The 131,211-nt window shown below is 51.9% G+C and overlaps 5 protein-coding genes and 1 long non-coding RNA gene across 44 annotated transcripts; 3 read left to right on the top strand and 3 right to left on the bottom strand.

The window, feature by feature from the left end:
* The first annotated feature begins 16,390 nt into the window (after positions 1 to 16,390).
* SHISA5 (shisa family member 5) lies at positions 16,391 to 53,908 on the top strand. 13 transcript variants are annotated; one of them, XR_012431101.1, is made up of 8 exons: positions 16,391 to 16,544; positions 19,228 to 19,384; positions 40,483 to 40,563; positions 52,049 to 52,164; positions 52,318 to 52,530; positions 52,690 to 52,811; positions 53,235 to 53,461; positions 53,567 to 53,908. XR_012431101.1 is itself a non-coding variant. In XM_005547027.4 (7 exons), the coding sequence occupies exons 1-6, from the start codon at positions 16,475 to 16,477 to the stop codon at positions 52,767 to 52,769; spliced, it is 717 nt and encodes a 238-aa protein (XP_005547084.1). In that variant the 5' UTR covers positions 16,391 to 16,474; the 3' UTR covers positions 52,770 to 52,811; positions 53,235 to 53,908. The 13 variants fall into 13 exon arrangements, 7 of the variants coding, with proteins under 7 accessions (XP_005547084.1, XP_045242227.1, XP_065396628.1 ...); XR_274632.4 differs by having other exon boundaries at positions 52,690 to 53,461; XM_005547027.4 differs by having other exon boundaries at positions 53,235 to 53,908.
* A 74-nt stretch (positions 53,909 to 53,982) lies between these two features.
* Positions 53,983 to 55,533, bottom strand: TREX1 (three prime repair exonuclease 1). The gene is made up of 2 exons (XM_005547019.5): positions 55,467 to 55,533; positions 53,983 to 55,148 (listed from the first exon to the last, which is right to left on the bottom strand). Exon 2 carries the CDS (start codon positions 55,121 to 55,123, stop codon positions 54,179 to 54,181), a length of 945 nt encoding a protein of 314 aa, XP_005547076.3. The 5' UTR covers positions 55,124 to 55,148; positions 55,467 to 55,533; the 3' UTR covers positions 53,983 to 54,178.
* A 593-nt stretch (positions 55,534 to 56,126) lies between these two features.
* ATRIP (ATR interacting protein) lies at positions 56,127 to 77,515 on the bottom strand. Of its 10 annotated transcripts, XR_012431099.1 has the most exons (15): positions 77,160 to 77,515; positions 73,842 to 73,975; positions 71,343 to 71,513; positions 68,533 to 68,651; positions 64,424 to 64,581; positions 62,602 to 62,697; positions 62,145 to 62,274; positions 61,643 to 61,952; positions 61,263 to 61,353; positions 57,894 to 58,030; positions 57,643 to 57,734; positions 57,120 to 57,200; positions 56,696 to 56,948; positions 56,390 to 56,426; positions 56,127 to 56,293 (listed from the first exon to the last, which is right to left on the bottom strand). XR_012431099.1 is itself a non-coding variant. In XM_005547022.5 (14 exons), coding segments are annotated over exons 1-14 (2,346 nt in total). In that variant the 5' UTR covers positions 77,407 to 77,515; the 3' UTR covers positions 56,127 to 56,292. The 10 variants fall into 10 exon arrangements, 7 of the variants coding, with proteins under 7 accessions (XP_005547079.3, XP_005547080.3, XP_073888129.1 ...); XR_012431098.1 differs by lacking the exon at positions 56,390 to 56,426; XM_005547022.5 differs by having other exon boundaries at positions 61,263 to 61,952.
* A 2,333-nt stretch (positions 77,516 to 79,848) lies between these two features.
* On the bottom strand, positions 79,849 to 83,826 carry LOC123571831 (uncharacterized). Its single transcript, XR_010585121.2, has 4 exons — positions 83,771 to 83,826; positions 83,616 to 83,671; positions 83,446 to 83,533; positions 79,849 to 80,224 (listed from the first exon to the last, which is right to left on the bottom strand). It is a non-coding gene; the product is annotated as an uncharacterized lncRNA (long non-coding RNA).
* Positions 83,827 to 83,930: 104 nt separating this feature from the next.
* Positions 83,931 to 92,290, top strand: CCDC51 (coiled-coil domain containing 51). Of its 9 annotated transcripts, none has more exons than XM_045386299.3 (4): positions 83,931 to 83,987; positions 89,433 to 89,631; positions 90,592 to 90,756; positions 91,297 to 92,290. In XM_045386299.3, exons 3-4 carry the CDS (start codon positions 90,607 to 90,609, stop codon positions 92,053 to 92,055), a joined length of 909 nt encoding a protein of 302 aa, XP_045242234.1. In that variant the 5' UTR covers positions 83,931 to 83,987; positions 89,433 to 89,631; positions 90,592 to 90,606; the 3' UTR covers positions 92,056 to 92,290. The 9 variants fall into 9 exon arrangements, with proteins under 9 accessions (XP_045242234.1, XP_005547071.1, XP_065396627.1 ...); XM_005547014.5 differs by having other exon boundaries at positions 89,312 to 89,631; XM_065540555.2 differs by having other exon boundaries at positions 83,933 to 84,096; positions 89,438 to 89,631.
* Positions 92,291 to 94,046: 1,756 nt separating this feature from the next.
* Positions 94,047 to 122,544, top strand: PLXNB1 (plexin B1). Of its 10 annotated transcripts, XM_045386294.3 has the most exons (39): positions 95,100 to 95,191; positions 95,734 to 95,889; positions 99,051 to 99,103; positions 99,767 to 100,879; positions 101,749 to 101,931; positions 102,236 to 102,364; positions 102,490 to 102,590; positions 102,890 to 103,022; positions 103,316 to 103,472; positions 103,743 to 103,851; positions 103,926 to 104,034; positions 104,443 to 105,123; positions 105,334 to 105,456; positions 105,661 to 105,783; positions 106,069 to 106,162; positions 106,248 to 106,420; positions 106,549 to 106,700; positions 108,183 to 108,288; positions 108,470 to 108,606; positions 108,878 to 109,054; positions 109,290 to 109,476; positions 109,595 to 109,837; positions 110,569 to 110,745; positions 110,822 to 110,970; positions 111,477 to 111,577; positions 111,677 to 111,894; positions 112,015 to 112,193; positions 112,330 to 112,396; positions 112,626 to 112,772; positions 113,584 to 113,752; positions 114,066 to 114,169; positions 114,244 to 114,328; positions 114,547 to 114,719; positions 114,894 to 115,054; positions 115,149 to 115,296; positions 117,533 to 117,597; positions 117,701 to 117,776; positions 118,810 to 118,884; positions 120,016 to 122,544. In XM_045386294.3, the coding sequence occupies exons 4-39, from the start codon at positions 99,773 to 99,775 to the stop codon at positions 120,118 to 120,120; spliced, it is 6,423 nt and encodes a 2,140-aa protein (XP_045242229.2). In that variant the 5' UTR covers positions 95,100 to 95,191; positions 95,734 to 95,889; positions 99,051 to 99,103; positions 99,767 to 99,772; the 3' UTR covers positions 120,121 to 122,544. The 10 variants fall into 10 exon arrangements, 8 of the variants coding, with proteins under 8 accessions (XP_045242230.2, XP_015301334.3, XP_045242231.2 ...); XM_045386295.3 differs by lacking the exons at positions 95,100 to 95,191; positions 95,734 to 95,889 and adding an exon at positions 94,047 to 94,251; XM_015445848.4 differs by lacking the exons at positions 95,100 to 95,191; positions 95,734 to 95,889 and adding an exon at positions 94,362 to 94,447.
* The last annotated feature ends 8,667 nt before the right edge of the window (positions 122,545 to 131,211 follow it).

Here is a 131,211-nt window from a genome sequence, read left to right as displayed (position 1 = left end):
TCTGAGGTCCCTAGGAATGTGGGCTCCAAATGCGGCATTCTTGGGGAAGGGTCCCTGGGGGCTGGGTCGAGGATGTAGTGGCTACATGAGGCTGTGGGTGAGGGCATGCTGACCACTGTTTTGGTATTTTCTTCTTCTTTTTTTTTTTAATTTTTATTTTTGGAGACGGAGTTTCTCTCTTGTTGCCCAGGCTGGAGTACAATGGCACAATCTCGCCTCACTGCAACCTCCGCCCCGGGTTCAAGCGATTCTCCTGCCTTGGCCTCCCTGAACAGCTGGGATTACAGGCATGCGCCATCACACCCAGCTAATTTTTACATTTTTAGTGGAGACAGGGTTTTTCCATGTTGGTCAGGCTTGTCTCGAACTCCCGACCTCAGGTGATCCACCCGCCTACGCCTCCCAAAGTGCTGGGATTACAGGCGTGAACCACTGTGCCCAGCCTGTTCTGGTATTTTCTTTGTCATCTGCGTCTGGGGTGGGGAAGGTGGAGACAAGGGGCAGGGTGTTCTTTTTCCCATACCTCAGAACGTCATGGGGCTGTCCATACTTCCTGCCCTGCAGCTGGCTTTCCGGGAAGTGGGTTGTAGGGGGCTCCTCTGTGGACAAGATGGGGCAGGGCATCGCCAGGTGCCCACCTGTGCTCCTCCCAGTGTGTCAGGGCAGAGGATGGCTGTGGCTGGCCTGCTTCTGGGTGGTTTGGGTGGCCAGCAGCTATGTTTCTGCCTTCTCCAACTATGCCAAGGGGTCTGAGGGAGAGGCAGCTTTGCAGGATTCAGGTGGTGACTAAGCTCCACCTGATGAGAGCTTGGAGGACAGCTTCGGGGTCCTCACCTGTGTCTTGGCACTGAGTTCCTAGGGTGGACACCTGACTCTCTTTGAGGCTTCTCAGCACTTTTGGAAGAAGGTTTTGAAGATATTAGTAGAAAACAACAAAAGGAATGAAATATAACAATATCGGAGTTTTTCTTCAGGTCCAGTGTTGTACTATAACCTAGAAAGGGCAATTATATTATTGTGTTGAGTAGCATTTTGGGTTACCGGGAAATAATAGCCATCATATAAGGTCACAGGATATTTGTTTTGTATTTTATTTTATTTTTTTTGAGACAGAGTTTCACTCTTGTTGCCGAGGCTGGAGTGCAATGGCGTCATCTCCGCTCACTGCAACCTCCCCATCCCGGGTTCAAGCAATTTTCCTGCCTCAGCCTCCCAAGTAGCTGGGATTACAGGTGTGCGCCACCACGCCTGGCTAATTTTGTATTTTTAGTAGAGACGGGGATTCTCCATGTTGGTCAGGCTTGACTCGAACTCCCAACCTCAGGTGATCTGCCTGTCTCGGCCTCCCAAAATGCTGTGATTACAGGTATGAGCCACTGTGCCTGACTGTTTTCATTTTTTCTTACACCAACAGGAATGAACTTGAAAGGATCAGATAATATTTGGATAGAATCAAATATTGTTGCAAAGACATAGGTACGTTTCAGCAATATTGGATTTATATCTATAAATATATATAATATTTTTTACTTGCAGAGAAGAGTGTTGCCATATTTGATTTAGACTGATCATTTCTGGGTATGCTATTGTTTAAACAAAACTATTTTATTTTATTTTTGTAAAAACAGGGTCTTGCACCGAACACAATAGTTCACACCTGTAATCCCAGTGCTTTAAGAGGCCGAGGTGGGAGAGTTGAGTGAGCCCAGAAGTTTGAGACCAGCCTGGGGAACATAATGAGATCCTATCTCTACAAAAAAAATTTTCGAATGACTAAGTGTGGTGGCACATATCTACAGTCCTAGCTACTTGGGAGGCTGAGACGAGAGAATTGCTTAAGCCCAGAAGTTAGAGGTTGCAGTGAGCCAGGGTCACGCCACTGCAACCTGGGCGACAAAATAAGACCCTCTCTCAAAAGCAAAAATAAAAACAGGATTTTGCTCTGTAGCCCTGGCTGGTTATGAACTCATGGCTTCAAGTGATCCTGTTGCCTCAGCCTCCTGAGTAGCTGGGATTACAAGCACGCACCACTGTGTCGGCAAAACTATTTTATTAAAAGTGAAAAATGAGGTGGGGTGTAGTGGCCCATAGCTGTAATCATTTGAGATTAGCCTGGGCAGCGTAATGAGACCTTGTCTCTACACAAAATCAAAAACTTAGCTGGGCATGGTGGTTCGTGCCTGTAATCCCAGCTACTCGGGAGTCTGAGGTGGGAGGACTGCTTGAGCCCAGTAAGTTGAGGCTGCAGTGAGCTATGAGTGTGCCACTGCACTCCAGTGTGAGTGACAGAGCGAGATTCTGTCTCAAAAACCAGAAAAGTGAAAAATGGCTTTGTCGTAGACCACAAGTAGTATCTGCCACACCTGGCTTGTGGCCACAGGTCTCTTTGGGGAGATTGTGAGGAAAATGCCAGGATGAATCTGTGCTGTTTTTATAGGGCCCTCCTTAAGAGTGCATGCCCCACCTCCTTCAGGGGCCCCTGGGTTTGTAAACTGACTTTTATCTAGAAAATTGGTGAGGGTCTCCTCTCTGTTGCAGACGAGTCTCTGTCAGTTGGACTTCACCCTCTCTTGTTATATAAGTGGGACTTTTCTGGCCTCTCCCTCTATTTTGGTGCTAGGGGTCTGGTGATCAGGCCCCTATTGCTAAAGATTCCTGCAGGTTGCTAAAGATCCCTCCAGGTCTGACCTTTCCGATAACCTGTAAATCCTGCATTCCCAGTCTCGGCTCCTCTCTCTCCTCTGGCAGCTCAGCACTGCTGCTTGACCCTTGGCACCCCAGACTCCTCGTATCTGCATTGAAATCAAGGAGCCGGCTTGGTGCGGTGGCTCACGCCTGTAATCCCAGCACTTCGGGAGGCCGAGGTGGGTGGATCATTTGAGGTCAGGAGTTTGAGACCAGCCTGGCCAACATGGTGAAACCCTGTCTCTACTAAAAATACAAAAAAATTAGCTGGGCCTGGTGGCACATGCCTATAATCCCAGCTACTAGTGGAGGCTGAGGCAGGAGAATTGCTTGAACCCGGAAGCTGGAGGTTGCAGTGAGCCAAGATTGCGCCACACTGCAGCCTGGGCGACAGAGCGAGACTCCGTCTCAAAAAAAAAAAAAGCAATCAAGGAGCCATTTCAACTCTAGTGTCTCCCACTAGAATCCCTAACCTATGGAGAAGAGTGACTATGGTGCTTATTATGCACCCCCCACCAATTTATATGTTGAAGTTCTAACCCCTAGTATTTCAGAATGTGACCTTATGTGGAAATAAGGTCATTGCAGATGTAATAAGTTAAGACCAAGTTAGACTGCGGTAGGATGGCCCCTAATCTAATATAACCTAGTGTCTTCGGAGAGAACATGGCCCTGCGAACACCCTGATCTGATTTCTAGCTCCTAGAACTGTGAGACAATACATTTTCTGTTGTTTTAGACACTCAATTTGTGGGACTTTGTCATGGTAGCCATAGCAAACTAAAACTAAAGCTTTTCAAAGACGCACCCCTCAGCAATGAATTTCCCTTTTCATTGCTGAGAAAGGAATATCTTCTGAATCTTCAATCCAATCCCTTCAATCCAGGGGATTGGTTAGGGAAAAGATGAGTTGTCCATGATAAATTCAGTCCAATATTTATTCATTTATATATTTATGTATGTATTTATTATTATTATTATTTTTTGAGACGGAGTTTCACTCTTGTTTCCCCTCGGCTCACCACAACCTCCGCCTCCTGGATTCAAGCTATTCTCCTCTCTCAGGCTTCTGAGTAGCTGGGATTACAGGCGGGCGCCACCATGCCTGGCTAATTTTTGTATTTTTAGTAGAGACGGGGTTTCATCATATTGGTCAGGCTGGTCTCGAACTCCTGACCTCAGGTGATCCACCCGCTTCAGCCTCCCAAAGTGTTGGGATTACAGGCATGAGCCACTGCACCCGGCCTGTATGTATTTATTTTTTGAGATGGAGTCTTGCTCCCCTGAGTAGCTGGGATTACAGGCACCTGCCATCATGTCCAGCTACTTTTTGTATTTTTGTAGGGGTGGGGTTTCACCATGTTGGCCAATCTGATCTTGAACTCCTGACCTCAGGTGATCCGCCTGCCTTGGCCTCCCAAAATGCTGGGATTACAGGTGTGGGCCACCGCGCCCAGCCTCAACATTTATTTTGAATGAATAAAAATAAATACATCTTCTTTTTTTTTTTTTCTTTTTTTTTTTGAGACGGAGTCTCGCTCTGTCGCCCAGGCTGGAGTGCAGTGGCTGGATCTCAGCTCACTGCAAGCTCCGCCTCCCGGGTTTACGCCATTCTCCTGCCTCAGCCTCCCGAGTAGCTGGGACTACAGGTGTCCACCACCTCACCCGGCTAGTTTTTTGTATTTTTTAGTAGAGACGGGGTTTCACCGTGTTAGCCAGGATGGTCTCGATCTCCTGACCTCGTGATCCGCCCGTCTCGGCCTCTCAAAGTGCTGGGATTACAGACTTGAGCCACCGCGCCTGGCCTGAATACATCTTCTTAAGGCTTTGGATTCTTTCCTCTGTGTTATACCAGGGAGCTTTTGGCACCTTAACTGCATTGAGTGGGATCCAGTTTTTATTCAGCCAACCAAATAGATGTATGGAACAACCCCCGACAGCTTGAGCTGGTGCATGGAATCCAAATCCTTGCTAAGTGCACCCATATTGATAAATTCAGCCCAGTATACACTTATGTTCTTATATTCTTGGTCTAGAACTTCAGTCTGTTCCCACACATATTCTCCATATTTTGGCAACATAAAATAACAGTCTTGCAATTCTTTTGATATGTGAGCCTCCCACTCTGGGCTTGACTTTGTGAAAGGGTCTCCAGACATGCTGAGATCTGTCTCCAGTTAAAAGCTCTGGAAGTCATAAGGAATTGGGGGGAGGGGCCATGAGAAGAGTTGGCTTCCTCTTGCAAGGTAACTCCTTCATGATGTCCATGGTGTCTTTCAGTGGAGGACACCTTGCCTCAGCAAGCAAGGGAGGTGCAGAAGAGGCTGAGGGTTGGTGGGGATCTTACTCCTCTGAATTCTTTCATGTATCTTCATTCCACTTCATTCATTAATTTCATACTTGTGGGGGTTTTTTGTGTTTTTTGTTTCTGTTTTTGTGTTTGTTTTTGAGAGAGTTTCACTCTGTTCCCCAGGCCAGAGTACAGTGACGTGATCTCAGCTTACTGTAGCCTCAACCTCCTGGGTTCAGGTGATCCTCCCACCTCAGCCTCCCTGGTAGCTGAACTACAGGTGCACACCACCACAACCGGCTAATTGTTTTTTCTTTTTGCAGAGGTAGGGTTTTGCCATGTTGCCCAGGCTGGTCTCAAACTCCTGGATGGAAGCAATCTGCCCACCTCAGCCTCCCGAAGTGTGGGGATTACAGTTGCAAACCACTGCACCCTGTCTGTTTTTGGTTTTTTTATTATTTAAATTTTTTTTTGTTGCGATGGGGGTCTCGCTTTGTTGCCCAGGCTGGCCTCAAACCCATGGCCTCAAGAGATCCTCCCACCTTGGCCTCACAAAGTACTCAGAATATAGGCATAAGCCACAATGCCTAGCCAATTCAGCACATTTATCAAGTGCCCACTATGTGCCAGGCAGTGGGGATACAGGAGTAAGCACTACCCTGCTGTCACAGAGATGATATTCTATTGGTAGGAGATACAGTAGGCAAATAAGTAAAACACAGAGTATATGAGGGTGCTGGAATGGAGGGAACGGGCATGGGAGGGGATTGCAAGCAGGCCTCACTGAGAAGGTGACCAAAGGCTACAGGAGGCCATGGAGCATTCCATAGCCAATACAAAGGCTCTGAGGGTGGCTATGCCCAGTCAAAAAACACAGAAGAGGCTGGTGGAGCTGGAGAAGAGAGAGGAGGAGGAGGAAGACCAGGTCAGAGAGGTCATGGGGTACAGAATATGTGGGGCCTTGGAAATGGGGAGCCCGGGAAAGAGTTTTGAGCAGAGTGACTTGATCTGATAAGCATTTAAAAAGAACTCCTCGGCCGGTCGTGGTGGCTCACTCCTGTAATCCCAGCACTTTGGGAGGTCAAGACGGGTGGATCACGAGGTCAGGAGATCGAGACCATCCTGACTAACACGGTGAAACCCTGTCTCTACTAAAAATACAAAAAAAAAAATTAGCCGGGCGTGGTGGCGGGCGCCTGTAGTCCCAGCTACTCGGGTGGCTAAGGCAGGAGAATGGCGTGAACCCTGGAGGCGGAGCTTGCAGTGAGCGGAAATCACACCACTGCACACCCCAACCTGGGCAACTGAGCCATACTCTGTCTCAAAAAAAAAAAAAAAAAAGAACTCCTCTGGCTGCTACAGAATCAAGACTTGATCTGAAATGGGGCTAAGTGGAAGCCAGGTCACTTATCTGGAGGCTGCTGCAATGTGAGACAATGAGCTCCTGATGGAGCTGCGGAGAAGTGGTTGGATTCTACATATACTTTTCAGGTACAGCCAAGTTTGGCTGATGATTTGTATGAAGGCATGTGAGAGAGAGATAATCCCAAGGTCTGGAGCTGCCACTTATGGATATGTGGAAGCCCGTGGGGGAAGCAAGCTGAGGATTGGGGTTGGCAGTTGAAGGTGGGTTCAAGATGTAATGCCCAGCCCGGCACAGTGGTTCAGGTCTGTAATCCCAGCATTTTGGGAGGCTGAGGCGGGTGGATCACCTGAGGTCAGGAGTTTGAGACCAGCCTGATCAACATGGTGAAACCCCATCACTACTAAAAATACAAAAATTAATTGAGCATGATGGCCTGTGCCTGTAGCCCCAGCTATTTGGGAGGCTGAGGCAGGAGAATCAGTTGAACCCAGGGGGCAGAGGTTGCAGTGAGCCCAGATCACGCCACTGCACTCCAGCCTGGGCGGCAGAGTGAGAGTCCGTCTTTAAAAAAAAAAAAAAAAAAAGTGTGGCTTGAGAAGCAGCAGTGTAAGGAGTGTGTGATGGAAGAGGGAGTGTCCCGCCCTGTCACTGAAGCTGGAGGGTCAGGGAAGGTAGTCAGAGAACTGACCACTGGATGTAGACATGTGTGTGGACTCTAGTTTCCCAGGGGCATGCTTTGTCTTGATCAGTGCCTAACTTTCACAGGAAAGACTGAGTGAGCCTGGTCAACAATGAAAGGAAAATAACGACCGGATGTGGTGGCTCACACCTGTACTCCCAGCACTTTGGGAGGCCGAGGCAGGCGGATCGCAACGTCAGGAGTTCGAGACCAGCCTGACCAACATGGTGAAACCCCGTCTCTACTAAAAATACAAAAATTAGCCGGGTGTGGTGGTGCGCACCTGTAATCCCAGCTACTCAGGAGGCTGAGGCAGAAGAATCGCTTGAACCCAGGAGGCGGAGGTTGCAGTGAGCAGAGATTGCGCCACTATACTCCAGCCTGGCGACAGAGTGAGACTCCATCTCAAAAAAAAAAAAAAGAAAGAAAGAAAAAGACTGAGTGAGGCTGTGATTCAGCCAGTATTTTAATCTGGAATACACAGAATCAGCCCTTGGGTTTGATATTGGGCCATCTCAGCCCCATGGCTGCAAGAGGCTCATTTTAGCAGAGTTGAAAAAGTTTTCAGTTTGTGCCTTGACACAGGCAGCTAACAACTTGACCTCATCCTGCCGTTCTCTTTCTTTAAGCTGTTTGGTGCCATTAGAAGCAACCACTTCTCAAGCCTGTAATCCCAGCACTTTGGGAGGCCGAGACGGGTGGATCACGAGGTCAGGAGATCGAGACCATCCTGGCTAACACAGTGAAACCCCATCTCTACTAAAAAATACAAAAAATTAGCCGGGTGAGTTGGCGTGCGCCTGTAGTCCCAGCTACTCGGGAGGCTGAGGCCAGAGAATGGCGTGAACCTGGGAGGCGGAGCTTGTAGTGAGCTGAGATCCGGCCACTGCACTCCAGCCCGGGTGACAGAGCGAGACTCCATCTCAAAAAAAAAAAAAAAAAAAAAAAAAAAGAAGCAACCACCTGACACCTTAGTGAATTTCTCAGGCCATTCATGCTATTCGAAAAGGCCTTGTCTTCTGTGAGCTCATCATCTGACTGGATTCCTTTGGTGTCTTTTTTTCTGATACCAAACTGTGTGGGGTTTTCCACACCAACAATCATTTGCTCATTCTGACACCAGCTGATGTCCAGCAATTCAATTCACATACCAATTCCTGGAGTTAGCACGGACCCCATGGGGTCTTTGAGACTGTGTCTCAAAAGAAAAAAAAAAAAAGAGAGAGAAAACTAGGCTGGGCGTTGTGGCTCACCCTTGTAATCCCAGCACTTTGGGAGGCTGAGACGGACAGATCACTTGAGGTCAGGAGTTCCAGACCATCCTGACCAACATGGCAAAACCCCGTCTCTACTAAAAACACAAAAATTAGCTGGGTGTGGTGTGCGCCTGTAATCCCAGCAACTGGGGAGGCTGAGTCAAGAGAATTGCCTGAACCTGGGAGGCGGAGGTTGCAGTGAGCCAAGATCATGCCACTGCACACCAGCCTGTGTAACAGGGCAAGACTGTCAAAAAAAAAAAAAAAAAAAAGAGAGAGAGAGAAATAAAAAATTAATAATTGTTTTTAAAAATTAGTCCTCACCAGGAATGGTAACAGATGCCCAGGGAAATGGGGGTGTCCAACTGGTCATCTGCCTGGTTGGAGCTAAAAGCAGCGGAAGTCCAACCCTGAGAAAGGAAAGGGCTCTGGCAACTTGTGGCAGGCAGAGGAGACTGAGGCGGTAAAGTCACTGCTGGTGGCGTTGCATGATAAAAAACTAAACATTTAGTCTTAGTTCTCCATTCCTCACACAGAGCGCTTTAACCCCTTAGAATTTACCGTCCTTCTGACGCAAATGAGATGACTCCTAGCAGAGCACCACCACTAGATAGCTTTAGGATATAGGCCTGAAAGACCAAGTAAGTTTCCAGGCACAGTGGCTCACGTCTGTAATCTCAGTACTTTGGGAGGCAGAGGCGGGTGGATCACCTGAGGTTGGGAGTTCGAGACAAGCCTGACCAACATGGAGAAATCCTGTCTCTACAAAAAATACAAAAAATTAGCTAGGTGTGGAGGTACATGCCTATAATCCCAGCTACTCGGGAGGCTGAGGCAAGAGAATCGCCTGAACCCGGGAGGCGGAGGTTGTGGTGAGCCGAGATCGCACCATTGCACTCCAGCCTGGGCAACAAGAGTGAAACTCTGTCTCAAAAAAAAAAAAAAAAAAAAAAAAAAAAGAAAGGAAAGAAAGACCAAATAAGGATAAGAGTTTTGGAACTTTCAGTCACATCTCCCAAACTCTGGGGAAGGGAGGGAAGCTAGAGATTGAGTTCAATCACCAGTAGCCAATGATTTAATCAGTCATGCCTTTGTAATGAAACCTCCATAAAAACTATTAAATAGTGGGGTTTGAGAGCTTCTGTGTTGGCAAACACATTGAGGTGCAGGGAAGATTGGTGTGCTCGGAGATGACATGGAAGCTCTGTGCCCCCTCCCCTCATACCTTACCCTGTGCATACCTTCATTTGGCTTGTTAAAAGAGAAAATTACAATGAATTTAGTTATAGAAATAATTGGCTTTTATTCACAATTCATGAATAGGGCAATCTCCATTCTACATGAGACTTCCCACTGGGCAGTAGCAGAATGGTGGGTTTTGTAAGGTGGGAACAAGGAAACAATACGGGAAAAGATGGCTGATTAACATCAGTTTACTTCAGGTTACTTTCTTATAAGGGTTAAAATAGAGGGGACTTCTGACGCAGGATTTTCTTCCTGGTCACTTTGCAAGCCAGGGACCTCTGCCAGTGACATCCCGTTCAGGCCTGGCTCAGCCACACAACCTGCTGCAGGAGACAGCCCACCCACTCGGCACCCCCAGACCGAGTCTGGCTTACACACGGGTTTTCTGTGCACTAGTTCCCTGTGCACATGTTCCTGAGTTCTTATCCTGCGCCCAAGAAGAATGAGGATGCACTGGCAGTCGAAGAGTGAGCAAGGCGGGGAGTTTTATTGAGTGAGGAAACTGCTTTCAGCAGAGAGCGGACGTGGGGGTGGTTCCCCTACCCAAAGGCAGGGGAGTCTCTCGTGTGGCTGGGTCTGGGGCCTTTTATGGACTTAGAATGGGGAGTGCATGATGATTGGTTTGTGAGTCTGCAAAAAAGGTTAAAGTGAAGACACCACTCAAAGGTGGGCACGACAGTGTAGAAAACCAATTGCGAAAGGGTAGGTCTATGTAAAATAGGTGAAGGATAGGAATCAATCAGAGGAAAGCACGACAAATGGGAAGACACATTCTCAATCTGGTCTGAGGATTTAATTTGTAGCTTGGCTTTCAGGCTTTAAACTGTCTTCAGCTTGGAGGTGAGGTTTCACTGGGAACCCACTCCTCTTTGACTAGGCATTTGGCTGCCTCCTGTTGCTATCACTTCCTTATTACACTGGCTCAGGTAAACTGGTTTTCAGGAAAAAACTGGTCTATTTTGAGATCTGTTTTCTTTCCTTCTTTCCTTCTTTCTTTCTCTTTCTTTCTCTCTCTCTCTCTCTCTCTCTTTCTCTCTTTCTCTCTTTCTTTCTTTATTTCTTTCTTGATGGAGTTTAGCTCTTGTTGCCCAGGCTGGAGTGCAATGGCATGATGTTGGCTCACTGCAACTTCCACCTCACGGGTTCACACCATTCTTCTGCCTCAGCCTCCCAAGTAGCTGGGACTACAGGCACCCACCACCACACCCGGCTAATTTTTTTGCATTTTTAGTAGGGACAGGTTTTCACTGTATTAGCCAGGATGGTCTCGATCTCCTGGCCTTGTGATCGGCCTGCCTCAGCCTCCCAAAGTGCTGGGATTACAGGCCTGAGCCACTGTGCCTGGCCTGCTTTCTTAAAGTTTCAGTTTGGGCCAGGCACAGTGGCTAATGCCTGTAATCCCAGCACTTTGGGAGGCCGAGGCGGGCAGATCACCTGAGGTCAAGAGTTTGAGACCAGCCTGGCCAACACAGTGAAACTCTGCCTCTACTAAAAATACAAAAATTAGCCGGGTGTGGTGGCGGGTGCCTGTAGTCCCAGCTACTGAAGAGGCTGGGGCAGGAGATTCGCTTGAACCCGGGAGGCAGAGGTTGTGGTGAGCTGAGATCGCGCCACTGCCACTACACTGCAGCCTGGGTGACACAGGGAGACTCAGTCTAAAAAAAAAAACGACAAAAAACCTTCAGTTTGGCCAGGTACAGTGGCTCAAGTCTGTACTCCCAGCACTTTGGGAGGCCGGGACAGGCAGATTGCTTGACTCTGGGAGTTCACTTGAATCTAGGAGGTCGAGACCAGCCTTGGTGACATGGCAAAACTCCACCTCTACAAAAAATACAAAAAAGTAGATGGGCATGGTGGTGTGTACCTGGAGTCCTAGTTACTCAGGAGGCTGGGGCAGGAGAATCACCTGAGCAAGGGGAAGTCAAGGCTACAGTGAGCTCTGGTCATGCCACTAGACTCCAGCCTGGGTGATGGAGCAAGACCTTGTCTCAAATAAAAGATAAAGTTTCAGTTTGCGGCATTTAGCATGAGTGACTCCATTTTGATTTGGTCTGGTTTGCTGGGGCCTACTGCAGGAGTTCAGTCCAAACAATGGCTCCCGTAATTTTTATTTAACAGTTGTTCCTTCTGTGGTTAGGGGAGCGCTGAGAAAAACAGCAACAGGCTACTCCTCAGTTACATCCTTTTCTTCCTTTATAATAAACCAGTAAATATAAGTAAAGTATTCTCATGAACTCTGTGAGCTACTCAGGTGAAGCACAGAACCTGAGGAGGGGGTTGTAAGAACCCCTAATTTATAGTCAGCCCAGTCAGAAATACAGTTGGCCCCCACCGGACTTGTTTTTTTGTCTGTTTGTTTGTTTTTGTTTTATTTTGATTTTTCAAGAGACAGAGTCTTGCTTTGTCACCTAGGCTGGAGTGCAGTGGTGCAATCACAGCTCATTGCAGCCTTGACCTCCTCGGCTCAAGAGATCCTCCCACCTCAGCCTCCTGAGTAGCTGGGACTACAGGTTCACACCACCACACTTGGCTAATTTTTTTTTTTTTTGTAGAGACAGAGTTTTGCCATGTTGCCCAAGCTGGAATCGAACTCCTGGGCTCAAGAGATCCACCTGCCTAGGCCTCCCAAAGTGCTGGGATTACAGGCATGAGTCGCTGCACCCAGCCTGACCAGGTTGATCTTGGACTCCTAGGCTCAAATGATCCTCCTACCTGGGGCTCCCAAAGTGCTGGGATTACAGGTGTGAGTCACAGCATCTGGGCCCCCCTGGGACTTTTGACTGGCCTCTGAGTCTCTGTCGCCCAGGCTGGAGTGCAGTGGTGCGATCTTGGCTCACTGAAACCTCTGCCTCCTGGGTTCAAGTGATTCTCCCACCTCAGCCTCCTGAGTAGTTGGGATTATAGGTGCATGCCACTATGCCTGGCTAATTTTTTTGTATGTTTAGTAGAGATGGGGTTTCGCCATGTTGGCCAGGCTAGTTTTGAACTCCTGACCTCAGGTTATCCACCTGCCTCGGCCTCCCAGAGTGCTGGGATTACAGGCTTGAGCCACCTCGTCCAGACGTTTTCTTTTTTTTTCTAAGGTGTTTTTTTTTTTCCCCTTTTTTTTTTTTTTTGAGACAGAGTCTCGCTCTGTCGCCCGGGCTGGAGTGCAGTGGCCGGATCTCAGCTCACTGCAAGCTCCGCCTCCCGGGTCTATGCCATTCTCCTGCCTCAGCCTCCCAAGTAGCTGGGACTACAGGCGCCCGCCACCTCGCCCGGCTAGTTTTTTTGGTATTTTTTAGTAGAGATGGGGTTTCACCGTGTTCGCCAGGATGGTCTCGATCTCCTGACCTCATGATCCGCCCGTCTCGGCCTCCCAAAGTGCTGGGATTACAGGCTTGAGCCACCGCGCCCGGCCTTTTTTCCCTTTTTGAGACAGAGTCTTGCTCTGTTGCCCAAGCTGGAGTGCAGTGGTGCAATCTTAGCTCACTGCAACCTCTGCCTCCTGGGCTCAAGCAATCCTCCCTTGTAACTGGGACTACAGGTGTGCATCACCACGCCCAGCTAATTTTTGTATTTTTTGTAGAGACAGGGTTTTGTCATGTTGCCCAGGCTGGTCTCGAACTCCTGCGCTCAAGAGGTATCTGCCTACCTCTGCCTCCCAAAGTGCTGGGATTACAGGCATGAGTCATCACTGTGCCTGGCCCTGGTGAGAATTTCTCTATCATTTGGAGGAAACTGACTCTCCTGCCACCAGGGGGAAGCAGGGGCCTTTGTGACTCACACAGCCCTCCCCACAGGTGCAGACTCATGTTGCTGCCAGGACTGCTGCAGCCCTCCATCAAAGCCGGCACCAGTGCCCCTGACTGACTCCAGGGAGGCTACGTCTGATTGGTTGGGGCTAGGGCAAAAGCACTTGCCCTGGGGCAAAGGAATCTGAAAAAGATAATATCTAGAATGTTCCTCCTCTGATGTGGAGGAAAGGGGACCAGGTGCTGAATGAAGAAGAATGGCAAGTGTTCTACTGTAGAACTCACCCATCCTAGCCCTGCGGTCAGTCCTGGGGCTGGGCTGATGGCCTCATCCTCACTGGTCACTCTCACCCTGGGCTTTACAAGCATCAATCGGTGTTGCTTTGCCCCAACAGCCTGATGCAAAGTTCTCACCTACAAACTGTAACCAAGGTCCCAGCAGAAAACAGTCATTCTTATCAAACTGGGTATTTGAGGAGAGTTTCATAAAAGTGCTCTTGCACTTTGGGAGGCTGAGGCGGGCAGACTGCTTGAGCCCAGGAGTTTGAGACCAGCCTGGGAAACATGGCAAAACCCCATTTCGACAAAAAATACAAAAATTATCTGGATGTGATGGTGTGCATCTGTGGTCCCAGTTACTCCGAAGGGTGAGGTGGGAGGATCACCCCAGTTTCCTGGGAAAACTGAGGCTACAGTGAGCCGTGACTGTACTCCAGACTGGGTGACAGAGTGAGACCCTGTCTCCAGAAAAAAAAAAAAAAAAAAAAAGTGCTGTTTACAGAGCTACCTAGCCTTGGTACAGCATCTGGGCCAAGTTTGGTTTCTGCCTTGGAGGGGTCACTTTCCCCAGGCAACTTGTATTTCCAGGCTTTGTCAGCCTGACCCACAGAAAATGCCTGCACACGTGGGCATATGCCTGTGAGATGCATGGTTGCAATTTCCGAGCTACTGGGGTGATCCTAGCCTCCACTCTCTTGCCCATGCACAGCCCTGGGTGGGGCCCAAAACACCCACCAAGCTCAACCATGAGCTGTGGGCAGATAAGAGGGTGTGTGAGAGCCAAAGACTAAAAAGGCAGGGAGGAAGCCAGGTGAGAGGCCCCTAAAGGATCTGGGGGTAGGGGCAGCAGAGTAGAGAAGCCAAAGGAAGGCATGGGAGGTGGGAAAGGACAATTCTTTTTTTTCTTTCCTTTTTTTTTTTTGAGATGGAGTCTCGCTCTGTCACCCAGGCTGGAGTGCAGTGGTGTGATCTCGGCTCACCACAACCTCTGCCTCTGCCTCCTGAGTTCAAGCAGTTCTCCTGCCTCAGTCTCCCGAGTGGCTGGGATTACAGGCATGCACCACCATGCCCGGCTAATTTTGTATTTTTAGCAGAGAAGGGGCTTCTCCATGTTGGCCAGGCTGGTCTCAAACTCCCAACCTCAGGTATCTGCCCGCCTCTGCCTCCCAAAGTGCTGGGATTACAGGCGTGAGCCACCGCGCCCAGCCTTGTTTTTCTTTTTCGGAGACAGGGTTTTGCTCTGTTGCCCAGACTGGAGTGCAGTGTCGCAATCATAACTCACTGCAACCTTCATCTCCTGGGCTCAAATGATCCTCCACCTCAGCCTCCCAAGTAGCTGAGACCACAGGTACGTGCCACCATACCCAGCTAATTTAAAAATTTTCTGTAGATACGGGGTCTCCTTATGCTGCCCAGGCTTAGGACAACTCTTAGGAGCTTGGCTAGAGGGCAGGGAGTGGAAAACCAAGGGAAAAGAAACCAAGCTTGTGAATGGTGCAGAGTGGAATGAGCAACCTTTAGGGAGGCAGAGGGTTGGGCACCCAGGGTGTGGAACACAGGATGGCTCTAGAGCTGGACATGAGGGGCATGCAGTGTCCATTCTGCAGAAGGGAGACCTGGGCTGCACCCAGCTTTGGAGAGTGGAGCTCAAGAGGCAGAGGTGGGATAACAAGGCTGGGCTGTCAGGGAGGATGTGACTCCAGTCCCATACTAAGACTCTCCCAGAGGGCATCCTGCCTGGGGACAGTCATATCCCTGCGCCCCACATGTGTGCTGAGCACGGTGAGTCTTAAGCCCTTCTTGGCCAGGAGGTGATGGGGGCTTATTGGAGACCCAGGCCTTCCTCTCCCGGTTCTAACACCCTAGCCTGGGAAACTGCTGGGAACATCCCAGATTGTCCCTTTCGGTTCCTCTTCGTCTACAGCGATGCCCCCACCTTTAGGTGAGAAATATATGGTGGCACACAGGGTGCACAACCCGGCCTGGGTGCCTCATTAGCGTGACATTTCATGTTTTCTGTCTTGAGTGAAATGTTCTGATTGTGCCAGGTGCAGAGTGGGGGTGGGTCAGGAACTCTGGGCATAAAAGGAAGAACGACTCAACATCCCTGATTCTGCCTGGACCCCTGCCCCGCAGTGAGGGGGCAGAGCCCTGTGCGGGAAGTTGACCTGGCTGTGCCCTGGGAGCTGCCAGTTTCTAGCTCAGTCCTGGCCCACTGCGCCAGCGCTGAGCCTGCCAGGGCTGAGGCTGGGGATCACCTTGGGATGAGGGTATCAGTCCCAGGGGGCAGGAGATCGCGTGTCCTCTGAGGTGGTGACTGGGCTTGCAGAAGGGAACCGGCATTTGTGGAGTGTCTACTGAGTGCCAAGGTCTGCGCTGGGCACTGTCCTCGCACCGCCTCACTTAGTCCTCGGGCAAGTGAGGCTCCGCTGGGACCGCGGCTGGGAGGGATGGCTGTGGCTGCCCCCCACCGCCCACACAGTAGGCGCTCAGAGTTAGGGTGCATATTCCCGGGGACGCCCTCCCGGCCTGAGAGCTGTGGGCCGCCCCTACCCCCCAAGCATCCGGTCCGGGAACGGTCCAAGTTTTCACGCAGACCCCGGGCGCGGAGCTGGCCCCGAGGCTGGGAAGGCATTCGCTTCCTTCCCTCCTCCTCCCTCCTCCTCCCTCCTCCTCCCTCCTCCTCCCTCCTCCTCCCTCCTCCTCCTCCTTCTCCTCCTCCTCCTCCTCCTCCTCCCCCCCTCCCCCTCCCTCTCCCCCTCCCTCTCCCCCTCCTCTCCCTTCCCCCTCCTCCTTTCCCGGGCGGGGGTTCCGGGAACCGTCCGGGCCGGGGCTGGGCGGGGCGAGGGAGGGGGCGGCCGCGCGGATCACTGAGGCAGTGGCGGCACCGCGCCCCGCGCTCGCGTCCGTCCGTCCGTCCGCCCGTCCGTGCGCCCAGCCATGGCTGCGCCGGTCCCCGCGCTGCGGATCCTGTTGCTGTTGCTGCTGCTGCTACCGCCGCCTCCGGGTGGTGAGCCGAGGGTGGGGGCTGCCCGTCCTGCCCTGGGACCGGGCAGACACTTACCCGCGCTGCCGCTTCAACGAGCCGGGCAGCACCAGCCCCACCATGTCCCCCACAGACCCCTGATTGCCCCGAGGCCGTCAGCGTCCCCCCACGACTGCGGACCTCTCCTTCACCTGAGTACCCTCCTTTCCTGAACAACCCTGCGCAGACCCCAGGCAGCTGCCACCTTTGTCTGTCCTGGAACGGTGGGGAAGGGTCTGCCCTTCCGCCCTTGTCCCTGGGGATGGGATCCCCAGAGGCTAGGGTAGGGTTCCCCCACCTAGCTTTAGTCTGGCGGGTGGCTGCAGGGCGGCCTGGCCCCTCCATCAGAGGCCTTCCCTCTTTGCCTGTGTTTAATGTCTGGGATCCCCCACCGCTGCCTCCATTGGCCCTTGTGTTGCTGGAGAGCCTGGCGCTGAGGCTGTCCTCTGGGGTGGAGACACCACTGTGTGTGTTGGTTGCAGATAGATAATTCACAGACTCTGGAAGGCTGGCTGGGGGCGGGCCCTTTAAAGGGTTAGGAATTGGAACAACCCCCTGCCCACCCAGGAGAAGCCAAAGACCCTTTTGGGGTGGGTGGCTTCATGGGGGGGAAGGCTATATTTCCTGGGGGCTGGGATGAATCCAGAGGACCTGGGCCAGAGAAATGAGAAAGGGGAGACCTGTGCCCAAAATCCCCCACCCCTGGAGTGAGCCTGTAGGAGGGTCACAGATTCAGTGAGGTCTGGGGGTCAGAGCGCATTTGTGCCACGGACTCAGCCTTAACAGCCTCACCGGTGTGTCTTCAGCCCTAGCTCAGAGGTTGGGCTGTGAAGACCCTGCTCCATGTGTTTTCACCTGAGCCACCAGGCGCGGGCCATGCTGATGGTACCAGGTTTCAGGTGGGCAGCTGGCCAAGCTGGGCTGGTCAATGGTCCAATCCTCTGCTCCATGGCTTTGCCAAGAGCAGGGTTCTGCCTGGAGCTGCCAAGAAGTGCAGTTCCCCCCAATTCCCCACTAAAGTTCCCTCTTCCCAAGGAGGTCACTCAGTGTCTGTCTCTGGGCTTCACTCTACTGACAGCCTCAGGATGTGTGGTGCCCTGATCAGGCTTGGGCACCAGATGCTGCACATGGCCAGGTGCCTGGCCTGGCTGGGTCTCCAGAGGCCACGTGCTATGCCAGACTGTTTCCAGGCCAACCTAGTTATGCCTCAGGGCTATCATCAGGCCTGTCCCCTGACTACTGTGGACTTGTGGGCCTTGCTGGACTAGGTGTTCTCTTTGGAGTCTGCTCTGGCAGAATCTGGTACTGTTCCTTCCTGCTAGTGGGCACAGGTCTCCGCTAATGTAGCCTGAGGATACATGGGAACATTTGACTGTAGCATCTTCCTGGAGGTTTGTAAACCTTGTGGTCATCCAAAACCCTGGGACATTTTCCACATTTGTTGTCAGCCAGATCCCCTCAGCATGACCTTGTATATTGAGACTTGTAAGGATGTCATTAGATCCCAACTCTGTGCTGAGAGGCTTGTGATGGCTCCAGGGCTACAGATGGTGCCACTGCCTTGGAGCCCTGTTGCCCAGGCTGGTCTCAAACTCCTGGAAGAAACAGACATTTCCTGGATAACTGCTGCAGGCCCAGAGCAGGGCTAAGTGCTTTGTGAACACTGGTATGGTGGGTGTGACAATTTCTGACCAGGAGCTAGCCTACCATCACGGTCATGGGGTGGTCCGTGAGAGCCAGGCCCCTGCCGTTGTGGTGCCCAGCAGGGGCTGAGGCTGCTATGGCTGAGTGAGAGGGAGAGTGAATGAGGATTAAGAACCAGACAGTCTGGCTGGGGCGTGGTGCCTTATCCCTGTAATTTTGGCACTTTGGACGCCAAGGTGAGTGGATCACCTGAGGTCAGGAGTTCAAGACCAGCCTGGCCAACATGGTGAAACTCTGTCTCTACTAAAAAATACAAAAAATTAGCTGGGCCTGGTGGCAGGCGCCTGTAATCCCATCTACTCGGGAGGCTGAGGCAGGAGAATTGCTTGAATCTGGGAGGCAGAGGTTGCAGTGAGCTGAGATCGTGTCACTGCACTCCAGCCTGGGCAACAGAGCGAGACTCTGTCTCAAAAAAAAAAAAAGAAAGAAACAGACAGTCCAGTGTCTGATCTCCTGCAGGTGTTGAGCTGTGTGACTTCTTGCCTGGGCAGCTTCTGGAGGAGGCCGCCTGGAGTAGGGCCTTGAAGGATGAGTAGAGTTGAAGGGCAAGGGATAGGAACCAGGCAAGAATGTGAACAGAGTATGGACAGGTTGGAGAGCTGGAGTGATCTTCAGGACTCTTTGCAGTTTAGACCCTGCTTGGAAGTAGTGGGAGTTAGGGGAGGTCTGAGAGCAGGGTGTGGCCCCATCAGACTCACACTGAGAAAGCTCACCCTCCTATCAGGAGGCCAGTGCACTGGCGAGGGAGAGAAGGAGCCCAGATAGGGCAGCTCTGTTGTGGCCTTTGGGATAGGGCAAGGCTGAGGGGGAGCAGTGGCCAGGGGTCAGAAGATGGCCTGTGGCTAGGGTGGCTCAGAGATGGTGCAGCATGTGTGTGGTCTGGTGGCTGTGCCAGGGAGGGCACTGTGTCTGCTGGGGCCTGGCCCTGTGGGCACAGATGAACAGATGTGTTTCTCCTCTCCAGCGCATGGTGAGGTATGTACGGCTTCCCATGGACTCAGCCTCTTCCCCGAGTCCTGTCCAGATTTCTGCTGTGGTACCTGTTATGACCAATACTGCTGCTCTGACGTGCTCAAGAAATTTGTGTGGACCAAGGAAAGGTGTGCTGTGCCTGAGGCCAGGTGGGTGCAGCGGTGGGCCACAGGGTGGGTGGCTTGAGCCTGTGCCTCGCAGGAGAGTATGTGGAAGAGAAATAGCTCTGCACCTCTGGCCTCTCAGCCCTCTCCAGGTGGTGGCCAGAGCATTGGAGCAGAGGGTTTAGGGATCTCCTGTTCTGGGCTGGACCCCCTAGACCTGCTCAGTTAATCCCCTGTCCATCTCCTCCCTACCCTGAGGGCTCTGGCTCGCTGAGCCTTGGGCTGAGCAGGTTTCTTAGGGGTCCTTGGCCTCAGCTGGTCCTGTGGCTCACCCCAGGTGTGTACCTGTGCCAAGATACATCCTCAGGGTGGGTACCTGGGCTTGACTGTACCCCAAAGTATGCACATGCCCCCAAAGGGTATCCTTTGTTCAGGGACCCTCTTGTGGAGCCTGTAGGGCGCAGTGCGTAAGCATGTGACCCAGTGTGAGCTCTATCCGTGTCCTCCCAGTGCAGCCTATGAATTTCCCTGCATGTTGGGTGTAGACGGTTTCATGGCTGGGACCAAGGTTCCAGGCCCCTGTGTGTGGCTGTTTGCCGTATTCTGTATTTCCTTTGTTTGGCCTCATGTGTAGAGGGTTGAGATGGTCATACTCCTCTGCTCATGGCAGGTGATTATCCTGGGTCTGGGCAAGACCAACCCCTGCTGTCTTACATAATTATTTTTGTGAGATGGAGTCTCACCATGTTGCCCAGGCTGGTCTCATACTCCTGGGCTCAAGCCATCCTTCTCCCTCAGCCTCCTGAGTAGCTGGAACTATAGGTGTGCACCACTGTGCCTAGCCTATATATTTACTTTAATATCTCAGGACCATTTCATTCCCTTCCCACCCCACGGGCAACTGTCTGCTATGTATAAGGTGCATCCTTTTTATTACTTGAGTTCTTGCAAAGTAAGAACTTGTAGGTCTTGTAGTGTAAGACCTAGCCACATTGCTGTGGCATGTCTGGCTCTTGCCCACTAATGCTGTGTCCCTCTGAATGGTGTGAGTCCACAGTGGTTATCACGATAGATAGCTTCAGTGGGCATCTGGTATACCTCCTTTTATGGAGCTGTGTAATAATTTTCTTGGAAACACATCTAGTTGTGCAGTTGCCATGTCATAGATGCACACAGTTATCCACTAAGAACTTCCAGGTGCTCTTGGGAGTGGTGCACAGGGCCGCACACATGTCAGTTCTGCCTGAGGGTTCCTAACGGGTCAGCTTTTACCCTTTCACTTCACCTTTTGGCTTTTTTTTTTTTTTTTTTTTTTTTTTTTGAGACGGAGTCTCGTTTTTGTTGCCCAGATTGGAGTGTAATAATGTGATCTTGGCTCACTGCAACCTCCACCTCCCGGGTTCAGGTGATTCTCCTGCCTCAGCCTCTTGAGTAGCTGGGATTATGGGCATGCACCATCATGTCCGGCTAATTTTGTGTTTTTAGTAGAGACGGGGCTTCTCCATGTTGGCCAGGCTAGTCTCGAACACCCGATCTCAGGTGATCTACCTGCCTCGACCTCACAAAGTGCTGGGATTACAGGTGTGAGCCATCGCACCCGGCCTGCCATTTGTATATTTTACAAATGTCTTTAGAAACATCTATTGTAGGCCGGGCGCGGTGACTCATGCCTGTAATCCCAGCACTTTGTGAGGTCGAGGCGGGTGGATCACGAGGTCAGGAGATTGAAACCACTGTGAAACCCCGTCTCTACTAAAAATACAAAAAAAAAATTAGCCAGGCACGGTGGCGGGCACCTGTAGTCCCAGCTACTCCGGAGGCTGAGGCAGGAGAATGGTGTGAACCTGGGCGGAGGTTGCAGTGAGCCGATATCACGCCACTGCATTCTAGCTTGGGTGACAGAGTGAGACTCCATCTCAAAAAAAACAAAAACAAACAAACAAAAAACATCTATTGTAGCCGGGCATGGTGGCTCACGCCTGTAATCCCAGCACTTTGGAAGGCCGAGGTGGGCAGATCACCTGAGGTCGGGAGTTCAAGACCAGCCTGACCAACATGGAGAAACCCCGTCTCTACTAAAAATGCAAAATTAGGCTGGGTGCGGTGGCTCACGCCTGTAATCCCAGCACTTTGGGAGGCTGAGGCAGGCAGATCACCTGAGGTTAGGAGTTCAAGACCAGCCTGGCCAATGTGGTGAAACTCTGTCTCTAGTAAAAACACAAAAAACTAGCTGGACGTGGTGGTGGGTTCCTGTAACCCCAGCTATTCAGGAGGCTGAGGCAGGAGAATCACTGGAACCCGGGAGGCAGAGATTGCAGTGAGCCGAGATCGCACCATTCCACTCCTGACTGGGTGACAGAGCAAGAGACTCTGTCTTAAAACAAAAACAAAAACAAAAACTATTGTGGTATTTCTTTGTTTGTTTTTTTTGTTTTTTTTTTTTGAGACAGAGTCTTGCTTTGTCACCCAGACTGGAGTGCAATGGCACGATCTTGGCTCACTGCAACCTCCGCCTCCCAGGTTCAAGCAATTCTCCTGCCTCAGCCTCCTGAGTAGCTGGAATTACAGGTGTGCGCCACTACGCCCGGCTAATTTTTGTATGTTTACTAGAGACAGGGTTTCACCATGTTGACCAAGCTGGTCTTGAACTCCTGACCTCAGGTGATCTGCCCATCTCGGCCTCCCAAAGCGCTGGGATAACAGGCATAAGCCACCGCACCTGGCAGTATTTCTTTTTTTAAAAGCAGGAGCATTCCATTTAAATTTAATGTAGAGGGCCAGGTGGGTGCTGTGGCTCATGCCTGTAATCTCAGCACTTTGGGAAGCTGAGGTAGGAGGATCACTTGAACCCAGCAGGTTGAGGCTGCAGTAAGTCATGATTGGTGCCACTGCACTCCAGCCTGGGCAACATAGCAAGACCTTGTCTCAAAAATTAATTAATTAATTTAATGTAGCTATTGATATTCTGGGGTTATATTTGCATCTTTTGTGCTATTTGTCTCTCCTGCATTAACCTTTTTTTACTTCCTGTATTGTTTTGATTTGTTTTTACACTATGTTTTTCTTCGATTGTTACTTCTTTTCTATTCTGTTTTTTTTTTTTTTTCTGGAGACAGAGTCTCTCTGTCTCCCAGGCTGGAGTGCAGTGGTGTGATCTTGGCTCACTGCAACCTCCACCTGTCGGGTTCAAGCAGTTCTCCTGCCTCAGCTGCCCAAGTAGCTGGGACCACAAGTGCATGCTGCCATGCCCAGCTAATTTTTTTTTATTTTAGGAGAGACAGGGTTTCACTGTGTTCCCAGGCTGGTCTCGAACTACTGAACTCAGGCAGTCTGCCTGCCTCAGCCTCCCAAAGTGCTAGGATTACAGGCATGAGCCACCACCCCCAGGCTTCTTTCCTATTCTGAATGCCTTTTTTTTTCTTGCCTTGTTGTGTTGGCTAAGCCCTCAGTTACAATGTTGAGTAGAAGTGGAGAAAGCAGACATCTGTGTCTTGTTTCCGAGTTAAGGGGGAAGGCATTCAGTCTTTCACTAGTAGGAAGGATGTCAGCTGTGGCTTTTTCACAGGTGTCCTTTATCAGGTTGAGGCAGTTCTCTGCATTTCTAGTACACCTAGAGTTTTAATTATGGATAGATGTTGAATTTTGTCAAATGCTTTTTGTGCATTTGTAGAGATGACTGTATGATTTTAAAATTTTTATTCTCTTAATATGGTAAATTATATTACTCTCTAAAACAGTATTTTATGTGCGTATAGAGCTTAGGTTGATGGTTATTTTTTCTTATCATATTGAAGCTTCCATTCTTCTGTCTCCCAGCTTCCATTATTTCTGTTGAGACATAGGCTTAACAGCCAGTGTCTCTCATTGAAAAGAAATCTCTCTCTTGCTCTTTTTTTTTTTTTTTTTTTTTTTTGAGACAGGGTCTCACTCTGTTGCCCAGGCTGAAGTACAGTGGTGCAGTCACTGCTCATGGCAGCCTCAGCCTCCTAGGCTGAAGCATATCCTCCTACCTCAGTTTTCCAAGTAGCTGGGATTACAGGTGCCTGCCACCATGCCTGGCTAATTTTTGTTTATTTTTTGTAGAGATGGGGGTCTCCCTATGTTGCCCAGGCTGGTCTTGAACTCCTGGGCTCAAGTGATCCTCTCACTTCGGCCTCCCAAAGTGCTGAGATTACAGGTGCACCTAGTTGAAATCTCTCTCTCTTTTTTTTTTAAACCCTCTGATGGCTTTTTAAGATTGTTTTTTTCTTTGTCTTTGGTGTTATTCGTTCACTGTGCTGTATGTAGGTATGGATTTCTTTTTTTTATGCTGCTAAGGATTTGTTAAGCTTCTTACGCTTGTGTTGTTGTTGTTGTTGTTTGCTTTTTGTGAAGAACGGGGTCTTGCTATATTGCCCAGACAGGTCTTGAACTCCTGGGCTCAAGCTATCTTCCTGCCTCTGCTTCCGTAAGAGCTGGGATTACAGCGTGAACCACTGCACCTGGCTGGGATTTGTTAAGTTTCTTGAACTGTGGTTTCACATCCCATCAGTTCAGGAAAATTGTCTGCCATTACTTTTTTTTTTTTTTGAGTCCAGGTTTAGCTCTGGCCCAGACTGGAGTGCAGTGGCACAATCACGGCTCAAACAAACCACCTGCCTCAACCTGCCAGGTAGCTAGGACTACAAGTGTGTGCCACCATGCCCTGCTATTTTTTTATGTTTTATTTTTTGTGCAGATGGGGTCTTGTTATGTTGCCTAAACTGGTCTTGAACTCCTGGCCTCAAGTGAGCCTCTAGCCTTGGCCTCCCACAGTGCTAGGATTACATCTGCCATTCCTTTTTTTATTGGTAGGGGACAGAGTATTGCTCTGTTGCCCAGGCTGGAGTGCAGTGGTACGATCTCGGCTCACTGCAACCTCTGCCTCCCAGGTTCAAGCAATTCCCCTGCCTCAGCCTCCCGAGTAGCTGGAATTATAGGCGCGTGCCACCATGCCTGGTTAACTTTTGTTATTTTTAATAGAGACGGGGTTTCACCATCTTGGCCAGGTTGGTCTTGAACTCCTGACCTTATGATCTGCTCACCTCGGCTTCCCAAAGTGCTGGGATTACAGGCGTGAGCCACCGCACCTAGCCCCATTACTTCTTTAAATATTGCTTCTTTCTCCTTTTTCTTTCTGTCTGGGACTCTGAGTAGACACATGCTATACTTCACCCTTTCGTGTGCATTTCTCTTAGCCTTTCTCTTATGTTCATCTCCATGCTGCTTTCTGGGTAATATCTTCTAACTTCTCAGGTCATGTAATTCTTTCTTCAGCTGTGTCTAATCTGCTGTTTTTCTTTTTTGTTTGTTTTGGTGTTTTTTTGCGATGGAGTTTCGCTCTTGTCGCCCAGGCTGAAGTACAATGGCGCGATCTCAGCTCACTGCAACCTCCACTTCCCAGGTTCAAGTGATTCTCCTGCCTCAGCCTCCTGAGTGGCTGGGATTACAGGTGCCCGCCACCACGCCCGGCCAATTTTTATATTTTTAGTAGAGACGGGGTTTCTCCATGTTGGCCAGGCTGGTCTCAAACTCCTGACCTCAGGTGAGCCGCCCACTTCGGCCTCCCAAAGTGCTGGGATTACAGGTGTGAGCCACTGTGCCAGCCTCATCTGCTGTTAAGCCCATCCACTGAGGTTGTTTTGTGTGCTGTTATATTGTGAAATATAAGTCACAGAAAAGTGAACAAAATAAACATACAATTCAATGATTTATCATGAAGCAACTGCTTTACTACTAGTAGTTGTAGTGAACTACAGACACACGCCACCACTCACAACTATATGCATTTATTTTAAATATGTTCGTAGTAGAAGATGTGAGAATCAAGTTTCATTTTTTAATTTGGATATCCAATTGACCCAGCACCATTTATTGAGAAATCCTTTTCTTCTATTGCTCTGCAGTTACAACTTTGTTATAAATCGAGTGTTCACATGCGCATGGATAGATACGTCTGTAGGCTCTATTCTGTTGCATTGATCTATTTTTCTTTTTTTTTTTTTTTTTTTTTGAGACGGAGTCTCGCTCTGTCGCCCAGGCTGGAGTGCAGTGGCTGGATCTCAGCTCACTGCAAGCTCCGCCTCCCGGGTTTACGCCATTCTCCTGCCTCAGCCTCCCGAGTAGCTGGGACTACAGGCGCCCGCCACCTCGCCCGGCTAGTTTTTTGTATTTTTTTTAGTAGAGACGAGGTTTCACCGTGTTAACCAGGATGGTCTCGATCTTCTGACCTCGTGATCCGCCCGTCTCGGCCTCCCACAGTGCTGGGCATTGATCTATTTTTCTATCTTTGAGCTAACAGTAGGCTCATAATTACTGTAGCTTTGTAATAAAGCTTGATATTCTTCAATATTGTCTTGGCTCTTTTTGTCTCTGGTATTTCCATATAAATTTTAGAATCAGCTTGTCAATAAAACTACCTTGGACTTCACTGACTCTATAGAACATTTCTGTGGAATTTTTTTTTTTTTTTTTTCCCCCGAGACAGAGTCTCACTCTCACCCAGGTTGGAGTGCAATGGCGTAATCCCGGCTTACTACAACCTCCACCTCCCGGGTTCAAGTGATTGTCCTGCCTCAGCCTCCCGAGTAGCTGGGATTACAGGTACCCGCCACCACACCCAGCTAAGTCTTTTGTATTTTTAATAGAGACAGGGTTTCACCAGGTTACCCAGGCTGGTCTCGAACTCCTGACCTCAGGTGATCCACCCGCCTCAGCCTCCCAAAGTGCTGGGATCACAGGTGTTAGCCACCACACGCGGCCATTTCTGTGGAATTGATATTTTACTATATTGAGTTTTCCAATCCATTAACATGGTATTTCTGCTTGTGTATTTAGTTTTCTTTCCTTCTGTCTCAATTTTGTATTATATTTTTTCTATTTCAAAGTCTTATATATATTTCATTTTTTCCTTTGTACTTTTTTTGATGGTATTATATTATAAATAGTATAGTTTAAATTTCTTTTCTTTTTTTTTTGAAATGAAGTCTTGCTCTTGTCCCCCAGGTTAGAGTGCGGTGGTGCGATCTCGGCTCACTGCAACCTCTGCCTCCTGGGTTCAAGCGATTCTACTGCCTCAGCCTCCTGAGTAGCTGGGATTACAGGCGCCTGCAACCACGCCCAGCTAATTTTTTTTTTATTTTTAGTAGAGACGGGGTTTCATCATGTTGGCCAGGCTGGTCTTGAGCTCCCGACCTCAGGTGATCCACCCGCCTTGGCCTCCCAAAATGCTGGGATTACAGGCGTGAGCCACTGTGCCCGGCTTTTTTTTTTTTTTTTTTTTTTGAGATGGAATCTAACTTTGTTGACCAGGGTGGAGTGCAGTGGCATGATCCTTTCTCACTGCAACCTCTGCCTCTCAGGTTCAAGTGATTCTCCTGCCTCAGCCTCCCAAGTAGCTAGGATTACAGGCGCCTGCCATCTTGCCTGGCTAATTTTGTTTGTTTGTTTGTTTGTTTGTTTGTTTGTTTTTTGAGATGGAGTCTGGCTCTGTCGCCCAGGCTGGAGTGCAGTGGCGTGATCTTGGCTCAGTGCAAGCTCCATCTCCTGGGTTCACACCATTCTCCTGCCTCAGCCTCCCAAGCAGCTGGTACTACAGGCGCCCGCCATCACACCCGGCTAATTTTTTGTATTTTTTTTTTAGTAGAGACAGGGTTTCACCGTGTTAGCCAGGATGATCTTGATCTCCTGACCTCGTGATCCCCCCGCCTCGGCCACCCAAAGTGCTGGGATTACAGGCGTGAGTGACCACACCCGGCCTAATTTTTGTATTTTTAGTTGAGATAGCGTTTTACCATGTTGGTTAGTCTGATCTCGAACTCCTGACCTCAAGTGATCTGCCCTCCTTGGCCTCCCAATAGTGCTAGGATTACAGGTGTGAGCCACTGCCCCCGGCCACGATTTTTATTTTCCAATTGTTTATTGATACATAAATGTGGAAAACTGTCTGGGTGTGGTGGCTCATGCCTGTAATCCCAACACTTTGGGAGGCTGAGGTGGGCAGACCACGAGGTCTGGAGTTCGAGACGAGGCTGGCCAACATGGTGAAACCCTATCTCTACTAAAAAATACAAAAATTAGCCAGGCATGGTTGTAGACTTAGCCACTTGGGAGGGTGACGCATGAGAATGGCTTGAACCCAGGGGGCGGAGGTTGCAGTGAGCTGACATCCTGTCACTGCACTCTAACCTGGGCAACAGAGAGACTCCATCCCTGCCCCCCCCCAAAAAGTGGAAAAACAAACTCAGAGTGCTTTATCTATTCTCTCACACCACAACAATCAACGTAAGATTTCTGTGACCAAATGTGTGGGAGTTTCTTCCCACCCACTGACCAAGCAATCAATTTGTTTTGTTTTTTGTTTTTTGTTTTGAGCCACTTCACTCCAGCCTGGGTGACAGAGCGAGACTCCCTCTCAATTAAAAAAAAAAGAAAAAAAAAGCATTGTAAAAGGAACATATTTTTTCTGGGTATATATCTAGGAGTGGAATTACTAAGTTATTATGTGCATGTGTTCAGTTTAGGCAGATAACTTCCAAACAGCTTTCCAACATGTTATAAATGTGCCATTTGTACTCCCACCAGCCATATATGAGGGTTCCAGTTTGCTCTACATCCTCTTCAAAACTTGGATTGTAAATCTTTTTCAAAATATTGAGATATAGGCTGGGTGGAGTGGCTCACACCTGTAATCCCAGCACTTTGGGAGGCTGAGGTAGGAGGATCGCTTGAGCCCAGGAGTTGGAGGCTAGCCTGGGCAACATAGCAAGACTCAGTCTCTAAAAAGAAAAGAAAAGGCCGGGCGCGGTGGCTCAAGCCTGTAATCCCAGCACTTTGGGAGGCCGAGATGGGCGAATCACGAGGTCAGGAGATCGAGACCATCCTGGCTAACCTGGTGAAACCTCGTCTCTACTAAAAATACAAAAAGCTAGCTGGGCGAGGTGGTGGGCGCCTGTAGTCCCAGCTACTCGGGAGGCTGAGGCAGGAGAATGGTGTAAACCCGGGAGGCGGAGCTTGCAGTGAGCTGAGATCCGTTCACTGCACCCCAGCCTGGGCGACAAAGCAAGACTCCATCTCAAAAAAAATAAATAAATAAATAAATTAAAAAAGAAAAGAAAAAATCGATATATAATTACGTACAGTAAAATGCACAAATCTTTCATGTTTCAGTTTGATGAGTTTTAACAGATGTATACATTTCATGTATACAACATGCTAGACCACATATAAATCATTGTCATGGTAAAAAGTAGGAGGTTCCCCCAAAAATTAAAAGTAGAGCTACCATGTGCATATGATCCAGCCATCACATCACTGGCTATATATCCAAAGGATATGAAATCCATACCTCAGAGATACCTGCTCTCCCTTGTTCATTGTAGCATTATCACGATAGCCAAAGTATGCAATCAATCTACCTGTCATCAGTGGATAAATAGATAAAGAAAATGTGGTATATGTACACAGTGAAATACCATTCAGCCTTAAAAAGAAGGCAATTGGCTGGGTGCAGTAACCCACGCCTGTAATCCCAGCACTTTGGGAGGCTGACAGAGGTAGATCACGAGGTCAGGAGATTGAGACCATCCTGGCCAACATGGTGAAACCCTGTTTCTGCCAAAAATACAAAAATTAGCTGGGCGTGGTGGTGCGCACCTGTAATCCCAGCTACTCGGGAGGCTGAGGCAGGAGAATCCCTTGAACTCGGGAGGTGGAGGTTGCAGTGAGCTGAGATCACGCCACTGCACTCTAGCCTGGCAACAGAGTGAAACTCTGTCTCAAAAAAAAAAAAAAAAAAAGGAAATCCGGAAATCCTGTCATTTATGATGACATGGATGTACCTGGAGAACATTATGTTAAGTGAAATAAGCCAGGCATAGAAAGACAAATACAGCACCATCTCACTTATATGTGGAGGGTCAAAGTCAAACTCATAGAATATAACAGAATAAAATGGTGGTAACTGGAGACTAAGAGGTGGCAGGATTAGGGAGACGTTGGTCAAAGGACACAAAATTTCACTTAGGAAGAATAAGTTCAAGAGATCTATTGTACATCATAATGGTGACTATAGTTTACAATAATATGTTGTATACTTGAAAATTGCTAAGGAAATATATTTTGCGTGTTCTCACCACACACACAAAAAAGTATGTGAAGTAGTGCATATGCTAATTACCTAAATTTAACCATTCAATATATACATATTTCAAAACATCATTTTTGTACACCATAAATATATACAATTTTTGTCAGTTAAAAAAGAAATCAGATGGGTGCGGTGGCTCATGCCGGTAATCCCAGCACCTTGGGAGTCTGAGGTGGGTGGATCACCTGAGGTCAAAAGTTCAAGACCAGCCTGGCCAACATGGTGCCACCCCATCTCTACTAAAAAATACAAAAATTAGCTGGGTGTGGTGGCACACACCTATAATCCCAGCTACTCGGGAGGCTGAGGCAGGGAGAATTGCTTGAACCCGGTAGGCAGAGGTTGCAGTGAGCTGAGATGGTGCCACTGCACTCCAGCCTGGGTGACAGCGAGACTCCATCTCAAAAAAAAAAAAAAAAGAAACTGGATTTGTCAGCCTTTTTCTTCAGCTTCTCAGCTTCCTCGGGTGAAGGTTTGTACAGACATGCTCACCTCCAAACATTGGGGCATGCATGCAGAGAGAAATCGAATTTTTCTTCCTCTTTTTATAAGGACACTAATCCCATCCTGGCAGCTTCGCCCTCATGATCTCATCTAAGCCTAATTACTGTTTCACGCGTCGGTGTGAAGAGATCACCAAACAGGTTTTGTGTGAGCAACATAGCTGTTTATTTCACCTGGGTGCAGGCGGGCTGAGTCCAAAAAGGGAGTCAGCAAAGGGTGGTGGATTATTATTAGTTCTCATAGGTTTTGGGATAGGCGGTGGAGTTAAGAGCAATGTTTTGGGGGCAGGGGGTGGATCTCACAAAGTATATTCTCAAGGGTGGGGAGAATTATAAAGAACCTTCTTAAGGGTGGGAGAGATTACAAAGTACATCGATCAATTAGGGTGGGGCAGAAACAAATCACAATGGTGGAATGTCATCAGTTAAGGCTATTTTCACTTCTGTGGATCTTCAGTTGCTTCTGGCCGTCTGGATGTACACGTCCAGGTCACCGGGGATATGATGCTTAGCTTGGGCTCAGAGGCCTGACAATTACCTCTTTTTTTTTTTTTTTGAGATGGAGTCTTGCTCTGTCCCCGGCTGGAGTGGAGTGGCGCGGTCTCAGCTCACTGCAACCTCCACCCCCTGAGCAGTCTTACCTCATTCCAGAATCACCTCTTAACTCTAAAGTGCAAAGCCTTATTCAAATATTATCTAAATCAGATATGAATGAGACCATAGGTGCATTTCATCCTGAGGCAAAATTTATCTCCAGTTGTGAAATCTGTGAAGCCAGAAATGCATTTGTGGGACAGGCAAAGGATAGCCACTCCTATTACAAAAGGGAGAAAAATCAGTAGGAAGCGTAGCCAGGGCAACATGGTGAGACCCCATCTCTACTAAAAAAATCACCAGGCATGATGGTGCGCGTATGCGGCCCCAGCTATTGGGAGGCTGAAGTGGGAGAATTGCTTGAGGTCGGTGGGGGCAGAGGTTACAGTGAGCTGAGATTGTGCCACTCTATTCCAGCCTGGGACAGAGTGAGACCCTTGTCTCAAACAAAACAAAACAAAAACAAACAAAAACAGTAGGAAGTGATAGGTGCTGTCAATGAAGAGCCAAACTCTGTAAAATATTTGAAGAGATTTATTCTGAGCCAAATATGAGTGACCATGGCCTGTGACACAGCCCTCAGGTCCTGAGAACATGTGCCCAAGGTGATCCAGGCACAGCTTGGTTTTATACATTTTAGAGAGGCATAAGACATCAGTCAAATACATTTAAGAAATACATTGGTTAGGCTGGGCACAATGGCTCATGACCGTAATCCCAGCACTTTGGGAGGCCAAGGTGGGCGGATCATGAGGTCAGGAGATGGAGACCATCCTGGCTAATACAAAAAATTATCTGGGTGTGGTGGCAGACGCCTGTTGTCCCAGCTACTTGTGAGGCTCAGGCAGGAGAATGGCATGAATCTGGGAGGCGGAGCTTGCAGTGAGCCGAGAACGTGCCACTGCACTCCAGCCTGGAAGACAGTGAGACTCAAAAAAAAAAAAAAAAAAAAAAAGCCGGGCGCGGTGGCTCACGCCTGTAATCCCAGCACTTTGGGAGGCCGAGGCGGGCGGATCACAAGGTCAGGAGATCGAGACCACGGTGAAACCCCGTCTCTACTAAAAATACAAAAAATTAGCCGGCGCGGTTGTGGGCGCCTGTAGTCCCAGCTACTCGGGAGGCTGAGGCAGGAGAATGGCGTGAACCCGGGAGGCGGAGCTTGCAGTGAGCCGAGATCGCGCCACTGCACTCCAGCCTGGGCGACAGAGCGAGACTCCGTCTCAAAAAAAAAAAAAAAAAAAACACACAAAAAAAAGAAATACATTGGTTTGGTCCAGAAAGGTAGGACAACTCAAAGGGCAGGGAGTGGGGGGTGGAAGGCTTCCATTCTATAGGTTAATTTAAACATTTTCTAGTTTGGCAATTGGTTGAGTTTGTCTAAAGACAAAATTGATCGATAGAAAGGGAATGTTCAGATTAAGATGAAGATTGTGGAGACCAAAGTTCCAAGAAGTCTTCTAGTGGCTACCCTTAGTGACAATAGATGACAAATGTTTCCTATTCAGATCTTAGTTACTCTCTTTAGGATTGGGAGGGTCTGGAAGAAAAAGATCTAGCTATGTTAATAGAGATTCTTACAGATGCACATTTCCCCCCATAGAAAACAGCTTTGCAGGGCCATTTCAAAATATGGCAAAGAAACATGTTTTGGAGTAAAATATTTTTATTTTTTTTCCTTGTCTCATAATGTTATGCCAGAGTCAGGTTGGAAAGTAAATCACGATCTATAGGATTAAATAAAACCCATTTGATGAGAATGTATGATTTGTAGGGCATGACTCCCCAGGCCCCTTAGATAGGAATTTGGGCAAGATAAAAAGTCAGAGTTTAGTTCTCAGTGCCAAGCAATTCTTTTTTTTTTTTTTTTTTTTTTTTTTATTTTTTATTTTTTTATTTTTTTTTTTTTTGAGACGGAGTCTTGCTCTGTCACCCAGGCTGGAGTGCAGTGGCCGGATCTCAGCTCACTGCAAGCTCCTCCTCTCGGGTTCACGCCATTCTCCTGCCTCAGCCTCCCGAGTAGCTGGGACTACAGGCACCCGCCACTTCGCCCGGCTAGTTTTTTGTATTTTTTAGTAGAGACGGGGTTTCACCGTATTAGCCAGGATGGTCTCGATCTCCTGACCTCATGATCCGCCCGTCTCGGCCTCCCAAAGTGCTGGGATTACAGGCTTGAGCCACCGCGCCCGGCCAGTGCCAAGCAATTCTAAATTCTAGCAAGACAAACTCCAGTAGACTTTAAGGCTTGGGAATAATCCTCTTTGGCTGGACACTCTGCCCTCTGGACCCACTGGGGTGGGGGCTGTACCCCCATGGCTCTGCTGGGTGGTGGTCCTAGCCTTCAAAACTGAGGTGGCTGGCCCGGCGCAGTGGCTCATGCCTGTAATCCTAGCCCTTTGGGAGGCCAAGGTGGGCAGATCACCTGAGGTCAGGAGTTTGAGACCAGCCTGACCAACATAGAGAAACCCCATCTCTATTAATAATGCAAAGATAGCCGGGCGTGGTGGCTCACGCCTGTAATCCCAGCACTTTGGGAGGCCAAGGCAGGTGGATCACAAGGTCAGGAGATGGAGACCATCCTGGCTAACACAGTGAGACCCTGTCTCTACTAAAAATACAAAAAATTAGCCAGGCGTGGTGGCGGGCGCCTGTAGTCCCAGCTACTCGGGAGGCTGAGGCAGGAGAATGGCGTGAACCTGGGAGGCAGAGCCTGCAGTGAGCGGAGATCGAGCCACTGCACTTCAGCCTGGGCGACAGAGCGAGACTCCGTCTCAAAAAAAAAAAAAAAAAAAAAAAAAAAAAAAAAGTATGCAAAAATAGCCGGGCATGGTGGTGCATGCCTGTGATCCCAGCTACTTGGGAGGCTGTGGCAGGAGAATCGCTTGAATCCAAGAGGCGGCGGTTGTGGTGAGCGGAGATTGTGCCATTGCACTCCAGCCAGCCTGGGCGACAAGAGCAAAACTCCGTCTCAGAAAACAAACAAACAAAAAAAAAAAAAAAAAAAAACTGAGGTGGCGGCAACCTTGTTTTGGCCTGTGCACCATGGACCTTTGGTGGGAGTGGCAGCCTTGATGATTGAATTGTCTTTGGGATCCTTTTCTTGTCTTTAAGAACACTGCACCTTGAAAATAGCTCTTCCAGGCATGATGGCTAATGCCTGTAATCCCAATACTTTGAGAGGCCGAGGTGGGAGGATTGCTTGAGCCCAGGAGTTCGAGACCAGGCTGGGCAACATAGTGAGACCTCATCTCTATATATATATATATATTTTTAAATTAGCTGGGCATCGATGGTAGCATGCACTTGTAGCCCCAGCTACTCAGGAGGCTGAGGTGGGAGGATTGCTTGAGCCCGGATGATCAAGGTTGCAGTGAGCTGTGATCTCACTACTGCACTCCAGCTTGGGTGGCAGAGTGAGACCCTGTCTCAGAAAAAAAAAAAAAAAAAGACCAGGTGTGGTGGCTCTCACTTGTAATCCCAGCACTTTGGGAGGCTGAGGCAGGTGGATCACAAGGTCAGGAGATTGAGACCATCCTGGCTAACATGGTGAAACCCTGTCTTTACTGAAATTACAAAAAAATTAACTGGGCGTGGTGGTGGGCGCCTGTAGTCCCAGCTACTTGGGAGGCTGAGGCAGGAGAATGGCATGAACCTGGGAGGTGGAGCTTGCAGTGAGCCAAGATCATGTCACTATACTCCAGCCTAGGTAACTGAGCAAGACTCCGTCTCAAAAAAAAAAAAAAAAAAAAAAAAAAAGCTGTAGTAGGGGTGTCCAATCTTTTGCCTTCTCTGGGCCACTTTGGAAGAAGAAAATTGTCTTGGGCCACACATAAAACACACTAATGAGGCCGGGCGCGGTGGCTCATGCCTGTAATCCCTGCACTTTGGGAGGCCGAGGCGGGCGGATCACGAGGTCAGTAGATCGAGACCATCCTGGCTAACACGGTGAAACCCCGTCTCTACTAAAATACAAAAAATTAGCCGGGCGCGGTGGTGGGCGCCTGTAGTCCCAGCTACTCCGGAGGCTGAGGCAGGAGAATGGCGCGAACCCGGGAGGCGGAGCTTGCAGTGAGCCGAGATGGTGCCACTGCACTCCAGCCTGGGCGACAGAGTGAAGACTCCGCCTCAAAAAAAAACAAAAAAACAAAAAAACACACACTAATGATAGCTGATGAGCTAAAAAAAAAAAAAAAAGAAATTTCAAAAAAAAAGAATCTCATGTTTTAAGAAAGTTTAAGAATTTGTGTTGGGCCACATTCAAAGCCATCCTGACCTGAATGTGGGCTGCTGGCCACAGGTGGGACAAGCTTGCTCTATGGCCTAGTCCTGTAGGATCTTAGACATCCGACAGCCTTCCTTTACTTCATCCCCTTTCTCCCCTCTGGCCGGTGCTAGGGTGACTGATTAGGTCTGTGGTTCATACCCATTCTAATCTCCTTACCTCGCAGTTTTTGGACTATACTCTTAGTATTTACAGTATGAATAGGCTGAGAATTGTCCAAATTTTTAAGTTTTAGTTCTTTTTTTGCTTAACAATTCATTTCTCTTTTTTCACCTTTTTTTTTTTTTTTTTTTTGAGATGGAGTTTTGCTCTTGTTGCCCAGGCTGGAGTGCAGTGGTGTGATCATGCCACCATGCCTAGCTAATTTTTTTTTTTTGTATTTTTAGTAGAGGCAGGGTTTCACCATGTTGGCCAGGCTGGTCTTGAACTCCTGACCTCAGGTGATCCACCCGCCTCTGCCTCCCAAACTGCTGGGATTATAGGCGTGAGCCACCACACCTCGCTGCCTGTGGGTTTTTCTATTGTCAGTTGTTTCTACTGTTTTCTATTCATACTGTCTAGTCTCCTCGTGTTCCTGAAAATTTTTGATTGTGTGCCTAACATTGCATTTGCAAAATTGATTATAGAAATTTGGAACTCAGGACTTTCTCCAGGGAGGATTTAGGTTGCTTCTGGCAGTAACTCTAGTGTTCTAGGATCACCTGGTTTAGCTGCAGAGACTGAAATGATTAGAGGCTGAGCCGTCTACTCAGTCTCTCCCTTTCTCTTAAGGTACAGCTTTTTGGGTCTCAGCCTGAGTGAATGGGGGTCATCAGGGCCGCCTCACCTGCTGGGCTCTGGATCTAAGCCCTGTCACCTTGGTCTCCTGAAGCTTCCAGAAGTGCTGCTTAGCCTCTCAGCTGCCCTTCTGAAACTGGCTAGTGCTCCAAGGAGAAAAAGGACCTCAACTGTCAGGCTCATCTCTGGATCTTTGTCCCCAGCCTCACCACCACTCATATCAGCTTCACATTCTTTCCATTGCTCTCTGAAGCTTTCACACTGATTTCTTTTATATGTATATATATAAACTATATATAATTTATAAATATATATGTTTTATATATAAATATATATCTGTTATATGTGTGTGTGTGTGTATATATATATGCACCCAGCCCACAGATTTCTTAAAAAATATTTTCTCCTTAGCTTTACTGGTTTTCCTCCAAGTGTATTAGGGTATAATTGTTTATAACGCTTTTACATTTTATTTTGTTTTACATCTAATTTTGGAACGTTTCAAATCAGTACAAAAGCAGAGAGAACAATATAACTCTATGCATCCATCACCCACTACCAGTTACCAGTACTCTGACACCATTATGCTATATACCTCCGGCCACTTTTCTTTTTCTGAATTATTTTAAAGCAAATCCCAGACATCATAAAAAGTTCTCCTTAAGGCCGGGCGCGGTGGCTCAAGCCTGTAATCCCAGCACTTTGGGAGGCCGAGACGGGCGGATCACGAGGTCAGGAGATCGAGACCATCCTGGCTAACATGGTGAAACCCCGTCTCTACTAAAAATACAAAAAACTAGCCAGGCGAGGTGGCGGGCGCCTGTAGTCCCAGCTACTCGGGAGGCTGAGGCAGGAGAATGGCGTGAACCCAGGAGGCGGAGCTTGCAGTGAGCTGAGATCCGGCCACTGCACTCCAGCCTGGGCGGCAGAGCGAGACTCCGTCTCAAAAAAAAAAAAAAAAAAAAAAGTTCTCCTTAAATATTAGTATATGGCTGGGTGTAGTGGCTTGCACCTGTAATCCCAGCACTTTGGGAGGCTTTGGCGGAAGGATCACTTGAGTCCAGGAGTTTCAGACCAACCTGGGCAACATAGTGAGACCTTGTGTCTACAAAAAATTCAAAAAATTAGCTAGGTGTGGTGGCATGTGCCTGTAGTCCCAGCTACTTGGGAGGCCAAGGTGGGAGGATCACTTGAGCCCGGGAGGTCATGGCTGCAGTGAGCTGTGATCACACCACTGCATTGCAGCCTGGGTGACAGATGAGACCGTCTCAAAAAAAAAAAAAAAAAGGCCAGGCACGGTGGCTCACACCTGTAATCCCATAACTTTGGGAGGCCGAGATGGGCGGATCACGAGGTCAGGAGTTCGAGACCAGCCTGACTAACATGGTAAAACCCTGTCTCTACTAAAAATACAAAAATCAGCCGGGCATGGTGGCACGTGCCTGTAATCCCAGCTACTCAGGAGACTGAGGCAGGAGAATCGCTTGAACCTGGGAGGTGAAGGTTGCAGTGAGCCAAGGTTTCACCACTGCACTCCAGCCTGGGTGAACAGAGATGAGACTCCATCTCAAAAAAAAAGTGAGTTTTCATTGCTAAAAGTGAGGTCTTTGAAGGGAAATATAACTATTTCCCTTCCAATATAAGGGAAATATAACCACTATTATATTTGGCACAATTAGCAATAATTCACTGATAACTTTCAATACTGCGTTCAGTTGCCTCCACTAGTTTCCAAAATGCCTTTTCACAGATGGTTTGTCCAAATCAGAATCCAAATAAGGTTATTATGTTATTTTATTTATTTATTGTTTTCGAGACAGAGTCTCACTCTGTCGCCCAGGCTGGAGTGCAGTGGCATGATCACAGCTCACTGCAGCCTGGAACTCCTGGGCTCAAGTGATCCTCCCACCTCAGCCTCCTGAGTAGCTGGGACCACTGGCATGTGCTACTTCACTTGACTGCCTCCTTTTTTGTGGTTAGTCTTGTCAGAGGTCTATCAGCTTTGGTTTGCTAATCTTCTCTATTCTCTATTATTCTCTACGGAGTCTCCTCTGTCCCCTAGGCTGGAGTGCAGTGGCGTGATCTCAGCTCACTGCAACCTCCGCCTCCTGGGTTCACACCATTCTCCTGCCTCAGCCTCCGGAGTAGCTGGGCCTACAGGCGTCTGCCACCATGCCCGGCTAATTGTTTATATTTTTAGTAGACAGGATTTCACTGTGTTAGCCAGGATGGTCTCAATCTCCTGACCTGGTGATCTGCCCGCCTCGGCCTCCCAAAGTGCTGAGATTACAGGTGTGAGCCATCACGCCCAGCTGAGACAGAGTTTTGCTCTTTTCGCCCAGGCTGGAGTGCAATGGCATGATCTTGGCTCACTGCAACCTCTGTCTCCCAGGTTCAAGCAATTCTCCTGCCTCAGCCTCCCGAGTAGCTGGTATTACAGATGGCCACCACCACGCCAGGCTAATTTTTGTATTTTTAGTAGAGACAGGGTTTCACCGTGTTGGCAAGGCTGGTCTTGAACTCCCGACTTCGTGATCCGCCCTCCTCGGCCTCCCCAAGTGCTGTTATTACAGGCATGAGCCACCACCCTGCCTGGGTTTTCCATTACTTTTAAATAAATCATCTTGAGTTTTTTTTTTTTTTTTTTTTTTTTGAGACAGAGTCTCGGTCTGTCGCCAAGGCTGGAGGTCAGTGGCGCAATCTTGGCTCACTGCAACCTGCATCTCCTGGTTTCAAGCAATTCTCTGCCTCAGCCACCCGTGTAGCTGGGATTACAGGCACCTGCCACCACACCCGGCTAATTTTTTGTATTTTTAATAGAGATGGGGTTTCACCATCTTGGCTAGGCTGGTCTTCAACTCCTGACCTCGTGATCCACCCACCTTGGCCTCCCAAAGTGCTGGGATTACAGGCGTGAGCCACCGCACCTGGCTCATCTTGAATTTAATATCATCTTATTTATTTATTTATTTATTATTATTTTTCGAGATGGAGTCTCCCTCTTGTTGCCCAGGCTGGACTGCAATGGCATGATCTCAGCTCACTGCAGCCTCCACCACCTGGGTTCAAGTGATTCTCCTGCCTCAGCCTCCAGAGTAGCTGGGATCACAGGTGCCCGCCACCACGCCTGGCTAATTTTTGTATTTTTAGTTGAGATGGGGTTTTACCATGTTGGCCAGGCTGGTCTTGAACTACCTCAGGTGATCTGCCTGCCTCGGTCTCCCAAAGCACCCGGATTACAGGTGTGAGTCACTTCACCCGGCCCATATCATTTATTTTTAACCATTCCTATTTCCTGATAAATTATTATTATTATTATTATTTTTGAGATGGAGTCTTGCTGTGTCGCCCAGGCTAGAGTACAGTGACGCGATCTCAGCTTACTGCAACGTCCTGGGTTCAAGCGATTCTCCTGCCTCAGCCTCCCGAGTAGCTGGGATTACAGGTGCATGCCACTGTGCCTGGCTAATTTTTGTATTTTTAGTAGAGATGGGGTTTCACCATCCTGGACAGGCTAGTCTTGAACTCCTGACCTTGTGATCCACCCTCCTTGGCCTCCCCATTTCTTGATAAGTTCTATTAAAGATATAAATCTCCCACTAAGAACTATTTTATCTGGGTTTCACAAATTTTGATGTATTTTCATCCTTCAGTTCTACATACTTGTTAATTTCCTTTTTTACTTCTCTTTTTTTTTTTTTTTTTTTTTGAGGCGGAGTCTCGCTCTGTCGCCCAGGCTGGGGTGCAGTGGCCGGATCTCAGCTCACTGCAAACTCCGCCTCCTGGGTTTAAGCCATTCTCCTGCCTCAGCCTCCTGAGTAGCTGGGACTACAGGCGCCCGCCACCTCGCCCGGCTAGTTTTTTGTATTTTTTAGTAGAGACGGTGTTTCACCAGGTTAGCCAGGATGGTCTCGATCTCCTGACCTCGTGATCCGCCTGTCTTGGCCTCCCAAAGTGCTGGGATTACAGGCTTGAGCCCCCGCGCCCGGCCTCCTTTTTTACTTCTTTGTGATCATGGTATCTCCCCTGCTAGGTAAGTATCTTGTATGAGTTCTTATTTAACACAATACAACTCAAGAGCTTTGGTTTTATTTTGCTTTTTTTTTTGTACTTTTAGTTTCCCAAGGTTTTTTTTTTTTGTTTTTTTTTGTTTTTTTTTAGTGCTTTTTAAAAAAAACTTTGTGGCAATGTAGGCCAGGTGCAGTGGCTCACGCCTGTAATCCCAGCACTTTGGGAGGCCAAGGTGGGCAGATCACAAGGTCAGGAGTTCGAGACCAGCCTGGCCAGTATGGCGAAACACCGTCTCTACTAAAAATACAAAAATTAGCTGGGCAAGGTGGCGGGTGCCTGTAATCCCAGCTACTCAGGAGGGTGAGGCAGGAGAATTACTTGAACCCGGGAGGCGGAGGTTGTGGTGAGCCAAGATCATGCCACTGCATTCCAGCCTAGGCGACAGAACAAGACTCTATCTCAAAAAAATAATAATAATAATAAACTTTGTGGCAATGTAGTTACTGATTTGTAACTTCATCCTGTTGTGGTCAGAGAAGATCCTTTGTATGGTATCTGTCTTCTAAAATCTGCTGAGATTTGTTTTGTGGCCTAACATATGTTCTCTCCTGGAGACAGTCCAGTGGACACCTGAGAGGACGTGTGGCTTTGTGCTGTGAGATCCCAGTGTGGGCAGAGTCCACCTCTGGAAGGCCATTGAAGCCACCGGTTCATAGTCGCTTCTGCACACATTTTGCGGTGCCCTAAGGTAGTGTTTGTGCTGGCGCGCTCGGTGGGGTTTCATTGTGCTGATCATGAGGTTTCCTGTTGGCAGTGTGCCCGCCAGTGTAGAGCCGGTGGAGCAGCTGGGCTCAGCGCTGAGGTTTCGCCCTGGCTACAGCGACCCCATGTTAGGGTAAGTAAAGCCTGCAGGCTGGGTGCATCTTCCTGGCAAAGGTGACAAGAGGACTCGGTGGGGCCAGCGTGCATCTGGGGGACTGGGATGATTCGGTCATTGGGGTGGAGCCCAAGAAGCTGTCACCATATCTGACTGCTAGGACACTTGCTCCTTATGTTGTGAAGGTGTCTTCATTAGCGTGCTGGGGTGGTGGGGACGGGGGTGACTGCGGTCGCAGGTTGACAGTTGAAGGACCAGGAGTCGGGGTCACATTGCCCTAGATGCTGGGTTGAGTCAGCGGATGACTGATGGGTCCCAATAAGGGCAGGAGTGACAGAGAATGGGGCTGTACTGGGCATGTGATGATGGTAGATGGGGGTGGGTATATTGCGGTTGGACATTGGTGACAAGGGTGATGGTGATGGGGTGATGGTGCTGGCAAGCGCATGGTAGTGGGGTGATAACGGTGGGGAGAGGTCCTGGGATAACCAATGACGCCACAGTTTGTGTCAAGCTTTGTGGGTCGTGGTTACTGTGTCAGGACTCTTCTCTCAGGGAACCAAGGAGCAACCCCAGCCCCCAAGCCCCAGTCCCCTTGGCTGGGCTCCGGCCTGTGTTATTGCCATGGTAACAGGAGTTGTGACATCTTCCTGGAGGTGGAATGGGTGTGCAGCCACTAGGGCGGGCTTTCCTGGCTGAGTCTATTCCACTTGCTGTCTCCCCCCTGCCCTGGTGGATCTAGAAGCCATTTAAAGAAAAGTTCTGCCCAGGAGGGCAGGGTTGCCCCTTTGGAGGAAGAGACCTTGGGCTCTGGGCCTGGGTGGGGGGCTTGGGTTCTTGTTTTGCCCCATCCCATCCTATAGGCCCAGGCAGGTATGGGGCCTCACTGGCTACAGCAGAATCAGGGCAGGGTTCCTGTGCATGGAGGAGGGGAAGAAGTGCAGTTGTGCCCCTCCTCAACACCTCAGGGCTGGTTGGAGCCTGAGATCTCTACAGGCCTTCCCCTCCGTGTCCAGGAGCCCAGAAGCGGCTGGCTGTCCTGCCCCGAGGCCCAGGATCGTGGGCTTTCAGATGGCCCCGTGGGAGATGCCTACGCCCAGCCTGTGTGGGCCTGGAGGCAGTCCAGGAGTGGGCCTCGTCCTGAGGACAGTGGGCATCACGGAGGGTCCTGGGAGTGCTGGGGACTGAATGGTGTTTTAGGAAGACCACACTGGCTGCTCTGTGGAAGATGGAAAGAGCAGATGGGGCGGGTGTGGGAGGTGGAAAGTCGTTTCTGTAGGAGATGGCCTTAGGCGGCATCCTGGCCAGAGGCACTGGAGGCCAGAGAGAGCCAGAGCTTGGAGGGGAGAGGTGAGGATGGAGACATACATTCAGCAGCTCCCTCAAGGGAGGGTGTGGAGGGAGTGGGAAGGACCTGGGGCTGGACACTGGACAAAGGCAGGCTTGCGGTGAAGTGCAGTGTGGAATGGAGATTTCACACCATGGAGTCCATGGCACCCTGGGCAAGAGCCAGGCAGTGGAGCAGACTGAAGAGCGGTTGGAAATTGTATGCTGGTCGCAGGCAACTCCTTGGAGAGTTTTGGCCGTGAATGGATGAGGAGTAAGACAGGCATTGAAGCTGGGCACAGTGCCACACTCCTGTAGTCCCAGCTACTTGGGAGGCTGAGGCAGGAGGATCACTAGAGGCCAGGAGTTCAGGGGTACAGTGAGCTATAATCCTGCCTGGGAGTAATCCCTGCACTCCAGCCTGGGCGACATAGCAAGACCCCGTGGATTTTTATTTTTTATTTTTATTTTTTAAGGGAGGCCAGGTGTGGTGGCTAATGCGTATAATCCCAGCACTTTAGGAGGCTGACACGGACAGATCACCTGAGGCCAGGAGTTCAAGACCAGCCTGGACAACATGGTGAAACCCCATCTCTACTAAAAATACAAAAATTAGCCGGGCATATTGGCAGGTGCCTGTAATTCCAATACTCTGTAGGCTGAGGCAGGAGAATCACTTGAACCCAGGAGGCAAAGGTTGCCGTGAGCCGAGATCGCGCCACTGCACTCCAGTGTGGGCGACAGAGTAAGAGTCCGTCTCAAAAACAACAACAAAAAAGGGAGTTGGAGATTCCATGTGAAGGGTTTCTTGTGGTGTGTTTGTTTGTTTTTTTTTTCTTCCAATGGTAGCGATTTGAGCTGGGACAGCAGAGAGGAGACAGTGCGGAACAAGCTCCCAGAGGGGCATAGGAGGAGGAGTGGCTTCCTGGGGTTGTGGCAACAGGGAGGTGACTGGGGCCAGCTCAGCTGCACCTGTGACTCCCCAAGGTATGCGTGTGGGACCTGTTCTGTTAGCCCAGCTGCCGCCGTGGTGTGCACGGCACTGGGCCTCGTGTGCTGTGTGCTTGGTGCGCCCTGCTGCCTCCTGCCCCAGGCTATTTTGCCCATGCACTGAGAAGAGCAGGTGACTGGAGTGATGCTCCCCATCCCGCACCTCCTGTCATCCCTTGTCCTCTGCTTTGTTCTGAGCCCCAGCTCATGCCTAGGACCTGCTTTATAAAGGTGCAGAAGCCGGGCGCGGTGGCTCACGCCTGTAATCCCAGCACTTTGGGAGGCCGAGGCGGGCGGATCACAAGGTCAGGAGATCGAGACCACGGTGAAACCCCGTCTCTACTAAAAATACAAAAAATTAGCCGGGCGCGGTGGCGGGCGCCTGTAGTCCCAGCTACTCCGGAGGCTGAGGCAGGAGAATGGCGTGAACCCGGGAGGCGGAGCTTGCAGTGAGCCGAGATGGCGCCACTGCACTCCAGCCTGGGCGACAGAGTGAGACTCCGTCTCAAAAAAAAAAAAAAAAAAAAAAAAAGGTGCAGGAGCAAAAGAAGTGGGTGCTGGGAGGAGAGCGAGGACAGGGTCATCAGTGACTCCTCTCTTTTGAACACTCTCAGGTGGCTGCCTGTCTGGCTCCCAAGGAGACATCCTCTGCTGGGCATACGTGTGCTGCCTACTTGGCCAAGGGCACTGTTTGTCCACTGGAGAGTTGGCTCCTTGGTGAGGGTCTGGCTCCTGCTGTCAAGGCCATGGCCAGGAGCTCAGGAGAAGCCAGGCAGGGGAAAGACCCCAGGCCAGGGGCCCCACCCAGCTCTGCCCCACTCCCTGCCACTGACCCCTCCTCCTCTTCTTATTTTGGGACCCTTGCCTCTGACTGTCTCCCTCTGGGCTTTTTTTTTTTGAGATGGAGCGTCTGTCCTGTTGCCCAGGCTGGAGTACAGTGGCACAATCTCTGCTCACTGCAACCTCCGCCTCCTGGGTTCAAGCCATTCTCCTGCCTCAGCTTCCTGAGTAGCTGGGATTACAGGTGTTGGCCACTATGCCCGGCTAATTTTTGTATTTTTAGTAGAGATGGGGTTTCACCATGTTGGCCAGACTTCTCTCGAGCTCCTGACTTCATGATTTGCCCGCCTCAGCCTCCCAAAATGCTGGGATTACAGGCGTGAGCCACCGTGCCTGACCTGGGCTACTTTTTGACTTTTCTAGGCATGAGGCAGCAGGCTGGAGCCTGGATTCAGATGGGTCCACATATGCCTGGCCCAGAACCCCTGCCGCAGGAGGATGCCACCCATGGCAGGGGTTATAGTGTGGCCCTGTTTGTGGGCTCAGGGTTGGCCCAGGTCTTCTGCCCCCTAGACTTTGGCAAGTGAATCTCTGTTTAATGGTGAGTGGCTCCAGCCATTCATGGCTTGTTCACTCCCTAGAGCTTCCTTAGTCTCCTGGTTGTTTTGGGTCCTGCCCTCATGTCCTCTTCCCAGCTCCTTGCACTCACGGGACTGTCAGGCAAGACTGTTGGGTTTCTAAGCACCGAGTGGCAGAAGCTCTGGCTGCAGACCCCAAGGAGGCCACCATTGACCCTCTGCCATGACTCCACTGCCACAGTGCAGGGGAAAGGGAGAGAGGCCCATTAGGCAAGGTGTGGCCACAGCCGCTGTGCTACCTCCCAGCCCTCAAAGCGTCCTTTTTGTGGTTCTCAGGCCCTCTGTGGTACAGCCTGTCTGGGGCCTTGCTGACACCATGGGGGTAGTGTGGGTATCCCAGGTCCAGAGCCAGCCTGTTCGCTGTCAGGCTTCTGAGCCCACGCCAAGCCATCGCATCCCCTGTGACTTGCACGTATACGCCCAGATGGCCTGAAGTAACTGAAGAATCACAAAAGAAGTGCAAATGCCCTGCCTCGCCTTAACTGATAACATTCCACCATAAAAGAAGTGAAAATGGCCAAGCCTTGCCTTAAGGGATGATATTATCTTGTGAAATTCCTTTTCCTGGCTCATCCTGGCTCAAAAAGCTCCCCCACTGAGCACCTTGTAACCCCCACTCCTGCCCGTCAGAGAACAACCCCCCTTTGACTGTAATTTTCCTTTACCTACCCAAATCCTATAAAACAGCCCCACACTTATCTCCCTTTGCTGACTCTCTTTTCGGACTCAGCCCGCCTGCACCCAGGTGAAATAAACAGCCATGTTGCTCACACAAAGCCTGTTTGGTGGTCTCTTCACACGGACGCGCATGACATTCACAGTCTAAGGTTTGGAGCCTTCCATTTCTTGGAGGCCCCCCAATTCTCCCCAGACCCTACAATCCTGCCCGAACTCCCTGCCAGGGTGGCTGCTTCTCTGCCTTCTGTTCTCTCCTGCTTGGGCTGACTCTGTCTTTTGAGCTTGGCCCCAGCCTTGGGCCTTTGGAGACCCCATTCCTTCCTCTCAGAGGCGTGGTTCCTTTGGTACTGTAGCCATGTGTGGCCTTGGACCCTAGGCCCACTCTGCAACCACCCCTTGAATTTGCTTGGTTTTCTAAGGTTACCACGCCTGGATGTTCTGCCAGGAGCTACCATGGGGTCCCTGAGTGAATTTATTCATTTACCCGTCCGATATTTATTGATTCATTCACAAGATTGTTTAAAAAAATTTTTTTATTGAGCACTCACCATATGGTAGGCACTGGAAGTACAGTGGTGGCTGAAAGCTGTATTGGATGATAATGGTACAAAGCAGGGGCAAGATGTAGTTGATCAAATGCTCACACACAACAGAGTGTCTGTTTATGAACTGAGGTAGAAAGGAATTTAATTCCATGTGGGCATGTGCTGAGGGGCCTGGCCTCTTCTGCATGGTGGGGAAGGTGCTCCTGAGGAAGTGACACTTTGAGCTGAGGCCTGAGGGGTGAGCAGAAATGAGTTAGGTGTGGATGAGATGAAAAGAGGAAAGGGCTGAGCTGGCAGGAGGATCTGCATATACAAAGGCCTTGAGTAGGACACAGCATGGTGCTTTCAAAGCTGAAAGGAGGGGAATGGGACTGAGCACAGAGGTTGAAGGAGAGGGGCCAGTTCCAGACCACACATGACTTTGTGGGCCTAATAGGGAGTTTTATTTTATTTAAAATGTTAATTAAAGGTCGGGCACGGTGGCTCATGCCTGTAATCCCAGCACTTTGGGAGGCCAAGGTGGGCAGATCACCTGAGGTCAGGAGTTCGAGACCAGCCTGGCCAATATGGTAAAGCCCCATCTCTACTAAAAATACACAAATTAGCCAGGTGTGGTGGCGTACGCCTGTAGTTCCAGTTTCTCTGGAGGCTGAGGTATGAGAATCACTTGAAACCTGGGAGGTGGAGGTTGCAGTGAGCTGAGATCACACCACTGCACTCCAGCCCTATGACAGAGAAAGACTCTGTCTCAAAAAAATAAATAAATAAAATAATAAAATAAAATTTTAATTAAATATTAAAATCTAGCCTGGGCAACACAGTGAGACCCTGTCTCTACAAAAAATAAAAAAAATAGCCGAGTGTGGTGGTGCGTGCCTGTGGTTCCAGCTACTTGGGGGACTGAGGTGGAAGGATCACTTGAGCCTGGGAGTTTGAGGCTGCAGTGAGCTGTGATTGTGCCACTGCACTCCAGCCTGGGCAACAAAGTGAGACCCCACCTCAAAAAAAAAAATTTCCTTTATTATAAGTTTCAGTGTCTGGTGAGATAAATCTTCTTCTTCTTCTTCTTCTTCTTTTTTTTTTTTTTTGACAGATTCTCACTCAGTCTCCCAGGCAGGAGCAAGCTTCCCGAGTAGCTGGGATTACAGGTGCGTGCCACCATGCCTGGCTAATTTTTGATTTTTTTGATAGGTAAAGACGGAGTTTTGCCATGTTGCCCAGGCTGGTCTCGAACTCCTGGGCTCAAGCTTCCCCAAAGCCCCGGCCTCCCAAAGTACTGAGATTACAGGTGTGAGCCACAGCACGTGGCCTCTTTTCTTCTTTTATTGTCAACTATAATACGTATACAGGAAAGCACAGGTACACACACTCTATTTAACATGTAATTATAAAGCAAATTCCTTTGTAATCCCAAGAGCTACAGGAGCCACAGCTGGCGTTGGAGTAGGGGGTGACATGATGGACCCTGCAGGGTGGCCGGAGAACAGGGGAGACAGACTGGAGAGAGTGCTGGTGGGAGAGGAGGAGCTGAAGGGATAGGCTGGACTTTGCTCGCTGTGGTGTGTCAGCCAGGGCCCCAGGGTCGCCCTCTAGGCCTAGTTGGATGCAGAAGCTCCTCCTGGAGGCTGGTGGAACAGGACTGGTGGGTTAGGTGGAAGTGGGGGTGGGGGTGCTGCTGAGTTAGAGTGTGGTTGGGGCCCACAGAGGCTGGGGTGGCTCTTGGACTCCCTAGTGGCCAGGCTGCATTCCGAGGCCAGGCCCCGCAGGCTCCGCTCAGAGAGGCAGCTCTGGGAGGCAGCTGGGGCACCTCTGCTTCCCCTCCTCTCTGGCCCCCACCCCTTGGCTCCTTGGCTGCTAGCCCGCTACTGGGTGGGGCCATCCTGTGTCTTTAAGAGGGTGGAACGGGGCCTCGCGTCTGTGCTTCCTGTGGCCGACGTCATCTGGAGGAGATTTGCTTTCCTTTTCTCCAAAAGGGGAGGAAGTTGAAACTGAGTGGCCCACGATGGGAAGAGGGGAAGCCCAGGGGTACAGGAGGCCTCTGGGTGAAGGCAGAGGCTAATATGGGGTGAGCTTGGGCCCCATGCTGCGTGTGTGTGTGAGAGACAGACACTGAGAGAGCTCTGGAGGGATGATAACGGCCTTGCGGTCGCGTGTCATTGATGGCGTGTGAATGTGTGTGCGTTTCTCCATTCCTGCCTCTGGTTGGGCAGGAAGACACCTATAGTCTGCTGGTCCTGTCTTAGGGCTTTGTCCTGGATGGCCTGGGGCTGATGGCTCCTGCTTTGAGAGTCCTGAGGGGTGCTTTTGAGCCCGGAGTCTTTAGCTCTGTCCCTGGCTGTGTTGTGGGGCCCTGCTGAAGTTGTGCAGCCCCAGGGCGGGGAAGGGGGGAACCCACACCCTCCTTGGGCCTCTGTGGGGCAGAGGCTGAGGGGATGCCCTACAACTCTGGAGTTTTTGAATGCGTTTGATGCAGTTACCAAGCATTTGCCTTTTGTTAGAATAAAGCTTGGGTTGGGCATGGTGGCTGACACCTTTTTAAAAACTTACTATTTTTTATTTTTTTGGAGATGGAGTCTCGCTCTGTCACCCAGGCTGGAGTGCAGTGGTGCGATCTCGGATCACTGCAACCTCTGCCTCGTGGGTTCACGTGATTCTCCTGCCTCAGCCTCCAGAGTAGCTGGAACTACAGGCACGTGCCACCACCCCGGCTAATTCTTTTTTTTTTTGTATTTTTTTTTTTTTTTTTTTTTTTTTTGAGACGGAGTCTCGCTCTGCCGCCCAGGCTGGAGTGCAGTGGCCGGATCTCAGCTCACTGCAAGCTCCGCCTCCCGGGTTCACGCCATTCTCCTGCCTCAGCCTCCTGAGTAGCTGGGACTACAGGCGCCTGCCACCGCGCCCGGCTAGTTTTTTGTATTTTTTAGTAGAGACGGGGTTTCACCGTGTTAGCCAGGATGGTCTCGATCTCCTGACCTCGTGATCCGCCCATCTCGGCCTCCCAAAGTGCTGGGATTACAGGCTTGAGCCACCGCGCCCGGCCTTTTTTTGTATTTTAGTAGAGATGGGGTTTCACTATGTTGCCCAGGCTGGTCTCAAATTCCTGACCCCAGGCGACTGCTTTGGCCTCCCAAAGTGTTAGGATTACAGGCGTGAACCACTGCTCCTGGCCTATTTATTTTATTTTATTTTATTTTATTTTATTTTTTTTGAGACGGAGTCTTGCTCTGCCACCCAGGCTGGGGTGCAGTGGCCGGATCTCAGCTCACTGCAAGCTCCGCCTCCCAGGTTTACGCCATTCTCCTGCCTCAGCCTCCCGAGTAGCTGGGACTACAGGTGCCCGCCACCTCACCCGGCTACTTTTTTGTATTTTTTAGTAGAGAGGGGTTTCACCGTGTTAGCCAGGATGGTCTCGATCTCCTGACCTCGTGATCCGCCCGTCTCGGCCTCCCAAAGTGCTGGGATTACAGGCTTGAGCCACCGCGCCCGGCCTATTTATTTTATTTTTTATTTTTTTGAGATGGAGTCTCCCTCTGTCACTCACTCTGGGGTGCAGTGGCGCCATCTTAGCTCACTGCAACCTCCACCTCCTGGGTTCAAGCGATTCTCCTGCCTCAGTCTCCTGAGTAGCTGGGACTACAGTCTTGTGCCACTACGCCCGGCTAATTTTTGTGTTTTTAGTAGAGTCAGGGTTTCACCATGTTGGCCAGGGTAGTCTAGAACTCCTGACCTCGAGTGATATGCCCACCTCGGCCTCTCAAAGTGTTGGGATCAAGGGCGTGAACCACCGCACCTGGCCAGTTTTTATTTTTATTTTTTATTTATTTTTATTTTTTATTTTTTTTTTTTGAGACGGAGTCTTGCTCTGTCGCCCAGGCTGGGGTGCAGTGGCCGGATCTCAGCTCACTGCAAGCTCCGCCTCCCGGGTTTATGCCATTCTCCTGCCTCAGCCTCCCGAGTAGCTGGGACTACAGGCGCCCGCCACCTCACCCGGCTACTTTTTTGTATTTTTTAGTAGAGAGGGGTTTCACCGTGTTAGCCAGGATGGTCTTGATCTCCTGACCTCACGATCCGCCCATCTCGGCCTCCCAAAGTGCTGAGATTACAGGCTTGAGCCACCTCGCCCGGCCTATTTTTTATTTATTTACTTTTCTGAGACGGAGTTTCGCTTTTGTTGCCTAGGCTGGAGTGCAATGGTGTGATCTCGGCCTACTGCAATCTCTGCCTCCCCGGGTTCAAGAGATTCTCCTGCATAAGCCTCCCAAGTAGCTGGGATTGCAAGCACCCGCCATCATGCCCGGCTAATTTTTTTTGTACTTTCTTGAACTCCAGATCTCAGGTGATCCGCCTGCCTCGGCCTCCCAAAGTGCTGGGATTATAGATGTGAGCCACCGCGCCCAGCTGTTTTTTATTTATTTATTTATTTTTTGAGACGAGTCTCTGTTGCCCAGGCTGGAGTACAGTGGCCGGATCTCAGCTCACTGCAAGCTCCGCCTCCTGGGTTTACACCATTCTCCTGCCTCAGCCTCCTGAGTAGCTGGGACTACAGGCGCCCGCCACGTCGCCTGGCTAGTTTTTTGTATTTTTTAGTAGAGACGGGGTTTCACTGGGTTAGCCAGGATGGTCTCAATCTCCTGACCTGGTGATCCGCCCGTCTTGGCCTCCCAAAGTGCTGGGATTACAGGCTTGAGCCACCGTGCCCAGCCCGCTTTTTATTTTTTAAAACCTTTTATCATCCAGCACAAAATGTCAGGCTAACAGTTTTTTTTTTGTTTTTTGTTTTTCTTTTTTTTTTTCGAGACAGATTCTCACTCTGTCTCCCAGGCTGGAATGCAGTGGCGCGATCTTGGCTCACTACAACCTCTACCTCCTGGGTTCAAGCAATTCTCCTGCCTCAGCCTCCTGAGTAGCTGGGATTACAGGCGTGCACCACCACGACCGGCTAATTTTTGTATTTTTAGTAGAGACGGGGTTTCGCCATGTTGGCCAGGCTGGTCTCAAACTCCTAAGCTCGTGATCCACCCACCTTGGCCTCCCAAAGTGTTGGGATTATAGGCATGAGTCACAGCGCCTGGCCGGCCATGATGACAGTTTTAATCCCAGCACTTTGAGAGGCCGAGGAGGGAAGATAGCTTGAGGCCAGGAGTTGGAAACCAGTTAGGTAACATAGTGAGACCCCTGTCTCTACAAAAATAAATGTGGTAGTGCATGCCTGTGGTTCCAGCTACTGGGGAGGCTGAGGTGGGGGAATCACTTCAGCCTGGGAGGTGGAGGCTGCAGTGAACTGTGATCACACTACTGCACTCCAACCTGGGCGACAGAGCGAGACCCCGTCTCAAAAAATAAATTGAAAAAGAGAAGAATGAAGCTTGGCCTCTGCAAACACGGCAGGGTGGCTAGTAAGGGGCTCTGTCTGCACTTGGAAGTCAGGTTTTTTTTTTTTTTTTTTTTTTTTTTTTTTTTTGAGACAGAGTTTTGCTTCTGTCTCCAGGCTGGTATGCAGTGGTGTGATCTCAGCTCACTGCAACCTCTGCCTCTCAGGTTCAAGCAATTCTCCTGCCTCAACCTCCCAAGTAGCAGGGATTACAGGCACCTGTCACCGTGCCTGGCTAATTTTTGTATTTTTAGTAGAGATAGGGTTTCACCATGTTGGCTAGGCTGGTTTCGAACTCCAGACCTCAGGTAATCCGCCCTCCTCGGCCTCCCAAAGTGCTGGGATTGTAGGCATGAGCCACCGCCCCCGCCTAGAAGTCAATTTTGGTGAACTTCCCAGCCCAGGCTTGCTTTCTCAAAGGGCAGGCCCTCTGACCTCCTGCCTCCAGGCTTCTGTGTCCTCCCCTTGGCTCTTGGCCCTTTCACCTGTAGAAGTGGCCGAGCAGGCCAGAGGTGGGGGACCCAGGGGTGTGTGTGACCCCTGGCACAGTGCTTGGCACACAGCAAGCTTGCAGGCAGAGGCAACTGTCCTTATCACTCAGGGGCCAGCCTCCCAACCCTGGGGCTGTCGTGGAGTGCAGGGGAACACTAGGGGCCTCCTGTTCCGGCCACACTGGCCTCTACCCTCCTGGGGCTTCTCTCTCTCTTCACCCCGTGCTTCCTGAGCCATTTTACCTTCACTGTCTGCCTCTTACACTAGACTGTGGGGCTCCCAGAGGCCGGGGCTGGCTGTCTTGCCCACTGTTAAGTTTTTTGACTCAAATCACAGTGCCTGACTGTGGCATGTGCCCTATACCCATCTCCTCATCACTTGGTTGTGAGGTGGACAAGATAGATGTATGTGTGTGGGGTGGGACTTGAGCTTCCTCCCATGCCTCTGAGGGTGGGACAAGCGGGGCAGACCCGGGGCAAGATGGTTATAGAGACTCACATATACCCCAGTTTACACACAAGGAAACAGATTGAAACAGGTGCAGGCCACCCAACAAGGAAGTAGCTGTATCTGTATTGCCCAGACCCCTTCTGGCAAGAGGGGGGTGCCCTGGGAAGGGGTGGAGTGTGGATGCTGGTCTCGGGGGAGGGTCGAGGGGCCCCAGGTCACATCCAGCTCTTTGGCAGGTTCGGAGCAACCTTGGCCGTTGGCCTGACCATCTTTGTGCTGTCTGTCGTCGCTATCATCATCTGCTTCACCTGCTCCTGCTGCTGCCTGTACAAGACGTGCCGCCGACCACGTCGTAAGTGTGCCTACCCTGCTCCACGGTGACCCCCTGGGATGGCAAGGGGAGCTGACCAGGCCCTGCTTTGGCTAAGCTGGAGGGATGGGTGGCAAGCCTGGCCCTAATACCTGGGGAGGTGGAGGAGGGTCCTCACTGGAATTCTCTTTGCAGCGGTTGTCACCACCACCACATCCACCACTGTGGTGCATGCCCCTTATCCTCAGCCTCCAAGTGTGCCGCCCAGCTACCCTGGACCAAGCTACCAGGGCTACCACACCATGCCACCTCAGCCAGGGATGCCAGCAGCACCCTACCCAATGCAGTACCCACCACCTTACCCGGCCCAACCCATGGGCCCGCCGGCCTACCACGAGACCCTGGCTGGTGAGTGCCCCTGCTGACTCTAGCCCTGCCCAACTCCCTGAGTATCTGCCAGCATCCCTCGGGCACCCATCCCAGAGTACATCACTGAATAGGCCTCTGCCCCTTTCTGCTCACCTGCCACTCATACTCACAGCCAACCAGGATCCTCTCTGCTTTCAGGAGGAGCAGCCGCGCCCTACCCTGCCAGCCAGCCTCCTTACAACCCGGCCTACGTGGATGCCCCGAAGGCGGCCCTCTGAGTGTTCTCCGACCTCTCTGGCTGCCACTTGGTTATGTTGTGTGTGAGTGGTGTGCAGGCACGGTTCCTTATGTCCCAGCCGTGCTGTGTGTGTCCTGCCTGTATATGTGGCTTCCTCTGATGCTGACGAGGTGGGGAATGATCCTTGCCAGAGTGGGCTGGGACCAGACTTTGTTCTCTTCCTCACCTGAAATTATGCTTCCTAAAATCTCAAGCCAAACTCAAAGAATGGGGTGGTGGGGGCACCCTGTGAGGTCGCCCCTGAGAGGTGGGGGGGTTCTCCAGGGCACATCTGGAGTTCTTCTCCAGCTTACCCTAGGGTGACCAAGTATGGCCTGTCACACCAGGGTGGCGCAGCTTTCTGTATGATGCAGATGTGTCCTGGTTTTGGCAGTGTAGCCAGCTGCTGCTTGAGGTGATGCAGGCGAAGCTTGGGATCTGACCAAGTTGGGCTTTGATTCTTTAGGCAGATGTCCCATTGTTCCCTGGAGCCTGTGTCGTGCCTGTTGGGGGTCAGGCAGCCTCCTGATGCCAGAACACCTCAGGCAGAGCCCTTCTCACCTGAGAGTTGTCTGCCTGGACTGTCCCCTGTCCCTGCATCTTCCCTGGGACCACCCGGAGGGCCACATCCACACACAGCCTAGCTGCCCACAGGGAGCTCTGCTGCCCTTGCTGGCCCTGCCCTTCCCACAGGTGAGCAGGGCTCCTGTCCACCAGCACACTCAGGTCTCTTCCCTGCAGTGTTTTCATTTTATTTTAGCCAAACATTTTGCCTGTTTTCTGTTTTAAACATGATAGTTGATATGAGACTGAAACCCCAGGATAGTGGAGGGAAATTGGCTCAGAGGAGACGGACAACCTGGCAACTGTGAGTCCCTGCTTTCCCTGACACCAGCCTCATGGAATATGCAACTCTGGTACCCCAGTCCAGGGTGTTCTGGCAGCAGGGACACCTGGGCCAAGGGGCCATCTGGACCAAAGGTGGGGTGTGGGGCCCTGGATGGCAGCTCTGGCCCAGACATGAATACCTCGGTGTTCCTCCTCCATTACTGTTTCACCAGAGCTGTCTTAGCTTCGAATCTGTTGTGTTTCTGAGTCTGGGGTCTATACTCTTGTTTATAATAAATGCAATCGTTTGGAGCTGCTGCCCCCTTTCTTCCTGGCTGCTGGGATTGGGATCAGGCTGTACTGTTTCCATCAACCATTCGGGCTTCTCGTGTTTTCCCTACTTTTATTGAGCTCAGATAGTTGATCATCCTGCTAGGGAAAGTGAGGGACAAACACTATGCCCTCCTCCCCAGGTCCCTGAGTGTGGGCAGAGGTCTGGACTGCCAAGAAGGGTAGGAGCCAAGTGACCACTCAGTGCTGGAGGAGGGGGGGGTCTTTATTCTTCAGATTTTCCTTCTTGGCCTACTCCCCAGGTGCAGCCAGGGATAGTCCATACAGTGTGGCCACTGCCAAGGTCAGGACGGCCAGTAGACCCAGTGGTGCCAGCAGCCCCTCCCTGGGTAGGGCTCCAGGGTCCTTCATTGGAGGAAGATCCTTGGGTCTCCTTCTCTCTCCAAGGCTGGGACTAGTGTTCCTGGTTGTGGCCAGGTGTGCAGGGGCTGTGACAGCAGATGGTCTTGGCTTGGTCCCAGCAGAGGCTGTGACCCCATACATGGGCCTGATGGTGCTGAAGGGCCTGGCGTGAGCATCTACCCACCGCAGCAGGGCCTGTGGTCTCCACTGACAGATGCTGAGCAGGGCCAGGACATCACCCTCAGCCGTGTGCGAGTCCGGAGGGGACTGCCCATACAGGCGTGTGTAGATGCTGCCTAGGCTGTAGCTCTTCCTTGGGCCGTGTTCTGAGGGGCTGTCTGCTCGCTCCACGGCCTTCAGCGCAGTGATGCTATCCACACAGAAGGCACCATCCAGAGCACTGGTGAGGCCCAGCATAGCCAGCTCTGCTTGGAGCAGGGGGAAGTCATAGCGGTCACCATTGTGTGCCACCAGGCACCAGGGCTGTGGCTGGCGCCGCAGGAAGGCTAGGAGCAGGTTGGCCAGGTTGTCATCGAAACATTGACGCCCATGCGCTGCCAGCACAGCTGTGCTCAGACCTGTGATCTCGCTGGCTGCAGAGCTGCAGGCTTTTCCCGGAGCCACGCACAGGGAGAGCTTGTCCACCACACGCGGTGGTGGAGGAACTGTGGGAGGTGGTCCCTGAGAGGTGGGGGGGCTCTCCAGGGCACATCTGTGGACAGCCAGCAGGCACAGCTCCGTGACCTTGGGCTGGGAGAAGGGCAAGCCAGTGGCCTCCATGTCGAAAAAGATGAGGGTCTGCATGGGCCCCGGGGGCAGGGCCTGCGAGCCCATGGTTGGGTAGGACCTGCCGCTGAGCCTGGGGAGGAGCATAGGGTGGGTGTGTGAGTGCCCAGTGTTAAGATCCGAAGGGGAGGGAGTGGGGTAGGGGGTGGGCAGAAGCACATCTCAGGCCTTCCCTGCACAATCCTGCCCTGTCTGTGAGCTCCAGGGCCCATTTTCAGGCAGGAAGTTGGAGAGGGTGGGGTGGTTTCCTTAGTGGGACCAGCACATTCGACTGTCTGAGAGGGCTCCCTCTTCACATGACTTGGCCCCTCCCCTAGTGCCCCCTTAGTCTGGGGTCGGGGAACCCATGGCCCTCCTGCCCTGCGCCATCCCCTTGGGGAGCCACACTTACCGTAGCAGGCAGGCAGGCAGGCAGTAGTGACTTTGCTGCACACTCTCCCGCGGCTCTCGCTGGCAGCAGTGGCGGGAAGTGAAACTTGGTATGGGCCCGCCTACAGCCCCACGTGAGCCAGGCCCGCCCTGCTCGTCAGCCTGCCTGGTCTGTCCCTCTCGCCAACATCCGTCCCCCCACCCCCACTTCCCCGCCCCCAGGGGACCCCAGAGGCCTTCTGAGATCCACGGCTGTGGCCTGATGGTGGCACAATGCACCGGGCCATCACACCAATGACAGGCAGCTGGAAGGACCAGGGCAGTGGCGCCAGACCAGCTCCCGGTGTTACACACTGCTGGGAGCTCCTGCTGCAGCCCTTTCGTGCCCACCTGTGGGTCCCACTTTTCCAGGCTTTCCTGGTTTAGGCCTGGGCCAAGAGCCACCTCCTTCCCTGCCACACAATGGTTTCTTCCCATGGCCCCAGCCCAAAGCAATGACTCAGGACAATTCCACAGGCAAGGCAGGGCTCCTTCCTCAAGGCAGATCGGTTACCATGGGGACTGGGGCTCAGCAGCAGCCAGGGACAGGAAGAAGGATCCCAGCCACTCAAGGTCCCGTCCCGGTCCCGCTCCACCCCTCCCACTCCGCCAAAGAGATTAGACTCAGGAAACAAGGCCAGCCGGTTCTCTGGGCAGTTCCTGCTGGTCACTGCTTTAATCAGTTGATGTGGTAAGGAAAGGAATGGTGCTGGTGCCACCATGTGGCTGGACACTCAGGGCCTCAGCCACACTCCAACTCGGGGTCGTCCACATCGGTTTCCGCGGCACAGAGGTCATCCAGGGCTGCCTCTGAGACAAAAAGGAGAGGTTCTTGGTGAGGGCCCAAAGGTGCCAGGGCCTAGGGCGGGTCCCACCTCTCCTCCCCCAACGCCCGCAGGAACTAACCAGTCCCTTCCAGACCCAGGCCTTGCTCCCTCAGCTACTGCAAACAAAGTGATACAAAAGCAATTCAGACACAGGTATTTCTGGAAAAACTGTGGCTCTGCCAGGCACATTCAACAGATAGGAGCAAAAGGCAGCCCAATATGCTTGGAGAAGAACTGGGGCAGAAGATAAAAGAAAATGACCCCAGTGCCGGAACAGGCTGTAATGGGCAGGGGCCTGCTGAGGGGATGCCCAGGAATATGAGTTGTTGGGGAACCTCAGGGAGAAGCCGTGGGGGCTGGGCGGGAGGGCCTCTGGCAGGCTCACCTTCACAGTCGGTCACGTCAGGAAGCCCGCGGATGAGCATGCTGACCCCCGGCATCACCTGGTCATACTGATGCAGGACCTCCACGCAGTGCATTATGAAGAGCTTGTCCTTCTGGGACAGGCCGTGCAGCAGCAGCACCGTGTCCCGCAGACAGCGCACTGTCCGCCTCTGCTGGTCAGTCCTTGGGGGCCCACCTGCCCTCCGCACTGTCAGCCACTGTCTATGCAACATCACCGTGAGCGCTCTGACCACCTGGGAGAGAGGGGGCACAGACTGAGGTCTGGTGCCACCATGGCCTGCACCCTAACAATCCATTCAGCCTAGCCACCTCAGGTGAGGGGGTTTGCAGTGGGGTCTACAGTCCTTGCACAGAGTCCCCTTACCACCCACAGAGCTGCCAGCTGTTGGCCCCTGCCTACTCACCTCTACATTACACTGGCAGTTGGAGCCAGTGACTAGGGGCAAGGGGCTCTGCACACCAAGCTTAGCCAGGAGCCACACCACCTAGAACAAGAACAGATCAGCTCCATCGTGGGCAGAAGACCAGTGCCTGTGAGGGCTTTCTCAAGCTTCTGTAAGAGTTCACTTACTTCAGCAACTGCTTGTCTGCACAAATGGGGTCCAAGAAGTGGTGTGGGACCTTCCCAGGGCAGACCCAGGACGAGCACCCATGTCTCACCAGCAACCCACCTGCCTCCAGACCCCCATCCTGCCCCCAAGCCCCAAAGCCAGGACAGGTTCAGTCATCAGGCAACTCTGCCAATTCCTGTCTGCATTGCATCTGTGTAGTGCACAGCCCCCAAACTGAGTTTACCTCTTTAGCTGCTTGATATACTCGTTACTAAAATGAACTAAAGCTCCTTTTCTCCCCAGTAGAAAGAGGAGATTCTGTCGGTTCTTAGGATGGGGTGGGGACAGTGTCCAGAAGGGGCTCTGGAGTTTTTACCTCTTGTTCCAGCTGGAGCCATTGTGTCTCTGAGGCCACTCTGTCAGGCCGTGATGTGATGTACATGTACAGCAGCAGCAGGAGGCAGTCTTCTGAAAAGGACAGTGCACCTCTCACTCAGGGTGCCCTTTCTCATGAAGAGCCTGGGCTACATGCTGCAGAAGTCCTCCGAGGCCCTTGACCCTGTCCCCACCCCAACACTTCCCTTGATCTGCAGGAGCAGTCCAGACGCCCGCCCCACCCTGCTTTACCCGAGTGGGAACAGAGCTGAGGTGCCAACTGGTCGTGGTCCGCAAGGAGGGAGAGGAGCTCAACAGCCAGCACCACGCCAGGCAGGGGTGTCTCTGGGCTGAGGCACTTTGGCAGCACTTGGAACACACACTGGAACCTAAAAGACAAGGACCCAGAGAGAAGTGACACTCCCCAACCACAGCTTCATAACCTACCCTCACATTCCACTAGAGGTAACAGAAAATCGAGCAAGGCAATACGAACAGGTGAGTTGGTTCAGCCAGACTTGGGTTTCAGTGCTGGCCTGACCTCCACTTACTTACTATGAAACTTGTTTCATGTGAACAAGCAGGCACTTCCACTGCAAGACTGCTGCAGTGAGAGGACAGGCCCTCATCTGGCATAGCATTGCCCAGGAAGTGGGATGACCTCCTGGACCTGGGATGCCTGGCTTCCATATGCTCCCAAACAGGGATGCAGGTCCTAACTTAGGTGGGAGAGAAATGTTCTGTGCCCATAGAAGGATCGGCCAGGGCTCCACAACTGATAAACATGGCCTTGGCTATAGTTGGATCTTATGAGACCTCTTGCAGGGCAAGAAAAACCATTTTCTCTACTTGTTAGAAAACGTATCTGCTGCCAGTAGGAGAATGTGCCTACTGTGGGGTGTGCAGGAGGGAGGAGTTCTGGGCACACTGCCACAGGTCTCAGGGGCAAAAGGAAAGCTATTACCAAGAAACCAAGCCCCAAGGCAACTGCTGCTGTTTGCTAAACCCACATAGCCTGGAGAAGCACGGTGGACTGGCCTGGTGGGTGGAGAGAAAAGCAATTCTGAAACACCCTGTGGGGACTGGCCAGCTGTGTACCCCTTCAGACATCTGCAGTTTCTGAGCACAGAAGGTCAAGATATCCCTCAGTATGTCCTTAGGAAGCAAGGTCTCACTATGTGGGGTGAACTCACTTTAGAGCAAATCCTGCACAGCAGACAAAAAGTTCAATGCTTTTTAGTTGCCAGGGTGTGCAGACCTTTGCGGGAAGCTTCAATTTAACATGGTTGTTACCTGGTTTCATTACTGGGCTGTAAGAAGCCCAATATCTGCCACTTGCAAAAGGTATTGCAAGGAAAATCCACCTTTATATACAACACAGTGGTTTCCAAGTTATTTTTTGATAGTGTAATAACTTTTTCTTTTTTTTTTGAAATGGAGTCTTGCTCTGTGGCCCAGGCTAGAGTGCAGTGGCATGATCTCAGCTCACTGCAACCTCTGTCTCCAGGGTTCAAGTGATTCTCCTGCCTCAGCCTCCCAAGTAGCTGGGACTACAGGTGCCACTACACCCAGCTAATTTTTTGTGTTTTTAGTAGAGATGGGGTTTCACCGTGTTAGCCAGGATGGTCTCAATCTCCCGACCTCATGATCCACCCGCCTCGGCTTCCCAAAGTGCTGGGATTATAGGCGTGAGTCATCACGCCTGGCCCATAAGAACCTTTTTAAATGAAATTTTATGAAGAGCCCCAGTACATGAAATAGATAAGCACCCAGCCATGGCTATGTTTTGAATGTCCCTGTGGACAAGCTCAACAGGAATGGAATAATGGTGTGTCTACCACCAGCAAAAACATGGTTTCTGGGATTCTTTTTTTTGAGATAGGGTCTCACTCTGTCACCTAGGCTGGAGTGCAGTGGCATGGTCACAGCTCACTGCCACCATGCCTGGCTAATTAAAAAAAAAAAAAAAATTGTAGAGATGGAGTCTCGCTTTGTTGCCCATGCTGGTCTCAAACTCCTGGGCTTAAGTGATCCTCCCACCTTGGCCTCCAAAAGTGCTGAGATTACAGGCAGGAGCCACTGTGCCCAGCCTGGGATTCATTCATTTAACAATTATTAAACAAATAACCAAGGCTGGGCCCAGTGGCTCACACCTATAATCCCAGCACTTTGGGAGGCCAAGGTGGGTGGATCACCTGAGGTCAGGCATTTGAGACCAGCCTGGCCAGCATGGTGAAACCCTGTCTCTACTAAAAATACAAAAATTAGCCGGGCGTGGTGGCAGGCACCTGTAATCCCAGCTTCTCAGGAAGCTGAGGCAGGACAACTGCTTGAACCTGGGAGATGGAGGTTGCAGTGAGCCGAGATTACACCATTGCACTCCAACCTGGGCAACAAGAGTGAAACTTCGTCTCAAAACAAAACCAAAAATAAACAAACAAAACAGCCACTATGAGCTGGGCCCCTGCTGGGCACTTGAGTGCTGGGTCTGCCTGATCCCACTGCCTACACTATACTGCGGTGCTGTGTCCAGCTCTGAGTACCACCTTTAGCATGGGCCAGACCAACCAAAAATATTCAGATGGAAACAGATCAGGAAACAGCAGTGCTGAGCTCAGAGATGAGATGGTTTCAGATACATTCAGCCAGTGGAATCATTCCAACATAGAAACTGGCCCTTTGGTAGAGTGCTGAGAGGGAGACTGGATTACTGGATGAGGGGATGGGCTGGCTGTGTTCACAGTTCTCCCCAGTCTTGTGGCTCTGGAATCCCAAGGGAGGAATTTATGATCAGTGTTCATTCGCTAGGTTCACTGTAATACTACTACCCACAAACCATAAGAGGAACATGCCACCCCAGATGCATGCTAAAGATGGGCACAATGACAGGCAGAGACTCCAGCAAGGTCAGCCTGCAGATCCTCCCCACATCCTCTGCTTCCTTAGGGAACCCACTAAACTTCAACGTGCTTGTGATATATGGTCTTCACCTTACCCACATCTCAGGTTCAGAGGCCCCTTGTCTTAGCCCTTGTTCTGGGACAGGGCCCTCCTCCACAGAGGTTAGCAGCCTCCTTTAATCATGTGTGCCTTCTGCTTACCTGTTGTTCAGAGGCAGAATTAAACCAAATAAACGGCCGGGCGCGGTGGCTCAAGCCTGTAATCCCAGCACTTTGGGAGGCCGAGACGGGCGGATCACGAGGTCAGGAGATCGAGACCATCCTGGCTAACACTGTGAAACCCCGTCTCTACTAAAAATATAAAAAACTAGCCGGGCGAGGTGGCGGGCGCCTGTAGTCCCAGCTACTCCGGAGGCTGAGGCAGGAGAATGGCCTAAACCCGGGAGGCGGAGCTTGCAGTGAGCTGAGATCCGGCCACTGCACTCCAGCCCGGGCTACAGAGCAAGACTCCGTCTCAAAAAAAAAAAAAAACCAAATAAACCACTTCCTTGGTTCTCCCATTTGGTCCCACTTCCCATCACTTCAGAACTCCCTGAACCAGGCCTTAGAACTAACTAGTGTAGATAAGTCAAGATGTGAGCAAAGTACAAGAGACACGGGTTAGACCTTAACAGGTCAGGTGAGACCCACAAAGAATCATGACTCCTATGCTGCTTTATACCTGGGCAAGAAATCAGAGGAAGTGTTTTCGGCTAATTTCACCAAAACCTTAAGGCACTGGGTCAGGACACTGGCTTGAAGGTGACCTGTTGCTGCAGAAGAGAAAGCCAACAGGTGAAGAAGCATCTTCAACAGTGGGTGCTGTCCTTGGTCATCAGCAACCCCCCTTGGGGCTGAGGTCATATCTCCATCACTAAACCTGTGAACCAGGCTCCCATTTCCTTCCCCAGCAGCAGAATCTGCCCCAACTCGTGACAGTAATAGGGAGACCACTGCTCCGCTGTGGCACACCAGGTGCTGAAGAATGCTAAGTGCAGTCACAGAGAAGCCTTCCAGGATGCACACTGAGTCCTCAGGGTTGGTCTCTACCCCAGAGCTCACGCGGGAGGAATGTGTCGGTGAGTCCCCAGGTGCTCCACTTCTCTTAGCAGCTGCCAAGTCCTGCAGGGCCTGGCAGTGTAAGCCGATGAAGAACTGTACAAGGGGGAGGAAATGCACGGCTCCAGGAAGCTGGCAGAGTGGGAAGGCCCTTCTGCCTCCCTCTGCTGGGTCTCCATCACGTGAGCACTCATTCCTGGCAACCAGATTCAGTCCAGTGAATGCCAGGTTCTGTGCTTCTCTCAGGGCTGAGAGGGAAAATGACCCATCCTGAGAACCTGTGGTCCTGAGGCCTGACATTCCAGCCAAGGTACTGGCAACAAACACAAAGAAAAATAGGTAAGTGTGGGATGGAGATAAGGTCAAGGGCCCCAAACAGCTTGCCTGCCAAATTCTCCAGGCTCCCTGCCCTTCCCACAGACTTCCCAGGCTGGCTAGGACCAGAAAGGAATTTGCTTCCAGGAAGCTCCTTCCCAAACAAGCTTTCCAGGAGTCTTATGCTTACCTGCCAAACCCTGGTGGCTGCAGGGGGGTGCCAGCAGGAGACTCAGAACTACTACTCAGGAGGTGGCACAGGCTTAGGGATGACCCTGGGATCAAAGGCTGCTTCAGGAGCAGGTTTATCAAAATGGAACCTGTGAAGACAAGGTGACTCTAGAAGGTTCTGACATGGGAGATCTTTTCTGTGGCCTCAGAAGGAAACAGTAAGGACTCTTTGGATGCCAACTGTCCTCTAAGTTGCCACTAAGCCCCAGGTAGATGCCTGTGGGTGCGGAAGGCTCTGGGACATACCTGCCTTTGGCCCTTTCCACTTTATAAAGTCTTCTGCTTAAGCCACATACTTTGACTTCCCTGGACTCCCTGAAGGACTGCCCAGGGCGCCGGTTCTCAGAGGCCTGGGCAATTCTTCTGCATATCACTCAGAGCCATGCAGGCCCCTGCAGAAGCAGGGATTCTGGTACCTTGAGTGTTTGATCTCTGTCTCCAGCTGTCAACAAAGCTTTTCTGGGCCTCTTCTTGTTTTATGGAGTCACCTCTCAGACTGTGGGTCTTACTATCTGAAATGTGATAAAATGTAAATCAAAACTTGAGCACAAAAGCATGGGCATATTAGAAACTTTTACATGCAATGAGTTTAAAACACAGGCTGTTCTACTTCTTCCACCTTGGATCAAACAAGAGCCAAAGCAGCTCAAAAGCCCTGCATTTTTTACCTTTCTTATGTAAAACAGGAACTCATACAAGGAAAGGAAAAGAAAATCAAGCTGTTTGCCTCACTCAAAATGAGGCAATTAGATAAAACAGTAACCACTAACATTGACATGGTGCTTGTTATGTGCTAGACACTGTTCTAAGAGCTTTACACACATCAGCCCATTTGTTCCTCAGTGACCCTACAAGTAGTTATCATTAGCTCTGTTTTACATATAGGGAAACTGAGGCACAGAGACTAAAGGACTTGCCCAAATTACATAAGCCAGTAAGTAGCATTACTGGGACTCACATCCAGGCTATTGGGCTCTACTGCCTGCTTGTAACACTACTGTACACTGCCACTTTAGCTGCTAGATTCCAAAAATGTAAGTGGGCTGCAGTTTCTCAGAAGTGTGTAATGGCCAAGGATTTGAAAGGTTGATGGTAAAAAGAGGGTCAATGTATCTGATTTATAAGATACATTGACATAGCAGTCTGAAAACCTACTGATGTTAGATTGTCTCTCTCAAAAAAACAGCAGCATCCCCTCAACCTGGACTGAGTTATAAAAACTCAAAAGCTGGACTACAAAAGGAAAACAGAGGCTGGGCACGGTGGCTCATGCCTGTAATCCCAGCACTTTGGGAGGCTGAGGTAGGTGGATCATGAGGTCATGAAATTGAGACCATCCACGCCAACATGGTGAAACCCATCTCTACTAAAAATACAGAAATTAGCTGGGCATGGTGGTGTGCACCTAGTCCCAGCTACTCGGGAGGCTGAGGCAGAAGAATCACTTGAACCTGGGAGGCAGAGGTTGCAGTGAGCCGAGATCACGTCACTGCACTCCAGCCTGGTGACAGAGTGAGACTCCACCTCAAAGAAAAAAAAAAAAAAGAAAAGAAAAACAGGTTCCTGCATACTACTGATGGTTTAAAAATATACCCACAACCATGATGGCAGGTGCCTGTAATCCCAGCTACTCGGGAGGCTGAGGCTGGAGAATCACTTGAACCCGGGAGGCAGAAGTTGCAGTGAGTCGAGATCGTGCCATTGCACTCCAGCCTGGGTGGGTGACAGAGTGAGACTCCGTCTCCAAAAAAACAAACAAACAAAAAAAGCCCACAAATGCTTTGACACACCTCCCTTCAAAGGGTATAGCTTGATTTCCCCTCCTTGAGTGAAGCCCAGACTCAGTGATTTGCTTCTAACAAACAGAATGTGGCACAGGTGACGCTGTGTGACTTCTGAGGCTAGGCCACAAAAGGACAGCTTCTGCCTGGCTCTCTCTCTCTCTGGATTTGCTGGCTTTAGAGGAAGCCACCCACCAGGTTATAAGGATACCCCGTATCCATGTGCAGAGGCCCATGCGGCAAGGAATTACACTGCCAGTCATGTGAGTGAGCCATCTTGAAATAGATCCTCCAGCTTAAGACAAGCTTTCAGTGATTCCAGTCCCTGCAGAGATTGTCCCCACTGTGCCCTGTCAGAATTGCTGATCACAGAAATTGGGAGAAAATAAATAACAATTGTTTTAAGCCACAAATTTGGGTAGTTTGTTAAAAAGCAATAGATGACTTATGGACTTACCCTCTCTGCCCACCAGCGGCTTGTATCCTGACTCTGTCTGGCAGGGGTGGGGAAGGGACATGTTAGCACTAAAAGACTCCTTTGTAGGAAAAGATGTTTTTCCAAATTGTGGAGAACATGCTTCTGGCTTTATAACCACAGAAGGGTTTTTCCTAGGACTGGAAAAAGTTAACTATGAAAGCAAAGTAATGATTCTACTAAAACAATTCAAAATACCTGGTTACAAAATTTCTAACAAACTTTAAACTTTTCATGTCTAGGTGTTTTAACCAAAGGTTTTATCTATTATGTCTACCATTCTTTGTCAGGGGAGCAGTGCAAAATTCCAGGCATTTGGTTTTCTTTTTTAAAAATATTTTTAAATTTTAATTTCTCTATAGAGATGGGGTTTCGCTAAGTTACCCACGCTGGTCTGGAACTCCTGAGCTTGAGTGATCCACCCACTTTGTTCTCCCAAAGTGCTGGGATTACGGGCATGATCCACCGTTACTGGCCAATTCCAGGCATTTTGATCCAAATCGTTGAAAAAGTTTTTTACTCATTTTTATATTTTTCTAATCATCCAAAAATATAATATTAGCCAAAATTCTTTTACTATTCTTTATTATCACTATTTCCAATTCCACCAAAACTTTTTTTTTTTTTTGCGACAGAGTCTTGCTCCGTTGCCCAGGCTGGAGTACTGTAGCATGATCATAGCTCACTGCAGCCTTGACCTCCTAGGCTCAAGCGATCCATCCACCTGTAATCCCAGCCTCCTGAGTAGCTGGGATTACAGGCACACACCAACATGACCAGATAATTTTTTTTTTTTTTTTTTGGTGAGACAGTGTCTCACTCTGTTGCCCATGCTGGAGCCCAGTGGCACAATTATGGCTCACTGTGGCCTCGACCTCTTGGGCTCAGTGATCCTCCCACCTCATCCTTCTGAGTAGCACAGGGACTACAGGTATGCAACCACCACATCTGGCTAACTTTTTATTCTTTCTAGAGATAGAGTTATTTCTAGAGATTGGGTTTCACCATGTTGCCTAGGCTAGTCTTGAACTCATGGGCTCAAATGATCAGCCCACCTCAGCTTCCTAAAATGCTGGGATTACAGGCGTGAGCCACCAGGGCCGGTAATTTTATTTTATTGTTTTTTTAGTAGCAGTGGGGTTTTGCTATGTTGCCCAGGCTGGTCTCGAACTCCTAGCCTTAAGCAATCTTCCTGCCTTAGCCTCCTGTGTAGCTGGGATTGCCTGTGTAGCTACCATGCCTGGTGCAAAACATCTTTTCAATGTGGAACAAACTGTTTTTTTTTTTTTTCTGGGACAGAGTCTCGTTCTGTTGCCCAGGCTGGAGTACAGTGGTGTGATCTTGGCTCACTGCAACTTCTGCCTCCAGGTTCAAGTGATTCTCCTGCCTCAGCCTCCCAGGTAGCTGGGATTACAGGCGCATGCCACCATGCCCAGCTAATTTTTATATTTTCAGTAGAGACAGGGTTTCACCATGTTGGCCAGGTTGGTCTCGAACTCCTGACCTCAAGTGATCTGCCCGCCTCAGCCTCCCAAAGTGTTGGGATTACAGGTGTGAGTCACTGTTCCCAGCCAATGTGGAACAAACGATTTTTTAATAGTCACAAGACTTCCAGGCTGGGTGTGGTGGCTCACACCTGTAATCCCAGTAATTTGGGAGGCTGAGGCGGATGGATCACCTGATGTCACATGGTGATATCCCGTCTCTACTTAAAAAAAAATACAAAAAATGCCGGGCGCGGTGGCTCACGCCTGTAATCCCAGCACTTTGGGAGGCCGAGGCGGGCGGATCACAAGGTCAGGAGATCGAGACCACGGTGAAACCCCGTTTCTACTAAAAATACAAAAAATTAGCCAGGCGCGGTGGCGGGCGCCTGTAGTCCCAGCTACTCAGGAGGCTGAGGCAGGAGAATGGCGTGAACCCGGGAGGCGGAGCTTGCAGTGAGCCGAGATTGCACCACTGCACTCCAGCCTGGGCGACAGAGCGAGACTCTGTCTCAAAAAAAAAAAAAAAACAAAAAAAAAAACAAAAAAAACCCAAAAAAACTAGCCTGGCGTGGTGGTGTGTGCCTGTAATCCCAGCTACTTGGGAGGCTGAGACAGGAGAATCACTTGAACCTGGGAAGTGGAGGTTGCAGTGAGCTGAGATCATGCCACTGCACTCCAACTTGGGCAACAGAGCGAGACTCTGTTTCAAAAAAAAAACTTCCAATAGAATGCAAAGACTTTAAATAGAAAAAGAGTTATCAAAATAAGTATCAAAATTTTGATAAACCTATTAAGTATGTTGAAAACTGAGCAACTTCTCAGTGCTAATGTCTTTATGTTAGAGAAGCAGTGTTAACCCTCTGATCTGATCATATAATGCTGAGGTCTTTCTGTTACTGATGTGTGAAGAGGATCCCCTCAGCTCTCTTATGTGGACAATGCAAGGCATGGAGAGTTCAGTTTCACACACTGCCCATTATGAGCAAAGGCAGCAGAATGTTCAAAACCAGAAGATGCCCTGACACTTTTCAAATCTCAAGGCTGGGCCAGGCACAGTGGCTCATGCTTGTAATCCCAGTAGTTTGAGAGGCCCAGGCTGGCAGATCATTTGAGTCCAGGAGTTCGAGACCAGCCTGGCCATGATGAAACCCCATCTCTAAAAATACAAAAAGTAGCCAGGTGTGGTGGTGCATGCCTGTAATCCCAGCTACTCGGGAGGCTGAGGCAGGAGAATCACTTGAATTTGGAAGGTGGAGACTGCAGTGAGCCGAGATCACACCATTGCACCCCCGCCTAACAGAGTGAGACTCCATCTCAAAACAACAACCACAACAACAAAAAACCACAGCAAATTTCAAGGCTGATACTGACAGTGCCAGACATCTCTGTAAGGCAGAGGGCAGGACAGATCATTAACAAGTTGAGGCCAGGCACGGCGGCTCATGTCTGTAACTCAGCACTTTAGGAGGCCGAAGTGGGAGGATTGCTTGAGCCCAGGAGTTCAAGATTAGCTTGAGCAACATAGTGAGACCCCGCCTCTGTATAAAAACAAAACAAGGCCGGGCTCAGTGGCTCACGCCTGTAATCCCAGCACCTTGGGAGGCCGAGGAGGGTGGATCACGAGGTCAGGAGTTTGAGATGAGCCTGGCCAACATAGTGAAACCTCATCTCTACTAAAAATACAAAAATTAGCTGGGCGTGGTGGTGTGTGCCTGTAGTCCCAGCTACTCAGGCTGAGGGAGAATTTTTTGAACCCAAGAGGTGGAGGTTGCAGTGAGCTTGAGATTGTACCACTGTACTCCAGCCTGGGTGACAAAGTGAGACTCTGTCTCAAAAAAAAAGAAAAACAAAAAAGTTGAGCACATCTGACCACAAAGAATGGGGCTGTTGGACAAGGGTCCCCAGACAGCAAATAAGAAAAAATATTCCAAGTAGCTGGAACTAAAATACACTCATGCTTGCAACAAAATCAGTTAAACAAATTACATAAAAGTAAAGACTGGCCCACCCCCAAAATTTGGAGATCATTTCTCCAGGTCTTTCTTTCTTTTTTTTTTTTTTTTCTGAGACAGAGTCTCGCTCTGTCACCCAGGCTGGAGTGCAGTGGCGTGATCTCAGCTCACTGCAAGCTCTGCCTCCCAGGTTCATGCCATTCTCCTGCATCAGTCTCCTGAGTAGCTGGGACTACAGGCACCCGCCACCATGCCCGGCTAATCATTTTGTATTTTTAGTAGAGACAGGGTTTCACCGTGGTCTCAATCTCCTGACCTTGTGATCCGCCCACCTTGGCCTCCCAAAGTGCTGGGATTACAGGTGTGAGCCACCACACCCGGTCCGTTTTTCCAGGTCTTTCTGGTCCAGAGGAATTATGTTTGTAAAGTGCCATATAGTGGCAGCATTTCTAGAGTATGGGCCTTTATGCTGTGATGTCTCAAACCACGCAAGCTTCATCTACACCACCTCTGAATCCTTCAGGAAAAGAGGATCTCTGTCCAGGTGGCAGGGTCTAAATGACCTTCATTTAGGACTGGCCTGACATTGTTATGCAGATTGTTTACTAAATAATGCAAAACTGAACTATCCCTCCTCCAGCACCATCATTACCTGACATGGGAAACAGAGGGAGCAGCCAGTTTATTTGCGCGTTCACTGGTCTGGAGCTTTGTCCTTAATTCATTCATCTCTGCATCTTTAAACTGGAGTTCAGACTGCAATGATTGGAGCTGGAAGGCAAAAGAAACATGCTTGTAGTGGCCCCATCATATACACAAAAATATCTCTGGGCTTCAAAATCACAAGCCAGTAAAAGACAAACAATGAAAAAATACATATGAAAGTCTGCTGTGACATAAACGTCCTAAAATATCAAACATTAGCTTTCTTTCTGAAAGACAATATGGTGCGCTAAAAAGATAATGGACTCTAACTATTATAAGGGTAGTTTGTGAGGGTTCAAATACCAGCCCTGGCTGGGTGTGGTGGCTCAGGCCTGTAATCCTAAGCACTTTGGGAGGTTGAGGCAGGAGGATCATTTGAGTCTAGGAGTTCGAGACCAGCCTGGGCAAAATAGCAAGACATTGCCTCTACAAAAAATTTAAAAAATAGACCGGGCGCAGTGGCTCAAGCCTGTAATCCCAGCACTTTGGGAGGCCGAGATGGGCGGATCACAAGGTCAGGAGATCGAGACCATCCTGGCTAACCCGGTGAAACACCGTCTCCACTAAAAAATACAAAAAACTAGCCGGGCGAGGTGGCGGGCGCCTGTAGTCCCAGCTACTTGGGAGGCTGAGGCAGGAGAATGGCGTGAACCCAGGAGGCGGAGCTTGCAGTGAGCTGAGATCCAGTCACTGCACTCTAGTTTGGGCGATAGAGCGAGACTCCGTCTCAAAAAAAAAAAAAAAAAAAATTAAAAAAATTAAAAAAAGAATTAAATACCAGCCCACCATTTACTAAATGTCTTTGAACTCTAGCTTATTTGAAACATAAAATGCCTGTCTTCATCATCGTTGGGAGGATTAAGCAGAATGATGAGTGTAAAACACTCAGCACAGAGCTTGGTAAGGGGCTCTATGTCAGCAGTAACATACTGACCTTTATTAACCAATGCAATGGTGCACAATTCCAGGTCTTCTTCAAAGTTTGGGAAGAGTATTTGGAATAGTTTACCAAGACACTGTGCAGTATAGAGACACCTGCTGCTCTGGCCTGTAGGTGCCACACCCAACAGTAACTGCCATCATTCCCCAAGCACACTCTGTGCCAGGCCCAGCACCAGACACAGTAAGTGCAAGAACGTGTGAGTCTCCCAACAACCTTTCTGGTTATGTTTTGGAACAGATAAGGGAAATGAGCCATGGAGCTTAAGTTATTACCTTGAGATCACCGCTAAAGTGTGATGAAGCCTGGATTCAAATTCAGGTTTGTCTGACTGCAAATTCCTTGCTCTTCATCACTTATACAGAAAGTTAACTATTGCGGTTAGTGTTGGGCACAGGTAAGTGCTTAAAGTTTGCTAAGTTTGCTGAATGAAACAATGAGAGAATAAGATCCCATGTCCTGATTGAAGCATGGGGAAGTGCTGAGGGAAAGTTGTGGTAAGTACTGGATACCTACTGTTTTTCTTTCCAGAATAGCATTTTCCTCTCCCTGAGAAACAGGCTGGGCATGGTCGCTCTTGCCTGTAATCTCAGCACTTTGGGAGGCCAAGGTGGGAGGACTGTGTGAGCCCAGGATTTTGAGAACAGCTTGGGGAACATAGCAAGACCCCGTCTGTACCAAAATTTAAAAATTAGCTGTGCCTGGTGGTGTGTGCCTGTAGTTCCAGCTACCTGGGAGGCTGATGGGGGAGGACTGCTTGAGTCTGAGAGGTCAAGGCTGCAGCAAGCTGTGATTGCACCACTGCACTCTAGCCTGGGCAACAGAGTGAAACCCTGGACCTTGTCTCAAAAAAAAGAAAAAGAAAAAAGAAAAAAAAGTCAGTAATTTCCCTACCTCTGACTATTTTATTAGAATGAGAGCTATCATTTTTTTGCTTTTGGTTACAGCAATTGGCCAGGGACAGACACTTAAGTTAGACCAATCAGAGCCTTTCTCAGAATTTTAAAACTTGCAATGAGGAAGCCTAAGTCTTTTTTTGAGACAGGGTCTCGCTCTGTTGCCCAGGCTAGAGGATAATGGCATGATCGTGGCTTACTGCAGCCTCAACCTCCTGGGCTCAAGCAATTCTCCCACCTCAGCCTCCTGAGTAGCTGGGACTACAGGTGCACACCACCATGCCTGGATGATTTTGTTAATTTTTTCTTTTTTTTTTTTTTTTGTAGAGATGAGGTCTCACCAGTTGCCCAGGCTGGTCTCGAACTTCTGGCTCAAGTGATCCTCTCACCTCAGCCTCCAAAGTGCGGGATTACAGGTGTGGGCCACTGCACGTGGCCTTAAGTCTTAATTCTGCTCTGTATTTACAAAATATGAGCCCAGGAGCTTTTGGAGAACACACCCTCTACCATAATGATAGAGCCTTTTTATAGCATAGAGAATAAAAATGTCCTGGCAAGATTTAAGTCATTTAAGGCCCCAGCACACCCCTGTTCTTCCAAGACTTGGATATGGAAGCCAATACATTTCCTTTTAGCCTAAGCTAGGTCAGTTGAGTTTCTGATCTAGCAAAAGAGCCCTAATGTAAGCCTGTTTCTAGAAATGCTAAGCTAGTTATTCATTCCCGCCAAATAGAGTTTCACCTAAATCCCTTCCCAAAACATATCCAGACACTGGAAGAAGAGTGCTTGGCAATTAGATGAGAGCAGAAAGTATTTAAGATAAACAAATGTTGAAATCTCCCTGGAAGATTTACAGGCAACCCTGGTCAAAGGAACTCAGTGGGCAGGAAAAGCTGGTGCAAAACAAATGCTCTGGGTCACCTTTTTGGAGAATTCCTTTTCTTTGTCACTGAGTGCTTGGGTTTTCTCTTGCTCAAGAAGAAAATGTGATCTTCTCTGTTCCTCTAGAACGGATTCCGTCTGATGTAGTGAGTCTCGCAAAATTTTAATTTCTCCATTCTTAATGAGAACTTCTTCTTCCATTACTTTCATCTGTAAATACCAAATTAATCTCGTGAAAACTTTGTAAGAGAAAACTACTTATGTACTTTGTTTTAACATGTAGTTGGGGAGATGGAGAAAGCACAGGAAAAACATATCCTACAGATAAATGAGTACTCAAAATATATCCACAGCAACCAGATGTCACCATGGTCTGCTAGGCCTGTTCATGGGACAGCTGATATTCATCAAGACAGCTTAAGGATACACTTGTCACTCATGCATGCAGGTTCTTTTTGCCAGGGAGGGGGATCGGGTTGCTTAGGCTGGAATGCCGTGGCACAATCATAGCTCAATGTAACCTCGAACTCCTGGGCTCAAGTGATCCTCTCAGCTCAACCTATTGAGTAGTTAGGACTATAACGCATGTGCCACTAACCTGGCTAATTCTCACTTTTATTTGTAGAGACAGGGTCTCATTGTATTGCCCAGGCTGGTCTTGAACTCCTGAGTTCAAGCAATTCTCTCACCTTGGCCTCCCAAAGTGCTGGTATTACAGGCATGAGCCACCTTGCCTGGCCAGATTCCTTTTTTTTTTTTTTTGAGACTGAGTCTCGCTCAGTCACCCAGGCTGGAGTGCAGTGGCGCGATCTCAGCTCACTACAAGCTCCACCTCCTGGGTTCACGCCATTCTCCTGCCTCAGCCTCCCCAGTAGCTGGAACTACAGACGCTCGCCACTACGCCCGGCTAAATTTTTTTTGTATTTTTTAGTAGAGACGGGGTTTCACCATGTTGGCCTGGATGGTCTCGATCTCCTGACCTTGTGATCCGCCCGTCTCGGCCTCCCAAAGTGCTGGGATTATAGGTGTGAGCCACCGCGCCCGGCCGGTTTTTGTATTTTCTAGTAGAGACGGGGTTTCACCGGGTTAGCCAGGATGGTCTCGATCTCCTGACCTTGTGATCCGCCCGTCTCAGCCTCCCAAAGTGCTGGGATTACAGGCTTGAGCTACCGTGCCCGGCAAGCTTTTTTTTTTTTTTTTTTTCTTGAGACGGAGTCTCTCTGTTGTCACCTGGGCTGGAGTGTGATGGCACGATCTCGGCTCTGCAACCTTCATCTCCTGGGTTCCAGCTTGCCTCAGCCTCCCGAGTAGCTGACCTATTACAGGTGCCCGCCACCACGCCCAGCTAATTTTTGTATTTTTAGTAGAGACAGGTTTTCACCATGTTGGCCAGGCTGGTCTCGAACTCCTGACCTCAGGTGATCCACTGGCCTTAGCCTACCAAAGTGCTGGGATTACAGGTGTGAGCCACCATGTCTAGCTGGATTCTTTAGGCTCTAAGAGGCATTAACAATCTGGGTCAGCTGGGTGTGGTAGCTCATGTCTGTAATCTCAACACTTTGGGAGGTTGAGGCCAGGTGTTTGAGACCAGCCTGGCCAGAATGGTGAAACTCCGTCTCTACTAAAAATACAAGAATTAGCTGGGCATGGTGGTGCACACCTGTAGTCCCAGCTACTCTGGAAGCTAAGGCATGAAAATCGCTTAAAACCAGAAAGCAGAGGTTGCAGTGAGCTGAGACTGTGTCACCGCACTCCAGCCTGGATGACAGACTCCATCTCAAAAAAAAAAAAAAAAAGATCTGGGTCACATACTTTGCACAACTAAAATTCCACATTATATTCCTGGTTTTCTTAGGGACCTACAGATGGTGATATGAAGGGTGTCTGCTTTCTTGCAAAGCTGCTAGTGAAAATAGCAACCATTGGCCGGGCGCGGTGGCTCAAGCCTGTAATCCCAGCACTTTGGGAGGCCGAGACGGGCGGATCACAAGGTCAGGAGATCGAGACCATCCTGTCTAACACGGTGAAACCCCGTCTCTACCAAAAATACAAAAAACTAGCCAGGCATAGTGGCGGGCGCCTGTAGTCCCAGCTACTCGGGAGTCTGAGGCAGGAGAATGGCGAGAACCCGGGAGGCAGAGCTTGCAGTGAGCCGAGATCGCGCCACTGCACTCCAGCTTGGGAGAATGAGCAAGACTCCGTCTCAAAATAAAAAAAAAAAAAAAAAGAAAATAGCAACCATTATGAAGTTGTGTTCTTCACGTGAAGATATATGCTATAAATTCGTCTCAGTACCCTAAGTTTGTATCTCTTTTTGGATCTGGTATACAGTGTTTTTCTTCTTGCCTTTGCCATTAGGAATTTCATGATTTAGTTTCTTTCAGCCTAAACTTTCTGGCTGTCTTTCCCTAGTCTTCTCCCATGTCATAGGGATGAATCTAGACACTTGTTTTGCAATTTTTGTATATTTTACTGTACATGCTCTTAAACACATACGTGAATGAATTAGCTACAAAAACAGCAAGTTAAGTCACTTACCTTTTCTTTCAGTTCTTTGTATTGTGCTTGAAGTACCTCTAATTCAAAATTATCTTTAATTGGAACACTTTCTCTGTTTTTCCCCGCAGGATTTTTTGACATGCCATCTATTAATCTGTGGACCTTATGATCACCTGTAAAAAACAGTTCCATATACATTTCAGGACCCAACATTTTCCCACTTTCACCAGAAAATGCTGAAAATACCCACTTTTTTTTTTGAAATAGGGTCTTGCTCTGTCACCCAGGCTGGAGTGCAGTGGTGTGATCACTGCTCACTGCCACCTTGACCTCTTGGGTTCAAGTGATCCTCCTGCCTTAGCCTCCTATGTAGCTGGGACTACAGGTGTGTGCTACCATGCCTGGCTAATTTTTTTTTTTTTTTTGTATTTTAGTAGAGATGGCATTTCACCATGTTGGCCAGGCTGGTCTCGATCTCCTGACCTCGTGATCCGCCCGTCTCGGCCTCCCAAAGTGCTGGGATTACAGGCTTGAGCCACTGCGCCCAGCCAGTAACTATTATTGAATAATAAATAGATCATTGAGTTCTGGCCAATGAGATCTCCTCAGGCTTTAGATGAGACTCTTGGAATTGGATGAAGGATAGGGAAAGAGTAACAGGATCTGTTGTTTTAGAAGGATCATTTATGAATTTCAGCTGGTGTGGTGACTCATGCCTGTAATCCCAGCACTTTGGGAGGCCGACACGGGCTTATCACTTGAGGCCAGGAGTTTGAGACCAGGCTGGCCAATATGGTGAAACCCCATCTCTACTAAAAATATAAAAATTACCCGGGCCTGGTAGCACATGCCTGTAAACCCAGCTACTCAGGAGGGTAAGGCACGAGAATCACTTGAACCTGGGAGGTGGAGGTTGCAGTTAGCTGAGATCACACCACTGCACTCCAGCCTGGGCAACAGAGCAAGACTCCGTCTCAAAAAAAAAAAAAAAAAGAAGGATCATTTATGAGTTTGAACCATGTTCTTAGGTTGAAAAACACCTATATTGCTTACTAGGTCTTTCTCTGCTTTGCTTTCAAGAGCAATTCTTCCCAGCACTTTGGGAGGCAAAGGCAGGAGGATTGCTTAAGCCCAGGAGTTCAAGACCAACCTGGGCAACAAAAGGAAAAAACCCCATCTCTACAAAGAATTTTAAAATTAGCCAGGCAGCCGGGCACAGTGGCTCACACCTGTAATCCCAGCACTTTGGGAGGCTGAGGCGGGGTTTAGTGAAACCCCGTCTCTACTAAAAAATACAAAAAACTAGCCGGGCGAGGTGGCGGGCGCCTGTAGTTCCAGCTACTCTGGCGGCTGAGGCAGGAGAATGGCGTAAACCCAGGAGGCGGAGCTTGCAGTGAGCTGAGATCCGGCCACTGCACTCCAGCCTGGGCAACAGAGCGAGACTCCGTCTCAAAAAAAAAAAAAAAAAAAAAAATAGTTACTGACCACATACAATATGCCAGGCATGTTAGGCTCTACAGATACAATGGCGAGCAAAATTGATACTGTCCTTACAGAGCTTAAAAGACATTTGACAAATAATCACACAGATAAATGGAAAATTATAACTGTGATTAAGAACTGCAGAAGAGAACAAATACAGGAAAGTCTGTAATATGACAGCAATCTGACTTACGTGGGATGACTGGAACATTTCCCTAGGGAAGACTTGAAGGAGCTGAGAGCTGAAGGACAAGTAGGAATTAACCAGATAAGTGGAGATGAATGAATGGAAAGTATACTCAATGTACAAAGAAAGAACAATGTATAAAGTTCCTGTATTGTAAAGAAGCAGAGAGAATTCAAAGAAAGTTAGTGCAGCCAGAACCCAGAGAGTGAGAAAGGGCCAAATCAGGCTGGGCCTTGCAGGCCATGTTAAGGATTTTGGTCTTTACACTAGAAGTGGGAAATTATTAAAGGGCTTTCATTAGGGGTGTTCATGGCTGGGTGCGGTGGCTCACGCCTGTAACCCCAGCACTTTGGGAGGCCGAGGCAGGTGGATCACCTGAGGTCAGGAGTCTGAGACCAGCCTGGCCAACACGGCAAAATCCCGTCTTTACTAAAAATACAAAAATTAGCTGGGCGTGGTAGCGGGCACAAGTAATCCCAGCTACTTGGGAGGCTGAGGCTACTAGGGAGGTTGAGGCAGTATCGCTTGAACCTGGGAGGTGGAGGCTGCAGTGAGCCAAGATGGCACCACTGCACTTCAGCCAGGGTGACAGAGTGAGACTCCGTCTCAAAAAAAAAAAAAAAAATAGGGGTGTTAATGTATATAAGATAATAGTTATGTATATAACAGCCAGATTTGAGTTTTGAAAAGATCACTCAGAATGTAATGTGAAGCCTCGCTTGTAGGGAGTCAAGACTGGAAATGGGAAACCAATTTAGCAGACTATTGTTCAAGGGAGGACTCATGGCAGCATAGATCAGGCAGTTGGTAGAAGTGATAAGAGTCCAGAGAAGGATTAAGAAGGTAAGCTTGACAGGCTTTGCAACGAAATTAGATGTAGAGTCAAGGAAAGGCGAAGAGTCGCCTTGTGCCACTGGATGGAGAGTGGTGCTAGTTACTTCCTTGTGGTCATCATTCTCTGAATGTCTGCTTTGCCGGCACCATGCTAGAAATGCTGGAGGAGGACTGGGTTTCCAGGAAATGATCGTGTTGAGTTTAAGGTGCCTTGAGACACTCAAGTACAGATGCAAGGTGCACTCAAAACCTTTCTCTTTCTAGGAGTCCTCAAGACTTCACTCATTCCTCAACTAGCATGTAAGCTCCATGAAGGACAGTTTTTGTATTTTGTTCATTGTTAGCTCAGTTGCAGTTCCTCACGTTTGGGCACCTAGCACAGTTTACTGGTTGTATAAAAGAATAAATTTATTTCATCTCTTGCCTGTGTCAGACTCCTCCCATGCTAACACTGCCCAAGGGAGACAGTGGGCTTCATAAGATCTAAAGCCGCTCAAACTTGTCACAAGAATGGGTCCTCATGCATGGGTAGTGATGGTTCTGATGGTGGTGGTAGGTGTGTTCCAAGGATCTCTGCTTAGAACCAAGAACCAAGTGGCCTAAACTTTAGAAAATAAAGTAAAATGTCAACTTGGCGTTCTATGTTTCAAATCTGCTGTATGACCTGGCTAATTTATTTCCCCCTAAAATCAAAGGACCTTCTGGAAGACAACCGCTGCTTAAATCAGAGTGTTCCCATATTTTAAAAAGGCGAAAGGGCAGTGCTGGCCGCGAGGCTCCGAAGCCACAGCCATCAAGGCGATCTGGCGCGGTCTGCAACTCCCTCCGAGAAAAAGGCCGCGAGGAGCACTCACTGGACACGTGCTGAGCCGCGGCCGGACATTGGCTCAGGGCCTGTGACGCGAGGGTGTCAAGCTCCTCCAGGTCGTCGGCAGTGAAGTCCCCATGCGCGCCAAACGGGTCGTCAGGGTCCGGGGCAGCGGCCGCGGAGAAGCCCCGGGCCCGCTTGCTAGGGGGGTGCCCGGTGCCCGGCGGCGGGCCGGGGCGAGGCGCCGGGGGCTCGCTCCGCCTCTTGCTGCCTGGCGCGGAGGTCCCCGCCATGCTTTCCGCTCACCCCAAGTATCCGACAGCGACAAGCCACACTTGCCTACCGCCAGGCCCGAGAACCGGACCAACCGCCCGCGCGCCGCGGCTTGCCTCCACAACGAGTGCCCCGCCCCTGGCCCAGGGGCCAATCAGCTGGCAGGCGGAGGGCGCGGAAGAATGACGAAAGTCCCAGCGCGCCGCCAAACCCGGCCCTGCCGGGTGTTCAGAGGTCCACGGCTGGAGTTCGGCAGGTTTGCTGCAAGGACTCAGTGCCGCACGACCGGTTACCGTAGGCGCGGGTCGGAGGCGCACCAGCTCCGCCTCGCGGGTGGCTTTACGCTCTCTCCCTGGCACTCTGTGGAGGAGGGCTGCGCAGGAGCAGCTTGCCCTAGCATTTAACGCGTGTTGCGTTTGAGTCGAGCCAGGCAGCATTCAGGGATGTGGTCTCCGTGACCTCGTTTTCGTTCTCCCGCCAGACCTACTTCCTACAAGCCCCGAGGCTTTCTTGAGGAGAGTGTAATTTGTTGGATGAGGAGTATGAATAGAGCTGTCGTGTGCAGACATCTTCGGGTATAGTGAATGTTTCACATATGTACATTTGAGGTAAGCTTAGGGAGGAGGAAAGTCCAAGGAGGAGTGATGTTTGGAGCTGTTCCTGTGTGGGAGGGGGTGGGAGCTGCCCAGGCTGTTAACATTCATTCCTCTGAGTGCTGGAGTGTTTTTTTTTTTGTAAGCCCTGGTTGCATAGAATAGGGCTCAGGAGGTCAAGGAAGTCCCTCTGTAAATGGCACCTGGGCTGTCCTACAGGTTGAGTCAAGTTAGCAGGATAGAGGGGTAGGAGGCCGGCACATAAGACTAACACGAGAATTCTACATTGAAAGGGAAGCCACAGAAAGGCCAGGTCAGTTACCTGTGGCGAAGACAGAGGTAAAGCTTCACAAAGGAGCAGCAATTTGAGGTGGGCTTGCGTGCCTGACACATTTTATTGGGCAGCTGTGGTGTGCAGAACAGCCGCAATAGAGAACTGGCAATGGAGAGTAACAGGAGCAAGACCCTTTCAGCCTTACCTGCTCAGTGCCAAACTTCACCTGTGAGTGTCCCAGGAATGTTTGTGAAGGCATTAAATAAAAAGATTAAATGAAAAAGTGCTATCAGGGCCTTCAGTGTCTAAGGAGTTGAAAAGTTTTTTGGAGTAACTGGTAGTCTCCCTCAGATAGCTGCCCAAATGTTGCATGCTTAATTGCTGCAGGACTCTGGTCCTGGAAAGAGACAGGATTGTTCATTTGTTAAAGGGGGATAGGTTCCACCAAGTAACTTGCTTTCACGAACAGTGTCAATCACTGGTGCTCAGGCTTGTTTTAGCAGCATACGGCTGGGTGCCAGCTGGCAAGGCCCCATAGGGAATGCCTGAAGCCTAGAGAAGGGTGCTCCTGGCTGTGCAACTTTCTGGAGAGGACCAACACAGGCTTCCCCCCGCCCCCCCATCCTGCGTTAATATCTAATACATTAATCATGAAAGTTTTAAATATTCTAAAACCTAGTTTTGATTTAGCAAAGCCCCATAATGGTTCCAGAGCTCTCTTTGTGCTTCTGAATTAATTTTTTAAAAAAATACAGGGTCTTGTTCTGTCTCCCAGGATGGAGTGCAGTGGTGTGATCTTGGCTCACTGCAGCCTCAAACTCCTGGGCTCAAGTGATCTTCCCACCTCAGCCTCCCAAATAGCTGGGACTACAGAAGTGCACCCCCACACCCAGCTAAGCGTTTTAATACATATTTAGCATACATTATAGTCTCACCCCCAACCCCTTGCCTGGCACTGGCACCAGCACCCCCTCCATCCACCAGCAAGTGGGCTGGGGCTTCCTGCAGCTGCTGCCCTGGATCTGTTTGGTGGACATGGGGACTTCACCGCCAGCAACTTGGAGAATCGTATCATTTGCCCTGCCCTGCCTCTTCCACAGTAGAGAAGTTCCTTGACAACAGGAACTGTTCCCTGGTACGTACCCCAGTGCCTGCATATAGCACACACCTTACATGAACAGATGAACAAGTCTCACCAAAACATTCGGCAATCTGGATGTCACAACATAAAGATGGGTTTTAAAAGCACAAATGCTGGTCAGGCACAGTGGCTCATGCCTGTAATCCCAGCACTTTGGGAGGCTGAAGCAGGCAGATCACTTGAGGTCAGGAGTTTGAGACCAGCCTGGCCAACATGGTGAAACCCCCCTCTACTAATACAAAAAATCAGCCAGGCATGGTGGCAGGTGCCTGTAACCACAGCTACTTGGGAGGCCAAAGCAGGAGAACACCTTGAACCCGGGAGGTGGAGGTTGCATTGAGCAGAGATCATGCCACTGCACTCCACCCCCTCCCCCGCCAAGAAAAAAACGTGCAAATTCTTCCACTAACCTCATGTAAGGTATTGTCAGGCATACAACCACACGAGAAGGACATCCTTTCAAACAAACGAGTTGGTTTAATTTCAGGTGATACAAAGTTTAGGGTAGAACAAAGACCAAAGAGCAGACTCTGGCAAGGTTCTGAGCTGGTTTTACTTTAAATTCACAGTTATGGTAGGAATGACTTAGTGAAAACAATTAAAGAGATGATGAACCACTGTAAGTTTTTTTTTTTTTTTTTTTTTTTTAACAAAAGTTTATTCTTAAATGTACAACAGCTCCAAGACAACACTTAATTCCAGCTTTAGGTGGCAAAAGATGTTATGGCAGGGAATATAGACGTTTAAATAAGGATGAAATAAAGGGTCACCATCTCCTCAGGCACAAGGAACAGCTTACTTTTTGCCAGATTTCTTAATTCCACCTGTGGCTGCAAAAGAAAAATAGTCACAATTAGGGAAAAATATAGTTCTTACGGTAGAAGCCCCATGGACCTGCTGTGGACCTTAGTAAAGCCTGGCTTTTATACTGGGCATTCGTTTTAACACAAGCATGGATAGCAGCTTCACTGATATTGTCTGTTCTAGGTAAAGGTAAAATGAGGATAAGATGGAGTTTACAAGCAGTGGCTGGCTGCGCACTGGTCTAGATCTACACTCCTGTATACTTCACAGATTGGCTTATTTAATCCTCATGCCCTATCAACCCATTTTACAGAAAAAGAAGTTCTTTTTTTTTTTGAGACAGAGTCTTGCTGTGTCGCCCAGGCTGGAGTGCAGTGGCACGATCTCGGCTCACTGCAACCCCCGCCTCCTGGGTTCAAGCAATTTTCCCGTCTCAGCCTCCCGAGCAGCTGGGACTACAAGCCCCAGCTAATTTTTATATTTTTAGTAGATGGGGCTTCACCATATTGGTTAGGCTGGTCTCGAACTCCTGACCTCAGGTGATCCGCCTGCCTCGACCTCCCAGAATGCAGGGATTACAAGTGTGAGCCACCAAGCCCAGCCTTTTTTTTGGGACAGAGTCTTGTTTTGTCACCTAGGCTGGACTACAGTGGTGCAATTTTGGCTCACTGCAGCCTCCGCCTCCCGGGTTCAAGCGATTGTTTATGCATCAGCCTCCCGAGTAGCTGGGACTACAGGCACACGCCACCACATCCGGCTAATTTTGGTATTTTTAGTAGAGATGGGGTTTCACCATGTTGGCCAGGCAGGTCTCGAACTCCTGACCTCAAGTGGTCCACCCACCTCAGCTCCCAAAGTGCTGGGATTACAGGCATGAGCCACTGTGCCCAGCCAAAAAAGAAGTATTATTGTTAGGTGTTGTTCAAGGTATGTGACAAGCCAGGATTCCAACCTGAGTTGTCTGACTTCAAAGTCCACATTCTTAACTGCCACGTTACACTGCCTTCCATATTATGATCCTGGCACCTGGTATACTCTACTAATTTACAAATCATCATATATGTGGAACCCAGTAGGCGATTTAAGAAACAGTGTAGGATTGGGCCAGGCGCGGTGGCTCACGCCTGTAATCCCAGCACATTAGGAGGCTGAGGTGGGCAGATCACAAGGTCAGGAGATTGGGACCATCCTAGCCAACATGGTGAAACCCTGTCTCTACTAAAAATACAAAAATTAGCCAGGAATGGCGGTGTGCACCTGTAATCCCAGCTACTCAGGAGGCTGAGGCAGGAGAATCACTTGAACCCAGGAGGCGGAGGTTGCAGTGAGCTGAGATCGCGCCACTGCACTCCAGCCTGGGCGACAGAGTGAGACTCCATCTTAAAAAAAAAAAAAAAAAAAAAAAAGAAACAGTGTAGGGTTATATATGCCTAATACAGGAAAGAAGATCCAAAGGGGCCTGACAAAATAAACCTTAAAAAAAAAAATATTAGATGATGCTCAATGACAAACAACTAGCATAGAGTTACACTAAGGACTGATCTTTTCCCTATACACAATCACAGATTAAAAGAGGGTGCAAGATACCTTTTTTTTTTTTTTTTTTTTGAGATAGGATCTCACTCTGTCTCCCAGGCTGGAATACAGTGGCGTGATCCCAGCTCACTGCAGCCTGAACTCCTGTGCTCAAATAATCCTCTTACCTTTAACTCCTGTGCTTAAATGAGGCTGCCTCAGCCTTTTAAATAGCTGGGATTACAGGAAATGAGCCACCACCACCACGCTCAGCTAATTTTAAAATTTTTCTGTAGACAGGGTCTCCATTTGATGCTGTGAACTCCTAGCCTTAAACAATCCTCCTGCTTAGGCCTCCCAAAGCACTAGGATTATGGTCGTCAGCCACTGTGCCTGGCCCCTTACACCATTCTGAAAAGGAATCTCAAGAACTAGAATCTCAGTGCTGGGTAGGTAAAGAATAATGGATCAAACCCACTGGGAGAGAGGTCTTGAGAAGCCCCGGATGACACTCCCACCATCCTTGTCTCCATCATGCCTAGTGTGGCTCACAGTGCTCAAATAGGGCATAAACAACTGTGGAGAAAATAATCACTAGTTGGATGAATGTAAAATAACGCTTAAGATGCACATAAAGTACTAGAACTGCTGGGCCTGAAAAATCTTTTGAAATGTAATGAATTCCTCCTACATAAAAGATGTAAAAAGGTGGAGGATTCAGTTAGAAAAGCATATGGAGCAACAGCACACTGAAGAGCCTGGACTTTATCTTTTAGTCTAGGCACACCCAGAAGTAAAAAGACTCAGAAAGCAAAAGCATAGAGATAATATGAGTACCAAAAAAAAAAAGGGTGGCCGGGCGCTTTGGCTCAGGTTTGTAATCCGAGCACTTTGGGAGGCCCAGGCGGGTGGATCACCTGAGGTCAGGAGTTGAGACCAGCTTGGCCAACATGGTGAAACTCCGTCTCTACAATAAATACGAAAAAAATTAGGCGCGGTGGTTCACGCCTGCAATCCCAGCATTTGGGAGGCCGAGGCGGGTGGATCACGAGGTCAGGAGTTCAAGACCAGCCTGGCCAAGATGGTGAAACCCTCTCTCTACTAAAAGTACAAAAAATTAGCCGAACTCCGTCTCAAAAAAAAAAAAAAAAAAAAAAAAGAAAAGAAAAATTAGCCAGACGTGGTGGCAGCCGCCTGTACGCCCAGCTACTTGGGAGGATGAGGTAGGAGAATCGCTTGAACCAGGAAGGCGGAGGCTGCAGTGAGCCGCGATCGCGCCGCTGCATTCCAACCTGGGAGACAGAGTGAGCCTCTGTCTCAAAAAAACAAAACAAAACAAAACAAAAAACACACAGAAAAACTTCGAAGTCAAGTAACGTTCAAACACTAAGAAGGCAGTAAAATACGAATTTGGGGCAAGAGATTGCGGAAGACACTGAGAAACTTAACTGTATGAATCTGCGTCTGAGGTAAATACATTTCAATGTTTCCGTTTCTGCATTCCCTAAGGAATGGAAGTCCAGACTGCCTGGGAGGCAGGAGACTTCGTTTCCAGCTCCCGGCCCTTACTGCTGCTGCAAATCCGAGACTGGCTAAGGACCATCCGCTACAGCGGACGTCGGAAAACGAGACCTCGCAGTTCAGTAGGCAGGAAAAACGCATGTCCGCGCCCTCATCCCAACAGACGCTCATAGCGTTTGGCCAGCTTGAGCTACATTCAGCCCCCACTTACCCAAGGGCCCCTTCCCCGCGGCCTTCGCTTTTAGCTCCTCGAGTTTCTTCTGCTCCTCTTTTTGTTTCTGCTTGAAAGCCTTATCTTCCTGGGGAGAGGCAAAGGGGGTTCAACTCAGGCCTGTTTCCCAGGCCCTCCGCACCCGCCCGTGTCTCCGCGCCCGCCCTCACCTCGTCCATCTCCTTGGCCTGCTTCTTAGGCTGTTTCAGTGGCTTCTTCTTGCCCCCTGTGGGCGACACGAACACGTTCGGCCTGCCCCTGCCGCCCGGTCCCCGCCCCGCCGTCCCCGCAGTCCTCACAGTCCTCACCGTCCCGCAACACTTACCTTCACGGCCGGACATCGCGCCTGGCGCCCCTTCCCCAGACCCTGCCACCGGAAACGGCGCGTCTTCCCCCACCCTCTGTCGTAGCAGCGGGGCGGCCCCCCTGATTGGCTCCTAGTCAGGAAGTTGAACTCTCGCTACCGGATGCGGCGCTCCAGGGGCGGGGACTAACAGGTCAGAGGTCAACTGAGTGGCAGACGCTAGGTCCGGCCGCGCCAGGTACGAGGAACTAGGGTCGTCCTGCCAGGGTAGAATCCGGAACCGTAAGAGGGGTACTTAATCGGAAGGCCCCCCAGGCCTGTGGCCGTGCGCGGGAAGAGCACTTCAGGTACACAGCAGGGCATGTGCATGTGCAAAGGCCTTGAAGCTCGGCGCGTTCTTGGAACCGAGGAAAGCACAGCTTGGGTGGAGGTAGAGTAGGCTGGGGGATGGCAGAAGTGGGAGGGAGTTATATCACATGGTCCTATAGCTTTGAAAACCCCTGTAAGGAGTTTGTTTTATAATATAGTCAGGGGTGCAGCAGTTTGCGAATTCTGTTTATTCATCTATGAAAATGGTCTAAAAAATTTATTTTGGTCATGGCCATACAACTCTGTGAATATGCTAAAACCACTGAATTGTACACATTGCGTGAATTATATGGTATGCAAGTTATTGCGTGAATTATATGGTATGCAAGTTATATATCAATAAAGCTTTTTTCCCCCCCCCCGAGATGGAGCCTTGCTCTTGTCGCCCAGGCTGGAGTGCAATGGCACGATCACTTCAACCTCTGCTTCCTGGGTTCAAGCGATTCTCCTGTCTCAGCCTCCCCAGTAGCTGGGATTACAGGTGCCTACCACCATGCCCGGAAAATTTTTGTATTTTTAGTAGAGACGGGGTTTCGCCTCCCCAGTAGCTGGGATTACAGATGCCCGCCACCATGCCTGGAAAATTTGTGGTAGAGACGGGGTTTTGCCATATTGGCCAGGCTGGTCTCGAACTCCTGACCTCATGATCCTCCTGCCTCAGCCTCCCAAAGTGTTAGGATTACAGGCGTGAGCCACCGCGCCTGGCCAAAGCTCTTAATTTTTTAAGTAACGGTGCTGAGTGCTGGGATGCTACAGTGTCCAAAGATTAGGCAGATGAATACATTTTTTGCTGGGTATGTACTATATGTAGGTACCAAGCTGAAATTCTAGTGAGTGAGACAGACTATAACCAAAGCAAATAAATGAGATACATATTGTAGGTCATGTGATAGGTGCATGGAAAAAATAAAGTGTAGACAGTGGGTCAGGAGTGCTAGGGTGGGAGTGGGATCGCCATATCTGATAGGGTGTGTGTAGACCTCCCAAGGGGCTACTAGTTGAGCAGGACTTGAAGAAGGTGAGGGAGCAAGCAGCACTGATAGCAGCTGTCATGAAGGCCCTGAGCTGGGGACAACCTGGTGCGCTCCAGCAACTTCAAGAAGATCCATGTGCTTGGAGTGGAGTGAGGAAAGGGAGACTAGTGGGAGATGAGGTCAGAGGAATGAGAGCCAGTGGGTAGGTTCCCTGTAGGCCATGGAAAAGACAGGCTTTTACCTTGAGAGAAGTGGGGAACCGTTGTAGGGGTTGAGCAGAGAGACATGGTCCCACCTGTGTTTGGAAAGGAACATTGACTCTGCTGACAATAAATTGCAGTGACTGGAATAGAAGCAGGGTGACGTCTGTCAGGAGGCTCTTGGGATAGTCCAGGCTAGAGATGTGATGTAGGTCATTGGGACCATTTGGTAGCAGTGGCAGAGGTGAGAAAAGGAGGGATCCTGGATTTGGAAAGCCAGTGGCATTTGCTGATAGATGGATGTGAGGTGGGAGAGAAATGAGGAATCAGGGGTGATGCGAGGTTGTTGGTCTGAATACTTGAACCTGGTATTGCTGTCATCCATGTTGGAGAAGGCTATGGGAAAAACAGGTTTGGGAGGGGAAGATGAGATCTCCATTAGATTTTCAGGCAGACGGGCCGGGCGTGGTGACTCCTGCCTGTAATCCCAGCACTTTGGAAGGCTGAGGTGGGTGGATCACGAGGTCAGGGATTCGAGACCAGCCTGACCAACATGGTGAAACCCCGTCTCTACTAAAAATATAAAAATTAGCTGGGCATGGTGGGGTGCCTGTAATCCCAGCTACTCAGGAGGCTGAGGCAGGAGAATTGCTTGAACCCGGGAGGTGGAGGTTGCAGTGAGCCGAGATTGCGCCACTGCACTCCAGCCTGGGCGACAGAGCAAGACTCCGTCTCAAAAAAAAAAAAAAAAAAAAAGATTTTCAGGCAGAGATACAGGTTGGGAAGTTTGATAAATGAGCCAAGAACCCTGTGGAGAGAGGTATAGGCTGGAGAAGTCAAGAGTATAATTTTTTTTTTTTAAAACAACTTTATTGATGTATAACTTGCATACCATACAATTCATGCAATGTGTGCAATTCAGTGGTTTTATTATATTCACAGAGTTGTATGGCCTTCACTAAAATAAATTTTTTAGACCATTTTCATAGATGATTTTTAAAACCACAGGACTGGATAAGAGAGGAGTCTGAGTGCTGAGCGCTGGGGTGCTGCATATTCCAGAGGTTAGGCAGATGAGTGGGCACTGGAAACCAAGTGAAACGGCATGTGAAGGAGGAGGGGGTGAAGGCCAGATCAGAGGGAGCTGGATGGAATCAGAGAAGAGGAACAGAAACAGTGAATTCAGGCAGTCTGTCAAGCAGTTTGGTTATAAAGGGAACCAGAGAAATGGGGCAGTTGCTGGTGGGGGTGTCAGATCAATTACTGAGCAGTGTCTCAGGAAGAGAGAGGATTTGGGCCCTGGGGCACAGGTTGGTCTTCCCTAGAAGCATGGGTTTTTTTATCCCGAGGATCAAGAGAGGAGGTGGAAATGGGGCAGTTACTGGTGATTGGGAGTTTGTGGAAGTTCTCTTCCAACTTTTTATTATTTTCTTGGTGGAAAATGAAGCAAGCAGACTATCAGGCTGGAAGTGAAGATGAGGAACATGATAGAGGCTTGAGGAAGGGGCAGTTGGTAGGAGACAGCCATCTACATAGATGGGAGAATGGATCTGAAGGGGCAGGATTCTGAACTTGACCCTCAGGGCCCTGCTTCACCTGTCCAGCTTCTCCATCCATTCATCTCTGCTTTTGCTTTCCAGTTGCACTGACTGCCTTTCAGGTTTTGAGCAACCTCAAGCACTTTCCACCTTTTCTCTTTGCCAGGAACATTCTTCCCCTTGGTGGTTGGGGAGCCTGTGAAACATCTAAGTGGTGACATCCTGGGGGCTGAGAAATGGGGCCTGGGATTGGGGGCTGGTGGGGTGGTGGAGAGCCTGAGGGGAGGGACTGGAGTGGAGAAACAACTTGGGGATTATTGCCACATTCCCTTATGAAGTCTCTGTTGTCACCCAGCTTAGGTTCTAGTGAGAGAATAGGCAACACATAAGGAAATGTGTCCATCAGGAGAAAAATAAAGCAGAGAAGCTAGCTGGGGAGGGAGTGGTCAAGGAAGCCTTACTGAGAGGTGATATTTGGGCAAAGATGAAGATGTCAGGGTGAGCTGAGTGGACTTGTGAAGGAAGAGTCATCCAGCTGGAGGAGGTGGCAGAGCACAGAGCAGCACAGTGGCTGGAGCAGAGTATGGCAGTAGAAGGAAGAGGATGAGGGCTGAGAGGTCTCAGGGCTTCTTGGCCGCCGCCAGGTGAAATGGGAGCTTTTAGGGGATTTTGATCAGAGGAATGTAATCTGATTTTTGTGTTACGGAGCCTTGGGCTGCCATATGCAGAACGTGGGGGTGGGGGAGGGGAGGGAAGAAAGCGAAGATTGCACAAGAGACAGTAGAGTAGCTGTCATCTCTGCCAGGAATGGGTGACCTTCCTGGGGTCTAAAAGTGGGCAGCTAGTAGAGGCGGTGCTGGGAAAGGAGGCTGAGGAGGTTGGAGGAAGCCAAGAGGGGCAGTGATGTTGGGAAGAGAGGGTGTTGAAAAGTGGTGCCAGCCATGGTGGACACTGCATGCTTTGTTTGATGAAGGATACACCTGCAGGGGTGTTATAGAGTCCCAGCCTGTGCGTCGTGGGTGCTGGCCTTGAGGCCTGGGAGTCTGACTGGCTGCTGGGGCCTGGATGGTACGCACCCTCATGGCTATGGAACCCAGCCTTATGAAGGGGGCCCAGCGGTTTGGATGTGGCACGAGCTTGGGACCACTGTCACAGTGATGTTCCCTTCTGTGGCTCTCAGCTCAGGCCCACTTTGCCCAGAAGACATGTTTCTACCCTACCATCTGTGTTTTCAAAGCCCCTGAGCTTCTCCAAAGGCAGCTCTTAGCACAGCATGATGGAGAGGAGGCTAGGGTGCTGTGGGGGGCCTCTGTCTCACATCACCTTCCATCAGGAAGCCCCTTTCTATTCTGTATCTGGAGCTCCTTCAGTTTCTTCCTGTCTGCAGCTCTCTTTGCTTTTCTCTCTCTGGCCTGGTCTGTTGGCCACCAGGTGTCGCTCTCACAGCCAGGATCAGCGCTTAGGGACTTTGAGGTGTGGTTTGGCCAGAGGAGGGTGCTGTTGGCTCAGCTTTTTCTGAGAAAACGGGTCACCTGGCCACCTCTTTGTGGTCCTCAGAGTCACTGGCACTCTTGGGCTCAGGTGAGGCCTGATTCTGGATAACAGGAGACTCCCTGCTGTTCAGGTAATGAGAAGCAGGCCCAAATATCAAAGCAAGATGGAAGAGGGAAAGATGAGAGAAACCTAACCCGTTGAGCAATGGCAGGTTGGAGAGGAAAGATAAAGTTTATGGAAGTCAAGAAGTGTGAGACTGAGAGTTGGTGGCCTGGAAAGTCTGGGGGCGAAGACGGATCCATGAACCTAAGAAAAGTCCTCTGTGGCAAAAACAGTTTTGTTTTGTTTTGCCCTTGGAATTGTCTTAGAGGAGAGCTAAGAGTTTTCTGTCTTGGGTCACAAATGGCCTGTGTCCTTAGGCCCTTGCACAGAATTGAAACTCTGCTTCCCTTGTGCTGAGGCAGTCCTTAGAGAGTCTGGGGAGTTGGTTTTGAGGCTGTTTAACAGAAATGATCCTGGATCTTAGTCTTCCTGAATTCCCCTGAGTTCTACAACATTGCAGGGAGTATTTATGCATCTTTGTGGGGCTTTGTCAGCATGTATACAACTCTGGTTTCAAAACTGTCTTTGATATCAGAAACCTGGACATCAGGATTCTCATTCAAGTCACAGCAGAGAGACCTGGGGGATGTAGGGAAGTGGGTAGCAGGGAAGGGCCCGCTTTGTGTGGCATGGTGGCAGGCACTGGAAGGAATGGTATCCTAGAGGCTCTTCCCCAACTGCGTTCCATTGCCCAAGAGCACCCAGGGGAGAGCCTGACCATCCTCTTGCCACAGGGGCCGCAGTCTCTGGGCCCAACAGGGTGGTGCTCAGTTTAGATGATTTTAGTGAGGATTAGTCTGTTCAGAACTGTCCCTAGGCCTCAGAACGGACTTATGTCCAGCCTTTCTCAGCTGTGAGCTGACCTGTCTGGCGTCCCCCTCACAGATCTCCTGATGGCGGGGCGCAGCCCTGGGTTTGCCATGCAGCACATCGTGGGTGTGCCCCGCATACTGGTCCGGAGGGGCCTCCTTGGAAGGGACCTCTTTATGACCAGGACTCTCTGCAGCCCAGGCCCAAGCCAACCCAGAGAGAAAAGACCTGAGGAAGTGGCCCTCGGGCTGCATCACCGCCTCCCAGCACTGGGAAGAGCCCTGGGGCACAGCATTCAGCAACGAGCGACCTCCACAGCCAAGACTTGGTGGGATAGATATGAAGAGTTTGTTGGACTCAATGAGGTTCGAGAGGCCCAGGGAAAGGTGACAGAGGTGAGGAGGGGAGCTGGGGTGGCTGGCCCTGCCCTCTGACTTGGGAAATGTGCCAAACCAGTCACGTGGTGCTGGGTAGCCACATCCAGACTTGTGTTTGGCCTCATTTCTCATGTGGAAACCTGGGCTTGATGCTTCTGGGGTGAAGGTCTCCATGTAACTGTGCCACCTACTTTCTCTAAAAACAGTTACTGTGTACTAATAAGTCCCTGGCCACTAACATCCAGTCTGTGAGGCCAGCAAATACTTCCTTTGTGGACTGTTTGGGGATTGATGGTGAAAGTTACCTGGGGCTTGCTGCAGTACTGTTACCGTGTGTAATTACAACATCTTTTGCGAAGGTAGAGGGCAGTAGGAAATGTCACACTGTGAGTGGAAAGAGCGAGTTGTGGTTGTCAAGTCCTTTGTGGTGGCAGAAAAGCATTCTGTCATCTTTGTTCCCACTCCTGCTTAGGCATGGAGTAGTGTAGCAAGGTGGGAAGAACCTGGGGTTCAGCGGGGGCTTTGAGACAAACAGTGCCATTTCTTTCCTTGGAGATTTTGAGCTTGGCTGAGCTGGTGTTTCCAGGTCTATAAACTGTAGGCTGCAGCAGTGCCTTTCATGGCATTGTTATGAGGCATATATAAGGCAACACACGGGAAACAGCCTACCAACACAAGCCTACCAACACAGGTTTGATGGACACAAATTGTGTGCATTGTTAGCTGTTTTCAAGTTTTTTCAGGGGCATGTTATTTCTGCTTGAATGGCTGAATCTCGTGATTCTGATGGGTGTGGCCCAAGGCTGCACTTTGAACACCACTGGGTGAGCCAGGATTAGTGTCTAAGGAATTCCGTTTCCACCCTTTGCAGCTCACACCCCAGTGACCTCTTCTTAGCCACAGCCTCGCTGGGAATGCAGCTGAGCCTGTGTGGGTGTGGAGAGAAGGTGCAGATGGCCTCCGGTTTTCTCTTTGCAGGCTGAGAAAGTGTTCATGGTGGCCCGAGGGCTTGTCCGAGAGGCTCGGGAGGACTTGGAAGTTCACCAGGCCAAGCTGAAGGAGGTGAGGGACCGCTTGGACCGTGTCTCCAGGGAGGACAGTCAGTACTTGGAACTGGCTACTCTCGAGCACAGGATGCTGCAGGTAGGCACCTCAGGAGGCAATCCTTTCACACCTGGACAGTGACCCTCGCCTGGCAGATCGTGGAGGGGCCAGGTGGGAACCCTGACTGGTCCTTAATCAGAAGCCTGGTACAGAGGTGAACCAGAAGCTCCTACGGAGGGACAGAACCCCAAGCTTCCAGAGCCTGTCCATCTACTTTCTTCTGGAGTACAGGGGCCAACTGTTCAGAGCAGTGTAGCCTGGGACCCAGAATGCTGAGGAAGGAGAACCATGGAGGGGCTGGCCCAGGAAGTGCTGGACACTTCCCTTCGTGTAGACATAAGTACACCTCTGGTCAAACCCAGGACTGCTCAGGTGGGACGATCATGTAACTCACTTTGCTCACTCCCAATTCCTTTGCCCCTCTGACCCAGCCGGGTTCGTGCTACCTTCATTCATTCAGCAGGGGTCTATGGAACATGTACTCTGCCAGGCACAAGGTAGTGAGCCATCTGTTGGTGGCTATAGCTGCAGGGCCACCTTGTCCCCATGTAACCCAGTAACATGGCTTTGCTTCTGCAGGAGGAGAAGAGACTTCGCACAGCCTATCTGCGTGCAGAAGACTCTGAGCGCGAGAAATTCTCCCTCTTCTCTGCAGCTGTGCGGGAAAGTCATGAGAAGGAGCGCACAAGGGCGGAGAGGACCAAGAACTGGTCCCTCATTGGCTCAGTCCTGGGGGCCCTGATTGGTGTGGCTGGCTCCACCTATGTGAACCGTGTCCGGCTACAGGAGCTGAAGGCCTTACTCCTGGAGGCACAGAAGGGGCCTGTGAGTCTCCAGGAGGCCATTCGAGAACAGGCGTCTAGCTACTCCCTCCAGCAGAGGGACCTCCACAATCTCATGGTGGACTTGAGAGGCCTGGTACATGCTGTTGGGCCGGGGCAGGGCTCTGGGTCACAGGCAGGTACTCCCCCTACCAGAGACAGAGATGTAGACGTCCTTTCAGCTGCCTTGAAAGAGCAGCTCAGTCATTCCAGGCAAGTCCATTCATGTCTAGAAGGCTTACGAGAGCAGCTTGATGGCCTAGAAAAGACTTGTAGCCAAATGGCTGGGGTGGTTCAGCTTGTAAAGGCTGCAGCACACCCAGGCCTGGCGGAACCAGCAGACGGGGCTATGCCCAGCTCCTTGCTAGAGCAGGGGAGTATGATCTTGGCACTGTCGGACACGGAGCAGAGACTAGAAGCCCAAGTCAACAGGAACACCATCTACAGCACCCTGGTCACCTGTGTGACATTTGTGGCCACACTACCTGTGCTCTACATGCTATTCAGAGCCAGCTAACCCCTGGCCCCTCCTCCAGAGGGTCTGAGGCAATATCTGTAAATGTGGATTTAGTTAGAGACTTGTAGCAATGAAGTGAGCCTTTGGGGGTGTGTATAACCTCAATCTGAAGGAGCAGCATCTGTGTCACTCACCAGCAGGCACACTTCACTTTGCAGACAAGGTTCATTTACATTAATTATCAAAACTTTGTGCTAATGTCCAATTAAAATATCCTGAGTTTTATTATTTAAAACAATCAGACTGAGTTTTTTTCATTGAGAATCAAGATCCAAGACTTGAAGGTTGGGCCTGGAGTTGGGGTAGTCACCCCCTTTAGTTCCTCTCTCATCTCCTGTCTGTCCTCTTTTCTGAACTGTTATGGATGCACTCCTGAGGCCTAGATTTTCATTTTGAATTTCCTGGCCTGCCCTCCACTTACCTGACTGTCCGATGTCAGATGGCCTGGGAGTTCCAGCGAGTGGAACCTAGCCAGCTGCCTACTCATTGGTGACCACGGTTACTTCCCATCTCCTGGATCACTTTCTCTACCATGTGGGGGAGAACTTCCTGGTTCTAGTACTGGAGGAGTGATCAGAGGAAAGCAGGGAAGAAAGACTGGGAGAATGGTTGATAAATGTTGCTGGGGACATAAGTATGGGAATTGATGGCCAATCTGGATCCCTGGTATAGAGAGTGCTTTGGGCAGCACTGGTGTGCCACTGGGGCTGGGTGCACCTCCACACAGCCCGGGGAAATCTTCCACAGGCATAGGCAGAGCTCAGGACACCAGGAGTGTGCATGGAGAGGCAGTGATAGGGAAGAGGGGGTCTCCCACGGGTGGGAGGTGCAGTGGGGGCATGTGTATGATCTCTTTTCAGAGGGGAACAGTGACCCATGACCTCCTGGACTAAATGGCCATGGGTGGCCTTGTGTGCCCTGAGTAAACAGGAGCTTTGGGCTAGTATTCAGTCCTGGTGTTGGAGTATTGGAAGTCAGGCACGTTCCAGAGAACCTACTCCCCTTTGAGAGCGCAGGGTAGCTGTATGCAGGGGCTGCAGGTGGGGGCTTGTTCACTGGTGTCTGTGCAGAGCTGTCAGAGCCTGTGGAGCCAGGAGTGTTTCCCATAAGGCATACTTTCGTCTTGGAGCCTGTGTTCAGTCTTGGGCAGTGAGTATGGCCCAAATGCCCCCCACCTCAGGTTCTCAGCACCTGGTCCCTCAGTCACTCTATCCTTGGCGAGTAATGGCTCCCCAGAATGGCATGGGATGGAAAGACCCTCGCTTAGAGTGTTCACATTCCTCATAGGGCAGTAGGTATCGTATCTGTGTACAGATGAAGGGGGTTGTGGGGTTTGGAAGACCCAGTTTCCTCTGAGGTGAGATAGGTCCTGAAGGGTGTGTGCTTGGATGAATGGATTTGGGGAGGGAGGGATTCTGTGCATGTGAAGGGGGCTCCTGCAAGCTACATAGGCAGGAAAGCCAAAGTGGGTGAGGGACTGGGGCAGACTGTCCTGGCTGGGGTGGTGATGAGTGTGGGGGAGTTGCGCAGCATGAAGTCAGAGGCCCGGGGTACCAGGTTGGCAGTCTGAGGTGAGAGGCTAAGGGTGAGGGATCCAGGGAGGGATTGCTATGCTGCTGCAGAAAAGGTGCTAAGCACCTGGACTCAGATGCTGGAAGTGGGAGTGGAGGAAAAGGGGTGACCTGACGGGAGACCCTTGATAGCTGGCGGGAGGTGGGAAGAGGGTGTCTGTAGCTCTAGGGCAGTAGCCAGTGTGGATGACCTGAATCTCTTGATTGAGGTTCAGCTAGCCTGTGGAGGCCTTGGAGGCTTTCAGATGATGCGTGTGACATTTTTGCCTCCCAGGAAGCTGTGCCAATGGCTTTTAGCCAAAGTCCTCCAAAAGTCCTAATCGGATGGGCCAGATTCTGGCTCCTGAGTTAGCCGTGGGCGTGCCAGGGTGTGAATGGCCCTGCACAGGGGACAAATGTTCCCCAGGAAAGAACCCTTCTGCCAGTGTTTCCTCCCGCAGAAGGCCCAGGTGTTTGCCAGTGAGAGAGCCCAGACTTGCTCAATGCTTCTCAGCTTGGGGTGGGTCCAGGTCTGGGTCCTGGGCTGGGAAGAAAGGAAGGAAGTGAGCCCTTGCTTGTGCGCCTCTGCAGCCCAGGTGCCCTGCCTTCACAGCCCCGCTAGAGGTGGTATCACCCCCACTTGCTGGTGAGCAAATAGGCTGGGGGGGTTGGTGTCAGGTTACATGGCTTAGTTGATGGCGCAAGCCCAGGTCCAAAGCCCATGTTCTCAAACAGCCAGAGGTGGGGCCGGAAGGAGGGACTGGCTGTTGGGGAGTACTGGGAGCAGGGGCGGTGGGCAGGGCCAGGTGCGCAGGGGAGAAACAAGGCGCTTCGGAGTTCAGGTAAAGAAAGTTGGGGAGGATGACCACCGGAGCCGGGTAAGGAGCTCCGGGCGCGGGGCGAGGCCGGGCGCTGGCAGGAGAACGGGTCGGGCAGGTGAGGGACCCGGGTGCGACCCGGCTCTGGACGGGCGGGAAGAGGCCAGGGCGCTGTTCCACCAGCACCTGCGGGTGCGGAGCGCGACCCTCCGCCTCGGCCCCTAGTAACCGGGAAAGTTCCCAGTTCCGGTTCCAAGGCGGCGCGCAGGTGAGGCCGACGGGGCGGGGCGGCTTTGGCTCCCGGGGTTCACTCCTCACCCCTCTGGGCTACCGGCGTTGCCATGGCGACCGCCGCTGTGCAACCCGCCCCCGCCCTCCCGCGTGCGGGAGGGGTCGGATCCCCAGCCCTCGGCCGACGCTGAGCCCGCGGGGTTGGAATGCAGGGTCCCGGGCGGCTCGGGGCCGCGCGCCCGGCTCTCCGGGCTGCTTCCGGCCTGGCTCGGGCGGCGGGCGGGGGGAGGGCAGCCCGGCAGGCGAGGGGGAAGGAGCGGAGCCGGGCCCGGCCGACGCGGCTTTGTCTCCTTTGTTCCCGGCGGTGGCAGCGTCGCGCGGGAGGGGCGGGCAGCGGGCGCAGTTTTCCGCCCCTCGGTCTCCGGGTAACAGCTGCGGCTCCGCCAGACCCGGGGGGAGGCCGCTGCGCGCGGAGCCCGAGCGCGGAGCGGCCGGCGCCCGCCTCGGCGCGCACATCCCGTGGGGCCTGGCCGGGTGGTGAGTGCGGGGCTCGGGGCCGGGGCGGCGAGGACCGGGGCTCCAGAGGTGGAACGGGTCGGGGCCTCGATCCTGCCGGGCAGGGGCGGCCTGGGTGAGTGGTGGGCGACTTTGGTTTTGAGAGTTGGGACCACACTTCTCCGCGCGAAGGGAAACTCTGGCGGCTCCGCCTGGAACGCGATTGGGAGACTGAGGAGGTGGAGCTGCTCCTCCGCGCCCCCTCCTCGCCGCCGCCACCGGGGACCGGCCGGCCCCTTCCCCGCCCTCCCAGGGCCACTGATGGGGTCCTCGCCTCGGGGTCCGGGGGTTGGGGAGGGTCAAGGACGAGCCGAGTGGGGAGGTCGGGGCTTCCCCTCAGTAGTAACAGCCCTTTCTGGCTGCTCCCGGTGGGACTGACAAAGGCGGACCTCGAGCCTGCTGACCCCCAGAGGGGGGCCCTCCTCTCCACACACAGACATATTCAGTGGGTGATCGATCAGCGCCTGGGGTCATCGCAGGTGCCTGGTAAATGGTGGATCTCCCCACCCCTCCTCAACACACAGAAAACAGGGCGAGCAGCGGGCACTGCTGCACTGTCAATGAATAACTCACCTCTGTAGTGGACCCTGGAAGCTGAGCAGGAGGTTGAAACGGGAAGGCCGGCTTCCCACTAATTGGAAAGCAAGGCAAATGTGGGCTGTCCTATGGCCCCTCTGCAGGTGCGGAATGGCGGGGTTTGTGAGCCCCTTTTGTTGTCGAGGACAGCTCCACGGGGGTCCGGGAGGTGCTTGCTCTGCAGACAAAAGTTGGGCAGTCTTGGGCCCCCTGAAAAGGTTCAGAGTAGGGTGGGCCCAGAAGAGACTCCAGGCAGGCCTGGGCACAGGCAGAATTAGGCTTTGGCTGTGAGCCTGAACAGGGCCTCAGATGTTGGGAGTGGGCAGGAGATCCAGGCTGTGTAAGTTGGGGATGTGAGGTCTGGTTCTAGATCAGCCTTTTCAGTCTGCCCTGGCCTGGTCATTAACAAAAGTGGGGCCAACGTCTTCCCTTTGAGAGACCAAGTGGCTTGGAGGGATTGTGGGCCTTCTATCTCCCCTATTTGTTGGGTTTTCTTGGCTGTGAAATGGGGGTACGTTCACCATGCAGGGAGCATCTGGTCTGTGCTGAAGTCTGTGCAAGTTGCCGGGGCCTCTGAATCGAAAGCATACTCCCTGCCTTCAAGGAGCTTCAAGTCCAGAGTAGGAGGGTGGAACTGGGAGAAAAGTGACTCTGGCTGGCATCACTAATGCCAGGCACATGCTGTATCATGTTTACTGGTCAGAGCAATCCTTCTTCCCATTGTACAGCTAGGAAATCTGAGGCTCGGAGAGCCTGAGGCCGAGCAGCCGTGCCTGTCAGAGTGTTGGCTAGGTGCGTCCATTCTGTCCACTGCATGCAGTGGCCTCCTCAGAGGCCTGGGAGGACAGGGGAGGCTCCCCAGTTAGAAGATGGTTGGTGTAGGAGTTAATGGGATAGCGAGGGAGTGGGCATTCCAGGCAGCGGCAAGAGCCTGTGCGGCAGCTGGAGGAGCGAGGCAGCCTGCAGTTCAGGCTGGCAGGAACGAAGGGCATTTGTGGGGGAGCACTGGCATGGATCGGGTGGGAGAGGTGTGGACTGGAGGGGTGGGCCTTTATCCCTCCTGCTCTGGGGTGCCCCAGAGGCTTTTGGGGGAGGGGTGTACTCCAATTCTACTCAAGTAAAGCCCCAAGAAGTTGGGAGTTGGGAGGCTAGATTGGAGGGGCTGGGAGCTGCTCAGTGGCCTGTGGCAGAGATAAAGTGAAATCCATGTGCCTGAAATGGAAGAGAAAAACGCACTGCTCTTCTTTCTCTCCTCCTTCAGCTACCCATGGTATGTGTGGAGGGGCAAGGGGTGCTAGGTCCTGATTCACAGGGAGACTGATTGCAGAAGCCTGACCACTTTCCCTGGAGTGGGTCAGCGGCCGATCTCCTCGGTGGCCTGGCCAGGAGCTGTTCTGATCCCACCCATTTCTTCCTGTTGTCTCCTCATCCAGTGTTCTTTTTTTTTAAAATTAATTATTATTATTACTATTTTTTCATCTCCCAAGGCTCTGTCATCCATCAATCCAGTTTTGATATCACATATGGGGAGTGGTTTTGTTGCTGCCCCTTGAGGGCTGGAGAACTTTGGCATGCAGTAGGCTCTGAGCAAATATTTGTAAACATGTAGGAGTGAGTATTGGTCTAACTATGGGACCCTGTGCCCAAGGCCCATCCCTGGCATGCGGTGGCAGGAGAATTGAACAGTAGCCCCGTGCAAGAGATGACCTCTGCCCATCCTCAGGTGGACTCTGTCTTCCCATGGGAAGAAACTTTCTTTCCTCATCCCTTGGAAACTAGGTGGGGGGCTCCTGGGCAGCCTGGTCTTGCCACAGTCCTGGGATCCTGGCCGGGTTCAAGACTTTCCCTGCTGCCCCCTTCCCCCCCGCCCCCTTGGGTGGCAAACAGAGGCAGCCTTGTTCCTGCTCCCATAGAGCTGCCCTGTTTTCTGCACACTAAAAATGGAAACCCCCAAGCTATTTCGGGAGCAGTGCCCAGCCAGGCTGTGACCACGGCCCCCCTGCTCCCACCGGGCTGTGGCCACAGTGTCCCAGCTTCCACCAGGCTGCTGGACCCTCCCCTGAGCCTTGTGCCCAGCCCTGTTCACTTTGGGGCAGCCTCAGGAGTACGCTGCTCAGGCCTCAGCTAGGATGAGCCGACCTGGGAGAAGCAAGCGCTTGATATTTTGCGCAGGCAGCTTGGCAGCTGGGTGATGGGAGGGGCTGGGCAACGTGGCCTGGGCACAGGCAAGTAGGGGAAGTGTCTCCCAGTCTGAGATGCATTGTCTGTCCCAGGACTTCACCAACCTTGGTGCTCTTGGCTGGGGACCACTGGGGAAGGTGGTGTTGCCATAGTTTCTTGGTTCAGGGACTCAGGAGCCTCAGCTGGGGCCCAAGAAGGGGTCTGTGTAGAGAGCAGGCACCCAAAGTCTGGGGAGGTCCTGGTGATGGGCCTGGGAACAGCCAGGCATGGCACCTTCCTCCAGGACACACTCCACTTAGCCCACATCTTGGGTCCTGGCACTACTCTGAAGTGCAGGAGAGGAAATAGCAAGAGATGGCCTAGCTTCTACAGCTCTCTATATGTAGGGCTCCAACTGAGTACTCTCGAACGAGGGGAGTGTGCATGAATGTGTGTGTGTGTCTAAATGTGAGTGGTGGTCTGAATGTCTCAGGTGAGTGTGACGTGTGTGTGTTCCTGTGTGTCGATATGGATGTGTCTTCATGTGGTGTTTGAACATGGGTGGCTGTGTCTGTGTGTGTCACTGTGCTGTGTGTATAGATGGCATCTGCATCTCTGTGTGTGTGTGTGTGTTGTAGGCGTACACATGCAGGGTGGGTGGTGTGTATGCATCTTGCTGTGCGAGTGCCTGTCTGCTGAAGCGCTGGTAGCCCTTTGGGCTGGGACAGCCCCTGGCCGTGTAGAGGGTGTATACCTGGGTTCCTTTACAAGGTGAAGTTTGAGCAGAGAGAGGGACCTCACAGGGAGAGGGCCATGCTGGGGGCCTGGCTGGACCCTGCCAGCCGTGGGGCTCCTTCCTAGCTGACCTTTCCCAGGCCCCTTGGGTGCCTGGCTCTGCCGCCCTCCCCCTCCTCGTGTGGGCTCCGAGGAGGCGTCCTCTGTGGAATGTGTTTGGTGGCCAGGGGCCAGGCTGGGCCCAGCTCCACCAGCAGGCTGGGCGGTGGGGAGGGGGTGCTTCTGTGCTGCCTCCCCAGTGGGGAGCCCAGGGCTTCCATGTGCCTGCAGCCCAGGCCCCAGCTTCACACTCGGCTTTCCCCTCTTCTAGGTGACTCCCACACGGGTCATGCTGTTGTCTCCTGATCCAGCCAGCCCTGCCAGGTGAGCCTGACCTCACACTAGATATCTAGGAACAGCATGACTCCTACCTATTCTGAGGGCTCTCGGAGGTGGGGTGCAGCCCTTCAGGCCCCACCCCTCCGAGCTGGAGCCTCCTCACATCTCTCAGGCCTCTTGGTTCTGTGGTTATTACCCTTCTGGATTCCTGGCCTGAAAGGCCCTGCCCCCAACTCTTGTCTTGCTCTAACATTCTGCTGGCTCAGGAGACCTCCCTCTCCTTCCTCCTTCTGCCTGGGAAACCCTCATCCATGTAGAGCCTCTCCTTTCTTGGGGTCTGGGCCCCTCCTTCCCATCACCTGCTCTCCTGCCCCATCCAGACCCTGCTTCCTGGGCATGGCCTCTCCAGCCCCTCACCCTCTGATCTGGGGGGATGGTGAGTGGGGTGCAGGTCTCCTTAGAGAATCGTGCCTGCCAAGAATGGGCAGTGTTGTCTAGGAAGTATCTCCTATTTCTGACCTCGTTCTAGTGTGTGGTCCTGAGGTCATCCTGGACATAGTGCCTGTCTAAGAAGCCTGGTCCTCCTCTGCTCACCCCCTAGGTTAGGAGGGGCATCTTGGCAATGCCACAGTCCTATCCCTTACCAGTGGCCCCAGGGTGCTCTGGCAGCCACATGAGCCCCACTCTCTCGACCTGTCTCCCTGCCAGGTGACCATGCCTGCCCTGGGCCCAGCTCTTCTCCAGGCTCTCTGGGCTGGGTGGGTCCTCACCCTCCAGCCCCTTCCACCAGCTGCTTTCACTCCCAATGGCACGTATCTGCAGCACCTGGCAAGAGACCCCACCTCAGGCACCCTCTACCTGGGGGCCACCAACTTCCTGTTCCAGCTGAGCCCTGGGCTGCAGCTGGAGGCCTCAGTGTCCACCGGCCCTGTGCTAGACAGCAGGGACTGCCTGCCACCTGTGATGCCTGATGAGTGCCCCCAGGCCCAGCCTACCAACAACCCGAACCAGCTGCTCCTGGTGAGCCCAGGGGCCCTGGTGGTGTGCGGGAGCGTGCACCAGGGGGTCTGTGAGCAGCGGCGCCTGGGGCAGCTTGAGCAGCTGCTGCTGCGGCCAGAGCGGCCTGGGGACACCCAGTATGTGGCTGCCAATGATCCTGCGGTCAGCACGGTGGGGCTGGTAGCCCAGGGCTTGGCAGGGGAGCCCCTCCTGTTTGTGGGGCGAGGATACACCAGCAGGGGTGTGGGGGGTGGCATTCCACCCATCACAACCCGGGCCCTGTGGCCGCCGGACCCCCAAGCTGCCTTCTCCTATGAGGAGACAGCCAAGCTGGCAGTGGGCCGCCTCTCTGAGTACAGCCACCACTTCGTGAGTGCCTTTGCACGTGGGGCCAGCGCCTACTTCCTGTTCCTGCGGCGGGACCTGCAGGCTCAGTCTAGAGCCTTTCGTGCCTATGTGTCTCGAGTGTGCCTCCGGGACCAGCACTACTATTCCTATGTGGAGTTGCCTCTGGCCTGCCAAGGTGGCCGCTACGGGCTGATCCAGGCTGCAGCTGTGGCCACGTCCAGGGAGGTGGCGCATGGGGAGGTGCTCTTTGCAGCCTTCTCCTCGGCTGCACCCCCCACTGTGGGCCGACCCCCATTGGTGGCTGCTGGGGCATCTGGAGCCTCTGCCCTCTGTGCCTTCCCCCTGGATGAGGTGGACCGGCTTGCTAATCGCACGCGAGATGCCTGCTACACCCGGGAGGGCCGTGCTGAGGATGGGACCGAGGTGGCCTACATCGAGTATGATGTCAATTCTGACTGTGCACAGCTGCCAGTGGTGAGTTCCAGTGTTGCCCTGCTTTTCCCCCTCTCTGAGGCCACTGGCCAAGTATTTGCAGCCAAGGAGCTGCCCAGAGTGTCCAAGGGCAGCTGGTGGTAGCACGAGGATGATCAGATCAGCAGATATTAAGTGCTTCCTGTGTTTCCTGGGCAGTGGTACCTTACCACAAACCTGGCATGCGGGTGGCAGCAGTGTCTAGATGGGCTTGGACTAGGATGCTGGAGGGGTGGCCCTAGTGTAGGTGGATTGGGAGGATGTTTGGGGGTTCTTGGGTAGGGACAGGGACCTATAATGGAATGAGACCTTTGGCTCTTGAGCAGGAGAGGAAGGTGAGGTCGGGATTGATGAGCTGTAGCCTCAGGATGGATAAAAAAGGGAAGAAGCTGCACACAGGGTTGAGTCAGTCAGAGGCAGGAGAGGGCCCCGGTGAGTGGACTTGGAGCAGAAAAGCAGGCTGTGAGAGGTTTTGGAGAAGTGGTCCAGGAGCAAGGTGACCACAGAAACTGGAGGAAGCACTCCCAGGCCAGGGATGGGAGAAGGTGGGGCCACAGGCAGCGGTGGGGATCAAAAGAGGGGGAAGGAGCCACTGGAAACTGCCCAAGGACTGGAGCAGAACTGGAGATCAGTCCACTGCGATAGGGCTAAGGATGTACCTGGGGGGATATTGTCCAGGGAAGGGTTGTTAGGGAGGGCCCAGAGAGACTGGGGACAGGGATGGGGTTGTCCCAGGAGGGCCAGCAGAGAAGACACTGTTGTATAGGGAGAGCTACCAGAGTGGCTGCGGGAGGGAATGAGGTTGGCCAGGGAGGATGTGGCCAAGGAGGTTATCCAGGGAGGGCCTTCCTGATGCTTCTTGCTGCCTATAGGACACCCTGGATGCTTATCCCTGTGGCTCAGACCATACGCCCAGCCCCATGGCGAGCCGGGTCCCACTGGAAGCCACACCAATTCTGGAGTGGCCAGGGATTCAGCTAACAGCTGTGGCAGTCACCGTGGAAGATGGACACACCATTGCTTTCCTGGGTGATAGTCAAGGGCAGCTGCACAGGGTGAGCCCACAGGAAGTACTGGCCCCTGTCCCAGAGTCTGGAGGGAACAGGTTGCTGGGGACCCAGCCTGGTTTAAGCTATCCCTGTGACCCGTGGGCCAGGAGAGATGACCTGAGCTGCTCTCCCAGGACTGGGTGGTGTTTACCTGTGATTTTCCTCCATCCCCGCTAGGCTGGTTGGTATGACCTGTGACTGCCCAGGAGGAAATTCTGTCTGTAAATTACTTCGATTGGGTGGATGAGGGGAGGGCTTTGGGCCTCAGCCCATGGACTTGGATCCCACACCCTGTGGTCTCTGATCCCAGGTCTACTTGGGCCCAGGGAGCGATGGCCACTCGTACTCCACACAGAGCATCCATCAGGGGTCTGCAGTTAGCAGAGACCTCACCTTTGATGGGAACTTTGAGCACCTGTATGTCATGACCCAGAGCACAGTGAGTGCCAGGCATAAACAAGGGCATGGCTGCTGGGAGGGGCCTCTGGGTGGGGCCAGAGACCCATTTGTGGGTCAGCCACTGGTGTTTGGATTGCTGGCCTCAGGTCCTCTTTGCTGTCACAGCTTCTGAAGGTTCCCGTGGCCTCCTGTGCTCAGCACCTGGACTGTGCATCTTGCCTTGCTCACAGGGACCCATACTGTGGGTGGTGTGTGCTCCTTGGCAGGTCAGATTCCTGACCCCATCCCAGTCTCAGCCTCAAGCCCACAATGCTCCTGCATAATTGTCCTGTCCAGAATTCCTGAACCTTAGTGCTTGACTCTCAACCCCTGATCCCCAGACACCCTGATTCCCCACCCCCATCCTCTGCACTGGGCATCAGTGCCCTGCCAGGGCAGACACAGGAACCTGTATCATACCTACTCTAGGGCCCTGCCCAGGTCCTCCAGATTGTAGGAGTCCCTACCCTATGAACTCCCAGTGGCCTGTGAGGGTCACAGATAGACACTGGTCATTCTTGCTCAGGTGCAGTCGCAGTTCTGAGTGCTCAAGGGGCCAGGGCCCAGAGCAGTGGCTATGGAGCTTCCAGTCTGAGCTGGGCTGTCTGCGAGTGGCAGCCATGAGTCCTGCCAACATCAGCCGAGAGGAAACGAGGGAGGTGAATGATCAGATAGGGAGGGCCCTGGTGGGGAGGGCTCTGGGCATCAAGGTCTGGGTAGAGATCTTAGATCCTGGTGTCAGACATGTCAGATACCACATGGCCTCACACAAGTCACTTCTTTTAGGAGCTCAGTTTGCCCATGTATTTCTAACTCAGGCCAGAGGGCGTTTGGGGAGGCCTGAGGTCTGTTAACTGCTGGTGCCTGTCCACATTGGGTGCCCCATAAATGTGAGCCCTGGTCTGCTGCCCACTAGCCCCAACAGTGTGTCTGTCCTTGGCTCTCTTGGCAGGTTTTCCTATCAGTGCCAGACCTGCCACCACTGTGGCCAGGGGAGTCATATTCCTGCCACTTTGGGGAACATCAGAGTCCTGCCCTGCTGACTGGTTCTGGTGTGATGTGCCCCTCCCCAGACCCTAATGAGGCCCCAGTGCTGCCAAGAGGAGCCGGTGGGTGAGAGAATGGGCCAGCCTTGGGGGAGGCCAGCCCCTGCTCCAGGGGATGCGGTGGGGTTAAGGTGTGAATCCAGGCAAAGAGCCATGAATGAATGCCTTTCTCTGAGTCCTCCCACTCCCCAACCACCTGAAGCCTCCATTCTGTGCCCTTGGACTGTATTCCCTCACCCTGGGTTGTCTTCCCCATTCAAGGGCTCAGGATATCGGCTCTGGGTCTGAGTGCACCTCCTTGCTGCTTAACCCTGGCCCTCTCCCCTTCTGCAGACCACGTCTCCGTGAGCGTGGAGCTCAGGTTTGGCGCCGTTGTGATCGCCAAAACTTCTCTCTCCTTCTATGACTGTGTGGCGGTCGCTGAACTCCGCCCATCTGCGCAGTGAGTTCCTCGCCCTGTCCCCAGGCCTGGGCTTCCCCGTGGCGACCCCTGCCCCATGGCTGTGCTCTGTGCAGGTGCCAGGCCTGTGTGAGCAGCCGCTGGGGGTGTAACTGGTGTGTCTGGCAGCACCTGTGCACACACAAGGCCTCGTGTGATACCGGGCCCATGGTTGCAAGCCATCAGGTGAGTGTGACCTTGGGCTGGGCCATACGGGGGTGGGTTGGGGGTCCCAGTGTGAGAGTTTTTCTTATGGCCTGGGGTCTGTCTGCCTATGTGAGGCTCTGTCCTGTGCACCAGAGCCGCTGTGTGTAACGGACTCCCTGGAGAACAGCCGCCGATACATCCCGCCTGTTTTGGGAGAGGGCGTTTGTAGCTGAGAGGCAGGGGAGGTCTGGCCTTCATGCCCCACCTCGGCACAGACACCCCTGGAGCCTTCCCCCACAGTTTTCTCCTGTGGAGAATTAATGGGCTGTTTTTATTTCTCTTTTCCTTGGTCTCCTTTCCTCTTAACGTACACTGTGCCTGCCTGCATCCTGTCCCGCGCCTGCCTGCTGAGTGGCCCTTCCTGTCTTCCTCTGCCTCCCCCTTCAGAGCCCCCTTGTCTCCCCAGCCCATCCTGCAAGAGACGGACCCAGCCCCTCCCCACCCACAGCCCCCAAAGCCCTAGTCACCCCTGCTCCTAATACCCTTCCTGTGGAGCCTGGGGCTCCGTCCACAGCCACAACTTTGGACATCTCACCTGGGGCCAGTCCTTCCCTGCTCAGCCCCTGGGGGCCATGGGCAGGTTCTGGCCCCATATCTTCCCTCAGCTCCACAGAGTCGCCTCTCCATGAGGAGCCCTCCCCTCCCAACCCCCCAAATGGACCTGGAACCACTGTCCCTGCCCCCACTGACTTCAGACCCACAGCCACACCTGAGGACCTCTTGGCCTCCCCGCTGTCACCCTCAGAGGTAGCAGCAGTGCCCCCTGCAGACCCTGGCCCTGAGGCCCTTCCTCCCACAGTGCCCCTGGACCTGCCCCCTGCCACTGTTCCTGCCACCACTTTCCCAGGGGCCATGGGCTCCGTGAAGCCCGCCCTGGACTGGCTGACGAGAGAAGGCAGCGAGCTGCCCGAGGCGGACGAGTGGACGGGGGGTGACGCACCCGCCTTCTCCACTTCCACCCTCCTCTCAGGTGATGGAGACTCAGCAGAGCTTGAGGGCCCTCCCGCCCCCCTCATCCTCCCGTCCAGCCTCGACTACCAGTATGACACCCCCGGGCTCTGGGAGCTGGTGAGGCCCAGCCCAGGAAGGAGGCCTCAGGGGAGGGGATGTGGGGAAGATGCTACCCCTAGCTTGCCTTGTGATTCTGCACTGGGAGGGGGCGAGGGGCAGGGTGGAGTCTGCAGCCCCACACAGGCCTTGCCCCTGGAATCTGGCAAGGCAGAGGGCTGAGCTGGGCAGGGTGGGCTCCATAGACTGCCTTGCCCTTGGTGCCTGCAGGAAGAGGTGACCTCGGGGGCAAGCTCCTGCCCCTGTGTAGAGAGCGTTCAGGGCTCCACGTTGATGCCGGTCCATGTGGAGCGGGAAATCCGGCTGCTAGGCAGGAACCTTCACCTTTTCCAGGTCAGTGTGTCCTACCTGCCGCTGTCCTTGCAGCCTCCTTAGCTTTGACAAACTCTGCACAAGCCCTGGGGAGCAGGAAGAGGGCAGAGTCCGAGGGCTCAACTCCAACCCAGAGGCTGTGCTGGGGGATCTGTTGGGCGACCTACAGGACTCCCTGGACCCAGCTCCTGAAACTGCCCAAACAGCTGTGTTCTCTGCCCTCAGGACGGCCCAGGAGAAAATGAGTGTGTGATGGAGCTGGAGGGCCTTGAGGTGGTGGTTGAGGCCCGGGTCGAGTGTGAGCCACCTCCAGATAGCCAGTGCCATGTCACCTGCCAGCAGCACCAGGTGCACACCATGAGCGCCTGTCGCCCTGAGGGAGTCTGCACACCCATTTCCGACCTCTGACCATGTGCCCCATAGAGTCCTTGCATCCCAGCTCTGACCTGTAACTTGAGGCCCCATGGGGTCCCCATACTCCATTTCTGGCTCTGCCCTCCAACCTGTGGCCCCATGGGGTCCCTCTGACCCTATGCTCCTAACTGGTCATTTTAGTCCTTTCTCTGACTACCCCCTCCCCAGGCCTGACGCTTCCCCCAGTGCTTGACTCTGAACCCACTCCAATTTCTCCAGCTCAGCTATGAGGCTCTGCAGCCAGAGCTCCGTGTGGGGCTGTTTCTGCGTCGGGCCGGCCGTCTGCGTGTGGACAGTGCTGAGGGGCTGCATGGTGAGCCACCTGCGGGCTGCTGGGCTGGTGGCGGTAGCAGGGCTCTCCCAGGCCTGCCTCTCACGTGCGTCTCTGCCACCCCCAGTGGTACTGTATGACTGTTCCGTGGGACATGGAGACTGCAGCCGCTGCCAAACCGCCATGCCCCAGTATGGCTGTGTGTGGTGTGAGGGGGAGCGTCCACGTTGTGTGACCCGGGAGGCCTGTGGTGAGGCTGAGGCTGTGGCCACCCAGTGCCCAGCGCCCCTCATCCACTCGGTTTGTTGAAAGGCTGGCCATCCCTTCCTCAGTGCTGCCCTTAGAGGGAGGGTGTGGGGGCCCAAAGGTGGGAGGTTGGGGCTGCCTTTCCAGTTGAGTAGAGGTGAGCAGTCCTTGTCCTGGAACAGGTGGAGCCACTGACTGGGCCTGTAGACGGAGGCACCCGTGTCACCATCAGGGGCTCCAACCTGGGCCAGCATGTGCAGGATGTGCTGGGCATGGTCACGGTGGCTGGAGTGCCCTGTGCTGTGGTTGCCCAGGAGTATGAGGTCTCTAGCAGGTGAGCTGGCTGCACCCAGCTGGAGCGTGGCACAGCCTGGGGCCTCCACGGTTGGCTTTTCTGCTTGGGGCCTCCATCCCCCGCTCATCTGCCCCACTGTCTCCCTGTTCCTTGATTCTGGCCACAATGCCTGAGTGCCAGGGTTGCCACTGAAGACCCTGGGCGCCCACCAGACCTGTAAGTTCCTGGCATGGGCTTTTGGGGAATCCTTCCTGGGCCTGTCACTGCCCAGAGCTGACTGGTGGCTCTGCTTCCTGCTCTGCTCACCTGGTCTTCTGAGGGACTGTGGATATATTAATAGCTGTGGCAGCAGGACCCTGAGATCAGACAGATAAATTCAGGGGCTGGCCTTCTCACCAGCTCACTCTTCCCCAGGCATTGTCCTGGGCTGCCAGGCTCCTCAGGAAGGTAGACTTGGAAGGCACACCTCAGAAAGGCACACCTGCCAAGGGCCAGACTCCACTGTCGTCTCTCGGGACCCCTGCTGCCTTCCTGGGGCTCCTGGGTTATGGTAACCTGGCCAGCGGTTGCAGGCCCCAAAGGTACATGTGCAGGACATTCCTAAGGAGATGTCCGCAAGCAGCAGGGCCCAAACCTGGCTGAATATCAGGGTAATCTGCAGATCCTGTCCCAAACCAACACAGAGCAGATCCTTAACTGCCCCTCAGACATCTGGGTTCAGGAGGCCCACGGTGGGGCCCCAGAATCTGTATTTGAAATAAAGAACCACTCTGCTAGAGCATGGAGTGTCCCCTGAATGTGTTATGACTGAGAACTTACAGTGACTATCTAGACTGTTAGTGTTCCAGACCATAAGACTTTGTGATTTATGAAGCAATTGGCATATATTCTGTCTGGAGCCTCCCCTGCGTGGCTCACATGTGACTTGTGTCTTCCTAGAGTGTTTGCAACAACTGTGACAATGTCACTGAGTTGAGCCACTGCAGGCTTAACACTCTGGAAGTTAATTTGCCCAAGCTTCTGTTTTCTGGCTAAGAACCAGCATTTTCTTAGACGGTTCACTTTCCCTTCACATGTATTCCTCTGTCTGACTAGAGGCTTTCAGGGACTCTTTTTCCTGAATAAATCAAGTTTCTACCATGCTTTGAGTGGGTACTGTGCATGTGACGTGGCAGAGGACATGGGCGGCTAGCTGTGCCCACTCTTTTGCTCAGCAGCTCACCCCACAACCAGGCTAACAGGGCCCCTTTGTAAAGTTATGCCACAGATAAATTCTTCCTTGTTGGGGGCCTCTGGGGTTGAACTTAAATGATTGAAACCACAAATATTAATTCTCAGATACCAAGGCCTTCTGATGTGTCATAAAGAATTCCCTCCAAAGTGAGAGAGGGTCTCTGTCAATCTTGTGGAGGATGGGAAGGGGAAGACCACCTGACAGTGGGGCAGGGAGAGGGGCTGCCAGGTAAGCTTGAGGGGCCGTCGATGCAGCCTGGCACCCCCTAGCCTGCTGTGTGCCTACAGCCTCGTGTGCATCACCGGGGCCAGTGGGGAGGAGGTGGCCGGCGCCGCAGCGGTGGAGGTGCTGGGAAGAGGACGTGGCGTTTCAGAGCACGACTTTGCCTACCAGGTACCTGACTGCTGAGCCACCCCCAGCTGCCAGCGGGCCACCCCCTCTGGTGACTCCTCTCAACCTATCTGGTTTTGCCTTGGTGGGGCTGCCAGTCCTGGACCATCCTGTTTCTCAGGCTGTCCCCGCCTCCCTGTGTCTGGTCTGATGCTTATCTCTCTCCCTGTCCTCCTTCCCACAGGACCCGAAGGTCCATTCCATCTTCCCAACCCGCGGCCCCAGAGCTGGGGGCACCCATCTCACCCTGAATGGCTCCAAGCTCCTGACTGGGCGGCTGGAGGACATCCGAGTGGTGGTTGGAGACCAGCCTTGTCACTTGTGAGGGGCACTTCCTCATCCTGCAAAAATCCATGTGCTCCAGGGGAAAGATGGAGGGGTCTGGGATCCTGGGGAGAGCAGAAAGGGGAAGAGGGCCAGTCTGCTTCTTCAGAGAGTGGCTGGACCCTCCCTAGCCGGCTGTGGTGGGAGTGCACCTCCAGGGACACCTGGTGGAGACTGCAGTCAGCACTAGAGGGAAGCCAGCTGGGGCCTGAGTGGTCCAAGTTTCCCCTGCCTGCGCCCCTCCATTCATTCCCACCTCCCCTCCCAGGCTGCCGGGGCAGCAGTCAGAACAGCTGCGGTGTGAGACCAGCCCATGCCCCGCACCTGCCACGCTCCCTGTGGCTGTGTGGTTTGGGGCCACGGAGCGGAGGCTTCAACGTGGACAGTTCAAGTACACCTTCGACCCCAACATCACCTCTGCTGGCCCCACCAAGAGCTTCCTCAGGTGTTGGGCCAAGGGTGTGGCTGCATGGCAGGTGGCAGGGAGATCTTTGCAGCTCCACTATGTGGGGGTTTGTAGGGCTTTATGTTGGGGCACTGAGAATCCCATGCTGCTGGTAGGGGCAGGGGGTCATGTGGTTTGGGGCTGGGGCTGAGCTGACCTAGCTGGGACTGGGCTGTGCTTTAGGTCCAGGTAACATAAGCCATCTTACGTTACGTAAGCTCATGGTCTGTTTCAGTGGAGGACGTGAGATATCGGTCCGTGGCCAGAATCTGGACGTGGTACAGACACCAAGAATCCGGGTGACCGTGGTCTCGAGAATGCTGCAGCCCAGCCAGGGGCTTGGACGGAGGCGTCGCGTGGTCCCGGAGACGGCGTGTTCTCTTGGACCCTCCTGCAGTAGCCAGCATGCAGGACACCCTTGGGTACCCCACACTCTCCCCTCGCCCCATACCACACCCTGGGGATAGCCAGAGCAGGTGCCAGAGGAGGCTCTTCCCATTTTTGCTTGGCCCCCCGTCAACCTGCCTGTCTTCCTTCCAGTTTGAGGAACTATGCCATGTCAACTCCTCCCAGCTCATCACATGCCGCACACCTGCCCTCCCAGGCCTGCCCGAGGACCCCTGGGTCCGGGTGGAATTTATCCTTGACAACCTGATCTTTGACTTTGCAACACTGAACCCCACACCTTTCTCCTACGAGGCTGACCCCACCCTGCAGCCACTCAACCCCGAGGACCCCACCATGCCATTCCGGCACAAGCCTGGGAGTGTGTTCTCTGTGGAGGTACAGCTCCTACTTGGACCTGGCAGGGCCCCGAGACCCTTCCCTTGGCTGGACATCTCTACTGTGTGTGGTAGAGAGGCCGAGACCGTAGAGCAAGGGCCGGTGGATGGACATGGCTCCTCATCTTTGCTGTGTCGGGGGCAGAGGGGGCTGGTGGGGGGTGCCTAGCCCAGGATCTGGCATGGGCTTGACTGCTTGGCTGGTGGCCGGGGTCCTGATGCACTCCATGGCAGGCTCTGGAATGACTGCATTTGTATGTTTGGCCTGTGCAGTAGCTGGGTGGCGTGGTCCACATAGGCCATCGGGCTAATCCCCGAGTTGGCAGCCTGGCTCACATAGACATGCACTAGGCATGTGTTTTGGACATACACAGTGGGCAGCTGACGGGCATGCGGGCAGACCACAGGTCGATATGCCATCATCACCCACCTGGTGAGTCATCAGACACAGAGTGGGGGCTCCGGCTTTGTTAGGTAACTGGGCAGGGTTTGGGAGACAGCTTTATGTTCTCCAGATTTTTCGTTCTGGAGAAGAAAGATAGGAAAGGGCAGCCAAGGGTGATGAGGAGCAGCTTGGAGGACACCTTGTGACTGGCCTGCACGCAGGGGACGGGTGCTGAGAGGCTGTCAGCCCTGCTGCTGGGAGTGGGTCTCAGGGTCCTTCCCACATTTGGGGAGGACAGGATCTGAGGGAAGGGTCCTGAGTGATTGATCGGTGACCCTCTGTTCCAGGGAGAGAACCTGGACCTTGCAATGTCCAAGGAGGAGGTGGTGGCTATGATAGGGGACGGCCCCTGTGTAGTGAAGACACTGACCCGGCACCACCTGTACTGCGAGCCCCCTGTGGAGCAGCCCCTGCCACAGCACCATGCCCTCCGAGAGGCACTTGACTCTTTGCCTGAGTTCACGGTCAGTGGGCAGGTCCCTGGCCGGGCTGGGCATTGACCTGGGCTGAACCCTTGCTTACAGGCGGCTCCCGACACAGGTGCAGATGGGAAACTTGCGCTTCTCCCTGGGTCACGTGCAGTATGATGGCGAGAGCCCTGGGGCTTTTCCTGTGGCAGCCCAGGTGGGCTTGGGGGTGGGCACCTCTCTTCTGGCTCTGGGTGTCATCATCATTGTCCTCATGTACAGGTGGGTGCAGCCAGATGTGGCTGGGCTGGGGCAGGTCGTGGGATCTGGCTGGACTGGGAAGGGACAGACTGGGCCAGGAGTCAGGAAACATTCTCTGTAAATGGCCAGAGAGTAAATATTTTAGGCTTTGCAGGCCAAGTGGTCTCTGCTCAACAACTCAACTTTGCCACTGTGGCACAAAAGCAGCCAGGGACGACATGAAAACACATGAATGTGGCTCTGTTCTAACAAATCTTTATTTATAAAAATAGGTTGTGGGATGGATTTGGCCTGGTTGTGGTTGACTGATCTCTAGGCTAAACTGTGCTGGGCTAGACGGGGCACGGGTGTTTGTGACTTGCTTGGGAGGGGAAAGGCTGAATTGTACTGGGCTAGGCTTGAGCTTGGCTGGCATGGCTGGGTTGGACTGTGGTGGATGAGGCCAGGGTGTGCCTCGGGATAGGTCAGGCAGGCCTGGGCCAGTAGGACTCATCCGGCCGTCCCCTCCTGACCCTGGTGCTGAGCAGGAGGAAGAGCAAGCAGGCCCTAAGGGACTATAAGAAGGTTCAGATCCAGCTGGAGAATCTGGAGAGCAGCGTGCGGGACCGCTGCAAGAAGGAATTCACAGGTGTGCCCAGGAGAATGGGCCCTGCCCTCCAGGGCTCTGCCCAAACCCGCTCCCATCACATGGGATTGGTGCCCAAACCTGGCCTCTTCTGCTCAACAGACCTCATGACCGAGATGACCGATCTCACCAGTGACCTCCTGGGCAGTGGCATCCCCTTCCTCGACTACAAGGTGTATGCGGAGAGGATCTTCTTCCCCGGGCACCGCGAGTCGCCCTTGCACCGGGACCTGGGTGTGCCTGAGAGCAGACGGCCCACCGTGGAGCAAGGGCTGGGGCAGCTCTCTAACCTGCTCAACAGCAAGCTCTTCCTCACCAAGGTGCCCCCACCTGCATCTTTCTGGCCTGCCCCTGGCCCTGCCCCTTCTCCAGGGCGTGGTTTCTGAGCCCGCCCTTCTGTCCCCCAACCCCCTTCTCCCACCCCCTCTCTTTGGCTGCAGTTCATCCACACGCTGGAGAGCCAGCGCACCTTCTCAGCTCGGGACCGTGCCTACGTGGCGTCTCTGCTCACTGTGGCACTGCATGGGAAGCTTGAGTATTTCACTGACATCCTCCGCACTCTCCTCAGTGACCTGGTTGCCCAGTATGTGGCCAAGAACCCCAAGCTGATGCTGCGGAGGTCTGTATGGCTGTTGGGGCTGGGTGGCCCTGGATAGCTGGAGCTGGGGTGGGGCCTCAGGCTGGGGGGTCTGCAGGATAGAGAGGCCCGCAGCCCCGCCTGCTGACCCTGGCATTCCCCTTTCCCATCATCTCAGGACAGAGACTGTGGTGGAGAAGCTGCTCACCAACTGGATGTCCATCTGTCTGTACACCTTCGTGAGGGTGAGGGGGCAGAGCTGGACAGGGCTCCTGTCTAGGGAGGGTCAGGCCCTCTAAACTGCTAAGCCCTCAGCCACCATGCAGCTCGGACACTTGTGCCAGAGCAGAGACTCCTGCTCAGCCTGTCCTCAGTCCCCTTAAGCCCGTGTCCTGTCCCCTTTCCCAGTGTGCGTCATGTCCCATACACCTCTGCCACCTGCCGGGAGGGCCCTAACTGCCTGTGCTCTCCTAGGACTCTGTAGGGGAGCCTCTGTACATGCTCTTTCGAGGAATTAAGCATCAAGTGGATAAGGGGCCAGTGGACAGTGTGACAGGCAAGGCCAAATACACCTTGAATGACAACCGCCTACTTAGAGAGGATGTGGAGTACCGTCCCCTGGTGAGGGTGTGCAAGTGTGTGGCCTGCAGTCTGAGTGCGGTGAGGGCGAGGGTGGAGAGTGTGTGGGTGTGTGGGCTCTGGACACCAGCTTCTGATGTGGGTACCTGGATGTAGAGCGGGGTGACCTCTGGCTGGTTGCTGGTGAGAGCCCATCAGACTAGTTTAGCAGGATGGCAGTTTAGAGCAGACCTTGATGATAAGGCCTCCAGGTGCCCCAGACTAGGGATGGAACCAGGGTAGCCACAACCAGGGTTTAGGAGGAGCCAGCCCTACCTTGGACCATGGGCTTGAGCTGTGCCAGGGCCTGACCTGTCGGCCTGGCCCTCCTACCAGGGATGCGGCCTTGCCCACCAAGCCAGCCCCACTCTGGCAGGTCTTCTCTCTGGGTTGCTTTCCCCTTAGTTACGCACAAGGGTTCCTGCGGGAAACCCCCATTAAGGCCTGCTGAACCCCTCCCCTGTTGGATGGGTGGGAATATTGGCTCATGCAGGCTTCCCGAAGCTCCTTCAGCCTGGCCCATTCAGCCGGGAACCTGGGGATCTGAGTAATGAGGGACTTGTGCTCACTCCTTTTTTTCTGCCATTTACCCTGTAGTCATTTACAAGTGCTCTGCGCTAGGTGCTGGGGTCACAATGGGGAGGAAGCTGCTGTCCCTGGGGAAGGCAGGCAGGTGAAGAGACGAGAGTTAGGGAATGTGTGGTGCATGGGGGTCAGAGGCAGCAGCCCCTCATGAGTTGTCCCTGCCCTTGGTCTGTGTCTTGGTCATCCTGAGTGTACATGAACCCTGACGACTCCTGTGTGTCCTGCATAGACTTTGAATGCACTGTTGGCTGTGGGGCCTGAGGCAGGAGAGGCCCAGGGTGTGCCCGTGAAGGTTCTGGACTGTGACACCATCTCCCAGGCCAAGGAGAAGATGCTGGACCAGCTTTATAAAGGAGTGTCTCTCACCCAGCGGCCAGACCCTCGCACCCTTGATGTTGGTAAGGGCGTGGAGAGCCCCTGGGGACCTGAGCCAGTGTTGGGCCTGGGCTGGCCCCAGACCAGCTCTGCAGGGACAGCTCATCACTCAGGGTGGGGAGGATGCTGGGAGGTGGGCAGAAGCCGGCTTTGGAACATCTTTGTTGGACAGCCTCTCATCTGGGGAGGGGTCCTGCTCTTGGTCTTTGGAGAGGTTGAGGTTGAGTATGACTGCCCCGTGATGGAGGGGCTGGTGTCCCCGTGGAGGAGGAGATGGGCTCTACTGTGGGAAGGGTATCCTCCAGCCCTGCACCCAGTTCTGCCTTGCCCTTGCAGAGTGGCGGTCTGGGGTGGCTGGACACCTCATTCTTTCTGATGAGGATGTCACTTCTGAGGTCCAGGGTCTATGGAGGCGCCTGAACACACTGCAGCATTACAAGGTAGGAGGGGTGGGAGCTGGAGGAGGGCATGGTGAGCTGGGGCTGGTGGAGGGATTACCAGCTGTGCTCAGCAGGTCCCGGATGGAGCAACTGTGGCCCTCGTCCCCTGCCTCACCAAGCATGTGCTCCGGGAAAACCAGGATTATGTCCCTGGAGAGCGTGAGTACTGCCCCCAACACGGCCCTCTGTCCCTGCTGTGCTCAGCCCAGAGTCATGGGGAAGGTCCTCTGGGCCTCAGGGCAGGCTTGTGCCTATTTCCTTTCTGCCCAGGGAAGCTCTCAACCAGGTGCCCCCACCCCTGGGAGAGCTGGCAAGAACCAGGGGGCCTGGGGAGGTGGCACCTGGGGAAGGGTGACAGCTGTGGGCTCTTGGCACAGGGACCCCAATGCTGGAGGATGTAGATGAGGGGGGCATCCGGCCCTGGCACCTGGTGAAACCAAGTGATGAGCCGGAGCCGCCCAGGCCTCGGAGGGGCAGCCTTCGGGGCGGGGAGCGTGAGCGTGCCAAGGCCATCCCTGAGATCTACCTGACCCGCCTGCTGTCCATGAAGGTGGGGTGGGGCTTGCCAAGGTGGTGGGGCCTGGGCTGAGGGGGAGCATGGCCACTCGTGGGATTTGGGGGTGCTGTGGGGTTTGTGCAGGTACAGTGCCGGGGGGTGTCTGAGGCTGGGCTGCTGCTGAGGGCCCTTTGCTGACCACACCTCTCTGCTTCCCCCTTCCCACAGGGCACCCTGCAGAAGTTTGTGGACGACCTGTTCCAGGTGATTCTCAGCACCAGCCGCCCCGTGCCACTCGCTGTGAAGTACTTCTTTGACCTGCTGGATGAGCAGGCCCAGCAGCATGGCATCTCCGACCAGGACACCATCCACATCTGGAAGACCAACAGGTAGGGTGGTGCTGGGTGGGCTCTGGGTGTGTGTGGGGGGTCTTCTCTTGTGCCTCCCCAGCACATTCATTGGCCATGCCTGCCCCACCCGCAGCTTGCCTCTGAGGTTCTGGATCAATATAATAAAAAACCCGCAGTTTGTGTTCGACGTGCAAACATCTGATAACATGGATGCGGTGCTCCTTGTCATTGCACAGACCTTCATGGACGCCTGCACCCTGGCCGACCACAAGCTGGGCCGGGTGAGCAAGTCTGGGATGGATGTGGAGGGGGATGGGTGAGGGTGGACAGTGCTGTGTGTGCACTCAGATTCTAGGCTTCTGAGAACTTCAAGGAGGACTTCGGGGAGACCTCTGACCTTCCAAGCCAAGGCTTCATCCCAGGGCCGCCTCCGTTTTAAGGGATGAGCAAGAGGTTGGGGCATTGTGTGCCAATTCACAGCTGAAGTTGTGGGCAGCAAGTGCAGCCTGGTGTGGCTGGGGCATAGAGTGCTGGCCAGGCGTGGAAGTAGGCCAGGGCCAGTTGGTCAGGACTCACTCCTGTGGCAGTGGGAACCACAGAAAGTCTGGGAACAGGGAAGTGGTGTGACCAGACCTGAGAGTTTGTGGAACATTGTGGCTGCTGTGCATGGATGAGCTGAGTGAGGGAGTCCCACGAGGGCGCTGTGCTGTCCTTCTGACAAGCAGCGGCTGGGTTCAAGCTGGGCAGGAGGGTGCAGGGCAGGCAGAAGCTGAAGGTTGGATGTGGGGGATGAGGAAGAAGGAGGGGGGGTCACACATGATCCCTGGGCCTCTGGCTATGGTAAGCTCAGACTTGGAGGAGGTGAGTCTGGTGTTTGTGGGGTTTCCAGGTAGAGACATGGATTGTTCAATCCCAGAGCAGCCCTGGGCTGCTGGGTGGGTTTGGTTCCTTAGGGTGCTGGAGGTGTCTGCCTGCCAGTAGGGCAGTAGGGAAGAGAGTCCAGGGGGTGTCACGGTTTGAGGGATGTGTGAGGAGGAGAGCTGGGAAGTACAGGAGACTGAGTAGTCGGAGCTGTCCGGGAGCACAGAGGTTGGGAGTCTGTTGTCACAGCAGTCAAAGCCGGGAGTTCCCTGACATATGAGGTCCCCAAGGTGTCTGCTCAGGCATCCAGTGGGCAGGGCCCTCGTGTAATTCTGCAGGTCCATGAGTGGGGCTCTGCTTAGCCTTTACCCCCAGGTCTCAGTTGGCGAGGGACCTCTTGAGAGATACTTCCCTACACCTCTGGGAAAAATCAAAATTAGCTGAGCACGGTGGCTCACACCTAGAATCCCAGCACTTTGGGAGGCTGCGGTGGGCAGATCGCCTGAGGAGCTCAGGAGTTTGAGACCAGCCTGGGCAACATGGCAAAACCCCGTCTCTACAAAAAATACAAAAATTAGCCAGGAGTGGTGGTGTGCGCCTGTGGTCCCAGCTATGAGGGAGGGTGAGGTGGGAGGATCACTTGAGCCTGGGAGGTTGAAGCTGCAGTGAGCCATGATTGCGCTGTTTGCTACACTTCAGCCTGGGTAACAGAGCGAGACCGTCTGAAAACAAAAAAACAGAAAGTTCTGTTCAAAATTGTAGCACTGTCTTTTGGGAGCCATTTTTGATCCAGATGCTGTCATCATGCCTATAATGAGCTAAGAACCAAAGGGCCACACCAGGACCCGCAGGGCCACCTCCAGGGTAGACCCTATGTGGTGGCTGGAATTTTTACCAGATCTTCCCAGTACCTACCCTTCCCAGCAGAACAGCAGATGGTTCCTGGGTAGCTCAGGAGTAGCCCCAACCAGGAATGCCAAGGGTTCCCCCATGGGGAGTTGTCGAGAAGGTGCGAATCCTGACTCAGGTTGACAAGAGGAGCTGGCCTTGGGTCCCTGCTCACGGTGGGCAGTGCCACCTCGAGATATTTCTCACCTTCCCAGCAGCTCTAAGATGAGGAGAGGTCCTGAGAACAGAAGTATGCTGCCCAGAGCCCATGGCTGCTGGGACTTGAACCCAGTTCAGTGGTAGAGGCTGTGTCTAGGTGTGTTAAAGTGGTGGAAACTGACTGGACAGACCTGCTTCAAATCCTAGCTCAGCCACTGGGGAGTGAAGTGGTCTGTGGCCGCTTAGGTAATGTTCTGGGTCTCAGTTCACTCACTTTTAAAATGATGACCCTGGGAGTGAACAGCAGCTTCGTGCCCTGCATACCGGGCTCTTGCTGGATCTAGATGGAGGCATGTGGAGCCGAGAAATTATTTCTGATGACATCAGAGGCTGGACGTTGGTGGAGGGGAGGGAGCAGTGGAGGCTTCTGCGGAAGGAAGTATGCTAGGGTGACCACCTGAGCTGGTTTTCTGGGACTCAGGGGCTTCCTGGGATGTGAGACTTTCTTTTCAAAACTGAAGCAGTGCTGGGAAACCCAGGACACTTGATCACTCGAACAGGTGATCATCCTTCCTTCCTTCCTCTTTTCTGTCCTCCTGCTATGTCCAGGACTCCCCGATCAACAAACTTCTGTATGCACGGGACATCCCCCGGTACAAGCAGATGGTGGAAAGGTATTGGAGGGTGCGGTGGGTAGAGGTTGGAGGGTGTGTGCAGCTGAGACTCGGGGAGTGGGCTTGTTTACCCAGCAGCTGCTGTGCCCTGTCTCTCTGGCAGGTACTATGCAGACATCAGACAGGCTGTCCCAGCCAGCGACCAAGAGATGAACTCTGTCCTGGCTGAGCTGTCTTGGGTAAGGCCTCCCTCTGCTTCTTGGGTTGGGCATAGGCCTCCTGCCACAACGGTCCTGTCCACTTCACACTGCCCCTTTGCAAGGAAGCCCTTGGGAACCTCAGTAGCCCTGTGAGCTGGTTGGGGCAGGAAACATAAGTACAGAATGTTCCAACTGCCACTGAAAGACCAGAGTTCCCACCATCTCATCACAGAACAAGCAGGGGTCTTGTCCTGGCAGCTGCCATATACCCTGATTCAGCCAGGCACTTGTAAGGTAGCTGGGATTCAGCCTCAGGCCTGCCTGGGTCTGCCTGTGTGCGTCTTCCCACTGCTGTGCCTCCCTTGGTGGCACAGGTGTCCCCTCCACTTCCCCCATTCCTAAAACAGCCCTAAAATGTAACTCCAGGGAGTTACGAACAATGTTTCTGAAATGTTGATGGTGATGACAGCCACAACCACAACACTAATAGCAGCTGTAATTTTGGGGTGTTGTGTGTGAAGCCCTTCATAGGGTGCTTTGATTGTCTTACTTGATCCTCACAAGAACTCCACAAGTTAAGTGACACTGACTCCATCATCCAGGTGAGGAAGTTGAGGCTCAGAGATGTCCCCATGGAGGGGCCTGAGAGTGACCTCAGGAAATACTTGAGTTAGGCCAGAGCAGAATCATGCTGGGCTGTCAGCCTGCAAGTGACATCAGTGCCACTTGGCTCTGGAGTCACCTGGGTGGCAGAGGGTCTGGGCTAGAACCTTAAGGGATTGAGAGAGGCAGGGCTCCAGTGGAAACCCCAGACCTTGCTGAAGCAGTTAGACCTGAGCTGTCTTCCTACCACGGAGACCCTCTTGGCGCTGCCCTGTTCTGTCACCATCTGGCACGCCTGGCCTGGGGTCCCTGGGCCATGGAGGGGACTCTGCTTCCCACTGTAGTGCCCATCCCATTCCCTACCTCTCAGGTCCCCTTCTCCCCCAACCCTTCCCTGGGGTCCTGGGCCACCTCCTGTGGCTGTCTGTACCCCTCATCTCTCTCACCTTTCATTTGGCCTCTTTCCTAGAACTACTCTGGAGACCTCGGGGCGCGAGTGGCCCTGCATGAACTCTACAAGTACATCAACAAGTACTATGACCAGGTGGGCAGGCCCTGGGCCCCAACTGGGAGGCTGACCCAAGGCATCCCAGGAGACTTAAGGGGCTCTGACCCTGTGACTCATGGTGGGGGCTTTGGTCTTCCCCAGGAACAGCATAGTGGGGGACCGGGCCCCTGGGCGGCTTGGGAAGTGTTCTCCAGGCGGGTTTCCTGGCATTGACTGTACTCTCACTTGTCCCACCACTCCCCATTCCGGCTCCCCAGCAGGATGGCGAGGCACAGTGCTGGTGGTTGTGGGGGCCAAGGGGTCTACCAGGGCCTGGAGGTGGTATGCATTTGCTGAGTTGGCAGCATGTTGGGCATGGCCAACATGCAGGTGCAGGCCTGGCTTGGCTGCATGAGCTGAGAAGAGGAGAGTCCAGGCACACGGGCTGGGGTGTGAGGGTACACTGGAGCTGGTGAATCTTTTTGGACGATCCCTGGGCTGGGCCTGAAGAGCTGAGCACCTGCCAGTCAACCTGCTGGGTGCCTGATGGAATAGTCCACTTAGATGTTTGTGTGGCACCAGTGAAGTGATTGTTGCTGCTCAGAGATGAGGAACCTGCCTCATGGCCCACAGTCTTCCTGGGCATGGTATGGGCCATGGCATGGGGCATGGGGGAGGCAGAGTGTAATGCAGGCATGACCCCTCGTGGAGACATAGTGGGCAGTGGCTGTTTTCCAAAGTGCTGCTGCCCTCCGGTTCCTACTGGCTCCCTTGGTGGCAGCCCCCAATTTGTGGTTGGTGTTTGATCAGTGTCTGTTTTCTCAGCACATGTGTCTGGTCATTCTTGGGTCTCTGCCCCTTGTCTGGCACCAGGCAGATAGGAACTTGGGAAATGCTGTTGCCGGGCGGGTGGGTGAGCCAGGATGGCTGCATCAGGGCTTCTGAGGGGCTCGGTACTGAGTCAGGTCCTTCATTTCCTACCTTATTCGTCCAGAAACGGTGGCTTTGATGTTATTACCCCTCCTGCTGGCGAGGCCCTGAGGTCACAGAAAGTACGTGAAGTGACTGGCTGGGTTTCTTGGCCTCCTATCCCACTTGTGCCACAGCGTCTTAGGAGGGCTGTTGAATTTTGCAGCAAACACGTTGGCCAAAGAAGTCTCCCCCTGATGGCATTGGTCTCTGTTTCAGATCATCACTGCCCTGGAGGAGGATGGCACGGCCCAGAAAATGCAGCTGGGCTATCGGCTCCAGCAGATTGCAGCTGCTGTGGAAAACAAGGTCACAGATCTATAGGGACCCAGGAGCCACGGCCTGCTATTGCTTCAGCCCGGCCTGGGCAGCCCTGGAACCTCGGGGGGAGAGGCCACCTTCTTAGGTGCCTGTAGTGACTGACAAGCAGTTAGTGGAAGGTGACTCACAGTCTCCTGGTGGCTCTGGCCTTGGCCCTGCTGGACCCACCTCCTAGGCCAGGGGCCTCAAGGCTCATGGGGTAGGACCTAGCCTGCTTCCCGAGTCCAGGGACCCTATGACACCGGTCTGCAGGGAGTTGGGGACTGAGGGCTTCCAGAGAGTGGCCGGAAGAGCCTCCAGGCCCCTGGGGAGACTGTGCTGTTCCTGAACACTGGCCTTGGCTGCACTGGGATTCGGAGAGGAAGGAGGAGAGCCCCATACTTCCTGTCTGCCTCCTCCACCATTCCTGACCTCAGTTGAGCTGCCTCTGGCCTCGTTGCTGCTGCCACATCCTAGGTCTAAGAGTTGAATGCCTCTCCTAGGCCACTGCAGACTGACCCCTCAGCAGGGCTGGCTGTCACAGGGCCACCCTGCCTCACAGGGAGCCATGGTGAGGGCCATCTGCTGCAGGGGGGTCTTGGGGAGAGTGGTGGCTCAGTTGACCCAGCTCTTCATTAAAGGATAACACACTGCACTGAGTCTGATGTGTGAGCCTGGCCCAGCCCCCGGCTACGAGGAGGATGGCAGCTATGCCTGACAGGTACCAGGGGGATGTAGTATCTGCGCCCTGGGGAAGTCTCATGGTCCCCCACCGTATCCCAGACTGCAGGGCTGGCTGAGGCTCTCCCTGACTCCTGGGCAGGGCCTGGTGGGGTGAAGGCTTCCATGAAGGAAGTAAGAACCCCATCTGGGGCAGAGCTGGTGACTGAGATAGAGGGGTCTGCAGTCTCTTCAGGGGGGCCTGCTTTATCTACAGTTTGCTTATTCTCACTTCTCCACTCATGTTCTATTTATCTTGAAAGGGACTAGGAAAGGATGACATAATTACAGGCAACTCTAGGCAGAGGGGGTCTCGAGGGCTCTTTTCCATGGTCCTGTTCCTGGACTTAGGGTTTCTGTGTTGCTTTCCAAATCAGGGCATCCTAGGGCCGGCTCCTAAACTGTCTGCCTCCATGAAGTCCGCCTTATATGGTTCTTCCTGATTTGTAGCTGGAGGTGAGCTTGGAGACTGTCTTACCTGCTCTCATGTTGCTAGTTGGGTCTGTAGGGCAGGGGATTGATGCCCCTCTTGACTGAGACCACCCTCGGCCTTAGCAGAAGGCCAGCCCCCCATGGAACAGAAGAGATAGGGTGGCAGCTATGCCTGGCAGATGAGAGGAGGGCCCTTCTGCCTTGAGGCCTTCAGAGGGCTCATCCCTTTGGCCCTCTGCTTACCCTTCATAACCCAGTGACCCTTAGCATTTCCTCTCATTTGGCACAGAGACCCATCCTCCCCTCAGGGTCTTCATTGAGTGTTTGGAGATATAGAGACTGATAGAACTCCAGGAGGACTCCTATCCCCTGCCTCTTTTTGGCCCTAAATAAAGCCATCCACAAAGTCCTTGTCCCTAAGGAGCCATGTTGGTCTTGTCTGTGCCAGGGGTAGTCATAGCTGCTATTCTTTGCAGTGGCTTCATCGTCCCTTCTTTCCCATTTCTGCTGGATGTGGGGAGCACAGTCAGGTCAGCAGCCAGGTGCCATCATTTGGGAGCATGTGAGCTTGGATGCTCTGGCCAGGTTTTTGTAGCCACCCAGAATGGTCCTGACTCTCCCCCATTGGCTGCTCTGGCCAAACTGTGGAATGGGTCTCCATCTTGACCATCTCCAGGAGCAGGGTGAATGGGAAATCCACTTGGGGTGGACTTCAAGCAGGCACAGAGGGAAACAGCCTTGGTCAGCATCACAGACCTCGACAGAGCCGTGCTTCTGTTACAGAGGCCTCTCTGTTCCAGGTTCAGGCCCATGCAGGTTTTAGGGGCAGGTGAAGGCTCCCAGGGGAGGGGGGCCATGTGCCTGCACGCCTGGGTGCATGCCCGCGGGAGGGGTGAGTACTGAACGTGCTCTGAGTCACTCACTGAGTCATGGCTCGGCTGCCACAGAACATTGTTATATAGACATAGAGAAGAAAAACCTGGCACAAGAAGATAGGAAATTCTGTCTTTGCTCCAAACCATGACCAAGAATGGAGATTCCAACACCAGCAAGAATTTGTGATCACTTAACTTGGGTTATGGCCACAATTGCTGCATAGAACATTTGTAATTCAGTTTGATCAATTTTTTCCTAATTTTTTCTTAAGACTGCAACGAAAGTGTGCCCTCATTATTACATTTTTCACAAACCTGTTAGCATATAAAGGGCCTTTGTTTCTCATTACCACCCGGGGTTCCTTAAGGCATTTTATGGAATGATTTGCTTTATTAAAAAGAGCTTTCACCAACTTAAAAATTGGAATAATTGTCCAAATGGTTACATGACTCAGGAGTTCTATATTTTTACTAATTTTCTGATACTGAAAGAGTCATGTGCTAATTAAGATAACAACTGAATTTATGCTCATGAATGTTGGAATTCTTAGAAGCCACCTGAAACCTTCCCAATGGTCAGGACTCGATCCCATTGGCCAGTGCCAACAGGTGGCTCTGGGCTGTGCTGGGGGATACAGGGAACCCAGCTGTGTTCTGCTGGGCACCAATGGCTGCTGATGCATGTGTTTCCTCCATCGGGTTCCCTAAGGATGGCACATTGAACAACAGATACACCCAAACCACCTAGGTCAGCTGACTGGTGATGTTTTATGGATCTCTCTTTAAAAGTGTTCTGTTGGCCAGGCGCAGTGGCTCACGCCTGTATTCCCAACACTTTGGGAGGCCAAGGCAGGTGGATCATCTGAGGTCAGGAGTTCGAGACCAGCCTGCCCAATGTGGCAAAACCCCGTCTCTACTAAAAATACAAAAAATTAGCCGGGTGTGGTGGCGGGCACCTCTAATCCCAGCTACTCCGGAGGCCGAGGCAGGAGAATCGCTTGAACCCGGGAGGCGGAGGTTGCAGTGAGTCGAGGTTGTGCCACTGCACTCCAGCCTGGGCAACAAGAGCGAAACTCCATCTCAAAAAAAAAAAAAAAAAAAAGAGAAAGTGTTCTGTCTTAATTAAGGATGATGGTTTATCCAATTCCAAATGTTTACCAAAAATCTAAGATAAGGATATCACCATGATGTTTGAAAGAGAATTTATGCCCTGGTTGTGATGTTGGGGTTTTATTGATAAGAGTTTCAGTTATCTGGATGATATGTGCACGTGTAAGGAAACAGAATGGTTTGCCAGTTGTCCAGGTGGCCATGAAGAGAACCTCTGCAGGTCTAGGAATGTGAAGCTCAGATTTTGGAAACGGTCCGGTGTCCTGGGCCACAGGTGAGTGGCTGAAGCTGGTGGTTTGCTGCCATCTTCTGGCCATAGTGTGGAATTTATCAGAAGCAGCTACCAATGAGGGTGTCTGGAGCACTATAAATTGCAAGCCTGGGCAAGATAGCCAGACCCTATCTTTTAAAAAAATCTTTAAAAATTAGCTGGGCATGGTAGCACACACTTGTCTCAGCTATTTAGGAGGTTGAGGTGGGAGGATTGCTGGACCCCAGGAGTTTGAGGCTGCCGTGAAAGATTATGCCACTCCACTCCAGACTGGGTGAGAGTGAGACTCCGTCTCTTCAAAAAAAAAAAAAAAAAGAGAGAGAGAGAAATCACAACAGTGGAATTCAGTAGTGCTGGAGCGTAGTGAATAATCTTACCTTGTCTTTAACGTGAATTCTGGTTTTAGAGTGAGCTATGTTTTAGGACGTAGTTGAGATAGAAGCTGATAAGGGGGTGGTGAAGCACAGCTATTATTAGTCCTGGGCTAACAGATATCAGTGAGTGACTAGTCAAGAAAATAGCCGGGCACAGTGGCTCATGCCTGTAATCCCAGCACTTTGGGTGGCCGAGGCGGGTGGATCACCTGAGGTCAGGAGTTCGGGACCACCCTGGCCAAGATGGTGAAACCTCATCTCTACTAAAAATGCAAAAATTAAGCTGGGTGTGATGGTGTGCACCTGTAATCCCAGTTACTGGGGAAGCTGAGGCAGGAGAATCACTTGAACCTGGGAGGCAAAGGTTTCAGTGAGCCGAGATCACGTCACCTCACTCCAGCCTGAGCAGCAGAACCAGACTCTGTCTCAAAAAGAAAAAAAAAAAAAAGAAAACAGAAACCACTCTACGTGTTTCCAATGGAAGGAATTTAAATATAAGGGATTGATTATGAAAGTGTGTGAAGGACAAAAAGGGTAGTAGTTATCCAGCGGTGAGTGACTATAGAAGCCTCTGTCACCTATAAGCTGGCAAAGGGGACAGCAGTGTTACCCACAGCCCCTGACTGCTGACTCAGTGGCGCCCATGGGAAGCCAGGAGCTGCATGCTCACTGACGCTGCAGGTGCCTGGGAACCTGATATCCTGGCCCCTCCACCCACACTGGTGAGTCGGTGTTGCTGGGGCACCTGCTGCCCTAGTGAATGGGTGCCACCAGGAAGAGGATTCAAGCCTCTCTTGCTCAAGACCTCCTCCACCACCAGACTTGTCTCAAGATCTCAGGCCCAAGAAGCCCCAGGGAGTGGAGTGACAGGAGCCTTGCTCTGGGACAGGTCAGGAGACCTGGATTCTAATTCCTCCTCCTCTCACTGACTGGGCCTCTGGAGAGAAGGGCGGGGACATTCTGGCATGTGGCAGGAGCCACCCTGTGTCATGGAGTTGGATCCCAAGCTGGCACCTGGCAGGATGAAGAAACATCTGTCAACTGCTGGATCAGTCCAGCTCCCGGCAGGAAACTGACAGCATGTACCAGGAAAGATGCAGCTGGAAGAGAGTTTAATGAGGGGACTACTTACAGAGCTGCGGGCTCTGGGAAGCTGATAAGGGGCGGTGAAGCACAGCTGTTATCAGTCCCGGGCTCCAGGGGTAGGGACAGAGTAGTAATCAGGACCAGTGGGGCTATGGCTAAAAGTGGAAGCTTTGGAGGGAGGATGCTGGGGGAATAATTACCCTGGCCTCTTGCTCCTCCCCACTGTCCAGACTCCTGTCAGCCTGTCCCGTTGGCCAAGCCACCTGAAAGCCAGAGAGGGGAGCCCAAATGGTAGGGCAGCCTCTGGACTGCTGAGTAGTGAAGAAGTGGGCAGAAAACTGCCTCTGGCCCGAGGACTTGCTGCCCTGCGAGGCACCTAGCAGGTGCTTTGTCATTCAGCGCCACAAGGTCATGGCCATAGCAGGACTTGGTTTCCAGCCCCCTGGCTTGCAGAATTTTCCACCACACTCCATGCCCTAGTGCTCCTTGGGCGGTGCTGCACTGTCCACCTGAAGGATCTTGGAAACATCAAATTTTGGGCATTCTTCACTTTCTCTTCACTTTCTCTCCAGGTTGGGTGGGATGCTGGGTGTGCAAATAGAGACCCAAGGAAGACTCCACGCTACAGTCTGTGTCTACAGCTTCATCTCAGGGCAGAAGTCAGCAGGGCCAGGCACAGACCCATCCAGAGTTGAGGGGGGCCAGGGCGCCTGGTTACCCACACCCAATGAAATGTGTGTGGGGCACTCCCAAGCCCCCATGCAGAGACAACCCCTCGCGCCTGTGCCCAGCCTAGGTTGCTGACTGGAGTGGGGGCAGCAGAACTGTGTGTGTGTGTGTGCGCGTGCGCGTATATTTGATGTATATGTTTGATGTGTGTGTGTGGCGTTGGGGACAGGCAGAGGCTGTGCTCACTGAGGAATGATGTTCTGGTGGAACACTCCATGGACTTACAGCTTGAGAAGTGGGCTTTGGCCAGGCCCTGGCACTGACCACCTAGGAACAGTCATCTCTTCCAAGCCTCTGGTTCCTCTTCTGTAAGCTGCGAGTCCCTAACCATCTTTCCAAAGGGAGCATCCTGTGCAAACTGTCACAGGAGGCGGAAGGACCCTGGTCTCCCTCAGAGCCTCTAGAGCCTGTGGGCAAGAGCTGGCCCTAAATGCCGAGGTGCCAGGTCTGACGCTGGTGAAGAGTGACCCAACTGGGCGACTGCCTGAGGCCTCGGAGGAGGACAAGGAGGAAGCAGCAGGGTACATACCTTGCCCTGGCCTCTCCTAGGGTAGAGGACGGTGTGAGCCCACAGAGGCCGTCATCTAGCCTGAGAGGTTTCTTGCCTCTTCCTCCCATGCCCAGGGTTCTCCCTGGGTTCTCCCAGACTGCAGAGCAAGATCCAGGCTCCCCACGATGCCAGAGGCCCTGCCTCTATCCTCTGTCTGACCAGCACCCCTATTGCTAACCCCACACATGAAGGATACTGTTTTGGCATCATCATTTGTGAGGGCCAGGCTGGGGAAGGGTGAAGAGAGCCTCCTTCCCCAGGGAGGCTGAACCCAGGGAGATGGAGTGACATGCCCCAAAAACACAGCAAGCGGGACTAGAACCCATGTCTCCAGATGGAACCCCAGGCTTCCACTGCTCCATGCTGTGCAGGTTCCACCTCCCACCCTGTTGCTGTCGCCGGGGGGCCTCAGGCCACTTCCTGAGCCCCTCTGTGTCCTCAGTCCATGATTGGACTGGGGGTCCCTGGGTCCCCTGGAGGACTAGCCAAGCACAGGTCCTTCTTTGCTTCTTACTCCCCATCCCAGTCTCCTTGTTCTTCAGTCTTTTGCTTTCTCACTGGCTGCCTTCTCACACCTCCCACGGCTATGCCCATTTCTCCTTTTAACTCTGTCAACTTTTGGATCCTATATGCCTGTAATCCCAGCACTTTGAGAGGCTGTGGTGGGAGAATTTCTTGAGCCCAGGAGTTCAAGACCAGCCTGGGAAGCATGGCGAAACCCTGACTTTACAAAAAGTACAAAAATTAGCCAGGGGTGGTGGTGCATGCCTGTAATCCCAGTTACCTAGTCACTCAGGAGACTGAGGTGGGAGGATCACATGAGCCTGGAAGGTTGAGGCAGCGAGCCAAGATTGCACCACTGCACTCCAGCTTGGGTGACAGAGTGAGACCCTGTCTCAAAAAAAAAAAAAAAAAAAAAAAATTATTGAGGGCAGGCGTGGTGGCACCTGCCTGTAATCCCAGCACTTTGGGAGGCTGAGGCAGGAGGATTGCTTGAGCTCAGGAGGTTGAGGCTACAATGAGACATGTTTGTACCACTGTACTCCAGCTTGGGTGACAGAGCTAGACCCTGTCTCAAAAAAAGAAAAAAAGGAGAAGCTACTGAGTTGCCATAAAACCATGTGCTTCTGATTGAGTGTGTGTGTGTGTGTGCTTTTATAAGGGGATAAAGTATTTACTTGTAACCCAGGAAAATATATTAGTTTCCAGATTAACATATTTTGCTGCTTTTCAAATTATGGTTTCTAAATATTTCATTTTTTTCAAGTTTATGCCAAAATAATTTGAGGTATTGCTAATCTTTCAAATGTGAGATTTCCAACAATCACAAAGGAAAGTATTCTCCTGAAAGCAGCATTTTGGTAATCATATTATATGAATTTATTTGAATTATTTTATTTCCCCTTTTTATTGAGATGGAGTTTCACTCTTGTGGCCCAGGCTGGAGTGCAATGGCGCGATCTCGGGTCGCTACAGTCTCCGCCTCCTTGGTTCAAGCAATTCTCCTGCCTCAACCTTCCAAGTAGCTGGGATTACAGGCGCCTGCCACCATGCCCAGCTAATTTTGGTATTTTCAGTAGAGATGGGGTTTCACCATGTTGGCCAGGCTGGCCTTGAACTCCTGACCTCAGGTGATCCACTCTCTTTGGCTTCTCAAAGTTCTGGGATTACAGGCATGAGCCACCACACCTGGCCTCTTACTGAGTTTCAAGAGCTCTTTATATATTTGGGATACAGATCTGTAGGGGTTTGAGGGACCTGGGAGCTGATCAAAGAAAAATATGTGACCATGGGAGGCAGCAAACTTTACTGAGTGGGGCTTGGGTAGGGTCGTGTGAGAGCATGAGACCGTCTAGAGGCTTGAGGTGCAGAAGCCACCATCCAGAAGGGGAGGAGAGCAAGGGAACACTTGGAGAGGAGATGGGAGTGGGGACCTTTGTGTCTAGGTGATGTTGCTCAGCAGCAGGGGCGTGGGAGCAGATGGGAATCTCTGGGTCAGAGAGCTCTGAATGGCTGTAGCAGCCTAGGGTGTTATAACCAGAAGGCACTATCTTACCAAAGGGCAATAGCTGTCAGATGAGGTCTGTGGGGAGGGATGGCATGGGAGATAGCATGCAAAGCAGGCAGGCTCTAAAGGACTAAAAATCTGCTTGTTTGGGCCATTTAAAAAATAATTACGTAGGTAAAAATTTGAGTTTGTCCCCAGAATCTTGGGCTAATGGGTCTCAGCCTGCATCAGACAGTCCAGGGCCAGGCGTGGTGTCTCATGTCTGTAATCCCAGCACTTTGGGAGGCCGAGGCAGGCGGATCACGAGGTCACGAGATCGAGACCATCCTGCCCAACATGGTGAAACCCCGTCTCTACTAAAAAATACAAAAATTAGCTGGGCTTGGTGGCATACGCCTGTAGTCCCAGCTACTCAGGAGGCTGAGGCAGGAGAATCGCTTGAACCTGGGAGGCGGAGGTTGCAGTGAGCTGAGATTGTGCCACATACTCCAGCCTGGTGACAGAGCAAGACTCCGTCTAAAAAATAAATAAAAAATAAACAGTCCTGGAGTCAATACTTGGAGGCTGTCTTTGGCTCATTTTTAACAATTGATCCCATGGTCTGAGATTCTTTCAAAATTGTGGCCAGCACTGTGGCTCACGCCTGTAATCCTAGCACTCTGGAAGGCTGAGACAGGATGGCTTGAGTCCAGGAGTTTGAGGCCAGCCTGGGTGGCATAGTGAGATCTTGTCTTGATCTCTTTAATAATCATAATCATAATCTACATGGTATGTTATTTTGTAATGCCTGGGCTTGGAGTCAGTGAAAGCATCTTTAGGACCCAGAATACTGCAAGGGTACAAACTACAATTTCAAAGCCTATTCACAGCCAGTCTATGTATTTAGTGGGAAGAGCCAGGCAAAGGAGAAGATTTTGATATATCTGTTTAGCAGAATGATATATTCTGGCCCTTGGCTGTATGTCCCTGGGTATCTATAAAGCTTGCTGTAGACATCCACATACAGTGAAATGTGCTTACAAGCACATAGACCCCTCTTTTAGCAGCCAGAAGGTAATGTCGGACTAGGTACAGTCAACACCAGTGAGGGTAAGAACTTCTCAGGTAAGGAAGAGGCACAGCAGCAGAGGAGGGGTTAAAATCATAGGCCGTCTGAAACCAGCAGCAGAGGATCCATTTTTCTCCCAAGTGTCACCCAACGTTGCTACCTGGTCCAGGGGCAATTAGAATTTTATCTCCTGGGCATCAGAAGCAGGTCTAGGTTTGTCCCAAGTGCTTTCCATGGAACACATATGTGGGTGGTGATAGGGATGCTTCCATCTCCTGTGAAATTTTTACTGAATAGAACATGTCAGTCAAATCTGTAAACCATTCCCATGTTATCTTGAATGTCATCCATTAAAGTGATGCCATCTGGTAGAGGTGCTCTCATAAAGGGAATGGCCTTGTGTAATTCTCTGGAGTCTAGAGTTAGCTAACCTCCACTCAGCAGTAGTGACTAAGCTCAGGCCATACTGGGAAATGGAAGAGGCGAGATGGTAAAATTCAACACCCCTTCTTTATGCCAGCTACAACCAGCCATTATCCTTCAGTGCCTTGCTGTGCCCTAGTGACCTATTTATCACCCTCACTGGTAGGGGATGGTTAGCTAGTTCCCACTGGATGATGCCTACCAAGTAGTGCTTCCCATGTCTGAGGAAGAAAGAAAATCAAACCTGGATTACTGAGTCTAAGTCAGAAGTGGGTGGCCATAGCCACCTAAGACCAGAGGGATGGCCACTAAAGAGGTGTTAGAATAACACTAGATTATTTCTGTGGCTTCTCTTAACTTTTTCATTCCCAATTAATCTTTTTTTTTTTTTTTTTTTTTTTTTTTTTGAGAGGGAGTCTTGCTCTGTCACCCAGGCTGGAGTGCAGTGGCGTGATCTCGGCTCACTGCAAGTTACGCCTCCCAGGTTCATGCCATTCTCCTGCCTCAGCCTCCCGAACAGCTGGGGCTACAGGTGCCCGCCACCACGCCTGGCTTTTTTTTTTTTTTTTTTTTTGTATTTTTAGTAGAGACGGGATTTCACTGTGTTAGCCAGGATGGTCTCGATCTCCTGACCTTGTGATCCGCCTGCCTTGGCCTCCCAAAGTGCTGGGATTACAGGCATGAGCCACTGCGCCGGCTTTTTTTTTTTTTTTTTTTTTACAGATGCCTAAACCCTCTTTTATTTCACACAGCTATGCAAATTGTGAGGCCAAGGATATGACTGCAAACAATTAAAATTTAATTTACATGAATAAGCTTTCTTCCCCATGAAAATACTATGTGTTGCTTCACACTTGGTCTAACACACACACAAAATCCCCACCCTATCTGACACCGACACACTCAACATCCAATATTAAGTACAGTTTCTATTTTATTTTTCTCCAGAGAATATTCTTCAGTCTTGAAGGACTCAGCTGTTTACGTGGGCTTTGGTGGGGGTCATGGGGCAGCACCCGCAGGTCTAAATCTGGGTGGGGGTTTTCGGTCTTTGTGGCCTTCATGAGATTGATTCCTGACTACTTTGCTGTGAATTGCACAACTCACACAGTATTAATAGCTTCACATACAGCTTGGGAAGCACATAGGCATCGAAGAGGCTTGCTTCAGTAATGTCCCTGACTGCTGTGGCCTCCACTATGTTTTGAATGACGAATTTCTTTTTTTTTTTTTTTTTGAGACAGAGTCTTGGCTGGAGTGCAGTGGCGTGATCTCGGCTCACTGCAAGCTCCGCCTCCCGGGTTCACGCCATTCTCCTGCCTCAGCCTCCTGAGTAGCTGCGACTACAGGCGCCCGCCACCGCGCCCAGCTAATTTTTTGTATTTTTAGTAGAGACGGGGTTTCACCGTGGTCTCGATCTCCTGACCTTGTGATCCGCCCACCTCAGCCTCCCAAAGTGCTGGGATTACAGGCGTGAGCCACCGCGCCC

This window comes from Macaca fascicularis, chromosome 2 (assembly GCF_037993035.2).
Source record: "Macaca fascicularis isolate 582-1 chromosome 2, T2T-MFA8v1.1".
Classification (NCBI taxonomy): domain Eukaryota; kingdom Metazoa; phylum Chordata; class Mammalia; order Primates; family Cercopithecidae; genus Macaca; species Macaca fascicularis.
Note: the sequence above shows the minus strand (reverse complement) of the source record. Positions and strands in the feature narration are given on the sequence as shown.

What these genes read in the sequence shown, in the direction of transcription:
- SHISA5 (XM_005547027.4), top strand. Translation starts at nt 16,475, where the DNA reads ATGGCTGCGCCGGTCCCCGCGCTGCGGATCCTGTTGCTGTTGCTGCTG. An exon ending in TACAGCGACCCCATGTTAGG is followed by an intron (nt 40,564 to 52,048) that starts GTAAGTAAAGCC and finishes GCTCTTTGGCAG; the next exon opens with GTTCGGAGCAACCTTGGCCG. An exon ending in CTACCACGAGACCCTGGCTG is followed by an intron (nt 52,531 to 52,689) that starts GTGAGTGCCCCT and finishes CTCTGCTTTCAG; the next exon opens with GAGGAGCAGCCGCGCCCTAC.
- TREX1 (XM_005547019.5), bottom strand. Translation starts at nt 55,123, where the DNA reads ATGGGCTCGCAGGCCCTGCCCCCGGGGCCCATGCAGACCCTCATCTTT.
- ATRIP (XM_005547020.5), bottom strand. Translation starts at nt 77,406, where the DNA reads ATGGCGGGGACCTCCGCGCCAGGCAGCAAGAGGCGGAGCGAGCCCCCG. An exon ending in CGCGGCTCAGCACGTGTCCA is followed by an intron (nt 73,976 to 77,159) that starts GTGAGTGCTCCT and finishes TGTTTTTTACAG; the next exon opens with GTGATCATAAGGTCCACAGA. An exon ending in ACAGAGATCAAACACTCAAG is followed by an intron (nt 62,275 to 62,601) that starts GTACCAGAATCC and finishes TTGTCTTCACAG; the next exon opens with GTTCCATTTTGATAAACCTG.
- CCDC51 (XM_005547014.5), top strand. Translation starts at nt 89,320, where the DNA reads ATGGCGGGGCGCAGCCCTGGGTTTGCCATGCAGCACATCGTGGGTGTG. An exon ending in CCCAGGGAAAGGTGACAGAG is followed by an intron (nt 89,632 to 90,591) that starts GTGAGGAGGGGA and finishes TTCTCTTTGCAG; the next exon opens with GCTGAGAAAGTGTTCATGGT. An exon ending in TCGAGCACAGGATGCTGCAG is followed by an intron (nt 90,757 to 91,296) that starts GTAGGCACCTCA and finishes TTGCTTCTGCAG; the next exon opens with GAGGAGAAGAGACTTCGCAC.
- PLXNB1 (XM_045386295.3), top strand. Translation starts at nt 99,773, where the DNA reads ATGCCTGCCCTGGGCCCAGCTCTTCTCCAGGCTCTCTGGGCTGGGTGG. An exon ending in CTGCAAGAAGGAATTCACAG is followed by an intron (nt 111,578 to 111,676) that starts GTGTGCCCAGGA and finishes TCTGCTCAACAG; the next exon opens with ACCTCATGACCGAGATGACC. An exon ending in CCGACCACAAGCTGGGCCGG is followed by an intron (nt 115,297 to 117,532) that starts GTGAGCAAGTCT and finishes TGCTATGTCCAG; the next exon opens with GACTCCCCGATCAACAAACT.